At 36.2% G+C, this 144,179-nt stretch overlaps 1 protein-coding gene across 1 annotated transcript; it reads right to left on the bottom strand.

The window, feature by feature from the left end:
* Window positions 1-23,400: 23,400 nt before the first annotated feature.
* LOC131055142 (pentatricopeptide repeat-containing protein At4g02750) lies at window positions 23,401-80,707 on the bottom strand. The gene is made up of 3 exons (XM_057989770.2): window positions 78,091-80,707; window positions 77,815-77,873; window positions 23,401-23,827 (listed from the first exon to the last, which is right to left on the bottom strand). Exon 1 carries the CDS (start codon window positions 80,240-80,242, stop codon window positions 78,248-78,250), a length of 1,995 nt encoding a protein of 664 aa, XP_057845753.2. The 5' UTR covers window positions 80,243-80,707; the 3' UTR covers window positions 23,401-23,827; window positions 77,815-77,873; window positions 78,091-78,247.
* Window positions 80,708-144,179: the final 63,472 nt, after the last annotated feature.

The following is a 144,179-nucleotide window of genomic DNA, read 5'->3' as shown; positions in this document are numbered from 1 at the left end:
AAAGATTATTTATTTATTTATTTATTTATTTATTTTTTTAAAAAAAATGCCCCTTTTTTATTTTATTTTTTTCAAATAAAAATTCAAACTGGAAAATATTTTCAAAATTTTTTTTTCTCTTTTTTTTAATAAAAATCCGAAAATTCCGTATCGTATTGTCCGAATTGGGCAAACAATTCCTCCACACCCAAAATTTGACTTTTGCCAAAATAGGTCGAGTTTATACTTGATTTTTATGGAAACGACCTCCTAAATGCAATGGTGAGGTAAAAAACGCTCTAGGATGTCTCCAAAACATGCAAAACCTTAGATGCGAAAATAGAAGCCTTCCAAGATGTCTCCCAAAACCAATTAATGAAACCCCAATAGCTCTGATACCATGTGAGATTTTTCCATGATCAAGGGCATAATAAAAAGCATAAAGAGAGACAATAGAATGACAAGAACAAACTATATTCTCATCAATATACAAATGATCAACTGGATTAACCAATACAATGAATATGAGCTTGCTTATATATGCAAGGCCATATGGATATGTAAGCACACGATCATGACATGTGGCTCAATGAGAAACAAGGGTAGGTAAGAAATACTAGGGGTAGGTAGGAGAAATAATATAATATTCCTACCCCATTAACCCTACGCGCTAGCCTACACCTACGCGCTATCCCTTTTCCCCAAAGCGCCACCTAAACTACCCTCTGCGCTACTTCTATCCTATGCGCTATCCTACTTGGTCCCTGCGCTGTGAACCTAACCCTATGCGCTAGGTCAGAACTATGCACTATCCTACACTACCCCTGTGAGCCCCTGCTAACCCTATGCACTAGGTCTTTCCTAAGCGCTATCCTTTTTCCCCTACGTGCTACCCTGTGTCGTCGATGTGCTAACCTAGTTCTATGCCCTACCCTAACCCACCCCTACGCTATCCTAATCTACCCGAACACTACCCTACTTCATTAAACTCTACGTGCTATGCAGCCTATCGTATGCCCCGACGAGCTAAAGCGTTAAATTTGCGTGGAAAAATTCAAAAACATGATAAAAAATGACAAAACAAAAATCCAAAAAAGGTCAAAAAGGACGACTTACCGATGGTCCATACGTGGCGGGCCTCTGATACCTCTGAATGCGCTCGAATCGATGAGAAGCAAAAGGCATCGATATTTTGTCTTTTTCTCCAAGTGTCACTTTCTCCAAAGTCAACAAGCACAAATGAGACAAAATAAATCACTTTTTACCTTTTTATAGGGTAAATGAAAATTAGGGTTGCGTGGACGAGCACGTAAATTGCTCATGGTCTCATTTCTAACCCCAACAAACATCATTATTGGGAAATGAATCAACTTATCGCATTCAACATAGACAAAAATTTAAAATGCAATCAAATTTTCAAATTTTTGATTTATCTCCCAAGGGGGCATTATCAACATCGTTTATCAAATATGGGGATCGTTTATCAAATCTGGGGCATGACATGAACATCTCAACATGACATCACACTGATCATAACCAAATCGTGACGACACATCATTTTCTTTGAATCAACATGTGCACACGTCACTTCAAAAAGGGGCAAAATGTAGACGTATAAAAAAGACCATATTCCTAAATGAATATTTAATGTTCATTTTATTCTCATTTCTCTATTTAGTTAAATCCAATTTAATTAAATCACCCACATTCTTCTATTTAATTAAATAAATTATTCAATTTATTTATTTAAATTCACTTAAGTCCTTTATATCATTTAACTGAATAAATTATTTTATTTAATTAAATTCCTTCTTTCTACTTTTTAATTGAATTAACATTTAATTAAATAGTTTACCCCAATTAAACAAATCTAATTTATTTAATTTCCCAACTTGCAACCAAATTAAAATAAATTAATTTTATTTTTAATTAAATTCTATTTTCCCCACCCACTTGCATTTTCCTATATCTCCCACTTGCATCCTAACCCTCTTCCTAATTTCTTTTAGAATCCATCTAATCCTAATCAATTAGCCTAAACCCATACATTATCCCTTTTCCCTAAAATTGAGGAGGTCACTTCTCAAATTTGGAGTAAAGTCTTCAAAAAGCATTAAAACCTTTATGCCTTCAATAAGCTAACTTGTTGAATACCCCCAAATTTGGAAGGACTCTTACAAATTTGTCCCCAAAGTCTTCAAACCATTAATGGTTAACTAACCCTTAGTGACATGGTTAGAGACTTTTTGCCTAACTTAACCCTCATCTAATTCATGGTTCTCATCAAGCATTCATTGCTTTGACCATGGTTATCCCTTTAACCTCTGCACAAGAGTTTACCCCTTGGGTAAAAACTTTATCCATTGGATAACCCTAACCTAACCTTAACCCTTACCTTATAAGGTAACCATGAGGTCTTCTCAAGCATTTAATGCTTCTTACCTCTCCTCTCAAGCACTCTTATGTTGACAATTGTCACCATTTCATTGGTGAAAATTGTAAACATGGATTGATAACTTTCAATCCTGACCCTTGATTAACTCCTTCAATCTTGACCATCCATTGCCCTATTTTCTCTATAAATAGAGCTCTCATTCCTCCATTTTAAAGAATCCAAGCTTTTAGTATCTCATTTATGCTCAATTTAATGAATACATCTAGCCTCTCTTTATAATAGGAATTAATCTAATAAGCATTTTAGAGTATTTTTGTTATCATTAACTTAAATCATTAACTAGTATATCATGTTAGGATAGTATTGCTACTAACCTTGTCATCTTGTAATCTACTTTAACTCATTTATAGAATCATGCATAAATAGGATGCATTTCATGTTAAAATCAATCTAAAGCATCCCTCATTCTTGCATTCGTCATCCCTAAGTCACTTTACTCAGTGATCTGAGAGCAAAGGCATTGGCTTGAGGGACCTTGTGAGATAGAGAACCATGGAACCTACCTTGGGAAGTTGAATCATTCCTCATGACTCTATAACTTGCACCAAGAAGTCCTGTGGGTGTGTGGACAAGCTCTTTGAACATCATTTTTCACATTTTGAGTTTCATCAACCCGCTTTTCCCGCACACAACTACATATATGAATCAAGGCATATAGATCATCATCATATAGAGTAACATGCATAATAAATCATGAATCGTCGACATCATATAGGGTCCATGTCTATATATGATCATAAAACAATAAGCATACCAAGTATACAATGATATCAAAGAAATAATCAATAAAATACAATGTCCCATAATAAAAATCAATGTCTCATATCAATATGTCAACTAGGATGAAGAGGACCACTCGTTTAAGATGTTGTAGGCCTTGCTGATCCTCCTGCTCCCCCTTAGATGAAACAATACATCTAGATCCTTCTACAACATGATATCAACAAAATGTCAATTCTTGACCCAATCAATCTCTTTGATTAATCAATCAACTATCCTATTCGCTCACTTGAGATTTCTATCAATCTCTTTGACTACATGTTAGTGACGCTCATTCATCATGAGGTTACGCATCTAGCCTATCCAATCTTGAGTTTACATCTGTAGCGTCCTAAAATTGCGACACTTGCAATTTCGACTGCATTTCGGTCTTCACGATGGCGACGCAACACGGAACCTGAATGGAGACCCCGAAACTTGTCCACGACACCAAAAATTTCATTTTTCAAGCACCCTGGCCTGAACCTCCTTTGCACCCTGCTATCCCGGGAGGTGGGACCAGAGCGCCCCCAGGACCATGGCGCCCAACGCCCTGGTCCCTGGCCCTATTTTGGGCCCGGTCTCCTATGGGACTTCGGGTCTTTTTGTTTGCAAATTGGAAATTACATTTCCTGGTCGGCCTAAGGTCGGGAAAATCAGTCTTTTAACCCTAATTGGCAAGTATATAAACTACATTTTCCTCTCCCATTTGGGTAGATAAAAAAAGAGGAAGGACATATGTGTACAAGACATGGAAACGATACTCAAACATTCAAGCATTCAAGCATTCCTTCAAGCAATTGATCATTCTATGTCTCCATTCAAGGCTAAGTGTCGCATTCAAGACAAGGATTCAACCATTGAAGAGGAGATCACTTACTACATACTACTACAACATACAACAAACAACAACATCTATACCTTCGCACATAAGGATACAAACATCCTTACAACAAGGTATTAGTACTTGTTTTACATTACAGACATTTACATTTACAGCATTTCTCATTTCTTGGTTAATTCCAAAACCGGGGTTTGACCTAAAGGCAAACCCCTAATCCCTAACCCCCCAATCGTCTTCGCTTTTCTGTGTGTAGGTTGCAGGTACGCGGCTGAAATTGAAGATCTGGAATCCTTGTGCAGAGACGAACAGATCCCCCTTCGTTTCGCGGATTTTTCAGAGGACCGTGTGCACGCCGGGCGCCATCGTCCCGTCAACTTTTGCTCAAATTTGCAGGACAGCGCCATATCGACATTTTACTGCTAATTCCAGGTCCGCAGCTTCATCCTATATCTCTATCTCAGTTTATAAGCGAATCTTTCTCACTTTCTATGCATTCCTAGCTTAATTCTTCTATGCACATTCTTTACAAAAGAGGGTAGCCTTGCTGTCTTAACCCTTGAAACGCATTTAGCATCCAATCTTGCATTGTGTGGGATTGGATCTTGTGGGTTTCAACCCCTCTTTTGAATGTAGAGTCTCCCAAGTGAAAACCATCAACCCTAGCAACCTCCCTTCTCTCTCCTTGGAGTTGGAAGAGGGGAGAGCAACTAGGGTTCGATCGATTTTCCGCTTTACATTTTGGTGAACCCGACGTGAGCATCCTTTCTGATTATTCATGGTTAGATTTGAAAATTGGATTCCTTGATTACATTTCCATGTTTGATCTTTTGCAAATTTTAGAGGTTAATTGTATGAAAACCCTAAAATTTCTTTTTAGTAATTGAACTTGTGAAATGTTTAATTATTAATGCTTGTTTCAGATCTGCCCTTCTATTACAAATTATCAATTCATATTTGTGCTTTAATTTTGAAAATTAAGTGGTTAAGTGTCAAAACCCTAATTTTTGAAACCCTCTTGATTCAACCTTTGTCTGACAATTTCACTGATCAAAACATCTCCAAATCAGCTGTAACTTTGGATTCCGCAATAAAATCACAATATCTTTCATCCCTGAAAATTTGGAAAAAAGTTGCGAGGACCGTGTGCACTCCGAGCGCCATCGTCCCCGACATTTTTTCCGAAATTTCGGGAGCTAGATCTTACTGTATTTTCCTGCTAAAATCCAGAATTTTGGCTGATTTTACCAATTATAACACTTTCAAAATTAAAGTCAAAGTTGATCTTGTGATTGCTTAGTTTAAGGCTTCTAAACATTCAAAAATCATTGAAATTGAAATTTTGTGTCAAAATTGTGTTCTTACTGTCCTAAATCTGAAAAGTGTGTTTGCATTCATTCGAAATTTCAGTGCTTTATTCAAATTCTTGCAATTTGTGACTTTTGAAATTAAGTGCTTAATTACAACAACTTTAATTTCCGCTTTCAAAATTGAATTTTGCGTGAAATTGAGTCAATTTTCAAATTTCAAAACTTGCATTGCTTTTGATATTCCCTCTAAAATCATAAAATTCAAAATTTCAGTTTCCCTCTCTTTTTCAAAATTCAAATTTTGCATTTTTCGACAATATTGGTAGGGTTCAATTTTGAGATTGCAACTTTAATTTGGCCTATCTACAGATCGTAAAATCACTCAATTTTTTCAGGTTAGTTTTAAAATCATCATAACTTTCATCCCTGCAAATTTCGAAAAAAGTTGCCAGGACCGTGTGCACTCCGAGCGCCACGGTCCCTGACATTTTTTCCGAAATTTCGGGAGACTGTCGTGATTATATTTAACAGCTTAAATCTAGAAGATTGGCTGATTTCACTGAAAATTGCTACCTCTAAAATTCAAAATTCTCTCTCTCTCTAGTGCATGAGTTTTACAACAATAAGCCCTACTTACACTATTCCCGTTAGACGAAGCCGCAGAATTAAGTCTTTCCGAAGTTTAATTACCGAGGAGATGGAACCTAATTTGAATAGCCTTTTTAACGAGGACATGGGTAATTCCTCTAATCCTCCTAATGATGAAGAAGCTCTCCATGAGGTTTCTGTAGAACAACTTTCGAAATTGGATAACCAATTTGACGATTTTCGACAATGGATGTCTCAAGAATACCCCGATAGTCAAGCTCTTCCTTTAATTGAGGGTCTAAAACATATGCTTCAAAGTGATAAGAATTGAATTGATATTTTGTGTGGTATTGCACACATTGTGGATTCGAATGTGATGCCTATGAAGGGTTGTGCCGAAACTTTGGTTTATACACAACCTCCTACTCAAGTCAATCATTCTATTCCTTTGACAACTTCTATTGCTAGCATACCTACCTTTACATCAAACATAATGACTACTTCTATACAAGACATTCCTCCTATGATCACCAGTCATGGGGGCAATCCTTCCTCTTCAATTAACCCTCTTCCTTCATTCAATCCGACTTCTTCATTCATTCCTTCAATGAGTGTTCCTATTTCATCTCCGCAAATGAACCTGGCGCAAGGGGGCAATTCATTTAACCATTCCATTCCTCCTTGTAGTGTTCCTCCTGTCCAATCATCTCCTATGACTAATTATCATAGAGTCCCACCACCTTACTCTTTACCTTCTTTCAATAACATAACACCTCCATCTCAATCTAACACATCTAATATGAATTCTTCGACTGAAGCGACCATTAACAATCTTGCACAAACTGTCTCCTCTTTACAGCAACAAATTGCCTCTATGAATCAATCTAAGTTTAGTGTGCCCACATTTGATGTTGTGAGCCCACTTTTTCTTGACATTGTTCGAGCTATCCCTCCTAAACATGTTGAAATCCCGTATTTGGAACTTTATAATGGTAAGGGTGATCCTCTAACACATGTTAAGACTTTTCAAACAATATGTACTGATTTTGCTTATGACCAAAGGTTGCTTGCAAAACTGTTTACTAGAACATTAAGAGACAAAGCCCTACAATGGTATTGCTCGTTGCCTTCTTATTCTATTACTTCTTTCGAACAACTTGCAAATGCTTTCATTCAACAATTTCAAAACAATATAAGTCCTAAAGTTACTTTGATTGATTTAATGCATTGTAAACAAGGTGTTAAAGAAAAAGTGACTGATTTCATTGGTAGATATAAGCATTTGTATGCTCAAATTTCTTTTCCAGTGCCTGACAATGATATTCAAAGAATCTTTATTTCTAATTTACAAAAAGATATTCGAGACAAACTTCTGTTTTCTGAGTTTACTTCTTTCCAACAGTCGTGTGCAACTCTTCACAATTATCAACTGACTGTGAGTCAAATGGAACAATCACATCCTATGGCTCCGAGTGATAAGGGTGATAGTAGTCAACAACCATTTGGGAAGTTTAAACCGAACAAAGATTCCATCAAATTCAATGAAAACATCATCAACAACAATGTGAATGCAGCATTAGGTGTGCCTCCTATTTCTAAATTTTTCAAGAAAGAAAGAAAGTATACTCCTTTGAATGAATCCTTGCATAGTATTATGAATAAGTTATTGGAACAAAATGTGCTTACTCTTCGTCCTATAAGGCAAATTGATCCTGCAAAGATTACTTCACCTTATTTTGATAACAAATCTTTTTGTCAATTTCATCGTCAGCCTGGGCATGATACTGAAAAATGTTTTTCTTTAAAGGGTAAAATTCAAGATTTGATTGATAATAATACTATCTCTGTTTCTGGAGTGAATGATAAAGGCAATACATCTATAGCTCCTCCTAACCAAAATCTTCATATTTTTACTGATCCATTACCTTCCCATACCTCTAATGCGATTGAGACTAATGATTCCTCTCTCTCATCTGATGGTCTTGTGTCTATGACTCCGAATGTGATTAACTTTGTAGAGCAGCAAGAAAACCATAAAGAACCTTCCATCACATTTGATTCTAGTGAAACTATCAGGGCACCTGATGGTCCTTTATACATAGTTGCAAAAGTCAAGAATACACCTTGTTGTGGAGTGCTTATTGATCCTTCGTGCATGATTAATGTTATTACTGAAGAATTTCTTTTTATTTTGCAATTGAATCAAGTGATCTATGACGAAACTGATGTGGTTGTGAAATTATTTGATGCATTTTCTTCTCCTACAATTGGTTCTATTACATTACCTATTGAGGTCCATAACAAATCCCTTGATGTGAACTTTGCTATTATTCCTTCGTCCGAACAATTTCGTGTGAAGCTTGGCTATCCTTGGCTATCTTCCATGAAAGCTATTGCTTCTCCTATTCACAAATGTTTGAAATTTCCCCATAATGGTGAAGTTGTTACTGTCAATCATAGTCTCTTTAAACCAGCTGAAAGAACTTCTAGCGTTCCTATTGATTATTTTTGGCCTAAACAATTCCAATCCCTTCCTTCGCGAAGTGATAATCTTTTCAAATCTTATCAAAAATGGAAAACAGATATGATCCTATCTTTAAGTGAACCTAGAACACCCAAACTTGATATTCCTATCGTTCTTGAGAAGGAAGTTCTTCCTTTGAAAGATAAAACTAATGTCTTTCCTCAAGAAGATTCCCAACCCATCCCTATGGATGTGACTATGTCTATGCCTAATAAACCTTCTAAAAGTAGACCTATACCTCCTCGTCATGATGGACTTGGTCTTCTTCCTAAACCAAAAATTCCTCCTTTATATGGAGTAGTTCCTCCTCCTTCCTTTTATAGAGAGAAGAGACCTTCCTCTTCTCCTATTATCCAGCCTAAGAGACCACAACCTAAACACCCAAGTGATAAGGATGAGAACATTCCTCCTCCTCAATCTTCTCCACTTCCTACTAAGACTAGAGGAAATCGTTCTGCACGTGAACGCCGACGAAAGCGTCATCTTAGAGCTCAAGCAGCTGCTTCTCAAACTTTGCAATCTCCAAAAACACCTTCAACAAGCATTATTCCATTTTCTCCAAAATCTCCTAAACATGAGATGCAGGATGGTCTTGATCCTGTACGGGTTAAAGATCCTATTTTTATAAATCTTGATGATGCTATAGATGAAAATGTTATTCATGATGAACATGTTACTCCTCTTGCTTCTGATAGCGAATATGAACTTGTTGATATTGATAACCATTTATCTAACGAATTTTCTAAAGCACTTATCCTAGCTCCTAGACAAGAACAACGTGGCTTGGAACATGAACATAGCCCTTGTTTGGATCTTGTGATAGCTCCATCTGCTGTGTTGTATGTTCCTCCTCTAGCGTGTTCCCCGCCTTCCCGAAACATTGATCAGCAAGATCGGGGGGTAGATGACGTGCTAGACTAGTTACATTAGCATAGCAGATTCTCTCCTCCTCTTTTTTGTTACTTCTTCTATATGTTATTCTCATTCTTCTATTTGTTGTCCTTAGTGTTGTCTACTTGAGGATGATGCAAAGAATTGAGATCTCTTTTGGTCTCTCTCATGTTGACTCAAAAGACACATGTGTTCCCTTCTTCTAGGTGACCTTCCTTGATTGGGGAATGAAGAACAATTACGCATACATACATAGGATATATATACATGACTTATCATATAGCATACTGACCCCGAGGAAAGCGAAGTCACCTCGTGCTTTGTGTTTTGTGTCTATTATCCTTGGGTTTATCTAACACTTGGGGGCTAAATCCTTGCGATAACGTGCTCCTTTCCTTTCTCATTTCTTATGTGTATCACTACGTTAAAACAATCACCCCCGTTGAGGCGTGTGCGATCGCTTTAACGTAGGGGGGCATACACCCCGTCTATCCCTTCAGGATACTCGAAAATTTCTTGGCGAACGTAGCTTTGCCTTGAAATTTTTTGATATTTCTTTTGCATGACTCATAGTGAGGGAACCTTACTACTGACAGTCATGGTTCTCCCTCGTGATCTTCCCTTTTACTCTGTCAATCGAAGTCGTAAGATCCTTAGTCCACTGGGGGACTTGGTGTGTCTTGCCTCCTTGACGTGGTGAAAGTCTTTCAATGTTGTTTCCTTGTACTTTACCGGAAGTATGAGCATACATACTCCCGCTAAAGTGGGGGCTAAATGTAGCATCCTAAAATTGCGAAACTTGCAATTTCGACTGCATTTCGGTCTTCACGATGGCGACGCAACACGGAACCTGAATGGAGACCCCGAAACTTGTCCACGACACCAAAAACTACATTTTTCAAGCACCCTGGCCTGAACCTCCTTTGCACCCTGCTGTCCCGGGAGGTGGGACCAGAGCGCCCAACGCCCTGGTCCCCCAAGACCATGGCGCCCAGCGCCCTGGTCCCTGGCCCTATTTTGGGCCCGGTCTCCTATGGGACTTCGGGTCTTTTTGTTTGCAAATTGGAAATTACATTTCCTGGTCGGCCTAAGGTCAGGAAAATCAGTCTTTTAACCCTAATTGGCAAGTATATAAACTACATTTTCCTCTCCCATTTGGGTAGATAAAAAAAGAGGAAGGACATATGTGTACAAGACGTGGAAACGATACTCAAACATTCAAGCATTCAAGCATTCCTTCAAGCAATTGATCATTCTATGTCTCCATTCAAGGCTAAGTGTCGCATTCAAGACAAGGATTCAACCATTGAAGAGGAGATCACTTACTACATACTACTACAACATACAACAAACAACAACATCTATACCTTCGCACATAAGGATACAAACATCCTTACAACAAGGTATTAGTACTTGTTTTACATTACATACATTTACATTTACAACATTTCTCATTTCTTGGTTAATTCCAAAACCGGGGTTTGACCTAAAGGCAAACCCCTAATCCCTAACCCCCCAATCGTCTTCGCTTTTCTGTGTGTAGGTTGCAGGTACGCGGCTGAAATTGAAGATCTGGAATCCTTGTGCAGAGACGAACAGATCCCCCTTCGTTTCGCGGATTTTTCGGAGGACCGTGTGCACGCCGGGCGCCATCGTCCCGTCAACTTTTGCTCAAATTTGCAGGACAGCGCCGTATCGACATTTTACTGCTAATTCCAGGTCCGCAGCTTCATCCTATATCCCTATCTCAGTTTATAAGCGAATCTTTCTCACTTTCTATGCATTCCTAGCTTAATTCTTCTATGGACATTCTTTACAAAAGAGGGTAGCCTTGCTGTCTTAACCCTTGAAACGCATTTAGCATCCAATCTTGCATTGTGTGGGATTGGATCTTGTGGGTTTCAACCCCTCTTTTGAATGTAGAGTCTCCCAAGTGAAAACCATCAACCCTAGCAACCTCCCTTCTCTCTCCTTGGAGTTGGAAGAGGGGAGAGCAACTAGGGTTCGATCGATTTTCCGCTTTACAACATCATTGACGCTCATAAATCATGAAGTCAATCAAACTCTATCCTATCAGATCATCAAAGCTTCGAGTTTATATCATTGGCCCTCATCGATCATGAGGTCATTCAAACTCTATGAATCATGAAATCAAGCAGAACATCAAAGTAATCAAAGAGCAGACATTTTCATCAACCAAAGTTGAGGGATCTTTTCAATCAGTTATCCTGAGATCAATCTTTCAATCCAATTTTTTCAATAATTTCACAATCAATCTCCTCAGGGGGCACACAATCATAATTTTTATCTTCATCAGGTGCATTATCGAGACTTGATTTAATCTTTGAAACAATGTTGTCTCAACATCATTTCATAGAGGGGCAAAATGTATACACATAAAATTGGATATGAACAATTAAATAAATATTTTATATTTATTTAATAATTATTCTTCTATTAAATAGTTAATTTGAAAAGATTAATCTATTTAATTCATTTCATGTCCTTCTATTAATTAATTTAATTGAAACATTTTATTAATTAATTTGTTATATCCTTTTCTTCTAATCAATTAATTAAATATCTAATATTTAATTATTCCTCTATCTACTATCCTATAGTCTCATTAATTAAATAATTTCTTAATTATTTAATCCGTTTTCCAACTCACCTTTCATTCTCCACATCACTTCTTCTTTGCCAACTCATCCATCATATGGCTAAATTAATTCAACAAAATTAAATTAAATTAAATCATTTATTAACCACTTATCTTCAACTTCAAAAATAAATGAAATATTGTATACGTACTCATATTTCCTAGCCTTCTTCTATATTCTCTTCAACATCCCTATATCTTAGGAGGACTTGAGTCCACTTGTCCTCTCATTCCTACATCTTCTCCAACTATCATATATCCTCTCAAGTCTTCAACTCAGTCAAGGTGAGATGAGTGACACTTGTCTTCTCCTTCCCCTTTTCTCTCAACTTTCAACTTCTTGCTCATAGCCATCTAATTTGCAAGATTCGATCATGACCGTTGATCTCTGCCACCTAAGCTTATGCACTCAAAAATCTATAAAAAGAGGTCTACTAAGCCATTTTTAAACTAAAAGACTAATAGCTAATCATATAGTCATTCTAGGAGTCCTTTTCTTGCATCCTTAAGTTTAAGTTTGAAGCAATTAGCAATTTCAGAATTATTATCATAACTTAATATCTTGTTAGCTTAAATCATTTGCATATGCATATCATAGTATCAGTTAACTATCAGTCCATTCTTCATATGCCATTTTGGAAGCTACCAATGCTTGTCTGAGAGCAAATCACCTGCAACCAGGAACAATGGAGTTAGGACACAATGATGTGTAAATCATGAAAGGTATAATCTTGTTTATTTCATTTACTTCATGTTACTTCATTGGTTGAAGTTAAGTTTCATGTAGCTCTCCTTTTTATATTTTATGATGGACTAACAAGTTTCAGGACATTTCTTTGGAGTTCAACTTTAACCTCAACAGTTCCATTTCAAGATAATTTTAATTTCAATTATGTTTATAAGAACATATTGTCCCGTAGTATGCTTATTCTCAAATCTATTTATAGATCACAAAGATCAACATCATACTCATTTCCATGTCTATTTACATATACAAATATATATTCTCTTCACTTTTTTTTTATAGAAAAATCACATGAGAAATAAGAAAAAATAGTGAATAGTTTACAACACTTTTTTTTATGTCCTTAGTAGCATGTCTTTCATTTTAGATATAAGAAATTCTCTTTCTTTTGTAAAGAAAAATATTATGTAGAGCAAAGTATATAAGGAAAATGATAAATTGATGAATATTTCATATATATTTTTTCACAATAAAATATTAAGATTGTAATTCGATTCACATTACAAAATGAATAAGAGGAGTTATAAAACTAACAGACACATGTTCACCTTGCCATAGACAGTATCTTGCAACTGGAAGAAGATTTTCTCTCTTTCTTCTTTTTTGTTTTTTTAACACAAATAACTCTTAATCAGACACAATATAATATCTCCTAAACTATCATTTCAAAAAGAAATCTCAGAAATTCCTTTAGAGGTATTACAAAGGGGAAAGTACACCAATAGGGCTTGCTCTTTTATTACATCATAAAACTTTAACCAAACACATTAAAAGATCCGTTAAAAACTACCATCCCAGGACAAGCATTCAAGACAATAGGAAAGGCACAAAAACACAGCTTGCTCTCCTCCTTGACATATAGTGTCATGGAGCCTCGTGGGCTCTAGCCATGCCTCCATGCAAGAAAATTATTTTAGATTAATGTCAAATTAATTGAGTCTTTTAATATACCATAAAAAGACCAAAGATAACATAATACCCAAATTTCTAAATGACCCCTACAAGATTCACATAAATCTAAATATGCCACTCAACATCCCATATTATATTTTGATCCTACCAAATTAGAGATGAAATATGTAGGCCTATCTCAATCATACAACACATGAACAAGAAAGGTAGGAGTCAGGAAGATTTATCTCTCCAATTTTATAAAATTGACCTCCATTTCTTCATGCAAGGGACCCTTCCTTCTCTCAAATCTATCTCCTTTTGTCAAAATCCTACAAGAGTTGTCCAAAATCTATAAGTGGGTAACAACCCCTTCCCTCTTTACAAACTCAATAAAAGGAGGATAAACTTGGAAGACTTGGATGGGGAGGTGACACTTGTCACATTCCCATCCTCTCCTCCATGAGGTCTTTTCCTCATTTAAGAGGGGACAAAAATTAGGACACCCCATTCCTTAAGTCTTCCCTCATAAATGAGGTATGGGGGGTGGGGTTGGTACCCTTAACTTATCCATCCTCCAAATTAGTTACTCATCCTAACGAGGACTTTTGGAGAGTGAAATCAAGTCCTAGGGCCTTTATTGCATGTCCTATAGGCCCCTACCTTGAGGGTATAGACACTGGGGGTCTACTTTTGTAAATTAAGCATGGTAATTTACTCAAAAATACTCATTTAAGACCCTCAATAATGAACCTCATAAAAACATATATATCAAATAATAAAATCTCATTCCCTTCTATGTCAAAAATAGCTAAATTTATAAATTCTCATAAAGGAAACTGATTTGAAAAACACATTTCTCACATAGTCCTTGTTACTTTCCTGCACATAGAAAACACATTCACAAGCATAGTTAGACCACAATAATAATTTGTATTATTTTCTAACAATTTTCATCATGTTTACTAGGGAATACTAAGAATATCATCATACAATCATCTCATTTATGATCCCCTGATCTATCTAACCATCTATTAAAGAAAAGCATGTAACAATTCGGAGTTGTATTAGCTATATGTGACACAAGGTGTTACAAAAAATATTTCGACCGATACAACCAAGAATTTTAGTGAATGATAGTAATGATTTCTAACATCCCATTTTCTTTTTGACTATTTTAATTTAATTTTTTTTTAAAGCAAATAGGATGTTGACTAAAAAACGAGATCTCGTTTCATGAAATTTGAATTTTTAGGCCAATTTTTGCTTTGGATTTTGCTTCAAAAAAAGGTTTGGGGAGCCAATCCTTAGCTTTAGACCTAGTTTGACTTGTAACTTGAAGGCCATGCTAGTGTCCATACAAAATATTCGCTTTGGACATATATCTAAAGACATTTTTTACAGAAAAAATTAATGAAATTAAAACCCATTATAAATGAAAGTGTATAGATTTCAAATATGTAATTTATTTTAACTAGATTAATTTTTCTATTTTTGAAATAATTTATAATGAAACCGGTCCATAAACTTGAAATAACAAATTTTCTTTTTTTTTTAAATCTTTTTTTTACATTTTTAAAAAAATTATATGACAACAAAATAGAGACAATTCTTTTCAATTTGAAAAAAAATAAAATGATAAGATTAGGTCAACTTTATGCTTGTCGTACACAAGGGGTTTAAAAAAAAGCAATTATGCCCAATAAAAAATTAATAATTAAAAAAAAAAAAAAATTACATAAAATATCCTCAACAATCTTCAGTATTAAAAAATCTTTTCCCAGAAGGATTCAAACAAATACTTTCATTTAGGTCAAATTATGGTTGTCGCACACTACCATGGTATGGTCCTGAAAAAGTGACTTTTAAATAGTTGTTTACAGAAATGTCTATTGAAATTCAATTCGTATTATATGAGTATTAAAATAAATTAATTTTTTGGAAACTAGACTTCAAGCACTACATTTTGTATCTCTGTTTTTAGATTCAATCTTAAAGTGCTTCAAATTTTTAGGTCAATGATGGTATGATGAAAGAATAAGTATCTAGTAGATTACTGAGAGAGGGGGAGGGGGGTGAATCAATAAATTAAAAAACTGATACAAACTTCCCAAACTCAAATTCAACCACTCAAAGTAAACTTATCAATGAAATACCATTGTCAATACTCATAAGAATACTCAACATCAACCGGTTAATTGTTACAACAACTTAACAGTAAACAACATTTAACTTGTAAACATCCAAAATGCTTTATCATATGTCAATACTTCATTTCTCAATGTTTCCGGTTATCATGCCTTATCAGATCTATTTAAGTAGTTAATCAAATCAACAATTAGATCATAACCATAAAAATATTCACCACATGACACAAGTATTTATACATGGAAAACCCAAATAGGTAAAAACCACAGTGAGATGGGACTCACAAGAAAATATTTGAACTCTTCTGAAGTTCACCCTGTTAGGAGCCAAGCCTGTTAAAGCTTTTACAAAAGTCTTGTTAAGAATTGATCCTATTAGGAATCACCTGGTTAAGGGATTGACTACAAATGCCTTGTTAGAAGCAAATACCCTGTAAGGAGTAACCTCAGTAGAGGATTTCTGAATCCAAACTAATGGACCACCTTGTTAGAGAATTTAATAAGTAACCAAGCTTGTTAGAGCTAACCCAGTTAGGGGATTTCAATTCTGTTGTAATTGTTAGAAAACAACATGAGTTTCTTGATCTGTCTGAATAACACTACAATTGCTTGATCAGATCCATTTAAGCTTCTATCTGCCTTAAATCAAACTGCAGACTCATTCTCCGGTTAGGCAACCACACACTCAACTGATTTCAGCCAACTCTTGCCAACACCAAAACAAAACAACTTCATTGACCTTAAATACAAAATCAATTAATTTGGTAACATAACAAAAATTTAATCCTCTCATCATCGAGATTACAAACAAGTCGGTACAAGCACGACTGTTGGATTTCATAGCAATCTCTACACATCAATCAAGAAAACCTCAACCGCTCCTTGATTACCGCTTCATTGAGCTCAGTAACTCATCACATGCTTTGCATTAGATGCAATACACTTTTCTAATTCCCTAGACAAATAAACAAACGCGCCAAAAAAATTTGAACTTGTCTTCATACAATGACCTTACGTGTCACCATCATTACCGCTCAATATCAAATCATAAACCAACATAACCAATTCAACAACCTTAATCGGTTAGGGTTTAACAAAAACAACTTATAGGGTTTACTGATTGCATAATTTAGAAAGGGTTTAACCTTTTTACTCCGGTTACCGGTTCAACTCACAAACTTACATACCGGTTACAACATCTTCAAAAAGTTCTTCCTATCGATTACAAGACAATATCAACAATAACAATAATATCAACAATATCATTACCCATTCAATTGACATCAATGACAACATAACATATCATTAATGAAATCTTCATGCAAATGCCAACAATCAATTGGGACAATTTATAAAAAATAGGGAAAACACTTCCACTTTTTCGCCAAAAAGTGGACTCAACTTCCACTTTGGCATTGATTTATAGATATATGCTAATTTTTTCGACTAAATGTTTGTTAAATCTTTGTAAAGCCTCTATAAGGTATCTTTTCAACATAATAAAAGGAATGAATGAGCATGTTCATGGATTACTAAGTAGACCAACTTAATATTATGCAAGCATCTATGATTTTATTGAATGAATAGGTAGAGCCTAGCTTATTTATGCATTCTGGAAGATTTAGTTTCTTTGGTGGTGTATTGGTTAATGAATTATCTTGTTTGTTGCTACTACATACTTCATTAAACTAGAAAAAAATCTCTCAAATGGGTTAAGGTATTGTTCTCTTACTGGTTTTCTCTTCTCAACATCTTCAACACATTCAAATTCATCAACTTTAATATCTTTCACTTACCTTAGTCTATGTGTTTTTATGGCCATATCTATGTGTATGTAATAGTTGGTAGGGATTATCATAAAACACATTCACTACCAAATATGTCATGTTATCTATTTAGTAAGGCGCCAATCCTTACATCTCCAAACTAGCACATAGGTATGTTGTGACACCTATATTGGGATACATTTTACACTAGGTATAGTTTGTTGTAAGGGAGTGGCCAATATTTTAATCACCAAAAAAAACACCTCAAGGAAACCCCCTTAGTCTTGCAGAGCCAGAAGAAAAGGATATCTTACCCACCTCAACTACTGGTCCTTAGCTACCCAACCTAAAGATAGGTTTGTTGTGATTGTAGACACCTAAAATTGTCATGTCTAATTAAATAAATATTTTATTTATTTAATTACTTTTAGCCTAATTCATCTATTAATTGAATAAATCTTTATTTATTTAATTAATTCATTTATCCTCTTCTAGCCTTATTTCTCATTTAAATAAATACTTTTATTTATTTAAATTACCCTTTTCCTGAATTAAATAAATATCTTATTTATTTAATTGATCTCACTTCTTCTATTAATTAAATAAATCTTTATTTATTTAATTAATTCATTAACTTTTTCTACCTATGACACATGTCATTCATCTCTTAATTCCTACACTACCTACCCTTTCATTATTTTATTATTTCTTTTACCTACCCTCTAATCATAGCCGACCTCTTTTACACCTCTCAATCTTATCCCTCCATTTCATATAGTGTCTTCTATATAAGGAAATGCTTCCTTCATTATCAACCCTAACTGGCTAATCAATTTATGCATTTGACTACACTACACTTTTCATATGAGATCCTACTTGCAACCACATTCCGTTCTTTGTTGAGCTCTTGTGCACATAAAATCTGAGAGCAAATATATCAAGCAAGATCAATAGAGATAGGAAGAATAGAGATTCAAACCCTATTGGACATGTGATGGTATAATCTTTGTGATTTCATTTGATTTGCATTGTCTTAGGTAATCTTTATATGTTATGGTAGATCTTTGTTGTTGTTAGGCTAAGGTTTTTGTGGTTGAATTCATTTAGTCTTTCAACATTGTTGTATCCATTTTCACCATATACATTTTGGCACGCCCGGTGGGACTCTTGTCCCTTTTGCATTTAACATCCTTGTTGTAGGTTTTGTGTTTTGAAGTTGCAGATTTGACATTGTCGACAGTATTTTTCTATTTTCGCGTCTGCGTACTTTTGGATCGCGTTTTTGGTTTTCAGCTGCGTCTGCGACATCTAAGATCACGTCCACACTATCGACAGTTTTTTTTTTTTTTTTGCAGATTCCGAAAATCGCATCTGTGTTCCCTAGTCACGTCTGTGGGGTTTTCAGGCGCGTTTGCGTCGAGAAGCCGCGTCTGTGTTTCATAGAAGCGCGTCTGCATCCAGAAGCCGCGTCTGTGTTTATGGTAACCGCGTCTGTGTGCACTGATTTCGTTTTGGGATTTTCATTGATTCAGTTTTTAGTCATTCGATTTTTCAGATCTGGTTTATTTTGAGCTAACATTTTTAGATCTAGCTAATGAAATTGGTCCTAATTGAACAAGGAGTCATTAAGATATTCAAGGAAAACAAAGATGAATTTAAAGGAAAAGACAAGCCAAGATTTTGGAATAAAAACAAGAACACAGTCAATGATGGGGTTGTGGATGCTAATACAGTGCGACCCAAAATAGTTTTTTCAGGATCAAGCTCTACAAACAATCAGGTGAATACTCAAACAACTTCCAGATCACGAAAGAAGTATATCCCATTGGGAGAACCACTTGAGTCAGTTTTCAAGAAGCTAGTGGCAAACAAGGTAATCACAATTCCAGATTTTCTGCCATATGAGCCAAAGGTCAAACCAAATTAGTGGAATGATGATGAATATTGTGAATTCCATAAAGGCAAGGGTCATAAAACAAGAAATTGTCATCGACTGAAGAACATCATACAAGATCTCATTGATAGAGGTGACATTGAGATTGAGGGACACTCATCTAATCAAGAAGATGAAATGTTTAAGGAACCATTCCCAAAACATGACAAGGGAAAAGCTGCAGCCACAGATGATCAAACCAACTATACCAGAGCATCCTACAACTATGATTCAACTATCAATCGCATCTCGATGGACAATTATGTCTCTACCATTATCATCAAGGACAAACCGCCTGAGAATTCTACCCAGAGACCCAAGACCGTTCTGAAAGGAATTGGATCTTCTTCCAAACCTACCTCTGAATGTCATGTTACAACTCATCGAGGTAAATTCACTTTGCAAGGTGCTCCAACTAAAAACATCGCTTCCTCATCAACCAAGCCTGAATACGACCTTGTAGAACAGTTAGGGAAAACACCTGCGCTTATCTCCATCCTTGAGCTCTTACGCATATCCCCCGCACATAAAGCTATTTTGGAGAAAATTTTGAGAGACACTGTCGTTCCTACTGATTTGAACGTGGACCAGTTTCAAGCCATGGTGGGATACCTCTCCATTCTACACTCTCTTACATTCACAGAAGCCGATGACGCCTCCTTAAGTCAACCACATAATGTACCATTACACATTGAAGCCTTCATACACAAACATAGAATAAAACGAGTCTTGATAGATGGAGGAGTAGGTCTAAACATTTGTACATTGAGCACTATTAAACAATTGGGATATTCTAACAAAGCTCTGAATTCTACAAACAAAATTACCATCAAAGCATATGATGATGAAGAGCGTTCATCCAAAGGAACAGTCACCTTACCTCTCAGAGTTGGGCCAGTTACAAAGGATGTGGTTTGTCATGTCCTTGATCTAGAGCTTACATACAACATATTGCTAGGACGTCCATGGATTCATGAGATGAGTGCAGTCCCATCTACATATTATCGATGTATCAAGTTTCCTCACAATGGAGTTGAAGTGACTGTCAAAGATGACCCAAATCCATTCATATATTGCAACAATCTGCGACCTAGATCAAAAATAACAATTCCAGCCAATCGAGAGGCTATTCCTTCATTGGCACATGTGGATCCAGAATCATTGAAAGCTTCTACATCAAAACAAGCAGAGATAAAAGAAAAGTTCAAGTTTAAAGACCTGGGATGTGGTGAGTATATCTTTCATGTTGATCAACTCCCACTATCTCCTAAGGTATTCAATCAATAGGAACAGTCTACAAACAACTTCCAATACCAAGGAATTGGGTGTGAACCACCTAGTGTTGTGGCTACTAAGTCTAAATGCAAATCTCCTCCAGTGGTGCAAGCAACTCTTGATATCAATAATCCTAAGAGTGGTTCCAACAAAGAATCTATTGAGTGTATCGCCAACCCTCTTGAGAACTCATATAGCCTTACCATATCATCCACTCATTCCATTTCCACTTCTCTCCCAGACTTGGATCAACAAGAATCACAAAAGCTCTTACTAATTGGGGATGAAAAATCAAGCTTTGAAAAGAAAAATCTAAAAGTCAAAACTAAAGAGAAGTCCTTTAGTCCAAATCAAAATCAAAAGCTATTGGACTCTGCAAAAATCAAGGTCAAGGATAAAAATCCTATGAAAGAAAAAGAGAAAGATATGATCTCCCCTAATATCAAAATAACTGGGGGCAAAAGTTCTAAAATTTCAAGTCAAAAAGAATACTTGTTGATCCTAAGTCTCCATCATGCTATCCTACTTTCACTTCTTTTCGCAATCATAAGCCTTCATAACTCATCCACTTGTTCCACACATCATTTCCCTTCTGGCGATACATCATGGACCTTTAAAGGAGCTTCCTTGAGGGACTTTGTTATCAGGGATGCCCAAACTTCTTTAGGTGACATGCATACGGACTGTGTAGTCCACACACTAGTAATTCTATCTCAGTTCCTTTATCAAGGAAGACAGTCACTCAAGTTACACATCATTCAGTCAAGGAACGATACAACTAAAATCATAAGGTTAAGCCTCATACATTTGAGGTGGGTGACTTGGTTCTCAGAGAAAATCCTAAAAATCAGCATGACAGAGAGAAGAAAGGCAAGTTCGAACCAAATTGGCTTGGTCCTTACATCATCACAGCAGCATATGGATCTGGTGCATATCATCTCTCAACCACAGAGGGTGAACATTTAGAGGATCCTATCAACAACATGCACCTTCGCAAGTTTTACACATAGCTCTTCGGAGTATCCCAATTCAAAAATACAAAAAAATCAAAAAATTATAAAAAATACAAAAAAAAAGAAAAAAGTAAAGAAAAACATTTCGTCCAATAGTGAAAACCACTTCGGTGGCACTCTGGGCAAGTACCATGGTGAAAAACGGGTCACCGACGCCATGTGTAGAGACATTGCTCCTTCCTCCTTCAGGATTCACTTCCATCCTTTCACTTTGCACACACTCACAACCTCTCCATTCATAATAAACTTACCCATTCCCATCATGGCTTGTTATTGATCTACCCAAGATTGGTTAGCCATTCATAATAAACCTCCCTTTTCACCTTTCTCCATCCATAATAAATCAGCTCCTATTTGTGGCTAAGGCAAATCCTACGTCTAGTGATGGGTGTGGAACTGAGAACATCACACGTTCTGAGGAGTACAGTTTCTTCCAATTTTCTTCAGTCTATCCATGCACAATCCGTAATAAAGAAACACTTGCATCACAATCCGCAATAAAGTTTCATCTTCTCCACAATAAAGTATGAGTTTCATGGATTCAGTCAGTTTCAGATGAGACATAGCAGCAACAATGAGCTTCAACAAATCAAATCTTTCAACACTCAGATAACATATGGTTCAGTGTTATCTATCCATTTTGTGAAAGTAAACATTGTGACCACAATCAAATAAGACTTATACAAGTGACAAGAGACACTAAACTTGAGGACTACAATGGATGTTGGTGTCGAGTCTTGGTTTTCTTTTGATTTCATCTTTTTGGTGACATGTCTTTTAGCTTTTCCGGGATGTCTTTGACTAGAGATTCTATCTCCAGGATGTCTTTGACTAGAAAGGCGAGGATGGGGTATCGTCACCTATTTTTCTTTGTTGTCTGTGGATTGTCTCTTAGTAATGCTATGGCTTGTCCAAGGATATGAGGACACTATGAGTCTAGTATGAACTGGGGCATTCCTTGTTTGTGACTATCTTATCTCTATGCAAACGGGTACAATGACTTTCTGGGTCAAACATATGCCTTGATTGTCATAACTTACTTGCCATAATGAAGCTCAATGATGATAACGCACAAGAAGCTCTCTTCACTTTCGTATCTTCTATCTTCCATCCCGCTTTCTTGATTGATTTCCATCATCCTTCTCGAGTCCGTGTAGCCTGCTATCACATGACTGAGTATAATGACACGCCAAAAATATTTGCATTTCATGTAGTTGCACTTGCATTACCACATATTAAGCATTTCATACATACACATATAGATATCACAATTGCATTGCATCCTGCACACAACACATGTTAGCACATTTTACATTCTCATCATGTATATAGTCATTTGCATTATCATATTCATCCCCATTTCATACATTCACATTTGCATTAGCATAACATATTCAAAACATAAAAGAACAAAAATATTGCATTTCATTATGTACATATTTGCATCCATATCATAAGCATCACATAACACATACATCATAAAGCATCTCATCACATAGGTACACATACATATAGCTGCTGCAAAGAGGTATCATCTCATATATATAATCATAAGTGTCATGATACAATGATGTCAAAATACATATGGCCACAACCAATCCTCATGTCGCCCTATCCGGACAGAGGAACCCACTAATCACTACCGCTAGTACTGTTGGTAATGCTAATCCTGTCCATGTCATCGTGTCCCACGCCACATGTCCCACCCTCATCTCCAATCCTGGATCTTGGAACACTCGTCTTAGTGCATCCCTGTCTCCCTCTCGATCATAGGGTATCGGCTCCCCATCGATCAGTATCCGCAGAATCCTGTAAACATCCTCCAAGGTGACTGTCATCTCACCCATCGGCAAATGGAACGTACATGTCTCTGAGTGCCATCTCTCAACCAGCGCAGTTAGCAACCCCATGTTTGCCCGAAACTCAGGCACATACATAATATATCACAGGCCCATACCCTCAATGGCAGCTCTGTCCTCGAACGTCAACTCTGGTCGCAACCTCTGAGTCGACGGGAATCTCTCTCGCGACTTCAGCATAGGCAAATACTCCTGCAGTCAAGCAAGTCAATCATATCAGTCGTAGTGGCATTCACTGTTCATCACAAAATGCTACTTTTTATCTAAGTGCATATGGTACTCTATCCTAGTAACACTCACTGTTCATCACAAAGTGTTGCTGATTATCCTAGTGGTACTCCCTGCTCATCACAAAGTACTACGTGTTTTGCACTCCCTGTTCATCGCAAAGTGGTGCTCACATTTGCACTCCCCGTTCATCACAAAGTGTTGCTCATATTTTAGTACTCCTTGTTCATCACAAAGTACTATGTCTTGGTACTCACTGTTCATCACAAAGTGCTTTGATCTATCCTATCCTAGGGCCTCTGCTTGAGTGAATCCTCTTGAGTAGTTTACCAATTGGCAACGTATGTCCTATCACAAAATTGTCAATCCTAGCCCTATCTGCTATCCTAGTCTTCCCTAGAGGACTTGCTTGAGTGTATCCTCTCAGTAGCTTGTCCAATCGACATCGTATGTTCATCACAGAACTGTCAATTTGACCTTGAAGACATAAACGCGCCTTCATGACATAAACACGCTTAAAGACCGCATAAACACGCCCGCTCTACACAGACACACTTGAAATACACAGACGTGCCTATGCTCTGCACAGACGCGCTTGTCCTGCACAAACGTGCCCATATTTCACAAACGCGCCTGAACAATGCAGACGTGCTCGCATTTGGCACAGATGCTTTTTCTAGCATAGACATGCCTGGCACAAACATAGATGCGCCTAGCCAGCATAGACGCGCCTGGCACCAACACAGATGCGCCTCGACGTTTTGACATTTTTTGGACATTATTCTAACATGCATTAAATGTGCTACCCAACATGCATTTATAACAACATTTATTGCAACAAAGTACAAGGAGGTTTTGTGGTACTTATCTACTCTCCTGCATCTGTTGGCCTCTGAAATCGGTGAATGCGATCGAATCTGTGAACCAATGCCATCACTGCTGACTGCTGCTGCTCTATTCTCTCTCTGCACTCTGATCTCTTGGATGTGTGGATGACAATGAGGATGTTTTGCCATCGTAGTCTATCTTATAGACTACCATAGCCCTAGCCCTAGCCCTCATCTCTCGAGTCAGCCTTCTTTATCCCGTGACTCTGTCACTCTATCCGATCAATCCTTTCTAGCCTTTCTTTCTTATCGAGAGATTGTCTGCAATCTTTTCACACATTTTCATCCAATCTCTCAAGGGGGCATATCATTCCCATCTTGGGGCAATTTTGTATCAGTTCATATTATCTTCTTTGAAACAACGCGACAAGCCGCATTGTCTCAAAGAGGGGCAAAATGTAGACACCTAAAATTGTCATGTCCAATTAAATAAATATTTTATTTATTTAATTACTTTTAGCCTAATTCATCCATTAATTGAATAAATCTTTATTTATTTAATTAATTCATTTATCCTCTTCTAGCCTTATTTCTCATTTAAATAAATACTTTTATTTATTTAAATTACCCTTTTCCCGAATTAAATAAATATCTTATTTATTTAATTGATCCCACTTCTTCTATTAATTAAATAAATCTTTATTTATTTAATTAATTCATTAACCTTTTCTACCTATGACACATGTCATTCATCTCTTAATTCCTACACTACCTACCCTTTCATTATTTTATTATTTCTTTTACCTAACCCCTAATCATAGCTGACCTCTTTTACACCTCTCAATCTTATCCCTCCATTTCATATAGTGTCTTCTATATAAGGAGATGCTTCCTGCATTATCAACCCTAACTGGCTAATCAATTTATGCATTTGACTACACTACACTTTTCATGTGAGATCCTACTTGCAACCACATTCCGTTCTTTGCTGAGCTCTTGTGCACATAAAATCTGAGAGCAAATATATCAAGCAAGATCAATGGAGATAGGAAGAATGGAGATTCAAACCCTATTGGACATGTGATGGTATAATATTTGTGATTTCATTTGATTTGCATTGTTTTAGGTAATCTTCATATGTTATGGTGGATCTTTGTTGTTGTCAGGCTAGGGTTTTTGTGGTTGAATTCATTTAGTCTTTCAACATTGTTGTATCCATTTTCACCATATACAGTGATATTTCAAATTTTGACAATCATATCACTTGGGAAATTACCAAGACTTAGGGATTTGGGGCCTACAACTCATACCCGTAAGAAAAAAAAAAGGAAGAAGAAAATTGGCAATGGTGATACAAGTCAACAAACTACTAAAAATTTAAAGAGGATAAAATTATCAAATGTTTAGAGAGATCTTCAAGAGTTAGAGGACCTTTGCCTCCCTCCATCTCTTAAATAAAAAATAAAATATATTACCTAAAATGTAAGGGACGCTATCTTTCTTTTTTTGTTGGTACCTCGATAATTTTTAGCCTAGCCCAAGCCAAGTGAGACTATAAATAGGGGACATCATCCCTAACCTAAACACATAGCATTAATGTAAATAGTCTAGACTCGCAAGCACACTAGCCCAACAAGCGCATGGAGCACTAAGTCACTTAGAATGAACACCGTTAGTATCAATCTGAAAGTTCAAACATTCAACCACGATGGATTGAGGAGGGCATTATGTCCACAATTAGAATGGCTTGGTGGGGGTTTGTAACTTGGTGGAAACATCAACAATGCCCTGATTTAACCATCACAGTATGCCATGAATGGAAAGTAACTTAAATGTTTTTATAGAAGTATATTTTAAGGTATTTTTGTAATAATAAGTATAATATGAGTTTCTTGTTTCTAGAGTATACCAAGTTGTTTTTTTTCATCTTAAAAATGTTTTATTAAATTTGTGGAGGAACTCCATATTTAATAGTTCTAAGCACCATAACAGTAAGGGAGGTACACCCATTCATGTTTATCTAAAAGAGAGCCTCTTAATTGTTAACTTTGGATGTTCTCTATGTTATAGAGTGGTTTTGGTTAACTTAGAGAAGGATAATATAACATTTGGTATATGGTTTATTTATGCCCCCAATGACTATGGAGAGAGGACTAAACTTTGGAAATGATTGGCATCATCCCTCCTATTGTTTCTTAGATTATCCCAAATGAGGTAGAAAGGTAATGGACTTTTTTTCGGCTAACATCAAGAGAAATCTCAACTTGGTTGATCATCATGAATAGAACAAAGCCAACGGTAAAATTGTTTTATTTACTTGTTGTAATAGTTGGAATTATGTAAAAAGGATCTATTCTAGATTAGATAGATTTATGTTTAGAAAAACTTCTTCTATTTTGATAGTATCGAGAACTGAAATTATTTCCAATTTTTCTATTTACAATATAAGGTAATCATCTCATTAAAGACACCATTGTTGTGAAAGATAATAGATTTGATGAAAAATATAAAAGGGGTAAACTATTTAAGTTGAATGTTGACTTGATAAAGAAAAATAATAGATGATATTTCTAGTATTAGAAGTATTAATAGTTTTTTTTCTTACTTATCTATTAATTAACAAGGATAAGGTTGTGGGTAGATGGACATCCTTTTTCAACAATATTAGGGAAAAAATGGCTCTTGATAGAAGAACTAAAAGCACTCTATAGGAGAATATTTCATCTTATGTAGGCAAAGTACATAATGACCCTAACAATGAGTTCCCAATCAATAATCTTGCTAAGATCAAACATAAATTAAGGAGTGCACAGAGTCATAAGGCACAAGGTACTAAAACTAAAGCTGAAATAAACTAGTTAAGGAAGAGGAATAAACGAACTAAATATTTACTTAAGTTGTACAATACTAAGAATCTTATTAATAGAAAGTGTTATTTGGTTAGAGTTCATATTTATAATTATTTTGTTGGATTTGTGCATTTTGGTAATATACTCCTTGATGGCTCAATGGCAAAAATGGCTCTTTGGCAAAAATGGAATGGAGAATAGTGGACAGAAAGGGCAACAATCACTTCTTAGATCCAAGAGTTTTTCTCCAACAAAATCTGAATAACATAGGGTTTAGGGGTTCTAGAAACTATCCGTTGGCATTTGAAAGCAGACATTTGCAAAAATCTTCAGAAGGCAAGGGTCCTTGTTCCTTCCCAAATAATATTTCGATCTTCCATTATGGCATTCTGGGAAGTCGATCAACCCTCCTTTGCCAAAGAAGGCATGGATGCATGAGCATTGGAAGCTCTCAAATTCCATGAATGAGATATTGAATCTTCAAAGAGATAAATGGAAAATGCAGGGAATTGTTTTTGTAAAACCCCTAATATGTATTCCTCTAGGTCCGATGATTAGGAATTTCCATTCCTCTTCATTCTCGCCAACATTCCCAAACAAAATTCCTCTGTTTCAGAAGAAGGATTCTCGTGGTTCTTTCAACATAGGAAGTAGAAGACCAGTGGGAAGAAGATAGTTTTGATAGGGAGCATGGGAAGGAAACATAGAGATGAATAATATAAGAAATAAGAGATGAAAAAATAAAAATATAGAGATTTCAAAAAATCAGATAAAAGATGGAAAAAACAAAACCATTTCTTCACTAGATAAAGGGAAAGCTAAAGTGGGTCAGGATGGAGAAGTGTCAATCTCAAACTCTAGAGAGGTGGTGGAAAGAGAACAAAGGGACAAAGAAAAATGATCATGGTTGGAGGACAAAGGAAGCGACTTCCCTTCACCTGAAATTCAAGTAGATAGTGAAGATAGGGACATAGAAAAGGAATTAAGGTTGCAGGACCAAGAAAGAGTTTTTGGGGTGAATCTTACCTTTTCCAGGAGTCAACTCTCTCTTCTTAGATAGAAGAATTTTGCCAAAGAGCGATAATATGTAAGTTCTGGAAACTATCTATAGGGAAAAAAACATTTATTTCAATGGGTTTCAAAAAAATTGGGTGGGTGTATCTAAGGTTTTTCCGATAAATAATAGAAATCGTTTTTTCATTTCTTTGTTTGATTCTAAGGAAAGTAGAGATAGAATCTTTAAGGAGAAATTTTGTTTTAATAAATTTTTTGGCTTGCATATGCAAATGTGGCAACCTAACTTTGATCCCAATTCGGAAATCATAAAATTTGTTCCTTTTCAAATACATCTTCAAAGTCTCCCACTTGAATATAGAGAATTGGCTATTATAGTTGGGTAAGATTGTGGGTATCTTCTTAAGGGTACACTCAAACTTATTTGAAAACCTTAATCTACTTGTAAGAATGTGTTTGCTTATGGATACTACTAAGATGATCCTCTCCTCTATAAATATTACCTCTAAAAATGACAATTGGCACCAAAATGTGTTTTTCGAAGAACCTTCTTAGGTCTGTGAGAACTGCCATTTATTAGATCACTCAACAACCTCTTTCCTTGATTTTGGTTGTAAATAAAACTTGAAAATTCCCTCTTCAAGTTTTGAGGAAAGCATTTTTTCCTCTTTTTTCCCCTCTTCTGAGGATAGGCCATTTCCAACTGACCTACTTCTGGATATCTCATTTTCTGGTCTTCAAAAAGATACTCAAATTTCTATTGATGGAAGTTGAGAAACTATTGGAATCAAGGGTTCTCTTCTTAGGGATGGATTGAGGAACTCCAAGATAAGATATTAGAGGAAATAGCAGATCAAGTATTAAGTGAAGACTAGGAGCTCTGGATGAAAAATAGAGGTGAGGGTCAGATGTTACTTTCTGAATTATCTTTGAGTCCATTTGGGAATATGTGTTTAGAACAAAGGAGTAGCCAATACTCAGTCTCTCCATTAATCATAATAAATATTAGTGAGATTGTGTCTCCTATTCATTTTCCATTAGCAACTACAAACGTTAGGAGGGATAAAGTAGTGAAGATGTTGAAATTTTTCAATGAGTCAAGAATAAAGAAGAATAGGGAAACTATCCTTAAATATTTTCATTTAAGTCCAAGATTGTTGGATATTTCAGATATTCAAATTGCTAATAAGCATATGGAAAACAAAGCCTTTGATCTAGAAGAGATCCCCCATAATATAGGTTTAGATTTGTTAAAAAAAGGAAGTGAATCCTCAAATCAATCAAGCCAAAATGAAATAGGAAGGTTGGTATTCTATTACTGCAAGCATTTTTTAAAACTCAAAGATAATTCTCCAATGTTAAGGATTGAAATCGATCAAGTTATCTGTAATGATCTAGAATCTCCTTCATCCAATTCTCAAGTTGCAGAGATAAACTTTCAAATAGGGGGCTCATAGGTTTTTACACCAATCAAACTAAAAAGAAGCAGACCCCTGGTTAGTTCTAATAATTCAAGAATTAAGTATAAAGATTATCGTAATTCATTATTCTCAGCAGTTCATAGTTTAAAGATCGACAAAAGAAGCTCTATGAGACTTATGGGGAAACAAAATTTGAAAGCTTCTCAATCTATGCCTACAAACAAATCATTTGCTCTGTCTTCATTTACTTTTGAGAATAATGAAGTTTTGACTTGGTCCTTATCAGACTCTCCCTCTTAGTTGAAAGGAGAAATATCAACGAATCAAGATAATCAAACCCCTTCAAAGAGTCTTCTTGTATTTAAAAACTCTAATTTAGTGGAATCAGTATCTCCCTCTCCTCTAATAGGGGAATTGGTAGTAGTATGTGATTTCCTAGGAATATCTAATCCATAAAATGGCATAACTAAGGACTCATGGTTAGAAAAACAAGAATTGATCAAGAAATTTTTTAATTTGGAAGATTCAATAGAGGAAGAAAATGGACATTTTGATTTTAATTCCCAATTAATGGAAATTGCCAAAGAACCAGTCCAATAAACTCAAACCAATCCAATAAAATCAAACCAAACTATGGTTAATTGCCAGAGGAAAGGAGAGGTAGAAATTCTTCTATGGTATTAAGGTCTTTGGATGGAGACTATAGGAACTAGTTAAAAATAGCTTCCCTATGGAGCAAAGGGAAGGGGATTTCCCCTGTCAAGGGTTTATAAAAATAATATCATGGAAAGTTAGGGCTAGAGAACCCTTACAAAGCAACGCTTGGTTAGGCATTGCATAAAAGTTTCAAAGCCAGAGGTGGTATTGCTTCAGGAAACAAAATTGAATAAAGAACATATTTCAGCTTTCACAAAAAAATAGGCTTTTGGGAAGTTGAATCGGTTGATGTTGTGCATTCAATTGGAGGATTGGCCTTGCTGTGGAACCCAAGGAAAATATCATACTCTCACTTGTCCTCTAATAATCATTGGATATCAGGATTTCTCTCTAGTTTTCAGGAAGATATAAAGTTTGATATTCTTAATGTCTATGGACCAGTGCAAAATAGCATGAAGATGGCCTTATGGACGTACCTGGATAGGATTCTGCAAAATATTCCTCAAAATAATGTGGTGTTAGGAGGGGACTTCAATGTGTTTCTTCATCTCACTGAGAAATATGGAGGTATTCAGAAGGAGTCTCAGTCTCAAATCGACTTTAGAGAATGGGTTGTTAAAAACAATCTATTGGATATAGCTATGGAAAATGGTGTTTACACATGGAATAATGGAAGATTGGGTTTTAGCTATATAGCTAAGAGGTTGGATATATTTTTCTTTAAAGGGGATCTCTCTTTAGTTCATTTTACTTTAAAATCCTTAATTATGCCAATCTCGACCACTATACGGTTCAATTAGAACTCTCTGGAGATAATAAACCCTTAAACTGCTCATTTCAATTTGAAAAAATGTGGATGAGGGATCAAGACTTTTTTCAATTCATTGAAAAATGGTGGTAGGAAGGGAGGTTTGAAGGATCTAAGTTTTTCCTATTTTGTATCAAAATTGAGAAAGGTCAAAAAAAATCTGATTATGCACATGAACTTTCTATGTTTTATGCCTGTCTATAAAATCGCTTGAGGAAAAGATCCTAGCCAAATGATGAAGAGGGAAGGTCCAAAGTTCAACAGGGAAAACTTTGGTATATGGAAAGACAGGATGAAGATATTCATCAAAAGTATGGGTGTTCAACACTAGAGTTATGTTGAAAATGTATATGTTGTTCCTACCGGTACTCTCACCGATGACCAAAAAAGAGAGATACAAGAAAATGGGCAAGTCATGGAAGCCCTCATGAGTAGTCTATCTGACATTGAGTTTATTGATGTTCAGGACAAGACAAATCCCAAAGAAGTATGGGATGCTCTTGAAAATATCTATGGTGGTGATGAGCATGTAAAACAGGCTAAGGAAGAGAGCTTGAGAGGAAAGTTTGAAGACATGAGAATGGTTGAAGGAGAGACCATTCAGTAGTATGGAATAAGAATCAAAATAGTTGTTGGAGAAATAAAGAGTGTAGGTGACAAAATAGAAGATTCCATTGTGGTAAGTAAAGTCCTGAGATCCCTGTTGCCGATCTATGCAATAAGGGTTGCTGCTATTCAGGAGCTGAGATCAATAGACAAGTCTAAGGCATCCTTGGACTCCATCATAGCCAAGTTGACAGCCTAGAGCTGAATAGCTTTGATGGTAGTGTTCAAAAGTCAGAATCAACCTTTAAAGCTTCTGCTATACCATCCAGAAAAGGAAAAGAGGCTAGCACTAGTGGGGAACCTAGTCAGAACAGAGAAATGAAGGATGAAGAGTTTCTGATGGAATTTGAAGCTCTTCTAGCCAGGAGATTCCCAAAAGGAACTGGTAAATACAAAGGTAAGCTACCTTTGAAATGTTTCTCCTGCAACCGGATAGGACATATTGCTATGAACTGTCCTAATAGTGACAACAAGGACAAACCGGAAAGGTTCAAGAAATTCAAAGGAGGAAACCGAAGAAATTGTTTTGTGGCAGTTGATGAAGGTGTCACAGATGAGGAATCAGAAGATGAAGAAAATGAAGACATTGTGTTCGTTGCTGTAAAGGAAGATGTGACAGTCAAGAAGGCTCTTGTCTCCTGGTTTGATGATTCCAATGAGTGGATCATTGACAGTGGCTGCTCTCACCATATGACTGGTGACCGAAGCAAGTTTCTATCATTAGAAGATTATGATGGTGGTGTGGTTCGCTTTGGCAATGATGCACCATGCATTGTCAAAGGCAGAGGGTCCATCTCCTTGAATGGAAAGAGTAGTGCTGACAATGTGTATTGGGTTGATGGTCTCAAACACAACCTTTTAAGTGTTGCTCAGTTAAATGATAGTGGACTCACTCTGCAATTCAAGAATGGAGTTTGCAAAATCAAAGGTAAAGATGGTAAATTGGTAGCCACCGGCATGCAGACTAAACGTAACCTATTTCATCTCAATGCTAATATAAGTACATGTCTTATCGCTAAACTTGATGATAGCTGGATATGGCATAGGAGATTCTGCCATGTGAACTTTGACAACATTGTGAAGGCTAGTAAGATCAAGGCAGTTAGAGGGTTGCCGGTGCTGAGTAAACCTGATAATATCTTGTGTAGAGAATGTCAATTGGGGAAAATGTCTTCCTCAACTTTTAAAGGTAAATCTTTCACTGTTGACAACTTACTTGATCTTGTGCATACTGATTTATGTGGTCCTATGAAAACTAGAAGTGTGTAGGGTGATAGGTACTTCATGATTCTCACTAATGACTGCTCAAGAATGATGTGGGTCACATTCTTGAAAGACAAGTCTGAAGCTTTTGGGAAATTCAAAGCTTTCAGAGCATTAGTGGAAAAGGAAAGCGGTAGAAGGATCAAGTGTCTCAGAACTGATCAAGGAGGGGAATTCACTTCCAGTGAATTCAACAAGTACTGTGAAGAATTTGGCATCAAGAGACAGCTGTCTGCCCCCCGGACTCCACAGCAAAATGGCCTAGCAGAGAGGAATAACCGGACTGTGGTTGAAGCAGCTAGAACTATGTTGATTCAAGGAAAGGTTGCTCACACCTTTTGGAGAGAAGCGGTGAGCACTGCAGTTTACACTATGAACTGGGTACTCATCAAAAAGGGCAAGGACAAAACTCCTTATGAGTACTGGACCGGTAAGACCCCTGTGGTAAACTATTTTAAGGTCTTTGGTAGTAAATGTTACATCAAGAGGAGTGAACATCAGGGCAAATTTGAAGCTAAATGTGATGAAGGAATATTTCTAGGATATTCCACCAAGAGTAAAGCTTTCAAGTGCTACAACAATAGGACTCAAAGAATTATGGAAAGCATCAATGTAAGAGTTGATGAATCCTCTGAGAAGACTGAGAAAACCGGCAGTGAGCAAGTTGTAAATGAACCGACTGCAACCTTCTGGGAACCGGTTGTCAGTCAACCGAGCACTAGTAACAGTGTTCCTGAACCGGTGAATGTTGATACTGATGAAGACAAGGATGAAGAAGAAAAGCAAGAAGAACCAATTAAGACCATTCCTCGGTATGTCAAGTTGAATCATGATCCCAAGTAGATCATAGGTGATAAGGATGCAGGAATCCTTACCAGAAGAAAGATCAGAGAAAACTTATGTATGATCTCTGAATTTGAGCCTAAATCATTCAAAGAGGCTCATAATGATGAAGACTGGATCAAGGCACTGGGAGAAGAACTTGACCAGATAGAGAAAAATGGTACATGGTCCTTGGTACCCAGAGCAAAGCATAAAAATGTCATTGGCACCAAATGGGTGTTCATAAATAAGTTGAATGAGGATGGCACAGTGATTAGGAATAAAGCCAGACTGGTATGCAAAGGATATGCTCAAGAAGAAGGTGAAGACTATGGGGAAACCTTTGCTCCTGTAGCCAGATTGGAAGGAGTTCGTATGCTTCTTGCATATGCAGCTTTTAAGAGATTCAAGGTATATCAAATGGATGTAAAATCTGCATTCCTAAATGGTGTACTTGAAGAGGAGGTATATATTGAGCAACCAGACGGGTTTACCCTATCTGAAGACAGTGACATGGTATGTAGGCTACACAAAGCATTATATGGTCTAAAGCAAGCACCTAGGGCATGGTATGAGTGCCTACATTCCCATCTTGTGAAGATTGGATTTGAGAGAACAAGTGAAGATAGCAATATCTACTTGAAGTCTGAAGAAGATCAGATCCTGATCTGTGAAGTTTTTGTTGATGACATCATCTTTGGTGGAAATGACAAGATGAGTCATGAGTTTGCTGATGAAATGAAGAAAGAGTTTGAAATGTCACTCATAGGGGAGATTGAGTTCTTCATTGAACTGCAGATCCAGCAGATGAAAGATGGAATCTTCATCACTCAGTCCAAATATGTCAAAGAGGTGTTGAAGACTTTTGGCATGGAAGATAGCAAACCGGTTGGTACACCGATGGTGACCGGTTGCAAATTGACAAAGGAAGATGATTCTGCACTAGTTGATGAGAAGGAATACCGATCAATGATTGGTAAGTTGCATTATGTAGTGCATAGCAAACCGGATATTGCACATGTAGTTGGAATCACTGCAAGGTTCCAGAAGAGTCCAAGAGAATCTCACTTGAGTGCAGTCAAGCGGATTCTTAGGTATCTAAAGGGAACAATTAGCTATGGATTGTGGTACCCATACAACAATAATTTCAACCTGAAAGTATTCACAGATGCTGATTGGGCCGGTAATGTGGATGACCGGAAGAGCACAATAGATGGTGCATTTTTTCTCGGTGGTAGACTGGTCTCATGGATGAGTAAAAAGCAGAGTTGCATCTCTCAATCTACAATGGAAGCGGAGTATGTTGCAGCTTTCATGAACTGCACTCAGACAATCTGGATGAAGCATGTACTGGAAGGCTTCAAGATCCCTGTATCTGAACCGGTAAGTATATTCTATGATAACACAAGTGCTATCAATATATCAAAGAATCCAGTTTTACATTCTAGAACCAAGCATTTTGAGCTTAAGTATCATTTCTTGAGGGAAAAGGTTCAGAATAAAGAGATTGCACTGGAGCATGTGTCCAGTAAGGAGCAGTTAGCAGACATATTCACCAAGCCTCTTCCAAAGACAACATTTGTGCATTTGAGAGGTGAATTAGGGGTATTGCCCCTTAAGGAGGTGAACTAAAAGTGGTTGTTCCACATCAGTCAGGTACTGGATAGACAAATCTTTGGTTGATTGGTGTGTTTAAGGATGCTACTCCTCAGGGGGAGCAGCATGAGGAAATAGTGATGATTGTACCTCCACTTTGGCATTGTTGTCAAAGGGGGAGAAGAAGTGAAGCGAAAAGATATCTACAACAAATGGGGAGAAGATGTGAAGCAGAGAAGATATCTTTTGTATATTGCCATCAATGCCAAAGGGGGAGATTGTTGGCATTATGTGAACTGGCATGAGCATTATGTGAACTGGCATCAGCCTTATGTAAACTAGCATGAAGACATAATGATATTGTATGTTGTCATTGATGTCAATATGAGACATAGTGTGAACCGGCACATGAGATAAGTGAAGAAAGAGGTACCGACATATGTGTGAACTGGTATATGCCAAAGTGAAGCGGCACATTTGTTCAAAGTGAACCGGCATGCAGTTATGGGAACTGGCACATGGAAGCACTGTATGACTACCAGTTGGTATGGCAGCTTCCACTTCGGGGTTTCCGATTGGAGTATCTCAAGTCTGTGTGACTCAATCAGTGATCTTTGTGTGATGAGTTAGCAGTATGATGGAGGACAGATAGTGTTGCCATGTAAGCTCTGTGCGCGTGAAGGATCTTGCATGAAGAAGACTATTCCTATCTACCTTGGGAATGTGCGAAGTCTGTCAAATGGTGATAACGTGTGATGGGTTATCAGCCGCCATGAAAACGGTGGATAATGGATGATGGAGAATGTCTTGAGATCGACTCAAGACTAGTGCATTTAATGCAATATGTTTCAACGGTCAGGATCAAACAGTTTGAATTGCTCAACCTAATAGGTTTAGGGTTTAAGGTTTTTGCTACCAACTTGTATGTTCCCTATAAGATTGATGTTAGGTTTCTGTTTGAAGTTGCTGGCAAAAGTTGTGAGTGTTATCCAACGAAAGTGATACAAGATTCTTGCCAGACCATAGGAGAGAAGAGATACCTGCAAAGTGTATGTGCAGAAGGAAAAGAGGAGCCTAAACGGATCTGTATTAGTATTAAGCGTTGTTAACAGATCATTGTAATACCTGTTGATCTCTAACCACTTTAACAGTTGTAAAATCCCCTAACAGGGTAGCCTTAACTGGCTTGGTTCAAAATCCCTTAAATCGGGTGGTCTTAACCGGCTTGCTGTAAATCCCTTAACCGGGTAACTCGAAGCTAATGAGTTCTGAGAAGCTAGAAAAGCTTAGGAGATCCTTTCAGCTATTGAGTTCTTAAAATCCTCTAACAAGGTGACCCTACCGGGTATCCCTTAACTGGGTGATCCTTAATAGGATCGGTTCCTACCAGAACCTATTGTAATGTTCTTAACCGGACAAGGCTCCTAACAGAGCGGACTTCTAAAGAGTTCAAAAAGCAGCTTGTGGGTATTCATCCCCATCGTGGTTTTTTCCCAGTTGGGTTTCCACGTGAAAAATATGTGTGTCATGTGAAATGCTTTTGTCTTGTGATGCTTTGTTTTATCTGATTATGCACATGAAGTTTCTATGTTTTATGCCTGTCTATAAAACATATTGAACTCACTATTGTGAAGATTTGATAGTTAAAGTCTACTAGTTCATGCATGTGAATATTATGATAATGTAGTATTAAGCTAAGAGAAAAGCTTAGTGAATGATCGGTTCATGACTAATTGAGCTATATTGGATACTACCGGTTGCACTCTGTTTGATTGGTATCTCTGTTTATCAGCCATTGTGAGTGTTTGCTGTCAAACCGGTTTTGGACTGTATTTGTGTCTGTACTGATTCACCCCCCCCCCCCCCCCTCTTAGTACCGGTTTGGTACTAGTGGTTCATCATTGAGTTATCAGATACATATTGGATGGAGTGATCATTGCCCAAGAATCTATACACTCTATTCAAAGCAACAAGCATCCAAGAATGCTCATTAAATTGGATATCAATAAGGCCTATGATAAATTTGATTGGAGGTTCTTATGTAAATGTTTGGAGGCTTTAGGTTTTTTGAAAAACTGGATCAATTTTATTTTCTGTTGCATTTCTACTACACATTTTTTAGTTCTAATAAATGGATCTCCCCAAGGTTTCTTTAACTCCTCTAGAGGTCTTCAACAGGGAGACCCTATTTTTCCCAATCTTTTCATCATCTTGGAAGAATATTTGGGTATAACTTTCTACAAATATCAACTGGATGGTCTAATTAGAGGAATAAAGATTACTAATGTAGTTGAGGTGGTCACTCATCAATAATTTGCAGATAATACTACGTTATTTGGCAAAGCTTATAGAAGAGAAGAAATCAAATTTTAATAAATTCTTAGAATATATGCTTTAGCTTCAGGTCAATGGGTTAATGAAGAGAAATCAAAAATTTTCTTTTTAATGTGAAAACGAGGATAGAACATCATATTCTTGCTCAGTTGTGCTTAAAAGAAAGAAAATTGTCTTGCATTTATTTATATCTTCCCTTTGAGAAGGGTTTAAGATCAACCAAAGTTTGGGATCCGATGGGAGAAAGGATGGATAAAAAAATGGAGTCCTGGAAAAAAAAATGGCTTTCTTGGGCAGGAAGAATTATAATGTTAAAGACATTTCTCTGAGCTATCCCAATTTATCTTATGTCTTGCCTTTCCCTTTCAATAGGAGCCAATTATAAGTTAGTAAAGAAGATGAGATCCTTCTTTTGGCAAGGAATGCCTATAAAAAGAAAAATGGCCTTGATAGCTTGGGAAAAGATTTGCAAATCCAAATCCAGGGGAGGGGGTTGGATTGAGGAACCAATTATGGCAAAACAAAGCTTTAAGAGAAAAACTAGTATGGAAAGTCTATAAGGACTCCAATTGGAAATGGGCAAGAATTCTAAAAGGGAAATATTTGGATGACATGACCTTGAAGGCATTTTCAAAGTCCATAACCCACCAAAAGGCTCTAGGGTTTGGAATTTTATTTTGAATTGTAGAAAACTCATCATAGATCAGATTGCATGGAACATGAAAGATGGAGTAAAAGCTCTTTTTTTTTCAAATTCATGGGGTGTTTACTCGGCTATAGATAAAGAGATGGGATAGAATAATCCTAAGGCTATTACAAAAAACAAGTGGGGTATTTCTGTGAAAGACTATATCGCAATGGCAGAGGAGAATCTTCAGATGGAAAGGAAATGGAAAAGCCTTGAAGAATTACCAGCAGACGGGGCAAAAATTAAGTCCTTAATGGAAATTCTGAAGAAGAGATCTTTAGTATTAGAAGAAGGTTCTGATTCAATTATTTGGATGGGGGCAAATTTAGGAAACTACAATTAAAGGGATGGCTATAAAGAAATAGTTCAAAAACAAAATTTTGAGATCTAAAATCCTTATATCTTTGTGTTGGGACAAAAGATTGTTGGCCATTCAGAGGAATTGATTATGTGTTGTGTTGATGTTTTGTCATTGATGTCAACACTAGCTTCTTTGGCTGCTTTATCGGTATCCTTTTGGTCCCGGTAGGTTGTTTGGTTTCTGGCTGGTAAGATCATGATGATCTGGTATACTCTGGTATTCTTTGGCTTATGGAATTGGCTTAGATCTTCTATTTATGCTACTCAAATTCATGTTCAGTCAGTTGGTTTTAATTTGGTGACCAGATGCTATCTTATATGTTGGTAAGCCTAGTTTGTTGATTCGGTGAGGGTTTCATCGACAGATCTTTGTTGAAGATCTTTTGATATTATGCATAAGTGGTGTTGGTGTGGCTTCTAGTAGAGATTCAGGATGCTAATGGTGATCGTGTTCAAGACTTGTCTGATTGGGATCATTGCTTTAGTGTGTGTGGACCTAAATTGGGTCCGGTACTATCTAGGTTATGGACCGACTTAATGTAACGTGGTGTTTGGTCTTGTTGATGTGTTTTCAAGATGTCTTATGGGTCAGATATTATTTGTTTGGTCTCAGGCTGACATGTTTTGTAATTATGTAATTGGTTTTATTGTCTGGTGGCTGACCTTATTGTTTATGGTCGAGGGTTTGTATATATATGATGTAAGATCTCATTGTAGATCATGTAGGAATGGTATAGGAATGAATAATGTAATAATCATTCATGAAGAGGATTTGGTTGATCATTGGTGATCGAGTTTGGTTTATGTAAGAGGATTAAGTCCTCCGGTATTGAGCTTAACCGGAATTGTACTCAAGCATAAGAGATGCTATCATTGTAGTTCATTCTTCCTTTTGGATTGTAGTCTGGATTTTTATGTAGTCAGTGAGACTCCTTTTATAATGAGCAATGTGCTCTAGGATGTTGGCCTTCCTGCAAGTGCGAGCCCCTCAATTTATAATCACATACTTACTACAGAAGTATTATATGACTGTGGGTAGGCTTCCCACCGTGGTTTTTTCCTTTACCAGGTTTTCCACATACAAATCTTGGTGTCATGTGGATGGTATCTATTCTCTAATTGTTGCTTGTGGTTAATTGGTATATCTGTTATTTCGGTAATTGGTTTGTGTATTCTGGTATTGGTCTTATGTGTTATGGTATTAAAGTTTTAATTGCTTAAGGTTCTGATAATCTGGTGACAACTGATTCACCCCCCCTTCCCTCTCAGTTGTCTTCCAATTATTTGAACTGTCTAACAAATATGTCTTCCTAAAGCAGGGTATTTTGCATGGGCAACATTGTAGGGCAAAATTCCTACAACATAATGGTTTAACAAGATTGGTTACTTAGGCCCCTCAATTTGTGTTCTATGTGAAAAGGAAGAAGAATCTAATAATCATATCCTCTTGACATGTCCTTTTTCTTCCAAATGTTGGCAATGGTTATGCGCCAAACTAGGATGGTTTTCTTCTTTGCTAAATGACATTTTGAATTTATTTAAAAGTCGGCCTAATCTGTATTCATGAAGTCTATTTAATTCATTATGGATTTCTTCTCCTTCAGTTTTAATTTGGGAAATCTAGAAGGAAAGAAATAGAAGAATCTTTCAAGGGGACAAATTGCCTTGGGAGAGTTTTATGAATAAACTTGAAGTGGCTAATATGGAAGTAGTGAATAGTATATTATTATTTCAATTGTCAAAAAAGACTCAATTCTCTTGATGGGATAGCAAAATAAAAGGAAATTGGTTTGGATTAAAAATTCCTCCCTTTGTTGGGATTGGGTTTGAGGAGGTAGTTAAACAAAGAGCTTTGTTGGTGTGGATTTATCCTAAGGAAGGATGGTATAAATTGAATTTTGATGGGCCTTCTCGAGGTAATCTAGGTGCCTCTAGAGTGGAATGTATAATTCGTCCATCAAATTAAGTGATTGAAGCTAACCAATCCAAAGTTGTAGTAGAGGACACTAACAATGTGGCAGAAATCCAAGCCGCTATAGAAGGTCTTGCTATTTGTAAGGAACTGGGCCCCAAAAAATTAAAAGTAGAAAGAGACTCAACAATAATAATTAATTCTGAGGACCGCTAACACACCTAATTGGAGACTTAATTCTTTTTTAAGCAAAGCCACTCCATTACTTAAAAAATTTGATGCCTATTAATCACAATTTTAGAGAAGCAAATGGAATGGCAGACCACTTAGCATACAGGGGAGCAGATGGCTTCAATGAGAAATACATCAGACCTCCAAGTCTTTTGGAGATTAATGAAAAAAAGAGAGAGTGATCCATTCTTTCTTTCTTCAGAATTTTGAATTATTGCCTTACAGATAGATTCAGTATCAACTATTTTGAAAAGATTTATAAAAGATTCATAAATAAGAAAGGCAGAATAATCATGGAGTATCATGCTAAATGTGAATTTATGTTTAGTAGATACTAACGACAGGAATTCGAAGATGATGATAAATGCTATGAAGTCTCCAATGATCGACATCCTAGGGTGATATGACAACTGCTTCAAGAATTTGAAGTTTCCCTTTTAAAACTCGATTGCCGCCTTTTTTGAAGGAGTTTTTTGTCAGAAAATCTTTTCAGATATTGACTTAGATCAAGGGAATTCGAAATAATATGGTGGATTAAAATTAGTTGTTCCTATCATGGGATGGAGAATTAAAGTTTTTTGTTAGAGTATGGATACAAATCTTCCAATATAGTAGGAAAAAAACCCATTTGATTTGGTGGGGATGATTGAGACTTAATGTCTTCTTCATTAAAGGCTTCTAAAAGTTCTAAAAAGAAGATGGCGGAAGATATATTGCCTATTTAGTCGGCAACCTCCACTAAATATGGTTAATAGTCACTTTGTAAAGAGCATTAACTATAACGAATGTGTATGACATATAAGCGTTGGGGGTTATCATATCCTTGGGTATTTGTTAAGTTCGATGAGTGCTTTGGCGTCCACAACAAGTTTTCGTTGCATTCATTCTTATTCTTTGTCATCTAAAATATAAAGTTAGTTTTTATTGCTTGGAGCATTATCTCGGAGACTTGTCTTTGGTGTCTTATGTGTTTACAGCTATTGGAAAGCAGCAGAGAGAATGGACTCCCCAATCAGGCTCCTATCGTCAAGAAGGTAGATGGATTTTATTGGGGAAATTAAAGAAAAAAGAAAGAAGGAGGTGCTCAACAAATCCCATTTCATCATTTCTAGAGTAGTCAGGAAATTTTGGGCGAACAATTCATCAAAACCAATCACAAGTATAGGATTAATATGGAGATTCCTATGGTGTCATTGCCACCCTACTCCATTTTGGCCTACCAAAGAATAAAACAGAGATATTATGCAGGAAAGTCTTCAAGGCAGATTTGCTTGAAGATTTGAGTAACTCCCTAAATAACATTGATGAGAAATTGACAATTTTGTTGCCCATAGACTATAATGTCATGATCAGGAATGGAAAACCACCACCTAGTTTGCCAATTTTATACTATGAGGATGAGAAAATCTTCAAAGCAAGAAGTCTTATTATAAAAGGGAATGCTAATTTCCTTTGGGCACTGTTTTGGTTGAAATAAATTACTGAAGAAAATTGGATCAAGAAATATCTCGAATTCCATGGTTTTTCATGATTTGCTCCTACAAAAAGGCTAGTAGAATCAGAAGCAAAACTTAAAGATATTATGGCTCACGAGGATCCATATTCATTGGAAGTAATAGATTGCTTCCCAAAACCAAAAGAATTGGTATGGGGCAAGCAGTCCAGTGATTGATTGCTCTGAGACATTCTTCACATGCTAGGTGACCCTCCAAGACAATAGTGGTACTTCATGGCCAAGTTAGGTCATTTTGTTTCTTATTATTTTCAATAGAAGCTAGAAATAGATTTTTGGTTTCGTGAAGGACTCTGTTTTTGTAGAATTTTTGGTTTATGCCCTAAATAATCTATAGGATAAATCGATTATGTTTTTAATTTAGGGCATGTCTCTTTAGACTGGTAAAGACCTTTATAATATATTTCCTCTGTGTGTGTGTGTGTGTGTGTGTGTGTGTGTGTGTGTGTGTGTGTTATATCAACCTTGACCCTTTGACGATAACAAAAAAAAAAAAAAAGACTAAGAATCTGAAGGAAACAATTTGTCCTATTTGGATCAAAGGAGGATTATATAGTGACATTAAGGATATGTATATATGTTTATGATGTTCTATTTATTGCAAAGGATATTAATAGTAATTAAAGAAGAGGAGCTAGGGATATTTGTAAGAGGACTATCCCTAAGAAGATTAACTTGAAAGAGATTTAGGAGCTTAAAAGAGACTATCGTAAGGAGGGAATCCTAAAAACCAATAGCTCTTTAAACAATGGTAAGTCTCCTAGTGTTGATGGTTTCCCTATTGATTTCTACAAAGATAATACTCTTTTGATTGTCGATGGTTAATAATGAAACTATCGAGAATGAAACTCTTAGTGATAATATTAGTTAAGGCATTATCACATTATTGTCTAAAGAAGGTGACAAACTCAAATAAAGAATTGGAGAATCATTACCTTCCTAAATGTATCTTATAAAATCTTATCTAAGATGTTGGCTCTTATATTAACTGATATCTTACCTATGATTATTAATGATGCTTAAATAGGATTCATCGAGGGGAAATACATTATTAAAAATCTAATGATTAGCTTGGAAGCTTTAGATTGATATAAAATATCTAATCAAAAAGTTTGCACATTGATTTTGTACTGAAAATGCATATGATAGGGCGGAACAGTTTTCCATTATTCATATTTGTGTCCTTCAGTTTTACAAATATTTTTTATAAAATCATTTATTTATTCTTCAAATGTATCACACTCAAATTGAAAGTAAACGGATCCCTCTCTGACTCATTTTTTTGCAAAATTCTATAAAGGATAGTTGCTTCAACTTTTTTGTCGTTGCATCAAATAGCTTACATTATATTTCAATCTTTAATTTATTAGATGGACAAGTTAAGAGGATATATTAATCAAATAATGATACTTTATTAAACATTCAATATGTTGATGATATAGCTTTATTTTCTAAACTTGATGAGAATAATCTTAGTAACCTAGTAAATAGACTCTATTTTTATTTTTGTAACTAGAGTTGTTCATAAGAAGTTGATTGTGTTAAGCTAGAGGAATTTGTTGCCATTGTATTGTCATTGATGTCAACCGGTAAACAGGCTTGTCAAATAAGTTGTTGATTGGCATAACTACTAAGTTGTTGTCAACCGGTAAACAAGAATAGAGAGGTGATCAAGCCATTGGTATGGACAATTGGAGAAGATTCAGATGTTGCGGTTCATAATATATGCTCATAACATTGGCATGAGTCTGTGATTGAAACCACATCAAGTTTGGTGAACCAGAGAGTACATTTATAATTGACTGATATGTACTCTATGAAGAAGAATGAATACCGGTCCAGTATGTAGGTAGGTGTCGTATCAACCGTTAAACCCATCCATCGGTAAGCAAGCAAGGGACAAGAAAAAGTTAGGTGTTGCATCAATTGGTAACCATGCAATAGGTAAGAAATCAAGACTCCCACTGGATGAAGATTCTTTCACCGAATGAAGAGAAGGCATGATGGGTTATCGGGATAGAAAAGGAAAGGTAAGAAGTGATGTGTTTTCCTTTATGGAAAACCAGTTGAGATGAGGTTTAGGCTAATATGATCCAAATGATAGAGAAGAGAAGAGTATGGCATGAAGATGAACCAGTTATTATATAATCGGTAGGGTGCGGTGAACCGATAGGTTAACAACAGTTGTGTGTTGGGTTGGTGTGTGAGACTGAATCGACACAATGAACTGAGGTGGATGTCGACGAAGATGACATGTAGGATCCAAGTGACGAACGTGCAATGGTAGAAGAATGGTGCGTCAGTGAGATAGTTGCCGACTAAGTCTGCATTAAATGTCGACTGCGGAAATCACAGAGGAGTTGTAGAGGATTGTGGCTCAAATCTATTCAAAGGATAGAGATTTGATTATTTGATGTCATGATCAAAGCAGGATGGTTGATCGACTAGTTGATCTGGAGAAAGGAACTACGAGATCATTTATGGTGATTGACAAAAGCAGGGTCGGTGTTTGGTAAATATAGTAAACGTGTATTGGAAGAAATAAATATAGCAATGTTGTTTGATTTGTTGCATTTTTTCTATCTCGGAGATGAAATCCGATTTGATTTGATACAGATTGGGTTGGTGAAGAAAACCCTAGGATGCAAGGTTTGATTTTCAGTTTTGGCGGGAAAGCCCAAGTATAAATATGCAGATTGAAGATATGAGTTGATGATGCTAGTTGTTGGAGAAGTGTGTGTTTGAGCGAATAGAGAGTTGAACAGACTAAGTGAGATAGAAAAGGTTGAAGTGATTGAGTATTTGAACGAGAACCGACACGAAAAGTTTAACCGGTAAGGAACAGAGTAACCGTTGAATTGTCACAGAGTTGACAATCAAGTGAACCGGTAGTGGTAGAACTGGTAAGAAGGCACCAAAGAGTGAATGAGTGCAGAGTGAGGATTATAGGAAGTCAGGAAAGGCAAAAGCTGACCAGTAAGGGGTCAAAGAGAGTGAACAGACAACCAATAGGTAAAGAAGTTGTGAGACAGAGATGACAAGAACTATGTTAAATGAAGAAAACATATTGGATATGTATTGGAAGGAAGCAGTTCATACTACTGTATATACTTTGAATTGGGTCCAACTAAGAACAAACAACAGAATGACACCTTATGAACCGTGGTATGACTGGAACCCATCAGTCAAATATTTCAAGGTGTTTGGAAGTAAATGCTTCATCAACAGAGATGAGGATGGCTTAGGTGGTTTTGATTCTAGGAGTGATGAAGGTATCTTCTTGGGTTACTCAACTCACAACAAAGCATACAAATTCTACAACAAAAGACTAAGAAGAGTCATTGAGAGTATACATGTCAGATTTGATGAAGATAGATAAGCAAAAGTAAACTGACATGATGTTTCATGTGATGAAGATGAAATGTAGTCAAAAAGTAAACTAGAAGAAGCATCTAACAAGTCCCCTAACCGGTATGTGCAGATAAATCACCCGGAAGAGTAGATTATAGGTGATAAAAGTGGTGGTGTACAGACACAAAGAAGACTTGCCCGAAACAATGAACAAGTAAATTTTTGCCTCATGACATAAATGGAACCCAAAACATTCAATGAAGCCAACAAAAGTCAGAAATGGATGGATGCAATGGAAGAAGAGCTACAACAAATTGAAAAGAACAAAACTTGGGAGTTAGTTCCTAGACCGGCAGATAAGAATGTCATTGGTACAAAATGGGTCTACTAGAACAAGATGAATGAAGAAGCTAAGATTGTTAGGCATAAAGCAAGGTTAGTGTGCAAAGGGTATTCTCAAGTAGAAGGAATAGATTTTGAAGAAACATATGCACCGGTTGCAAGACTTGAAGCTATTAGAATGTTTTTAGCATTTTCTGCCTACAAAGGATACAAGATATATCAAATGGATATTAAATCTGATTTCTTAAATGGTAACTTAGAAGAAGAAGTTTATATAGAACAACCAAAAGGGTTTCTATTGCATGATGATGAAAATTTTGTGTGTCGGTTGAAGAAAGCATTGTATGGTTTGAAGCAGGCTCCAAGAGCATGGTATTGAAGGTTAGATATGTATCTAAAGGAGCAGGGTTTCAGAAAGGGAAGTGCAGACATCAATCTGTATGTTAAAGCATATGGAAACCACATGATCATTGTGGTTGTATATGTGGATGACATAATTTTTTAAGGCAACAAGGACATTCTATGCAAAAACTTTGTTGATCAGATGCAGTCAAAATTTGAGATGTCAATGCTTGGAGAGTTGTCATAATTTCTTGGTTTGCAGATCTCACACCAAAATAAAGGGATATTTTATCTCTCAAATCAAGTATGTCAAAGATATGTTGAATAAGGTTCAGATGGAAGACAACAAACCAATAAGTACCCCCATGGTGACCCGTTGCAAGTTGAGCAAGGTTGATGAGTCACCGGTAGTGGATCAAACATTGTATAGATCCATGATTAGCAGTCTTTTATATCTTACTGCTTCAAGACCGGATATAGTGCAGGCAGTATGTATGGTGGAAAGATTTCAAGTTGCACCCAAACAGTCACATGAAAATGCAATTAGAAGAATCTTTAGGTACCTACAAGGAATGCTTAATTATGGACTATGGTATCCTAAGAAATGAGAATTCACCTTACAAGCCTACACTAATGTTGATTGGGCAAGCTGCATTGATGACCGGAAGAGCACAAGTAGTGGTGCATTCTTCTTAGGTAACCAATTGGTTTCATGACATGACAAGAAGTAGGATTCAGTTTCCCTATCTACTACTGAGGCAGAATATATTGTTGTTGCTACATGTTGTGCTCAGGTGTTATGGATGAAGCAGACCGTCAAGGATATTCAGGTAGATATATTTGACCTTGTTTCCATGTGGTGTGATAACTCAAGTGCAATCAACATATCAAAGAATCCAGTTGTGCACTCAAGGACCAAGCACATTGCCATCAAATATCATTTTCTCAAGGAGAAGGTGGCAAAGCAGGAAGTTAAGGTAGAGTATGTCCCTATAGGTGAACAAGTGGCTAATATCCTCACAAAACCTCTGTCTGTCAACTCATTTGAGTATCTACACCAAAACTTAGGTGTGGTTTCACTAGCTTTATGCACTTAAATATGTATGGAGATCTATGGTTTAGGGGGAGTTCACTGCCATATCTTTTGATTCTTTGACCATTTGATGGACAAAGGGGGAGATTTGACCAAGGGGGAGATTGTACTGATTGAGTATATGCAGAGTCTTGTGGATTGCTCTACTAGAAAAAGAGAAGAAAGTTTTATGTTTGTGCCCTTTGTCATTGTTGTCAAAGGGTGAGAAGGATCCAGTTTGATAATGGATACTATGTGTGTTGACATCAATGCCAAAGGGGGAGATTGTTGGCATTGTATTATCATTGATGTCAACCGGTAAACAGCCTTGTCAAATAAGTCGTTGATTGGCATAACTGTTAAGTTGCTATCAATCGGTAAATAGGAACAAAGAGGTGATAAAGCCACTAGTACGGATGATTGGAGAAGATTCAGATGTTGCGGTTCAGAATATATGCTCATAACATTGGCATGAGTGTGATTGAAACCATATCAAGTTTGGTGAACCGGAGAGCACATTTATAATTGATTGATATGTTCTCTGTGAAGAAGAATGAATACCAATCCAGTATGTAGGAAGGTGTTGTATCAACCAGTAAACCTGTCCACCGGTAAGAAAGCAAGGGACAAGCAGAAAGTAGGTGTTGCATCAATCGATAACCACACAATAGGTAAGCAAGCAAGACTCCCACCGAATGAAGATGCTTTCACCAAATGAAGAGAAGGCATGATGGGCCACCAAGACAAAAAAGGAAAGGTAAGAAGTGATGCATTTGACTTTATGGCATACCGATTGAGATGATATCCGAGCTAATATGATCCAGTTGATAGAACAAAGAAGAGTATGGCATGAAGATGAACCAGTTATTGTATAACTAGTAGGGAAAGGTGAACCGGTATGTTAACATCGATTGTGTGTTGGGTCGGTGCTTGAGCCTGAACCGACACAATGAACTAAGATGGATGTCAACAAAGATGAAACGTAGGATCCAGATGGTGAACATGCAGTGGTAGAAGAATGGTGTGTCGGTGAGGTAGTTGTCGACTAAGTCTGCATTAATATCGATTGCAGAAATCACAGAGGAGTTGCAGAGGATTGCGGCTCAAAGTTGTTCAAAGGACAGAGATTTGATTCTTTGACATCATGATCAAAGCAAGATGGTTGATTGACCAATTGATATGGAGAAAAGGAACTGCGAGATCATTTATGGCGATTGACAAAATCAGAGTCGATGTTTGCTAAATATAGTAAACGTGTATTGGAAGAAACAAATATGGTAGTGTTGTTTGATTTGTTGCAGGTTGTCCATCTCGAAGATGAAATCCGATTTGATTTCATACGGATTGGGTTGGTGAAGAAAAACCTAGAATGCAAGGTTTGATTTTTAGTTTTGGTGGGAAAGCCCAAGTATAAATATGCAGATTGAAGATATGAGTTGATGATGCTAGTTGGCAGAGAAGTGTGAGTTTGAGCGAACAAAGAGTTGAACAGACTGAGTGAGATAAAAAAAGGTTGAAGTGACTGAGTATTTGAACGAGAGTCGTAGGAAAGGTTTAGCCGGTAAGGAACAGAGTGACCAGTGAATTGTCACAGAGTTGACAGTCAAGTGAACCGGTAGTGGTAGAACTGGTAAGAAGGCATCAAAGAGTGAATAAGTGCAGAGTGAGGATCAGAGGAAGTCAAGAAAGGCAAAAGTTGACAGGTAAGGGGTCAAAGAGAGTGAACAGACAACCAATAGGTAAAGAAGTTGTGAGACAGAGAAGAGTTAAAACCGGTAGAGAGTATTGATTGGAGGTGTTACAAAATCCATTTGTAACAAGGTGCAAATTATTGTATAACCTTTCTTATTGTATTTCACTAAGTAGGTTCTCGGTGCATGAGTTGGTGCTCCTTGAGTTGGTGCTCAAAATAGTGTAGGGGTTGGTGCTCCTTTAGATTGGTGCCCATAAATTGCTAGGGGTTGGTCCTCCTTGGGTTGGTGCCATAAACTATTATAAATTGTTATTCCATTATGAGGCTGGATTGGAGCAGTAGTCTCCAGCAGCATTTCTCATCGAGGTTTTTTGGGTTTTCCTCGTATATCTGGTGTTGTGTGATGCATTCTTTGTGCGTGTTTGATTATTAGTGTTTTCATTACTTTACTGGTTACACACACATAGTTGAAAATTATTTATAATCATTGATTCACCCCCCTCTCAGTGACATCTTGTGTTCTACATAATTTACCTCCTACTTGGTTCAATAATTCAACTAGCAACAAGGTGGCCCATCAATGATTATTTGATATTTGGGAATTCATTTGTCTATTAGCCATTCTTTGAAGGAGATGTGGGATTCCAATTTTTTTCCAAAATTGAAAGAAAAAATTAGAAGTCGTAGTCTCAATTTCTTTCTCAGGCCAAGAGAATCCAAGTTTATTAGAAAGTTCTTTCTCCTTATAGTATGAAATATGTGTGTTTAATTGTTTAGCAATTATCAGGTGGAAAATATTCAATGGATATGTACGAATATGTGTGGCCTCATGGTAAGAGGACAAAGAAAAAATAGGCAGTTAAGTTGGATTCGTGTTGCATTGATAAGTTCAAGGATGGTTTGGGGCTTACAAACTTGAAAACCCATAATATTGCTCTTACAGGAAAATAGATTATAAATATTCTTAATGGTAATGAACCTTAGAATATTCTAGTTAGAAATAACATCCAATTGGCTATAAAAAAAATGCATTGGATTGGTTTACACCCATATAACATTATATTTAACAATTTTTGTTGTGAAGTCCTCTAGATCTAATATTTCTAGCATTTGGAGGGTATGGGACGATATTATGGATTTTTTAAAAGGCATGACATTAACAAATTTGAGGGTATCTTTTATAGCTTAAAGTCCATCTAGCGGAATCTTCATCAAGGAAAAATAAGCCTTCGAGTCTTTTACAAAGGTCTTCTACTAAAGTTTCAGCTAGGAAAGGATTAAATGATTTCAATAATATTAAAAAATTGAGACTATATAAAAGGATTTCTTTTTTTTTAATTCTAAAAAGAGATTTTTTTAAAAAATGAACAAAGCTATGTTTAATGTTGAATTCTTAATTATTGTTAAATTTAATATTGAGATCTTTGGTAAATTTTGTTGGGTTGATGTTGGTGTATTAATCATACTTAGGTCATCTTTATGTAGCGGTTTTCTTATGAGGAAAGTTAGTTACATGGTATGTAGGATACTTCTCCTATGTTTGTACCTTAATTCCTAATGCATAATCATCCACTCCTTCACCAATATTCATTTGTTCTCTTTCTTCTTCTTTTTTCCCTTTTACCTAGTTTTCCTAGTAATTTCTATATGGTATCAAAGCCAAACATGTTGAAAATTAAATGCATTGTCATTATTTGTGTTGTAATTTCACATGGAGAGTTTGAAGGAAAATTCTACAAATTTGATTTGGTTTGTGCAAAGTCGGCATAAGATCTACCATTTCTTAGTGAAAATATTACATTTCTAGCAAATATTTTAAAGTTCTTCTTAGCAGGGCAAATGATCAACAACAAAGCAGACTCGAGCTACCAGACATGGTTTGCAGTATAGAAATAGACCGCTAGCCAACTTTAAGACTTAGATCCCATCTTGGGAATTGTATATATTAGTATCGTAATAGGTATCTGGAAGATATAAATGATATTATAGGATGATATAGATGAGAAATATATTGTGAATTGTAAAAAAGACACTAAGACTTGCATTTTCAAGATTGAAGATATAATGTAATGATGTTGTTACTAGTCTACATATAAAGCATTCACCCACAATAACACAATCACCATAACACAAGATATTTTGACGTGGAAACCCAAATGGGAAAAACCACGGTGAGTAAAACTCACAAGTCTACTATTTGCAGAATAGCAACCAGACCGGTTAAGGCCTTACAATGTTCTTCACCAGAACAAATCCTGTTAGGAATCCTGATCTCTGTTAGGAGATAAGTCTTGTTAAAGACTACCCTGTTAAAGGATTTCAGATCCACAACTGTGAACCACCTTGTTAGAGGATTTAGAACAGGCTTAATTGTGCCTACCCAGTTAAGGGTTTTTGACTTGTCGAAGAGATTAGTAATCAACAAGTAAGTGATCTATAAAGTAGCACAAAAATGCTTAGTTAGATCCTTAATTGCTCTATGTTAATGCATTGCAGCATTACTTCAGTCTTCTGTCCTTCGCACGTCCAATCTCTGTCGCAAGGTACTTTTTGCAAAGACCTAATCTTCTTACACACCACGCTTCACACATAAAAACCCTAGACATGATGTCCTCATATAGGAATCAGATTTCATGTCGGTCCAATGAGATTAGACTACAAATTCCTAGGTACAATGCATCTAGACACAATTTGTAACACGACACAGAATCACTGCATCGGTGTCGTGGATGATAACTCATCACACTTTACAAGTTTGTCGGTTAACAAAACAAAGTATATCGATTACCAATTTACAAACAAAGACTGGTAAACTGGAACATAGTGTTCCGATCTTAAAAAGATTGGATGTCGCTTGGGATCCTCGTACCACTTGAGTATCTTTTTATGACTACCGAGCAGCAAAGATGACACACCGAGTTGATATACACCGAGTGAAACATGTTACCAGATACATTGAACCTAGACATGCATATGAAAACGTGTTACAAGATCGAGGCACATCTAACCGTTATTACATTGGAAATTGCACCAGAAGATTGTGTATGATTACAAGGACAATCTAACCAATGAAATATTTTGTTTAGTTATTCATTTGAGGAATCTTGTTTGTAAGATCGAAACCATGAATTGGATCACCGTTTTAAGAGATCTATTTATACAACATGAGTTAAAGGTGTATGTATGAACATATATGTGTGTAAGAATACTGTTACAGAGACACAGAGGTCACCGAGAAGGTTTTCAGAGAATAGTCGAAGAACAGAGTAAACAGAAGGGTTTACCGAGTTTCTATATGGGTTACCGAGGTATGCTATAAGCAAGGTAATATATTCTGAGCACATAGAATCTGCTATAACATTTCAGATGTAAAGTTGTAGATATTTGTAATGATTTTATTGTAATATTGTAAAGTTGAAAGAGAAACCTTTAACAAGGTAAAAGACTCTAATCAAGTCTATAAATTGTAAAGCCTCTAACCAAGTGCAACATTTAGAATAAATGTTGTAAAATCCTTTAGCAAGGTAGATCTAAGAGATCTTGTTACTCCTAACAGGGTAAGCTATCAGAAATAGCTAAATGTAGCTCTAACCGAGCATTCTTTATTATTGCAATAGTGAAGTTGTGGGTGCCATCCCCACCGCAGTTTTTCTCTCTAACCAAGAGTTTCTGCGTAACCAGAATATATGTGTTATGGAGTGAATCATGTGTGATTGTTATCTATTTGTTTTAACTTTATTTTATGTTATTGCACTATTCTGTTTATGCATAACAGTAAGGTTATTATTCAAGAAAATTTTTGGAGTACTGATTCACCCCTCCCCTCTCAGTACATTATCTTTCCATATTGGGCCTAACAATTGGTATCAAAACTTGAATCTTGGAAAAGGGTTTAACTACCTAAAGAGAAAGATCTTATCAATGGAAGGCTATAAACAATCTCGAAGGATTGTATAACTGCAAGAAGAGTTGGATCATGCTAATCAAGTGATTGCAGACATGCAAAGGCTAATGCAAAAATCTCTGAAAGTAAGAAGAAGATTATCTGATGATTTGCAGGATTCTCAAGAGTTAGTGGAACAAATTGAGACATCATCTGAGAACAGTATATCTGAAGAAACTGAAGAAATGATTGGAGTATTGAAAGAAAAGAACAAAGCATTGGTTGATCAACTAAAAGCAATGAAAAGAGAACATGAACATTTCAGTACACAGATGACTAAAAATCTAGATGCATTGAGGACAACTGAGGATAAAGCAAGAGATCTACAAAGAGAGAAGCAACAACTTGAAGTCTTAGTATCTGATAAGAATGATGAAATCACAAGGTTAACTGGGATTCAACAAAATATGACAAATCAACTAGGTTATGCACATCATGAAGCAATTTTGAAGGATGATGAAAATCAAGCTTTGAGACTTGAAGTATCAAGGTTGACCAATGAACTTGAAACATAGAAGAAATCCAAAGAAACATTGAAGAAAAGTTATGAAGCATCAAAGATGTTGGATGAGCAACTGAATACAAGAAGACCCAACAAAGATGCAGGACTCGATTACAAAGGAAAAGAATCTATCGAGAAAGGAATTCATACTACCGAGAGAGGAGAATCATCAAAGCAAGCTGGAAATAGGAATAACATCAAAAGAAAGAAGCCTATTCGCTACTACTATGGAAATCAAGGTCATACTGCCAACATATGCCAAATCAGAAAAGGTAAGCAACCGAATATCACTAAATCAAATGGTTATTGTTACAATTGCAATAAATATGGTCACACATCTAATCAATGTAGGACAAAGTCTGTTAACAACAATCAGAAGGCAAAATTCAAAGGGTTTTGTAGAAACTGCAATAGATATGGACATAGTACCGAGAAGTGCTGGCTTAAGCAAAAGAACTACATGTGGTATGCACACCGACCAAATGCTAGAGGTTACCGAAGTCACACAGATCCTTATCGACAATATGTAGGAGTACCATGGGATTACAATACAAGGATATGGTGTGAATATTGTGGAAGATATGGACATATAAGTGCCAACTGTTTTATAAGGTTTGGAATGAACAACCGAAGATCATGGAGAAATCCTGGTATGGCATGTTTTCATTGTCACAAAGTTGGACACTTGGCTGGAGAATGCAGAGATCAACTTAGTGGAGACACTGAAGAGATAAAAGAAAAATTAAAGATGATTTGGAAAAAGAAGGAAATTGTGTCAAATGAATAAATCACCTTACCTACTGAGTTAGGTGCACCTATTCCAAATTAATCAGCAAAGGTATGAAGGGACTACATTCTCTGAAGATTAAAATCATAAGAGTTCCTATTCTATTATGTACTAAATTCAAAATCTGCATAGTTAAGATGCATTAGTAAGTTTGAAATTCTATCAAAAATACTTTATAGGAAACCTGTCAAGTCGGTGAATACAAGAAGCCTGTCAAGTCGGTAAATGAAGGAAATTTGGTTACTCGGTTAAAACGAAAAAGGAGTAAATCGGTTAAAGGTGAACCGAGTGCATTTAATGTTTTGACCTAACCCGCACGGAGCTTGATAAGGTATTTTGTGTACTTAAAGGTATTTTCGCGGTCATTTTCATTCACCATGTTTTCAAGAGAGCAGGATAGAGCAAATCAAGGCGATCAAACCTCATTCAAAGCGAATCCAAGGTATTTACATCAATCTCATCACACTGTTAAGCTAGTTTACCAATCTTATCAAATTGCTATTATCTATTGAGTGTGAAGCGTCTGTCGTTTGTAAACTGTCAAACCCTAAGGATAGTTTGCTAGTTTTATCTGAAATTTACAAATGGCACCCAAGATCCAAGATCCCATAGTTGTCAAGAATGTAGAGAAACCCTCTCTGAAATACTCTTTGACTCCTAAAGTCGCCTCTAAACCGGATGACAAAACTACCTTTTCACTCATCCCGGATCGAGTCTTGTTAGTCGAAGATGTGAGATTCTTCACCAAATGTCGTGTTGAAGAACTCGGTCATGTTGAGATAAGTGACACATATGATGAACTATGTACCGATGGCAAAATGGATAGCAAGTACGAACATATCAAAATCAAGGGATTAACTGAAGCCCTAACCTATCCCCATGTGTTCAAGCCCCAATGGGTTAAGTTTGTTTTGAGCAGAGTTCATGATGATTTCATGTGGCTAGAGGAGCAACCATTCAAAATCGCCAAGGAAATCATTCATGTGATCACCGGTTATCCTATCTATGATCATGCATGAGCACAGAAGATGATATCACAGAAGGAGTTAATCAGTTTAACTGGAGTAGAATCTGATTACCGAGGACTGAAACTAAACAATGTCACTGATGCAGAACTTAAGTTTGCAATTAGAGTAATTGGTTACTATTTCTTCCAATCAGCAAGGGAAAACAGTGTACCCTGTGTAGTAGTTGACTTAGCCTATAAAATTGTGAAAAAGGGAATGAAAGTTGATTTATGTGAAGTGTTATTGAAAAACTTGTTTGAGAGCCTGAACACAATAAGGAAGCCGAAGAAGAACAACTCAGCAAATACACTGAAGTTTGGTTCACTTCTTGTATGCATGTTTTTCTACTTTGAGAAATTATTTCCATCAGTCAGTAAAGTAGTTTGGGAGCTACACCGACCAATCACCCATCAAATTAATGACTTTATTAAGAAATTGGGAGATAATTTCAATGATATCATGGATGACTACTTCAACAAATTTCAAGAGAAGATGCACAACAGGTACCGGATTCCACCCCAGCTAGTAGAGAAAAATAAAGATGATATATGCTTTGAGGTAGACACCGATTACTGTTATGTGAATGTTGTGGAACCAAGGACTCAATCTTTGCCACCAATGGGTTACGAGATTGACTTTGACATCACACAACAAGCAAATTGATGCATTTCTTACATTGCCAAGGCATGCTACCGAGCTGAGATATGGAACTTATGAAGAAGTTAAGGAAAAGGTAAAAATGAACATTGTAGTACCCAAAGCTACAAGAAAGGCTACAAAGATGATTAAGGCATTATCTGAGAAATTCCGAGAAGAATCTTCCTCCACACCTGTCAAAGGTACTCTTGCCATCACTGAAGAGGAATCAGAAGCTCAAGAGGCAGCAATAACATTGAGCACCGAACTGCCTAAGGGTAAAGTGTTGAAAAGAAAGAAACTGGACACTCCAAAGGCCCTACCAACTCCTCCAACAAAGAAGCCAAATACAAGAGCATCAGTTGCATCACCGAGTAAGAAACAAAAGAGTGTTACTGCTCCCAAGGTAACCAAGACCTACAAGAAATCTACTCAGAGACTCATTCTGGCAAAAGAGTCTAGTGATATAGAATCTGAGGATGCCAACAAATTCCAGATTGTCAAAAACAAGAAGGTAAATATACATAGTGTTGAAAACTTTTGTGCCAATCTAAAAGAATATGGTGGATTTGGTTCTTTTAGATATGTCAAGTATGAAACAAGAAATAATGATGAGAAGCGACAAATTGAAGAAGCTGTCATCTGTACACTTCTAAAGTTTCGGCTAGCTCCATTGGAACTAGTAAAGTCACTTTCGAGTGAACTGTACTTACATATTGATAACAGGTGGAAATATGCAATGGACTCAGAGAAACAAATCAGAGAAAGAAGTCTAGTCTATCTATTTCCTGATATGTCTGTAGCAGAAATAAAGGAGCATCTGACAACCTACAATTCTAAATTTCTTGTCAAACAGAGAACCTTAAAATTGATGAATGGGCTATACATTGATGTAGAAAATGAGACAAAAGCAAAATGGTAGGAAATCTTCAAAATAAAAGATGTTGGTGAACAATCTAAAGTTGAAATTGTTGATGTCATCGAGCACGGTCCTAACGCTATCGAGCAAGACCCGACTGATACTATTCAAATTGATGAAGATGTCATGGATACAAAAGAATAGGAGTAGAAGATGATAGAAGGCACTACATATGCAAAACTTGTATCTAGTGAATCTGTGTTAGTACAAGTTCAGCCTTATCCACCGATCACTCAACCTGTCTCTACCGAAGATCCTAAAGATACAACACAAGGCACCGAAGGTCACCAGTCTGAAGCAACAGAAGGTACAACTCAAGAAAAGACCTCTCAAGCACCGTCAAGCACTGAAAATGTAGCAACTGAGACACCCAGTACCAAGACACCCAAAGACACCATGACAGCTACAGGAACCGACCAAAGTGTTGCCTCTACCGAGCAACCTACTGAGGGTCAGCAAGCCTCACAAGCTATTGTCTTAGTTCAACCGACCAAAGGTAAAGAGAAGAAGGTGAAAAAGCATAGTTTCAAAGTTGATTTGACTAAACCAATAGTGTTGCCCAATGTGGATATCTCAAAATTAAAGGGGCAAGCACTTATTGATTTCGGTGAACTATGCAAAGCAAAGGCCGAACAAGAAAAACAGATGGCCATACAAAAGAAGAATAAAGTACTTCAGAAGGTAAAGACATTGCTAACAGAAATGCTACCTTCAGCTACAGTGTCAACCGATGCAGCCATCCACATTCAACTGGATGAACTCCTTAATCAAATAGAAACATCTGGAGTAGATGCATCTGAGTACTTGAGCAAGCTCAAAGACAAGGAGCTTACTACAAAAATGATTGAAGAGGTACAAAAAGCTCTAGCTATTGGGAAAGTCAAGCTTGTCAAATTCATTGCTGAGTTGTCCCCTCAACTCAAGCATATTCTTTATTTATTTCAGAAACTTTGCACATTTTTCATATTCATTAAAGATATCAAGAATAAAACTGATGCAATTGAGAAAGAGATCACCGATCTCTCAAATAAGTTGACGACAAAGCCCAATTCAGTTCAAAAATTTTATACCAAGCTTCAACAGCTCATGGCTCAACAACTGGAACTCAGAAATGAAGAACATAAGATCTGGATGGATATAATGACACTCCAAACATTATTCATTCCTCATCTTTCATCAGTTCAAGAACAGATTAACCGAGCTACACGCCTATCTACTACACAAGAGGGAAGCACTTTTGATGGCTTAATATCCCTATTGGCTGATATTCAAGCAAAAAATTCTTTAATGGAAAGTGTCAAAGATGCACTCTCTGTCACACTCTCCGACGCCCGGTAGAAGTATAAATCTATTTTTGATCAGTTACCACCCCCGGATGGAAATTAAGTTTTTGATGTTTGTCAAAAAGGGGGAGTGATACTATATAGGGGGAGTGATACAATATATTTGGGGAGTAATACAGTTTTGTAATACAGTTTTGATACAATATTCGGAGTATTGTATACAGGGGAGTATACCGAGCAGAGTATGCAGAGTATTCAAGGACAGTAAGCATAGCACACAAGCACAAAACCGAGCATGCAAAAATCAAAGTTATGTACAGTATAATGATAAGGGGAGTATATCTGAATATACTATTTCATTGACTATTGTATTTACTGTTAAGTATAGTCATTTTGCAAAGTATATAGATTTTTGAGTTATGACTTTGAAAGTAGTTTTTGTCAAACATCTCAACTAATGTCAAAAGGGGAGATTGTTACTACTTATCAAATTGCCATCAGTTTTTATATTCAAAGTCATACTATATATTCTAGTCGGTTAGCACTACCGAATCATGTAGTCGGTACACATAGAGAAGTCGGTATGCACAGTCTAGTCGGTTACAGAGGAAAGCAGTCACAAAACGCAGTATACACCGAGCTGTCTAACGAGTATCTTTTTATGACTACCGAGCAGCAAAGATGACACATCGAGTTGATATACACCGAATGAAACATGTTACCAGATACATTGAACCTAGACATGCATATGAAAACGTGTTACAAGATCGAGGCACATCTAACCGTTATTACATTGGAAATTGCACCAGAAGATTGTGTATGATTAAAAGGACAATCTAACCAATGAAATATTTTGTTTAGTTATTCATTCGAGGAATCTTGTTTGTAAGATCGAAGCAATGAATTGGATCACCGTCTTAAGAGATCTATTTATACAGCATGAGTTAAAGGTGTATGTATGAACATATATGTGTGTAAGAAGACTGTTACAGAGACACAAAGGTCACCGAGAAGGTTTTCAGAGAACAGTCGAAGAACAGAGTAAACAGAAAGGTTTACCGAGTTTCTATATGGGTTACCGAGGTATGCTATAAGCAAGGTAATCTATTCTGAGCACATAGAATCTGCTATAACATTTCAGATGTAAAGTTGCAGATATTTGTAATGATTTTATTGTAATATTGTGAAGTTGAAAGAGAAATCTTTAACAGGGTAAAAGACTCTAATCAAGTCTATAAATTGTAAAGCCTCTAACCAGGTGCAGCATTTAGAATAAATGTTGTAAAATCCTTTATCAAGGTAGATCTAACAGATCTTGTTACTCCTAACAGGGTAAGCTATCAGAAATAGCTAAATGTAGCTCTAACGGAGTATTCTTTATTATTGCAGTAGTGAAGTTGTGGGTGTCATCCCCACCGTAATTTTTCTCTCTAACCAAGAGTTTATGTGTAACCAAAATATATGTGTTATGGAGTGAATCATGTGTGATTGTTATCTATTTGTTTTAACTTTATTTTATGTTACTGCACTATTCTGTTTATGCATAACAATAAGGTTATTATTCAAGAAAAGTTTTGGAGTACTGATTCACCCCTCCCCTCTTAGTACATTAGCTTTCCATATTGGGCCTAACAGGTCATGCTTTGATTGGTAAGCTCCTTCTGCAAACACCGATAGTCTTCTATAAACAAAGATTATGCATACATTGGCATATAATACAGGTTTGAACAATACATCACATACTACCGGTTGAGAATAACTCATACAACAAATAAGTGTGTGTCCATCAATGGCAATCACAACTAAGTACAAACATCATCAAAATGCCAACAATCTCCCCCTTTGGCATTGATGGCAACACTCAGGAAAATTTGACATCTAAGTGCTTACAGAACAAAAATGATGCCATAATCAAAATTACTCCCCCTAATCATATATACACTACTCCCTTTGCCAAAATTACAAGCATGTAGTACTTCTATTTGCATAAAATTTTCACTCAATACCACTCCCCCTTTGCCAACAATGACAAAGTAATGCAAACATGCCACAAAGATTTATCAAAGTTATATTGCATAACATGAAAACAGAGTATGTGTTTATGACAATAATGAGTAAAACTTTTCAAAAATGAATTTAAAGTTTTTCAGAAATTCCTTCATGTTTGTCGACCAAGTATCTAGGAGTGAGGCAGCAATTTCACTATGAGTCTTCATCTGGAATGCTAACTCCTCCATAGCATCAATAGTGCTCAATTCCTGAGTGACAATAATGGCTTCCATGTTCACAAAGCACTTCTGAAGAATCTGCAACTTAGGTAATAAAAGCAACTGAAGCTTTTGCAGATCTTGAGTCCGCTTGCAGATCTCTGAATCAATCCTGGCAATCTGTTGCATGTGAGTCTATACAAGCTGCCCATACACTATGAAGGAATCATATGGCACTTTGAAGGTCTCTATATACTGCTTTAATTCTAATTGGAGTTGACCTTTCTTCTTCATAGCATCATCACAAAATAGATCACGCTGACATATTTTGCTCAAAAGTTTATGTCCTTCAGCCATTGCCAAACTGATATCATCTCTTTGATGGATCAGCTTGTCTATGTCTTCGTTAAATTGCTTCACCAATGCAACTTTTACTGCCTTTTCATGCTTTTTCTCTGCAGTAGCCTGGGCAACATCTTCCAATGATTGCACTTGATCACCCACTATTGTGCATAGAAGCTTCAACTGGGATAGTGAGGAATCGGTACCGGAAATATCAGTATCGGGGACTAAGGTTGAAAGAGTATCAACAGCAAATTGAATAACATATTTTTATTTCTTCTTTCTTAGTTCCTCCAATCTTTCTTGAGCAAGTTGAATACTTTTAAGTAGCTCATTTCCGTCTATAGATTTGGTAAGACAGGCAAGAGTCAATTCACTATGACCGGTGGGATCAACCTGTTTAGATTGAACTTGATCTTCGGTTGCCTTGGGAGTCTCGAAAGTCTATCCACCTTCCTTTGCTTTGATCTCCTCTTGTCTCTTCTTCTCTTGCTCTTCTTTCTCCTTAGCCTCCTTGTCGGCCTTCTCTTTCTCCTCTTTTTCGCTTTCTCCTTCTCTGTTTTTTGTTTCTTCGCTTGCTCCTTCTTTGCTTTCTCTTTCTCTATTTTTTCCTTCTCCGCTTTCTCTTTCTCCGCTTTCTCTTTCTCTGCTTTTTCCTTCTCTGCTTTCTCTTTCTCCGCTTTCTCTTTCTCTGCTTTCTCCTTCTCATCTTCCTTCCGTTTAGTACCTTCAACATCTAATGCATCCACATCGATAGGATCATTTTGCGAAGCTACTCTTTCTCCCTGATCATTGAAGGTTTCATCTGGTTTTGATTTTGATAGGTCAGACACTTGTTCAACCTGAAGATTTGCTTCAGATACCTTTTGCATCTTGACAGCTTTTTGAGCTTGCAGATGAGTGTCCTTTTCTACTTCAGAGATTTTCCCTTCAAGTAACTGAAGTCTTCTCTTTCTCATGAAAAAGATGCCTTTGTACCGATCAAGAATCTCAAATAATTCAGAATTGGAAGCATCTAGGAAATATTGAGCAAAAATTTGCTCCCTAATTTCTTGCTCCTTTTCAATGACAATGCGTCATTTATTGTCCAAAGAATCATACAAAGAATTAGAAACTATAGGTTTAATATCGGTTGGAGACCAATCATTATCACATAAATACTTAATGAGTTCTTGCTCTACCTCCTGCTTTTCAGTATCGTTAAGATCATCAAAATAATATTTTAGATCATCAAGAATTTTCCTTCTAGTATTCCTTATAATCCTTTGATAATGTGTCATAGGCTTGTAAGAAGCAATGTGTATATTTACCGGTGCAAAGGTTACAGGTACATTACCGGTTAGCCTGGTCTTCTTACCCGATTGCCTCATCTTCTTCATTTCAACTTCTGGTTCAGTGTCTTCTGAATCCTATGCTTCGTTCTTGGTTTTCCTCTTCCTCTCAAATACCTTTGGCGAAATAGCCTTTGGTTTCTTCTTGGCTGGTGACCTCTTGGTCACTTTTGGACTGGCAGCAGATGTAACCGGTGTCGATGCCGATGGCACAAATTTCTTCTTCTTCTGCTTCGGTACTTCAGTAGGATTAACCCTCTCAGAGTAGGTACCGGTCCTCTTCTTCTTTGGATCAAGCGGTGAAGCAAGTAGGGTAGAGGCATACCCAGTGAGTATATCGTTCACCACTTCATAGCCCATAGGCTCAACTTCCTCTTTTCTTGGCTCAACCGCTTCCATTATGCAATGATCCACTTTGATCGTGAAACAAATATCATCTTCATACTTCTTAACCAGGTCACCTGATAGCCTTGTTCTCTAGTTCATCTTCAATCTGAACTCATCAAAATACCTATTCAGAGTCTCCAGATAAGTGGATCCCACTGCTTGCAGACTCTCCTTGATTTGTCTTGTAACTGGTAGGTCGCTTGACCATTGAACATCACCAACTCTCGGAAAATACCCTTGAAAGTTGAAAAACAACCCGACAAGTAGTTGACCGAACTTGAACCTTAGTGCCTTGTCCTCTTTGATGGATTTCAAATTCTCCATGAGTTGTTTTTGCATGCAGGTACACAAGTTGTACTCTGCATCTTCCTTGATCATTCGATAAGCGGCATGCACCACAGCTGTAGGAACATAATTCATCCTGCTAGCATAGAATACTCTATACCCGATCACCATGCATGCATACTTCACCAAGTCATCTCTTATGGTGTTGACAGTCATTGCCCACTTGTCAATCACAAAACCAGTGAGTTCTTCCACTTTGGCTTTTGTGATCTTACGAAGAACAAGGACTTCTCCAATATTGCAGAAACCGGTCACGACATGAATTGCCTTCAGTGTGATATCATGGGTTCGCTCAAGATACATCTTGTCACCATGAACCCTACTAAGAATAATTCTTATATGATCTTCTGTGAATTCCTCGATAAAATATACTGCATTGTGGAATTTCTTCTTCTCGATCACGTTGTACTCTGGTTTAATCTTCTTATCTTTTCCACAGAAAAAACTCAACTGGGAGTGAATCACTAGAGACCCTAGGTCTTCCAGTCTGCAATCAATGTAACCAGAAACATCCCCTTCGACAATGTCTCCGATGGGAATTAGAGATAGGGCATTGTAATTCAACTTCTTCCTAAGAGATTTGGATGACTCCTCAGGTGCGGAAGAACTAGAAGAGACTTTGGATGTAGAAGCCATGTCTAAATAATTCTGAATGATAAGAGTGATTCGACAAAAAATACCTTTTCACTCCGAACTAGGGTTCGCCAATGTCGAGCACAACACACTTCTCCAAAAGCATGCTTTACCACTCTGACCTCCACTCTGGATAACTTGAAATGACTGCTGGGTCTTGCACAAAATTTCTTTCTGGATTTCTTCGAATGCAAGATTGATCACTTTTGTTGCGCTGCTCAAGTTAGAAAAATTCTTCTTCGAAAATAGGTAAGTAAAAATGACTACAAGAGTCGCCTTTGTACATGCTCCTACCTACCATAATAAATGCATCATCGATAGGGTACAAACCCTAATTTTACCTTTTACCACTTTATTTCTTTTGTCGGTCGACAGGTAACCAATACCGATAAAAGCACTTTACCAATATACTTCGGGGGTCCAAAATATTGTTACCGATATGTTACCCCTTAAGATTTTTGAAGCTCAATTTGTCGATTCAAGGGTATCCACACTGGGTGCGGAAACTGGTACATCTTGTGGCTTCTCTTCAGATTTCTTTTTCCAAGTTTTATTCATATATGCCTAAATGGTTTCAACATCGACCTTTCCTTTACCTTCTAGGTCGATTGGTTTGTCTTCTGATGGATTTTGTCTCAGTCTGCATGCTCTGGCAAGATGTCCTGCTTTGTGACAACGATAGCATACCATACCAGGTGCTCTCCATGGTCCGGTGTTCACCTTTCCATTCTTTCTCCTACATGTTGCAACAGTGTGACCGCCACCACAACAAATCACACAGGTTGCACTCCAACCGTTTGTCGCTCCATAACCATTTGATCATTGGTTATAAGTTCTATACCAGTTTGGGTTTCGGTTCATAAGAGGTTCTTGGACAACTCCTTTTGATCTTGGTGCATAACCTCCAGAGTTGTTCATAACCAATCTGTACTCAAAAGATCTATGCCCAAACTTGTTGCATGCATAACAATGACCATTAAATTTACCAATCCTAGCCTTGTGGTTATACACATTGTTTTGCATGTAAGGAAAATTATTATAAGTCTTGCTCGTACATACATTGGCAGTATGCCCTTCCTTATGACAGTTAAAGCATACAGGTTTGAACTTTGACTTACCTTTGCTTTTGCTGCTATTCTCAGGTACAAGTTGCTATTTTGGTGCATCAATCTTGGTTCCAGATGATTCACTTTCCTCATATGTAGAGAAACCAAGTCCAGTGGTATACCTTGATGGCTTCATGGATTCGAGTTGTTGGTCCAATTTTGCAGAGCTCGGGTTGAACTTTGCAAGTATCTCCTTCATCTCAGCAAGTTCTTTGGAAAAAGCTTCATTGGTATTCATTAGGGTTTCATTCTGAGAAATGGTTGCATTGAGTTCTGCTTGCATTTCTTCTTTCTCTTCCTTACCCTCTTGCAGATAAGCAGTAATGGTACAAATTTCTTGATTCAACTTAAAGATCTCGTGCTCCTTGTCCTTCACTAGATCCTCAGCTTTTCTTCAGTTTTCCAGTTCCTGACTCATCCTAATGGTCAGTCCTTCCAACTCCCTCCTTGGGTTAGATTTGGACTCATTCGATTTCTCCACTTCTTCGACTAGGGCATCCATGTCTGCTTCATCAGAAGAGTTGTTTTCAGTAATTTCCAACATTTGCTCAGCAAGTTCTCTTCTTTTGGCTAAAGAGGCTTTATACTTGACCTTAAGTTTCTCATAGGCTCTCTCAGATTCAGCCGGACGATGAGTGAGTTCCCTCATGTTGTATTACCCTATATCTCCTTTCAAGCGGTTAGAATTAAAAAAAGGTAGGCCCTGATGCCAATTGATGAATACTAAGAGGGGGGGTGAATTACTATACCCAAAAACCTTACCAAACACTTAAGCAATTTTACTGCAGACCAGTATAGCTCTTTAAATAGCAAACCGGTTAATATGCAAACAAGCCAAATAGAAAATAAAGCATTCACCCACAATAACACAATCACCATAACACAAGATATTTTGACGTGGAAACCCAAATGGGAAAAACCACGGTGAGTAAAACTCACAAGTCTACTATCTACAGAATAGCAACCAGACCGGTTAAGGTCAGACAGGTTAAGGCCTTACAATGTTCTTCACCAGAACAGATCCTGTTAGGAATCCTGATCTTTGTTAGGAGATAAGTCATGTTAAAGACTACCCTGTTAAAGGATTTCAGATCCACAACTGTGAACCACCTTGTTAGAGGATTTAGAATAGGCTTAACTATGCCTACCCGGTTAAGGGTTTCTGACTTGTCGAGGAGATTAGTAATCAACAACTAAGTGATCTATAAAGTAGCACAAAAATGCTTAGTTAGATCCTTGATTGCTCTTTGTTAATGCATTGCAGCATTACTTCAGTCTTTTGTCCTTCGCACGTTCAATCTATGTCGCAAGATACTTTTTGCAAAGACCTAATCTTCTTACACACCACACTTCACACACAAAACCCTACACATGATGTCCTCATATAGGAATCCAATTTCATGTCGGTCCAATGAGATTAGACTACAATTTCCTAGGTACAATGCATCTAGACACAATTTGTAACACGACACAGAATCACTGCATCGGTGTTGGTGGATGATAAATCATCACGCTTTACAAGTTTGTCAGTTAACAAAACAAAGTATACCAATTACCGGTTTACAAACAAAGACTGATAAATTGGAACATAGTGTTTCGATCTTAAAAAGATTGGTTGTTGCTTGGGGTCCTCATACCGCTTGAGGTCCTCGATCATGCTTTGACCAGTAAGCTCCTTCTACAAACACCGATAGTCTTCTATAAACAAAGATTATGCATGCATTGGCATATAATACCGGTTTGAACAATACATCACATACTACCGATTGAGAATAACTCATACAGCAAATAAGTGTGTGTCCATCAATGACAATCACAACTAAGTACAAACATCATCAAAATGCCAACAGTATCTATACCCAACAATTTAAGTGGATCTATTAAGTCTTTACAAGTAAGTACAATTGATAACAATTGAGCTTTCTCTAGTGTAGTATCAAGATTTATTGAAATGAGACATTATTTCTTTTTCTCTTTTATTCATTGACCTCCTTTTAGTATGTCTAGGTTCTTCACTGAGACATTTCAACTCATTCACATCCATTTCAAGTAAATGATCTAAATATTTATAAGAAATATTTCTCTTCACCTGTTTAGCTAGATCCACAATATGCTCATCCATACGGGTGGAAGGAGGTAAGGAGCATGACCCCTCTCCTTCGACCTCCATTGGTTCAACTTGGGCAAGCTCCTCCCTATGTTCTTCAACTATAATGTGTTCTTCAACATATTCGTTTGCCTCAACTCCCACTTGAGAAATTCCTTCTCCTCGAGCCCGTTTTGCACATAATTTAAGATGACAAAGAATATTTTTAGTGCAATGAAATTCCAAGTATAATTTGAAACCAAATTTCCAAGTCATAATAAGACCTAAATATTATGTCATAATAGGTGGACTATTATGTCATATTCAATATCTATTATTGCATAATAGGTCCTAATATCACATGTAATAGGTCCTAATATCTGCATAATATAGGTCTTAAGGGGACTCTTGAGTATAATGTGAAATGTTTTTGCATACGTGGTCATATTAAGTCATATAATAGAACCTATTATGACATAATAGGTTCCATTATGTCATATTTAAGACCTATAATCACATAATAAGTCCTAATATCACATAATAGGTCTTATTATTACTTAATATGACCATGTATGCAAAAATATTTCACATTATTCTTGACTCCCCTTAAGACCTATATTATGTGATATTAGGACCTATCATGCGAATAAATAGGTCTTAAATATGACATAAGTTATAACCTATTATGATATAAAAGGTCTTATTAATTATGACTTAATATGACCATCTATGCAAAAACATTTCACATTATACTTGACTCCCCTTAAGACCTATATTATGCAAATATTAGGACCTATTACATGTGATATTAGGACCTAAATTATGTGATAATAGGTCATTAATATCACATACATAATAGGCCCTAATATCTCATAATATAGGTCTTAAGCGGACTCAAGTATATAATGTGAAATGCTTTTGCATACGTGATCATATTAAGTCATAATAAGACCTATTATGCCATATTTAAGATAGGTATTATCACATATAATAGATCCTAGTATCACATAATATAAATTTTAAGGGGACTCAAGTATAATGTGAAATATTTTTGCATACACTTAAAAAAAAAGTAGACACAATATTTGTTTGTTTGAAAGTGTTTGATTGTTTTGATCATGCAAGCACAAATCCTAGGGTTGGCCGGGACAATAGTTGTTGAATCTCACTTGGGGGGTTACCCCGAACTACACAATTCAGAGAAGATACTTAGGTGCTTGACCCCACAAGCTCCCCTCCACGACACTCACTTCTCTAGGGCCGCCAAGCACCACTCCCCACGAAAACTCCATGTGGCAAACTTTGTATCTCTTAAGAACTGTATGTGTGTGAGCCGCTCCAAAGGTCCGACCTCCTACCCCAACAAGGTTTTGGGCTTCTAACACAAAAAAGGCACTAGTAAGGGCATTCATTCAGGTGGGCATAGATCCGGTGAGTTAACGTCGCTATGCCATTCCAGCACCCGTTGCTTGCAACTTTCGTTACAATCACTTTTATTTATAGTGGTTTGGAAGAGCTTGGCTTTAGCTTGTTACCACTTTAGGTCGTTCCCTCTCACCAAGCCTTAAGGACTACTCAGGAGGCAAGCCCCTTTATAAGGATAAAACAAAAAGAGCCTATTGCTCAAAACACAGAAGACAAGTTTGTTAATTTTAGAGCACCAATTGAAGTGTTCGTTAAACTATAAAGACACTTGGTTTCAAAATCTAAATTAAATTATATATTTATGGACTATCTAAATTAAATTATAAATTATAAATTATAAATTATAAATGGGAAAGAGAGGGTTTCTAAGGATCTAAATTTTAAATTAAAACCATGATCTATTATAAATGGACTTAAGGGGGGAGAGAAAATGTCAATTACACAACAAGCAAGTTAATGGAAATTGAAATGCAAATACAAATATTATTTCATATTAAAACAAAATTATTTTTAATTAAAACAAGATTATTTTTAATTAAAACAAGATTATTTTTAATCCTACCATTTCCAATTGATTTAATAAAAATAACATCATTCATAATTAATCAAGATATAATTATTATATAAATTAAATAATTTAATTTAATTAATATTATTTAAAATAATTTTCATAAAAAATATAAGATAAAAAATATTTAACCAATACTAACAAATAAACACAATTTTCGGTACGTAATACATATAAAATTAAATAGAAATTAAATAAAAATACATACTTGCATCTTAATATCTTTGCCTTCTTTGTTCTCGATATCTTTGTTTTCTTTCGAGTGAAGAATTCTTTGAAGTCTTATTTTGCCTTCTCTTCTTGTTCCCCATGCTTTTAAAATAACCTTCAAATATCTTCCAATTATTGCCCTCAAAATAACTTTCAAATATCTTCTTTCATTCAAAAATACGAATTGTTTTTATCATTTGTGTGTAAAAAAATGAAAAAAAATATGTATATTTATATGACATAGTAAATTGTTAAAAAAAATAGAAATTTGGGTCAGTTGGGGTTCGAATGAACGTCAACCGTTACGAAAAGTCAGGTTCGTTCGAACTAGGTTGTTATGTGAAGTTCGTGCCATTGTTTTGCCTCGGGGGGTCGAACAAAGGGGCGTTCGATCAAACCCCCCTTCGTTCGAACCCCTGTTCGTACAAACAACCTTTTTGAGATCTCTCCTCAAATTCTTCAGAATTCTGATAAATTTTGGCCTTCAAACTTCTGATTCAAGGTTCAAATGAAAGAATCTTGATAACCCAAAAATATAAGATGGTAGTGCTCGAAGCAAGCTTTCCAACGAGTATAATTTTATTACATTGTGAATTTATTATGTTCTTGTTTTTTTTAATTTTATGAAATATTGGTTTTTCACCTAACATGAACTTCTCTGTTCAACGCATTGGGAAAAATAGGAAACTAATTCAAAAAAATTCTGAAAAAATATATATGCCCTAGGTATTGATGTTTTCTCTCTAACAAAAAATAAAAATGAATTTCGATATATAAAGAACAAGTTATGTGTCCAAACCCAAACCTATATCTGAATTATAACTAGTTGGACTTCAAAACTTAATAAAATGAAAAATATTCAACATATCAGTATCAAACCAACAACAAGCCCTGGATATTGATGTTACAAACCAAAATTCGAAAGTATTGAGTTTTTATCATTTATAGAAAAAAAGTTATGTGTTTCGGGAGGCACATCACTCTTAAAAAATGTAGTTTGCTGTAAAATACTACTTTTCGAGAGAGATGGGAAAAAAAATTAAAAAATCTTAAAAGAAAAATGAAAAAAACATATTTAGAATCTACAGACAAAATGCTACAAATCACTAATTTACATCATCTTCAAATTCTTAATAGTTTAAAAGTTATAGTTGTTGGAAGTTGAAGATTATTTTAAAAATGTTCATTTCAATGTGAAAAGTGGCAAAAAAGTGGGAACTATTATTGTGAGTTCACCCACTGTATTACTAATTCCTTAGTGGGGTCCTATTCACATGTTAACTTAGGTCCTAAGGAATCTTTCTAGAAGTCTTAGTTGTCATAAGACCTTATCTTATCTTTTTGTATTTAATTCTTAAGTCCTAGGTTGTTGTGTTAATTTGACTCATGTTATAGGATTAAGACACATGTCAACATCTTGTTTAATCCCACCCCTCACCTTTCTTATATAAGAAAGGCCATGTACATTGTATCATAGATCATAGATCATAAATTGATCATATCCCATAGATCTTAATATCAAGCAAGCTCATTTCTTGCATACTCTCTTGTGGAAGGTTGTCTTTGTTTTTGTCGGTGATCCTAGGATGTTGAGCTAAGCTTCAACTCCAACATGGTATCAAAGCAAGATGAAATGAAAAATTCATAATCAATAATGAGAAATATAAAAATTTACAAAACTCATAACAACATATAGAAACTACCAAACATGGTCAATAATGCATATGAAGCCTTCATAAAAAGATAGAACCTCTTTGAGAGTAAAGATGTAAAGTAATCAATTACTATGTCAAATGTGCAAAAAGTTAAATAAAATATATCTAAGGATGAATTTGGAAAAAGTGCATGTGCAAAATGATAGAGCTCTTTAATAACTTTCCAACATCATAAAAATCACAAAAATTGAAGATCATGGCAAAATGCTATGAGAGGAGGTTCAAAACGGGAGCCATAAAATGCACTTGCAACAAAATCTAGCGAAATGACCTACACCACTACAAAGTACATAGAACTAACTTTTCATCAATATATCATTTGTAAAATTTTGACACACTGGGAAAAAGTTGTGGCTAAAAGAAAAAAACTTCCCTATTAGGGCTCTTGGAGGTCAATATAAGCTCCTAAGGGATAGTGCTTGATCTTCCCACATGACTATAGGGGTGCTAGGGGCCAAAAAATTCTCAGGCCACTATGCGAGTAGCAAGTGGGTTGGACAACAATGAGAGTTTGGGTGGTGTAAGCCTAGACCAACTTTGTTTCTATCAAGAGTCAAGCTTGAGTCCAAGTGTGAACTACTCGACTAGCTGTGCCACTTAGTATTGTCATCTTGTTGGGGGCCTCATTTACCTAACTCACATATGCCCTAAACTTTCTTTTATAGTTGGCATGGTTTCATGCTTTATGTGGGAACCACATGATCTTCATTGGAAAGCTACCAAACACATCTTACGTTATAGATAAGGTAATCATCACTATTGGATCCACTATCCAAAAGGTACATGAGTAGACTTGGTTTGATATACAGATTTTGATTGGCCTGACGATCTTGGTGATCATGAGTCCACATCCAACTACAACTTTCATCTTGGTTTGGGCCCCATTTGTTAACAGAGTAAGAAGCCGCACATTATTGCTCTTTCTCTTCAACTAAGGTTGAGTATTGAGGAGTTATTAATGTTGTTGCTAAGCTATTTGGGTTAAGAATATTCTGGCTAAATTTGGCTTCACCATTCCATGGCCAAATAGTCCTTCTTTGTGACAGCTAAAGTGTCATCCAAATATCATTAAACCTAGTTCAACGTCAATGAACCAAACACATCAAGATACATATGCACTATATCAGGGAGTTGATAAAAGAGCAAGCCATTAATTTGCAGTATTGTCCTACAAGAGAGTAGGTTGCATATATCTTCACCAAACCCAAGTCATTGAGAGTACCATCGTTTGCATCAATATCTCTTGGTGTTGTGCGATGTTTATTCAAGAGGGCTCACTTGACCTTCTTCATTCTCTCTTAAGCCTAAGGGACTTTTTCTTCACATGAGATTTTGTCCTTCTTAGAGCTTCATTTATTTTTCTCTCATTTGGGGAGGAGTTTTGTCCCATTTAGTTTTCTCTTTTTCTATGTTTGTGAATGATTGCATTGTGTTTGTACATGGGTACCTAATATGGTCTAGTAGTCAAGACCCATATTTGCATATTTTACTATTCCCACTAAATTGTACTTAAGGGTGGGTATTGGTGTGAATAGTGGTATTACCTAACTAATTCTACTATTAGGTCCCTTTCACATCTTATCACTTGAGCTTACTTAGAGTACAAATAGGAATCTTTCTAGAAATCTCTAGAGTCTAGGTATCATGTGATCTTATCTTATTTTATCACTTAATGTCAAATATCATAAGATAAAGACATTTGTCATTATCTTATGTCTCACCTTGGCCTATATAACTAAGAGTTACTCATTCATTATGCATCTATTCTATTTTGTGATATGAACAATTTATTCTTAGCAAATTGATGCTCTAAGTATCTTGTTCTTTCCATTAGGCCTCTAGATCTTGGGTGGCTATCTCCATAGCAAAATCTTATATGTCCTTATGATTTCAATCTAACTTCGAAGAACTATTTGTCTTAGAAATAAGGAGCATTGAATCATCATCGTGGGCATGGCCTATTATCATATATCCTTAGACTCGTTCCTAATCTAGATGATGAATATCAAAAGAATAAATGGTTTTAAAAGGATGAGGTTATGGACTATTAGATATTATAGTTCATTCAAGGGATTTCTTTATGGGGTTTCCTCCTCTTCTTTATAAGGTGCATTGTACTTAAGTACCTTTTAGATATTATAGTTCATTCAAGGGATTTCTTTATGGGGTTTTCTCCTCTTCTTTATAAGGTGCATTGTACTTAAGTACCTTATTAGACTTTGATGCTAGGACCCACTCTTTTTCCTCACCTAAGCTATGCTTAAGGGGGGTGTTTGTGTATACTCATGCTTAGGTGGTGCTCATTTGGTAGCTTGCAAATGTGGCAAGTTAGTTACATGGTAGGCAGGATAGTTCTCCTCTATATAATTCCTAATGCATAATCATTTACTCATTCACCAATATTCATTTGTTATTGCAATTCTCTTTCTTTTGTTGTTTCCATTTTGCCTAGTTTTCCTAACAATTTCTACAACTGGTAGTTATTAATTCTTTAATATTAATTACAAGAGGTTGTATAACATGTTAACTAACTCCCAAGATGCCATTACCAGGGTCAACAATAATTTTAATTAAAATGTAGATGTTAAGCAATGGTCCCTTATCCATGAATCATATTGGTGCAACTATCTTGAGCCCAACAGAACCTATTTTGGTTGTTAATTAAGAAGCTTGTTATGGGCGATTTTTTCTCTTAATTTGGTGTATCCCTCTTCTTGCAATTCATGTAATCTTTTGGAAGCTCATGAGCCTCTTTTTTTTAAAGCGCCTTTGCAAAGGATATTTGATCTTTATTGCAATGAGATTTTGTTTGGTATTGTCAATGGCTTTAATTAAACTCTTAACATTTTTTAACTTTGACCACTAAGATATTATGGTTCTTTTTGTGGAAAAGGAGAAATGAGGAGGTATTCTAGGCCAAAAGTGGGTACCTTATAAACTCTTTTAAAAGACTCATATACCTTGATATTGTTTTGTAGGTTGTGATAATGCTTGAAATCCCAAGAGAGATTTATGAAAATATTGGATGAAGGATCTACTATTGTCTTCAAGAAAGAAATAAAAAATGATCATTTTTTGTCACATGATGTAAGCAAACCTAATGAAAAATTCATGAAAGAGTATATGGTGTTCTCAAAAGAGTACAATGGAATACATAAGTATGATCATGAAGTTAGTAATCAGAACACTGACAAAATGGATGTTAATAGTGAGAATCCTTCTCCCATGAATATTTTTGTTGTGATATGTATTTGGAAAGCAATAATGTTAAGTGCTACATGAACTAAACAATGTTTCTTAGATATTTTGTGTATTTTGGCTTATATAAGACTCATGTAACCAAGCTTAATTATTTTCGTTTTGTATTGTTTCGACTTTATACTTTAGCCTAATATTCATACTCTTTTTTGTTGGTTTTAATGAGATCCTTATGAGTTGTTGTGACTTCTTGTTATGGTTGTTGATGTAGTCTATCTAACATATAATATATCAGAAGCTATTTATTTTAGTATTCTATCATCATTATTGTTAAATACTAATAAAGCAAACAAATAAACATTGGCTATACTTGTAGCATCTACCTATATTCCTACAACAAATTCCTAAATATGTCTTAACTTGATTTTAGTCATATTGGAGATATTAAAGTTGAATAGGAAAAAAATTTAAATTCATGGAACTTTAAATCTCCTTTCAAATGTTTGAAGGGGCATAGAATTAATATTTTAATCATTGAGATTAAAATAAAACTAATGTAGGGCCCACCAACTAGCACAACCTTTTTAGACCAATGTTACACTTCCCGCTCTAACCATCTTCATTTTCGCCTTGGATCCTTACTAGCCATTAATACCTCTTGCTCTAACCATCTTCATTTTCTCCTTGCAGCCCCACTCCTCTTGCTCTAACCATCTTCATTTTCTCCTCAAAACCTTGTTAGCCATTGATGTGGTTGGATTTAATGATGCAAAATAAATAAATCATCTAACTTTGATTGAATACTGCAAACTCCAAATAAAATTATGCATGGCCTTGAAAGGTAATGTGAATCATTTCGAGTGGGCCCCAACATTGCATTTGAATGTGAATACACGGTATGTACACACACATGTGTGCATGCATACATACATATGTATGTGTGTATGTGTGTGTCTACACACACACACACACACACACACACACACACACACACACACACATATACATACATATATATGTACACACACACATATGTTAGGTCCCGGGAAGGACAACTGAGAGGGGGGGTGAATCAGTTGTGAACCAATTGTTAATAAATTGTAATCCAAATGCAAGTTATTCCAATTTAACCTTAATGCCGATAAACCAAACTTAAGTGTCGGTAAAACAGATTAACAGATATAGCAGTACTGGTTTAACTTAATGCATGAAACATAAAGAGAAACAACATCCACAACACATAACACAGAGATTTTGACGTGGAAACCCGGTAAGGGGAAAACCACGGTGGAAAACATTACCCACAATCAGATGATACTACTACAGATAGTATGTGTATACAAATGGGGTTTGCACATGCAGAAAGACCAACTGCCTAGAGCTCACTGCTCAATCACAAATTAGGAGTCACACTGACTACACAATTGGATGGTTAAATCCAATGATAATGTACTGCTCAAAATAGCATCTCTAATGTTGGATTTAGTGTTGGTTAAGCTCTGAACATGAGTGTCAAAACACCTTCATAACCTTCTTTCAACCTTCAAATAATGTCTGTGTGATTCGCACAAGGATCTGCTTATTTTCACTCTTCAATATCCACACTCACTCATTATTACCACGATCTTCAATAAGATCTTACAATCATATATACAAAACCTAAGACCAAATGAATAGGTCGGCTCACTAAAGATATTACATTTAAATCAATTACAAATAAGTCTTGATGCGATACAACATGTCGACTTAATACATTTACCACAATAACCAATCAATAAACAATCTCCATGATGTGTCGTGTTGATCCAGAGTACCGGTCCATAACCTAGACTTATCTGTTGGTAAAGGCAAATCTGTCAACCCGATTAGACCAATAAGCAAAACACCAAAACCAAACTTTCAATCCATGTCTTCGAAATAACCAAATGATCTCCAAGTTATCTTCGTTGTCAGTGAACATATACCCGTGACTGTGCATAAGCCACTAACCATACTGGTGAACCATAATGTAAACCTCCAAGAAGACAAGTGTTGACATCAATGACAAAACCAATGCAAAACATGACAAAGTCATCCATAATACCAACAATCTCCCCCTTTGGCATTGATGGCAACACTAGATGAAAAAACATCTAAGTGCCAAAAAAATAGAATGCCAAAACCAGTTAACCAATCAATCTCCCAAAGATAGATCAATACAAAGTTTTGTAATAGAAACTGAAACCAAAACCAAAAAGTATATTTCTCCCAATGAATAATCTCTCCCCAAAGGAATAATGTTTTTTCATAGATATCTCTCCCCCTTTGACATCAAATGCCAAAGCAGTTAAAAATTCAAACTTAACATTCCACCAACTACTCCCCCTGAGAAGTAGCTCTCCTCCATCAAAGTTGGAAAAAAAATAAAAATTTGTGAGTTCCTATCGGTTTCATTCTCTACCATTGCCTTGAATATCTTGAATCTTCCAAAAGCTTATGATTTCTCTTTGAGAAAAGTAACCCAACACATTATAGAATAATCATCAATTATTATCATAAAGTATCTATCTCTTTGTAGACTTCTTGTTCTTGCAGGACCACACAAATCAGTATGAATTAAATCAAAAATATTATTTGATTTCTCAGTAATGCTCTTAAATGTTGTTCTAACTTGCTTTCCCATTTGACATTCATTACATACTGGATTATGAGTTTTCACAATCTTAAGTAAATCCCTTACTGCCTTAGTTGAACTGATCTTTACAATGCAATCAAAATTCACATGACAGAGTCTTCCATAATACCAACAACATACACTAACAAAAATACTAACAAGCAAAAAACATACATTGACTATACCTGTAGCACCTATCTATATATCTATAGTAGATTCTTAAATATATCTTCCTTTGATTTTAACCATAAGGATATCAAAATTTGTTTGAAATTAATTTAGATTTGTGAACCTTCAAATCTTTATGCAAATCATTGAAATAATATTTTGATCATTTAAATTATAATAAAACTATTGTAGACTTTGTCAACTAACATATCATCTTGTATGGCTAATTGCAGTGCATCCCACTCTAACCATTTTCATTTTCTCCTTGGAGCCTTGCAAGTTAATGCAATTTGATCTAACAATGCATGATAAATAAAACATGCGTCTTTGTTTTAATACTAATAAAATCATGCACACCCTTGAAAGGTATTGTGAATCATTTCCAATGGGCCCTAATAGTGCCAACTCAACATTCAACAATTAAGCATTCAACAATAAAACAAAACAAAAATCCACAAGAATCTCTTAGATTCTTGTAACACTACTAGATGAATTCATTTGAAAGAACATATATCAAGGACTTCACTCAATTAATAGCCCACAACCTTTGATAAATCTAACTAAAAAGAAATGATTCACAATACATAAGTCTATGCCATGAATCACTTTTATATTAATATCAACAATGAGAAATATGTAATAAAAAATATGCAAGTCTCTACAATAAAAACATTTTAAAATAATATTAATAATTGAGAAATATACTAGTCTAAATAAGAACTATGGTTATAGAAATGAATTATACAACTGTATAATACAAAAATGTAATATATTTGAGAATTATATCTTTGTAACTCACCGGAAATGAGAAACCAATGTGCATGCCTCTGTTCATCAACTTTTGAGAATCCAATCTCACTATTAACAACACATAAAAGATTGATCAAATGTCAGTCTAGAAGACCAAAAATCACCAATTCACAATGTAAGAAATGAGCAAATTGAATGTCTACTGAATAAATGAAAAAAAAAAAATTAATAAAATAAAAAACCATAATCACTTTTCATCTTACATTTATTTAACAAAATACAATGACTTTTGCTTAAGCAATTAAACGCATTAACAATAAATTACCTATAATTGTCATTATAATTTAGACAATTATTATCGCCATGACTTATGATTGAAATCATGAAATATCTTCTGCAAGAAACTCGTCAAGAAAATCTACAACAGTCCCTGTCTGCATAGACAATCTTTGAAACTCTTCAGAAACGACTTATGAGTGAAATCATGAAATGTCTTCTGCAAGAAAGGTATGCATTTTTTTATTGATCTCAATCCAGCTACATCCAGGCATCTTTTTTATTATCCTATTTTTCATAATTTTTCGCACATTTTTAGTGTCATCCCACCTGCCAACTGAAGCATAAATGTTTGATAGCAGCACATAAGGTGCAGCATTTTGAGGGTCCAACTCAGCAAGGCGTTGTGCTGCATATTCTCCTAGCTCTATATTGTTATGCATTCTACAGGCACCAAGAAAGCATCTCCATAAAGTAGCATCAGGTTTTATGGGCATTTTGTTTATAAAATCATGTGCCTCATCAATGCGCCCAGCACGGCCAAGAAGGTCGACCATGCAAACATAGTGTTCTATTACAGGTGTGATGTGATAAAATTTTGTCATGCAGTCAAAATATTTGAGGCCCTCATCCACTAGGCCGCCATGGCAACAAGCAGATAGAATACAAACTAAGGTGACATCATCTGGCTTCACACCAGAGCGATGCATTTTTTCAAAAAGATCAAGTCCCTCCTTGCAACGGCCATGCATGCCATATCCTGCAATCATTGCTGTCCAGGAGATTACATTCTTCTGGATCATATTATCAAATATTTGCTGTGCCCTTTCTATACTCCCACATTTCGAATACATATCTAATAGGGCATTAGCCACAACAACATTAGAGTGGAATCCCCTTCTCACTATCTCTTCATGTATTTCTATACCTTGTTCCAGAGCTGCTAAGCTGGCACATGCTGGGAGGATATTTGTATAAGTCTGTAACCCAAGCTTCACACCAGCATACTGCATTTGTTGAAAAAGACTCAGGGCTTCCACACTTTTCCCATTAAGCACATATCCTGCAATCATTGCAGTCCAGGTGGTTGTATCTCGCTCGGGCATTTCCTTAAAGAGCTTCAGTGCCTCGTCTACTTGACTATTTTGCATGTATCCCCCAATCAAAGTTGTCCATGAGACAACATCTGGTTGAGGCATTTCACCAAAGAGCTCCAGAGCCTCATCCATACTTTCACTCTGCACATACCCTGCAATCAATGTGTTCCAGGAAACAGAACTTCTCTGAGCCATTTTATCAAACAGCGCACGTGCCTTCTCTATTCTCCCGCATTTTGCATACATATCTATAAGGGCACTCTCAACAAATTCATCAAGTTTTAACCTACTTTGAATTACTTGTCCATGAATCGCCATCCCCTCTTCCAGGGCTCTAGACGCGGCGCATGCTTGAAAAAGACTGGCAAAAGTTTTCAAGTTGGGTTCTTCACCCGCCAATTGCATTCGATGAAATAGCTTCAAGGCGTCTTCACCTCGTCCACTCTGTACATAACCTGCAATCATTGTATTCCAGGATACTACATTTGGCTTGGGCATTTTCTCAAAAAGATCAACGGCCTCGTCAAGAAATCCATTCTGTGCAAAACCAGCGATCATTGTATTCCACGAGATTAAATCTGGTTCAGGCATTTTAAGAAAAAGCTTAAGAGCATCAAAGACAAAACCATTAGAAGCGTATCCGGCAATCATAGTGTTCCAGGAGACCACGTCAAGCTGCGGCATTTTGTCAAACACATTGCGTGCTTTCTGAACACTCCCACATTTTGCATACATGTCTATAATGCAGTTTCCCAAACAGACATCTGAATTTAACGCCCTTCTATTTATTTCTTCATGGATTTCAATGCCTTCTTCCAATGCTGCCAATTTCGCACATACCGAAAGAACACTAGCAAATGTGAAATGATTGGGTGAAACACTTGTTTCTCTCATTCGGCGAAACAGAGCCAATGCTTCGTAGGCAATTCCATGTCTGGAATAACCAGCAATCATAGCAGTCCATGAGTAGACGTCTCGTTCAGGCATTTCGTCGAACACTTTACGTGCATCAGCTAAACTGCCAAATTTGACATACATGTAGAGTAGGGTTTTCCTTACAAATGTATTTGGCACAACTTTGAACTTCCTCATTGAAATGGGCATGAATAACTTTACCCTCAGAGAAGGCTTTCTTCTCAACCCATGGTTGCAAGAGAGAAGAACATGTAAAAGAGACTAGACACCGTCTCATGCTATACGGAATGCCCAGAATCTATCTCATGAAACCTTTATTACAGAGCCATAGAACAGCTACATCCTGTGAAAGGAGATCCTTTCTGGTATTGGCTCCGATACCACGTCCGCTAAGCCTAAAAAAAAGTAGCATATTGTTTGTGCCTTGGTATATAACACTTGTAAGGCACCTGTATACCGATGGACACAATGAGAAGTGCCTCATTGCAGATATTCTCAGCTATTGACTAGATATAGGCAACCCAATGCGCCATGACAATTACAACCGGTTTCCGTTCAACAAGCCTATCTAAATTTTTAGCAGACTCAAATAATTTAGAAGTTTTTCTGTTTTTTAATAGTTATAATGAGAATTAGGCTGATTGAAGAGCATTCATTTCACTGTATTTCTTTTGGTGTCATTTTGCATTCAATTAGATGGAAAATTCTTTTAGAGTCATTCAAATTTATCAATCAATTAAAGTTCTATTGACTAAAATTGTTTATATATTATAAAAAAAAATAAAAAATTAAGAGTTCAAAACTTTTAACAAGAGAATGGTCGAACAACAAGAGAAATGAGTTTTACAAGGAGGAGATAACAAATAAAGTCAAAGAAGTAACAAGGACAAAAACAAAGCAAAATGGTACTTATACAAGGGCACCATCAATTGCCAATTTAATAATAATCTCTAGTACTATTTGTAGAGAGTTTGCAATCATATTATCAGGTCATAGTAGTGTCTATTATTTTGAGTGTAATTGTTGGATGATGTTGTGCATAGGGTTTATGGAAGTTGTACGCCATTCTTGGCTATACGTTACTATTATAATATGAATCTTTGATTTACCAGGACTACAATTCCATCTATTAATAAATATAGACATATATTTTATACTAAAATATATAACTTAAGCTTGTCATACTCTATATATTTGATTCATAGTAATATTCAATCATTTTAAAATCCTTTATTTGTTTTTATTTGATCAGTTAAATATAGATTTATATTAATATAAAAAGGATTTGCAATGTATAATTCTGAAGCATCTAAGGACACTTAAAAACTAACTCCTGAAATTTCCTAGCCAACCTACATTGAAACGACCACCGACTGACCCCCCTATAGCATATTAGTAAATGGCCAACGCCATGAGAAAATACAGTGATGTTTACATACAAAATTCACAACTAGATACAAAAATGAAGGGTCCAATTAACTGCAACCGCTCAATAGTCAAGGCACAAACATGCTTGTATTCCTTAATGGTAACAAAATCAATAACCAAACAAAAAAAAAACTCCCACCTTCCATACCACGGTCATTCACTGCTTTAGCTCTTTCTCCTTCAGGCTCCCTCCAGCTACCCAATAATCTTCCTTGTGAAAGACAGGTTTCATCTTACCTTTCCTATGGTCTTCTCCACCCACGACTTGCTCCATCTGATCACGATCACGCAGATATTCTTTGATAAGTGCCCACCCCTCTTGAGCTTCATCTCTCCTCTACTCTTTGTCGCTATTTGCACCCTAAACAATAAACGGTCTCAAGGGAGGGATGAATTTTGTATCCCATATCCATTTGACTTCTTTCACGACAAAGCCCTCTCCAAGGCGCGCCATTTCCAGCAAAGACTCTAACCCATATTTCCACTCCTCTATGATGCAAGTTCCCTCATGACCCATTTCATGTCCACTCTAGAGCCCAACTCCAAGCTCCAAGCTAGAAACATGGAAGCCACGTCCACTTTTGTCCTAAATCTGAACATAGAGCTCATGTAATTTGCACCCAAAAATTTATCCACCATTCTCAAAAATCGAGGATCTTCCATTATGAAGATATTTCTCATTCACTCCTGGGACACTTTGCCCATGAAGGCGAGTTGTTGCTTGTCTATAGCCAGTGAAAAATTGGCTTTCAAGCTTCCTTTCGTCAACTCATAGTCTCACCTTCTTGCTTTTGACACCCCCCACTAAACCCCTCTCAACTCAAACCAGTTGTTTTGAATGAAACAAGGAGCGAGTAAATGAGAAATTAATAAACACTCACCCACACTCCAAATAAATCGTTGATGCAGGAGCATCCCTAGTTCTTGGCAATCTTGCATCAACCAAAAACATTTCTTTTATGTTTGTTTTCTATTTTGCAGTTTCAGCATTTCATTCTACATTTTCTTGCATTAGCTCACCGGATCTTGCGGAGCTGGATTTTTCTGAAGGATATGATCATCTTCCTTATTCCTAAACCACAGAGCATTTTGGATCGTTTTCCAGCAAGTTATCGATTCCAAATTCTGAGAGTTTTCTGGCACCAGAACCGCTTGGACCTATTTGCATTAGTGAATCTACCGGATCTTTTTTGTAGCTTGCGGAGCCCAGTTCGTTCATTTCGATGTTCATTGGCATGTAGTCGACCTTCCCTTTAATCCGCACTTCATCCTTTGGATTTTCCAGATTAATCTCTTTGGCGGAGGCCGACCTGTTGGTTTTACATGTTTGATCTTGTTCTTTGGCATTAGTTCCCTTTTGGGCCGACCAGATCCCTTTGGATCGTATAAACCATTGTAATTGAGCTTTAAAATTTGATTCCAGAGGAGGAAGGGTAAGTGCAAGAAGCTGTGTCCACTTTTTGGCCAAAAAGTGGAAGTTTTTTCCCATTTTTTTCGATTTCGTCCCGTTTGACCTAAATATTTGAAGCACTTAAAGAATGAATCTTGAAAAAATTCAGTAATAGAAAATGTAGTGCTCAAAATCTACTTTCCAAATATGTAATTTATTTTAATACCCAAATCTTAAAAATTAAGTTTGAATAGGCATTACTAAAACCTATAGTTTAAAAGTCACTTTTCAAGACCATACCATGCCCGTGTATGACAAGCATAATTTGACCTAAATGAAATTTTTTTTATAAATCCTTTTGGGAAAATTTCTATAACTCACTCACCTTTGATGAGAATATTTTTTTGTAATTTTTTTCTGCATATTTGTTTTTTTGTTAATTTTTTATTAGGCATAATCATTGTTTTTAAAAAATTCTTGTGTACGGCAAGCATAATTTGACCTAAACTTAACTTCTTCTTTTTTCTTTTTTTTTTTTAAGTTGTATAGAATTGTCTCTAGTTTGATGCCATATAATTTTTTTTTCAAAAAACTTAGAAACCAAAAAGTTATTAAAAAACAAAAAAACCATGTTATTTCGAGTTTACAGACCTCTTTCATTAGTAATTATTTTTAAAATAAGAATATTGATCAATTTTTTTAAAAAATTACATATCTAGAATCTAGACAGTCTCTACTATAATGGGTTTTTATTGTTTAAAAAAATTCTGAAAATTTGGTGTTCAGATATATTTTTGAAGTCATTATTTTATATGAAGATTGATTTGGCCTTCAAGTTGCAGGTCAAACCAGGTCCAAGCCTAAGGGTCAGTTCTCCAAGCCATTTCCCAAGCTAAAACCGAAGCTACAACTAAACCAAAGTTGAAATTTTTAGAAACAGGATCTCGTTTCGTTTTTTAAAATAATTAAAAAAAAATTTAGCAAAGTCCCGTTTTAAAACAGGATCCCGTTTCCCTTTTTAAATTTCTTTTTTTTTAAATTTAAAAAAACAAAAAAAACAAACAAACTATATATACATGAAATATTAAATTTAAGTTTAAGTCATATTTCTTTTTGTCTTTTTCCTTTCTTATACTTTAAGTTATATTTTATGTCTATATTAGCAGGATGTTTGAGAATGGTTTCAGATCTCTAGGAGTTATAATATACAAATTCTAGATTTTAGAAGATCTTATAAATTGTGATGTAGTAGGACCTATAATGTCATAATACAACCTATTATGTCGTAATAAGTCCCATTGGTACATAATAGGTCCTAATGTGTCATAATAGGTCATATTGTGTCATAATAGGTCTTATTGTGACATAATACAACCTATTACATAATAATAGGTCCTATTATGTCATAAGACCCCTCAAAAGGACCTAGTATGACATTATACCTCTTAATATGAACTATTATGACTTAAGACCCCTTAGTTATAATGTCATAAGACCCCTTAAGAGGACATGTCATGTCATAATAGGTCCTCTTATGTCATAATACGAGCTATTATGTTATAATAGGTCCTTTTGTTACATAATAGGTCATTTTGTGTCATAATACCCCTTAAGATGACCTATTATGACATTATACCTCTTACTAGGACCTATTATGACATAAGACCCCTTAGTAGGACCTATTATGACATAATAGGATCGATTATCATATAATAGGACCTATTATCTCATATAGGTCCTATAATGTCATAAGACCCCTTAAGAGAACTTGTTATATCATAATTGGTCCTATTATGTTATACGACCCCTTAAGAGGACCTATTATAACATTATGCCCCTCAGTAGGACCTGTTAAAGGGTATTATGTCATAAAAGGACCAATTATGACATAATATGATCTATGATGATGTAATATGTCCTATTATGTCATCGTAGGTCCTATTATGACATCATAGGTCATATTATGTCATAAAACCCCTTAAGAGGACCTATTATGACTGTATACCCCTTACTAGGACATGTTAAGGGGTATTATGTCATAATAGGACTTATTGCGATATAATGTCATAAGACCCCTTAAGAAGACCTGTCATGTCATAATAGGTCCTATTATGTCATAAGACCCCTTAAGGGGACCTATTATGACATTATACCCCTTACTCTAGGACCCGTTAAAGGGTATTATGTTATAATAGGATTAATAATGACATAATAGGATCTATGATGATATAATAGGTCCTATTATGGCATCATAGGTCATATTATGTCATAAAACCCCTTAAGAGGACCTATTATGACTTTATACCCCTTACTAGGACTTGTTAATGGGTATTATGTCATAATAGGTCCCATTGTGACATAATAGGTCCCATTATGACATAATACGACCTATTATGTCACAAGACCCCCTTAAGAGGACCTATTATGACATTATACTTCTTACTAAGACCTATTATGACATAAGACCCCTTAGTAGGACCTATTATGACATATGTAGAGAAAGATAAGTTGGTTGAGAGAGAGATATGGTACTTTTAGAGAAAGTTATTATGTCATAACAGGACCTATTGTGACATAATATGACCTATAATGTCATAATACGACATGTTATGTCATAATAGGTCACATTGTGATATAATAGGACCTATTATGACATAATAGGTCCTATTGTGACATAATAATGTCCTATTATGTCATAAGACCCCTTAACAGGACCTATTACAACATAAGACCCCTTAGTGGGATCTATTATGACATAATAAAATCGATTATCACATATTAGGACCTATTATGTCCTATAATGTCATAAGACCCCTTAAGAGGACCTAACATTATACCCCTTTGTAGGACCCGTTAAAGGGTATTATATCATAATAGGACTAATAATGACATAATAAGACCTATGATGATGTAATAGGTCCTACTATGTCATCATAGGTCTTATTATGACATCATAGGTAATATTATATCATAAAACCCCTTAAGAAGACCTATTATGACTTTATACCCCTTCCTAGGACTTGTTAAGGGGTATTATGTCATAATAGAACCTATGTTATGTAGGTAGGGGATAAGGGGAGGTGTATAGAGATAGCGAAGATAAAGAGTAAAGAGTTAAGGACGTGAGAGAGAGGTAAAGATATAGTTTTAGATTTAGAGAGAGGGGACAAAGTGAAATAGAAAGGAAAAAAAAGACAAAGAGAAATGTTACTTATATATAAATTTTATATTTCATGTATATATAGCTTGTTTGTTTTTTGTTTGTTTGTTTGTTTGTTTGTTTGTTTTTTTAACGGGACGGGAACGGGATCTTGTTTTGTTTTTGAAACGGGATCCCATTTTTAGATCTAGGCTTCGGATCCTGACGGGAAACGGGATCCCGTTTCGTTTCTCATGTGTTCCGTGAGATTTGCCTTTTTTTTCTAAGTGTAAAACTTCCACACTAAGTGGACACAACTTTGTGCACTTACCCGGGAGATAGAACATAGAGGATAGGCCTTAGATTTAGAGGTCCGGAGTAACTTGTTCGGTACTTGAGCATGTATGTAGCAGGTCAATAAGCCAAACCTTGTAATCCGGATGTTACCGATTATCTGTAATCAGTTTTCATGATCTAATTCATTATGATATGCATTGTCTCCATCATCTCCTCTTGCTTCCGTTGTGTTTACTTTTGCTGCCCAGTCTGGATTTGATCTATTTGAGGTCCCTCTTGACCGGTGACTACACCAAGTGGTATCAAAGTGAGATTTTATTCTAGAGATTGTGTTGTCTAGAGAATTTTGTTGTAGGGTGGAAAACTATGGATCCAACCTGTAGCTGCAAAGGACTGGCATAAAGATGGCGCGAAGAGGAAATAGGAATGGTGGAGTGTGTGGAAATGCAGACCCTATTGTGATGGAAATGTTGAGAGGAATTGTAGCTCGGTTGGAAGTCGTTGAGACAGCCCAGAGAAGAGTCTAACATGTTGAAGATGTGAGCGAAGATGAAGAAGAAGCACCGAAAGAACAAGTAGCAAACCACCAATGATCGATCCAAAAGAAGAAAGGTTTTTGAGGGTTTTAAGTAGGGCGAACACTAAACCACATTTTACCCCACCAGAATATGATGTGAAGTTGGATTTGGATGAATTAATGGATTGGATCTCAGAGATGGAGAAGTATATTGATTTTGAGAACACCGCAGAAGAAAGGAAGGTAAAGTATGCGTGTACCCGGTTAAAAGGTCATGCATCTCTTTGGTGGGAACATTTGCAAGTTGATAGACAGAGAAGAGGAAAAGAGAAGATCAAATCATGGGAGCGAATGGTTGCTAAGTTAAAATCAAAGTTTATGCCAACTAATTATCAAGTGAACCTATTTCGGAAGTTACAGAATTTGAAGCAGAAAGAATGTAGTGTGAAAGAGTATACCTAAGCATTCTACAAGTTGAATATTAGATCCAGACATGTCGATGATGAGGTTGAACAAGTTGCAAGATATTTGAATGGATTGCGGATGTCTATACAAGATGAACTCAGTTTGATCAAGTTATAGAGTGTTGAAGAAGCTTATCAATATGCCCTGGAAGTAGAAGAGAAGCTGAACAAAAGACATGAGCAAAGACAAAGAGGTAGAGGCAGAAGATTTTTCGGAGGGAGATGTCATGGAGTAAGAGGATATTCCAGAGGAAGAGGAACTTGTATAGATCATAACAAGGACAAGGAAGTAAGTAAAGAAGGTAATTCATACTGGAAGGATGACAGAAATTTCTACCGGAGGAGAGAACCTAATAGTTACCAGAATTAGGGTTTTGGAAAAGATGGAAGAAGACAAGAAAAGAGAGTGTCTAAAGGAACTTGTTTTAAGTGAGGAGGAGAAGGACATCGTGCTTTCAAATGTAAGAAGACAAAGAACACTGGGAGAACAACTTTGGCAAAAGAAAGTCCCACCAAATCAGCTAACAAACCAAAAGATGGAGAACTGTTGGTAATGAGGAGAGCTTTGTGTCACACCGGAGAAGATGAAGAGCCCTTGAAGAGGAGAAATTTGTTCAGGACCAGGTGTAAGGTATCCGGTAAGTGTTGCAAAGTTGTTATTGATAGTGGAAGTTCAGATAATCTTGTTTCAGAAGAAATGGTGAATAAATTGCAATTGAAAAGATTGAAACGCCCTAAACCTTATTAGATAGCATGGATTCAGGATGATCATAAGTTGTTAGTAAGTGAGCAAATTTGGTAAAACTGAAAAAAATTGGAAATCATCGTGATGAAGTTTTGTGTGATATTATGCCTATGAATATTTGTCACCTTTTGTTGGGTAGACCTTGACAGTTTGATAAACAAGCAATACTTGATGGGAGAAAGAAAATATACACTATTGTAGCAAATGGGATGAAACAAACCTTGTTACCCTTGGAGGAGCCTTTGAAGAGTGAAGTTTATATAAATGCTAGAATCTATTTGGTGGATGGAAGGAAATTCCTAGATGGAATGAGACATGAGAATGTGTGTTTTGCCTTAGTTCCTAAGAAGACTAAGAACATGGAGCACGAAGAACAACCGAAAGAGATAAAGGATTTATTCATATAATATGAAGATATCATTTCAGATAATGTGCCTGATGGATTAGTATCAGTCATTGCATGAACCTGATTCCTGGAGCTAGTTTACCTAACAAAGCTACACATTGGATGACACCGACAGAGAATGGAGAGTTATATAGACAAGTACAAGAATTGTCGAAGAAAGGTTTGATCAGATAAGGTTTGAGTCCTTGTGCAGTGCCTGCAATATTAGCACCTAAGAAGAATGGGGAATGGAGGATGTGTACCGATTCCAAAGTAATAAACAAGATCACAATGAAATACCGGTTTCCTTTACCTAGGATGAATGACATAATGGACTGTTTGAGTGGAGCCAAATACTACACAAAGATAGACTTGAAGAGTTGATATCATCATATCAGAATTGGAGAGGGAGATGAGTGGAAGACAACATTCAAGACAAATGAAAGATTGTAGGAATTGTTGGTAATGCCTTTTAGGTAGACTAATGCACCAAGTACTTTCATGAGGTTGATGAATGAGGCATTGAAGAAATTTTTGGGTAAGTTTGTTATTTTATACTTGGATGACATTCTGATTTTTAGTAAGACAAAAGAGGAGCATTTGTTGCATTTAAGACAAGTTTTACAGAGGTTGAGGGAAGAGAAGTTCTTGATAAACCTATAGAAGTGTACTTTCATGAAGGAAGAATTAGTCTATTTGGGATTTTTGATATCTGCGGATGGTTTGAAGATGGACCCTGAGAAGGTAAAAGCAATTGTTGAATGGCCTACAACGAGAAGTGTTGGAGAAGAGAGATCATTTCATGGATTGGCTAGCTTCTACCGGAATTTTATCAGAAATTTCAATTCTATTTGTAACCCTATGACTGAGACAATGAGAGGGGATAGAAAAGAATTCAAGTAGACAATTGGAGGGTGCCTGCAAAAAGTTGTCCACTTTTTGGCCAAAAAGTGGAAGTTTTTTCCCTTTTTTTCGATTTTGTCCCATTTGACCTAAATATTTGAAGCACTTAAAGAATGAATCTTGAAAAAATTTAGTAATATAAAATGTAGTGCTCGAAGTCTACTTTCCAAATATGTAATTTATTTTAATACCCAAATCTTAAAAATGAAGTTTGAATAGGCATTACTAAAACCTATAGTTTAAAAGTCACTATTTAAGACCATACCATGCCCGTGTACGACAAGCATAAATTGATCTAAATGAAAGTATTTTTCTTTATCCTTTTGGAAAAAGATCTGTAACTCACTCACCTTTGATGAGGATATTTTTTAATAATTTTTTTCGTATATATTTTTTTTGTTATTTTTTAATTGGGCATAATCACTGTTTTGAAAATTCCATGAGTACGACAAGCATAATTTGACCTAAACTTAACATTTTTTTATTTTTATTTTTTAAACTGTATAGATTAGTCTCTAGTTTGATTCCATATTAAAAAAAAATTCAAAAAACTTAAAGACAAAAAAGTTATTAAAAATTTTAAAAACCTTGTTATTCCAAGTTTACGGACCTCTTTCATTAGAAATTATTTTAAAATTAAAAATATTGATCCATTCTTTTAAAAAAGTATATATTTGGAATCTAGACAGTGTGTATTATAATGGGTTTTTGTTGTTTAAAAAAATTCTAAAAATTAGGTGTTCAGATATATATTTTTGTATGAATCTTGATTTGGCCTTCAAGTTGCAGGTCAAACTAGGTCCAAGCCTCAGGTTCGGCTTTCTGAACCATTTTCCAAGCCAAATTCTGAACCTACAAGTGGGCCCCCCAAAAAATAAAATTCAAACGAGATCCCGTATCTAAAATGGGATCTCGTTCTATTTTGCCAGTTAATTAAAAATGCAAAAACAAAACAGGATCCCGTTTTGAATTAAAACGAGATCCCGTTTTGTTTTGCATTAATTTTTTTTTTCAAATTTGTATAAATAAGAGATATTAAAAATGATAAACCATGTCTTCTTATGTGCGAGTTTTTACATAATATTTTATGTTTTAGTTGTCCTTTGGATGCTCTTTTGTTGCAATTTTAGATCCATTTTTTGAAGGTGGCACTTATTGCATAATTTTTTAGTCATGGGGTCTAAACAACGTCGGAAGAAGAAACAAAGGAGGCAATTGATCGTCGAGGAAATTCAAGCAGAAAGAGAGAAGGAGGCCAAACGTCAAAGAGATAGAAGAATGAGGATTCAACAAATGAATAATCCTGATGCTTTTGGATCCACAACAATGGAAGAGACAAACATTCAAGATGATACCTTGGGGGATTAGATGGACGTAGATGATACAATTATGGATGATGTTGATGTGAATAAAATAATTATGAAGAATATTCCAAGTACTACATCCTCAAATCCAGGTACATCTTCAAATTTTCCAGGTACATCTTCAAATCCTTCTCTGGAAGGCACGGATAATGTGATTATAGGTGATATTCATATTGATGATTTAGTAGAAGCTGGATATACCAATGTTGAGATTGATAGAATTGTCCATGAAAATGAAAACCTTCATGTTGGTAAAGATGAAATTCCTTTGAATGTTGAAAGTGAAAATCCTTTTGAACATGGTGAAAATGAAAATCATCCAATTGTTGAAGATCAGGGAAACGTTTTATAAAAATTTAAAAAAATGTTTTGGATAATCTTCCTGGTAAGATTTCTTGGAGGCGGATAAGAACATATGCCAATAGAATATACAAAGAATTTTTTTATTGAAAAAAACTTGCAATTTAATGTCAACTTATGATGCATTTGATGAGAATGTGGAAAATGAGAAAAGTGATGAAAAAAACAGGCATCTATGTGAAACCATCAAAAAAAGATGAATTTGTTAAGCATGCTATGTCTATTGTTGCAAGTGCCATTGAATCTATTGGTACAACGAGTCGATCTAAAGATAAGAATGTGGCACGACGAGCTATAACAACTTCCATAGTGAATAAAGCAACCTTGAATAAAAGGATGGTAAGCAACATTAGTGGAATTTTAAAGATGCATCCTAAAAAATTGGTTAGAGCAGCTAAAAGAAGAGAAAGTATTAAAAATAATCCAATCAACCAAAGTTGGAGTTTCAGTGGAATACTTCGAAGGTCAAATATGAAATTGAATATTGAAGTGAAATCTTTGGTTGAAAATTTTTGGCATGATAATACAAGGGTATCATCTAATGCTAGAGATGTTCTAAAGTTGAGAGTGGGGTCTAAAATTCGTGACCCTCATCCAAAACACCTATTAGACACAACTCAAACTGAATTTTATAGAAATTTTTTGGATGAAGTTGTGTTACCTAGAAGTATTACTATAAGTCAAAGATCATTTGAAAAATGCAAGCCCTGGTATGTGAAAATTAATAAGCAAAGAGTCTCTTGTTGTTGTAAAACGGACGTGCAATTTCATTACTATTATGATATTTTTCAATACATACGTGGTGTTTTGCATAGTAACATGCTTATCCAGGAATGTGGTATTGATATGCCACCTAAATCAATCAAGGAATTTGTAGAAAGTTTATTTTGTGAAATAACTGATGGGTAATTATTTTATTTACGTTCATGTATCTCTGGACAATGTTCTAGTTGTGGCAACTTTTCATCACTAGTAGAATGTATGCATGAGAGTAGTGAAACTGATTTTGGATAACAACTAGTGGATGTTAGAAGATTTAAGAATGTTGAGCATCCCTTAAAGGATGGGAAAACGGGAAAGTGTGTCGAGTTAATCACAAAGAAGGTTAGTGTACATGAATTCATGTCAAAATTTAAAAGTAAGATTGTACCAAAATATGTGACACACTCTCAACATGCTAGATGGCTTGATTCTCAATTTCGGTAGAAATATATTTCTAGTTGAAAGTATACTATCAGTGGTGGACTTTGCAGAAAACTATACTCTTAAGCCACAAGAGGAAATTCAATCTGAATATTACAATTCTGCTCAAGTTGCTATTTTTGTTCATATTGTTTATAGACATGCAGATGATAGCACAGAGGATGATAGAAAAATCCTAAGGGGGTATCATTTCTATGTGAGTGATAATAGGAAGGACTTGTCAGAGTTTGTTCAATATTGTTTCAGCATATTTTATAGAAATATAAGAGAAAGAGGAATCCAGATGCAGAACATCTTATATGGTCAGATAATTGTACTGGACAATTCAACAATGCTCGAATGTTGTATTGGTTAAGCAGGGCTCACAAGGAACACAATATCCAACATCTATGGAGTTCTTTTGAAGCTGGACATGGTAAAGGAGAACATGATGGAGCTGGTGCATGTGTTAAAAGAATTCTTGCTAGAGAGCAATTAAAATTTGAAGATAATATAAAATTTAAAGATGCACATGCAATTGTAGATTCGTGCAATACAACCTTATCTACTGGATCAGGTGTGAACTCTACAATTCAGCGATTCTTTTGGTTAGTTGAAGAGGAAAACATTGTGTCGAAACTTGATTGTGAGACAATTAGCGGATCGGCAAAATGGCATTCATTTAAGATTTCAAATGCAATCACATGGACTATATGGATAAGAGAACTTGCATGTTTTTGTATTTCAGGTGATTCTAATGTATGTGAGAATACTGAATGTGTTGAAGATTGGAATCAAAGATCGTTGACTCTACTCAAGCACACGATTAGATTAACACAATTGAAGATAATGATCAACTGTTTGCATTAGATGATTATGATCGTGTTTCAGGCCTTGTACAAAAAGGTAATCATTTAATTATTTTGTTGACCACTTAATAAAATTAGTTTCTTTTTTATATTTAATGTAAATTGAAAATGGTAATTTTTTTATTCTAAATTTTGATAATTTATTAGTTTTTTGTTTGTAGGACATGTGTATGTTGTTGTTGCACCTAAGGACAATGAAGATGAAATAGAATATTGGTTGGCTCGATGTGTTGAGACTAAACACAAATTAGTTAATCCTTGAGAAGATGATGATGATTTTCATTATCCGATTGGTTCGGTGGTAGTTGTTGGAACTTGGCTAAGGAAATATTTGACAAGGAAGAATGGTTTTCTTACTTTTGAAGATTATGAAAAACACAAGAAGATAATACACTACTCACATTAGATTGTTGCAACAAATATACAACTAGTGAGATATCGTGGCAGACCTAGTAATAAAAAGTTGTGGACAATTTCTATGGAAGATCACGAGACATTTATAGATGCTTTGGAAAAAAGAGAGGATGTAGATGGTACAATGGAATAAGTATTTAAATAAAGAGGTATATATGTATGTACATGTATATAACATATATATATATATATATATATATATATAATTTCTTTTTATTGTACCATTTGATGTAGATGGTTTAAACATTATTGTTTGATATATAGGTCCATCCCCTTATTGAGAGCTCTTACACAATTGTGGTACATGTAATGGAATAAGTATTTAATATATAGAGCTACGTATACTTGTTTTTAAAAGTACATGTCTTTCAATGATAAATTGATAAATTGGTTTTAAATATAGGTTTTCATAATTCATTTAAAATGTGAACAACTATTTTGCACTTACATCTAGATTCTAATTTTTTTTGTCCCCTTAAGCCATGTCCTTATTATTTTGATCCCCTTAAGACACATGTCCCAATTGTACACTCATCCCCTTAAGCCTCATGTCCTAATCAGTTAATTTCCCGTTAATCCATGTCCTATTTAGTTCAAATGATTCTCTTTTAAGCCACATATCCTATTTCTAGTTTGATCCCCTTAAGCCACATGTCCCAATTATGCCCATCACCTTCAGCTTGCCTCATGTGTCCTAATTAGTTAATTTCCCCTTAAGCCATGTCCTAGTTAACTAAAATTCACCCCCCTATAAACCCTATATATAATATATATCTAACTATTTTTTGTTGTTATAGGCTTATCTTTCGTAGTTCTTTTTTGTTGGTGGCATGTGAAATGAGTTCATGAATCTTTAGAATTAAATGAAGATTTCCAATGAATTGGTAAGCATCATTTTTTTTGTTAAATGTTTAGTTTTAATCTTTATATTTGATGTTTTTCAATGATAAATTGTTAAATTGCTTTTAATAAATTTTGAAACCATTTTGTAAGTTTCCATCTAGATTCTAATTTTATGTCCCCTTAAGCCATGTCTACAATTTAGTTCCATCCCCTTCCTTGCCACATGTCCCAATTATGTAGATAGATTCCCTTATGGTTTGCCTTGTCCTAATTAGTTCAAATGATCCCCTTTTAAAAGCCACATGTCCTATTTAGTTTGATCCCCTTAAGCCTCACATGTCCTAATTAGTTAATTTCCCCTTTTAAGCCATGTCCTATTTAGTTCAATCCCCTTCCTTGCCACGTGTCCCCTTAAGTCATGTGTCCTATTTACTTTGATCCCCTTTCTTGCCACATGTCCCAACAAGGCCTGCATCCCCTTAAGCCATGTCCTAATTGGTACATGCATCATTTTTGGGGTTAAATTTGACTTAGTTAATTTTTGTATTTTTAATTTCTATATCTAACTATTTTGAATTGTTGTTCTAGGTTTATATCTTAGGTAACTAAATGTCAAGTTGGTCCAACATCTAATTATATAAAGATTTATAATGAATTGGTAGGCATCATTTATTTGTTAAATTTATGAACTTGACCTCAAGAAATTGAATTACTTTTAATATACATGCATTTAATAATTTAATTCTAATTAAGTTCTAATTATTTTTTTTTCTGTGCATGTAGGTACATCTTGTAACTGCCTTTAACTATGGAGATCTAATTTATCTAGATCGCTTTTGAAACTGCGGAGATCTAATATAGCTAGATCGCTTTTGAAACTACTTTTAATGTCTTAGATTAGATCAAACTTATATAATATTTTAGATTTTAGAATATTGAGTTCTTTAATATATAGATTTAAGACATGTGTGGATCTTGAAACTTTTAAATTTGAGATGTGGATCAAACTTTTATTATATTCAAGAGATGCATGGATTAAAAAAATTTATATAAGCTTTTAGTACATATGTGTACATGTGTTATTTTAAAAATTATCAATTGCTTTGAATTATTTTTAATGTATACAATGTGTGTACATGTGTTATTTTAAAAAATATCAAAATTGCTTGTTTTATTTTTAATGTATACATGTGTACAAGTGTGCTATTTTTATAAATATCAATTGCCCATGTGTATATGTGTACAATTGCAAGCTTCATTTATTTTTAATGTATTTATTTATTTTTAGTACACGTACACATACATGTATAGATTTAAATTAAATTGTGTAAAAATTTAATATACATATGTATGTCAGTCATTTTTAACATTGCACACGTATGTCATGAAATAAATAGCTCCAGATGATTAAATATAAATAAATATAATGTCCATGAAACATGTGTGTATGTGTACTAGAAGTTAAAACGTAAAACATATATATATATATATATATATATATATATATATCACATGTACACGTGCATATGTATATCAAGCCTATATGTGATGAAACAAGTCCACATGTGGTCAACATGAAATATAATCAAAGTGTACGCACAAAATAAACAAGTCCCATGGGATGGAATGATCAAATGTCAGTAAACTGCATGAAAGATATATATATATATATATATATATATATATATATATATATATATATATATATATATATATATATATATATATATATATATATATATATATATATATATATATATATATATATATATATATATATATATATATATATATAGCTCCTAAAATGAAGACGACAAGCCCTAAATCATTCTAGATTCCTCTTCAAGCCACGCGGACGAGAATGAGGAGAAGATCCACTCTGCAAGACAAAAATGAAAGTTTGTGAGAACTACGTAGTTCATGTGTGTGTGTGTGTGTGTGTGTGTATATATATACACACATATATACATATATATACATATATAGCTCCTAAAATGAAGACGACAAGTCCTAAATCATTCTAGATTCCTCTTCAAGCCACGCGGACGAGAATGAGGAGAAGATCCACTCTGCAAGACAAAAATGAAAGTTTGTGAGAACTACGTAGTTCATGTGTGTGTGTGTGTGTGTGTGTATATATTTAAAAACAATTTAAAATTTTCAATTATAAGTTCAGTAGCACATATGTGTACATGAGTAGGCTTGTCTCCTCTAGACTCCACTGAGGGCTTTGCATCTCTAAGTGTTATAGGGGCAGTTGATGCCACTGCTATCTCATGCTATATAGTACATACACATATATATATAGATTGATCAATGATTTAAAATAGAAATTTAGATTAAATTTATATTTAAAATGTCCAATTTGAACTAGAGATAAAATGTTCATACACATACCTGACTCAGATCATCTCCTCTACGCAATGTATCCTAGGCGACATCAACAAAAGCTCCACTATCAACAAGATCCTACAAGGTATTTAAAAAAGAGTTGTGTGTCAATTATATGCACGCACATACATTTTAATATATATATATATACAAATTAATTTAATTTTTAGATAAAAACTCTGAAACTTGTATTAAATTTATTTTTAAATTTAAATCAACATTAAATACCTTAAATGCAGACGATGTCTGCAAAGAACTTACAAGAGGGTCAATATGATCATATGGCCCATCTGAATGTAAACTCATCCTGATGGTCGTGTCCACCTGTACAACAAAATTAATTAAATCTAGATATTAAATTAATTACATGTTTAAATTTATTTAAAATATCATGTAAGTTTGATGAACGAAATTAATTAAATCTCTAGATATATATAAATTAAGATAGAGTGTAAACGTACAGAATCTCTCTGCTCATCCGCAACAACCGATGTTGGGTGGAGCTGCACTCACCACAGTGGCAGGTGGATAATTTGACGTGGAAGTCGGTGTCGTAGTGGCCCCAAACATGGGCTGGAGACATACATGTGTAAATAGTGAAGACATTTAAATAGAGAGATCTATATAAATATAAATTTAAATATATATAACAAATTGTATGTATGTACAATCTCCCCATACCTGTTTACCATGTGAATCATGATCTATGGGATGATCATCGGCACAAATAAAATCGACATATGAACCAATATTATCATGATCAATGGATGCTCCTTGTGCAGTTGAAGAGGATGGACCATGATGTGAACTCGAAGCAAAGTCTGGACCATCACAAGGCCCATAGCATAGTCAATGGCAACTCATACAAAAATGAGGTGTTGATGTACATGGAATGGTTGTACTCATGTCAACATCATCCTCACCTCTTAGTAGATCTCCACCAGTGTCAATGTGGCCACGGTCCATCAAATCAGATATCTACTAACTAAGGCTACCAGTGAGTGTGGTCAATGAGTCCAATGTGGAGATAACAGAATGTTGATGAACAGTTATAGGTATAATAGGCATAGGAGCCACAACGGTCTGGCGATGGGCAGGTCTGTTAGGGTCAATATGTTCCCCCAACCTATCTTGTGGAATGCCACCACCAACACCTTGGAATGCTCTAATATCAAAATAATTGGGCTTTAAACCTAAAACAAACTTTGCATATAATTTTCTCAAGAAGTATAAAGGGCACTCTAAGTTGGCATGTGGCAGGGTGTCAAATACCATCTACCATCGATCCCAAAATTTATCAGCCATGCTCTGATGTGTACACCACCCCATGGATATGTGGGATTTGTCTAGTGGAATGGGTTCACTTGTGATGGGGTTTGGAAAATATGGAACAAAGCGATATTTGTCTATTCTTAAGTTCAAAATATCCCTATAGGAGAGGCCATCAGAATAAAACCAACGTCTCTCCTCTCTCCATGCTCAATGTGAATCAATCTCTGCATCTATAGACCTAACTGCATTAATAATATTTTGCATCTTCGATGCAAAACGGTGCATGTGTGGGGATATATGTGGTGCTCTAAGGATCTCATTAACTTTCCCTTGTATGAAAATAACATTCTCATCAATAATGGCTCGAAATCGAGCCTCAATAGAACCAGGAGGTGGAGGTTGATGCTCAGGTGGAGATGGAGGAGGGGGTGGGGGTGGAGGTGGTGCACCATGGGCAGGGTCATTTGGGTGGGGTTGAGCCCCTGCTACATTAAGAAAATCTTCTATATCAAACTCATCCATGTGATAATGTGTATGTAATCTGAGCTCAATTGAAGAAAGGTACTTTGAAGACACCTTATGAAATCTGGTATGGCAAGAAACCTAACGTAAGTTATTTTAAGATCTTTGGAAGCAAATGCTATGTTCATAAAGATGATAGAAATGGCAAGTTTGATCAGAAAAGTGAAGAAGGAACATTTCTAGGATATTCTTCTAGAAGCAAAGCATTTAAATGTCTGATCAAATCATCTAACAAAATAGTAGAAAGTGCAAATGTGAAAATTGATGAATTTGCAGAAAGAACTGATGACAGGAATTCCAAAGAACCAGAAGACTATGATGAATTTGTCTATGTGCAACCGAAAAGTCCTATCGAGATAACTGTTGAAGGAAATGAGGAAGATATCCAGTTACCGAGTGATGAAGAGGATCATACAGATCCTACCAAGCCTATATTAGCCAAATATGTCAAAAGACATCATGCACCAAGTCAGATTATAGGAGATAAGGATGATCCAGTGATGACAAGGAACAAACTGAGAAAGAACACATGTTTGATATTTGAATTTGAACCAAGAATAGTAAAAGAGGCATTCAACAGTGAAGATTGGATAAATGCTATGACTGAAGAGATTGATCAAATCAAGAAGAATGATACATGGACACTAGTCCCCAGACCTAAGAACAAAAATGTAATCGGTACAAAGTGGATCTTCAGAAACAAGCTAAATGAGAAAGGAGAGGTCATTCGGAACAAAGCAAGATTGGTTTGCAAAGGTTATGCCCAAGAAGAAGGAATTGATTATGGTGAGACTTTTGCACCTGTTGCCAGACTTGAAGGAGTTAGAACATTGCTGGCATATGCTGCTTTCAAAAAATTCAAGGTATATCAAATGGATGTCAAATCTACATTTCTGAATGGAATATTAGAAGAAGAAGTTTTCATTGAACAGCCTGAAGGATTTGTTGAAGACAATAATAAAGACTAGGTATGTAAATTGAACAAAGCTTTATATGGTCTGAAACAAGCACCTAGAGCATGGTATGAAAGACTGCACTCTTATTTGATTAAGATTAGTTTTATAAGGACAAGTGAGAACAACAACATGTACATGAAGAATGATGAAAATGGAATACTAATCTCAGCCATATTTTTTGATGATATTATATTTTGTGGAAATGACTCTTTATGCAAGAACTTTGGTAATGAAATGAGCAAAGAATTTGAGATGTCATTAATTAGTGAGATAAAGTATTTTATAGGCTTACAAATAATGCAAATGAAAAATGAAATTTTCATTACTCAATCCAAATACATAAAGGAAATCTTGAAGAAATTTGGAATGGAGGATTCAAAGCCAGTAAGTACTCCTATGACTTCAAACTGCAAACTATCAAAGAATGATGAATCTGCATCTGTTGATAAGACACTCTACCAATCCATGATTGGAAAACTACAATATGTTGTTCACAGCAGGCCTAATATAGCACATGCAGTAGGTATTGTTGCAAGATTCTCTGCAAATCCTAAGGAAATACACATGACAGCAATCAAAAGAATTTTTAGATACTTGAAAGGCACTGAAGATTATGGCTTAGCATATCAGAAAGGAAATGATTTTGATTTGAAAGTCTATACTGATGTTGATTGGGTAGGCAAAATTGATGACAGGAAAAGCACAAGTGGAGGAGCTTTCTTCTTAGGAGAAAGACTAGTGAGTTGTCTTAGCAAGAAACAAGGATGTGTTTCTCAGTCAACAGTCGAAGCCGAATATGTTGCTGCAGCACTAAATTGTACCAACATTGCATGGATCAAACAATTGTTGGAAGGTAGAAATGAGAAAGTTACCGAGCCAGTAACTATATTTTGTGACAACACTAGTGCCATTAATATTTCAAAGAACCCTGTTATGCACTCTAAGACAAAGCACATATCTATCAAATATCATTATCTTAGAGAAGAAGCCCATGAAAAGAAAGTGGTGTTGGAATATGTTAACACAAAGGAACAAATAGTTGATATCTTCACCAAGCCACTACCAAAGGACACTTTTGAATATCTCAGAAGTAAGTTAGGGGTCCTACCCCTATCTCTTACTCACTAATTGAGTTCAGTGAAAGCATCACTTCGATGAATCTATTGAATATCTTTTAGGGAGCTGATGCTGGAGTGATACACTTTAAGAATGCTTTTCTGAAAGTGTACTAGAACAATATTGGGATAATACAGACAATGATACAGGGAACAGGAATTGTAAACAAATGCTCTGATCGAGACTTAGTTGATACACATCAATAGGAAATAACTTCTTACAGAAACAACTTATGTTTTAGTTCTTTTCTTTTTGGCATTGTTGTCAAAGGGGGAGAAGACTACCAAGGGGAGAAGACCTACCCAAGGAAGAGAAGACTACCAAGGAGGAGAAGACCTGAGAAGATTGAGAGAAAACCAGAAGAGAAGTCTGATGTATGGGGGAGAGCATTTCAGCATTTCAGAATCACAACAAGCTAAATTCTTAACAGTCAAATCAATTGGTTTTGCCATCAATGCCAAAGGGGGGGATTGTTGGCAATATAACAAGGATATTGAGAAGGTTGTTGATGATTATGGACATAACTGATTAAAGATGTTTTACTGTCTTGATATTATTATTTTGTCATTGATGTCAAGAAGTTGATTTTCTAATTCAGTATGATGTTGCCATATCTTAAGAAATATGATATGAAGATTATAAAGAAGTCGGTAAAGACACAGGAATGAATATGATGAATAAAGGGATAAGTTATTCAATGGGTAACTCTACCGAGTCAGACAATGATGAGATCTTGATGTTTTAGATTGTTTTAACATCATACATATGTTGTAAAATGTAAAGGTTAATACTACACTATGTTATCAGGCAAAGAACCTAGTCGGTAAACCCTAAGGAACCTATTCGGTAAACCCTAAGGTTATCGCAGTCGGTTAATGAAGACAGAATGTCTACCGAGTAAAGTTTAGTATTCACCGAGTTGTAACTGAGCTATAGCAGAATGCATTAAATGTTTACATGTGAAATTTAATGAAAGAAGCTGATGAGCTGGAGCGGATCAATGATTGGCAAGTCGTGGAAGAAGTTTGTTAACAAATCTAAGGCAATGGAAAGTCGGCAAGAAGATCTACAACTCAGATTGAACTGCATTACCCTAACACAAGTTCCAAGATGATTGTGCAAGTTCCGAGGCAGGGTAAAACATTTTTCAGATCGTAAGATACAATGAACCTGGACAAGATTGAAGATCTGATGGCTATGATTGAACATGGGAAATGTGATCAAGGAGATTAAGCGGTTAGATGATTTTTTATAAATAAGGAACTATTGATAAACAGTAGATGCGGGCAAGTGTGTGCACAGGGATGCTACATAGTGATCACCAAGCACAAAAGCTTGAAGACCTGTTGGAATAACAGAGTATTGATGCCCAACGGATAGAGAAGAATAGTTCTATGTCTAGATTGTGTTGAACAAATATGAATCTGCTTTAGCATTTTAGATGTAAAGTTGCAGATAGATTGTATTACTGTTAGCTTGTGAAAGTAACAAGAAATCTCTTAACTGAGTGGACTTAATAGTCTTATAAGTAAATCCTCTAACAAGGTGACATTCTAAATGAGTGTTTGAAATCCTTTGACAAGGTCACTTCTAACAAAGTGAAGATCCTAATAGATCTTAGGGAAATCCCTTAACCGGGTCACATCTAGCAATGTGTTTTGTAATCTTTAACAGGATTGGCTTTTAACCGAGCATACTCTAGAAGAGTATATTTCTTAGTGGGTCCAAAATCCCATAGTGGTTTTTCCCTATTTGGGTTTCCACGTTAAATCTGGTGTTATGAGGTTTATATTGTTCATATGCATTTGAGTTTACATGTTTGACAGTTTTTATTCTATGATTGATATATGTTACCGAGGTTGAATCTGATGTTTTAATTGATGATTAAGTTTGTATGATTCACCCCCCCCTCTCATCTTGTTGGCTATCGGATTTGTACTTATATTAAGTATCAGAACTATCAGGGTCTACCTCAATTACTCCTTGATCTAACAAGTCTTGAATCATATGTTTCAATTGAAAACACGATGCAGTTTTATGTCCTTTTGACAGATTGTATTCACAATATGCATTATCATTCCACCAATGCAGCTTTACCAATGGTTCTTCCTTGATATCTGGTAACTTGATAAACTTTTCTTGTATTAATTGTTTCATTACTGACTCAATAGGCTCTCCCAATGGCGTAAACTGTCGAGGAGGCCCATCCCTTGATCGGAACGGTTTTCGTTGCTAGTTTTGTTGTTGACCTTGTTGTTGATTATATTGTTGAGTATATTGTTGGTATTGCGGCTGTTGAGTAACATTGCTTGCTAGTGTTTGATTTTGTTCCATAGCTGACATATTAGGAGCACTCAATTTCTTTATTGTGAACGTGGGTTGATTTGCATTCACCGCTCTTGCGTCGACAACTCCATCATTAGTGACATTCTTGTTTTTGTACCAAAATCTATTTCTATCCCCTGAATTGTTTGTGTTGTCACTGTCTTTGTTGAGCTTAATGAGTCCCTTAGCTACAAGAGCATTTTCAATGTTCATCCCTTTCTTAATGAGCTTCTCAATGGTACTAGGACTTTTTAGTTTAAGCTCGTACATCATTTCTGGGACCAAATTTTGAATAAATAAGTTCACTTGTTATTCTTCAGGTATATCTAAGGAAGAACGACTATACAGGCTTCACCATCTTTGTAAGAAAGTCACTAATGGTTCACCTTGCTTTTTCTTTGTGTTGCATAAATCTGACATGGTCAGTTCGGTGTCAATGTTGAATGAGAAGTGGGATATAAACTTTTGAGCCAATTCCAGCCATGTCTTTATGTTCCCTGGCAAATGTGAATACCAATCCATGGCTTGTCCTATGAGACTTCGCGCGATAAGCGCATCAAATATGTTTCCTCATAGCTCACTTCAGTACATGCTGCAAAAAATGCTCGTATATGGTCTTTTGGGTTGCCTGTCCCTTTATATTTCTCAAAATGAGGTGCGTTGAAATGCTTAGGAAAGGGAGGCATGTACAAGCTCTTGTCAAATGGATTAGGACATAAATCTTGATCGGTGTATAATTTCTTTGCCTCTTTGGTTTGCAATGCTTTGATTTGTCGTTGCAACTTCTCAAGCTATTGCACCACTGTGTCAGATATCGAAGATTTTGGAAGTTAATCATTCATTTTTGGGTATACTCTTTGTCGATACATCATGCTCTCCATTGGCTGTTGATGCTCTAAAATTGTTGTCTTTGGTGTTTCTAGCATATAAAGGTCTTGATACAACTCTTGTTGCTATGGTTGTGTCGTGCCTTGACGTTGACCCTGTTGTTGTGCTTCTTGTGGTGGGATCATCATTGGTAGCCTTGGTTGATATTGCAATTGAGGGTGTTGTTGATATTGCACGGACATCAATTGTGGTTGTGAAGTATGATAACTTGTTTGTCTTGGCACATATTGAGGCACATGTTGTTGGTGATGCTGACGAATCAAAATTTGTTGACTTTGTGCCAATTGTTGTTGTCCTGATGTAAATCCCATCATTTGCAAAAAACTTTGTTTGTGAGGTTTCTTTTGTTTCTCTTTTAGATGGGGTATGGCACTTGCATTGACTTGTTGTGTTGTTTGTCCAATCCACTATGGTGGTTGCAAGTTTGAATTAACTTGTAATGGGGCAGAAGACACTGCAACATGTTGTTGAATGCGATATTGTTGTTGTTGTGCATTGCTTGTTTGCACATTCGATTGTGCCTTTTGTGTATTACTCAATTGTTGCAACATTTGTTGTTGGTGCAAACCACTATTTGTGGCTCTTTGTGTTGCCATTATCGAAGGATCTGTCACAATATTTTGCATAACAGGTACTTGAGTATTTGGCAAATATATTGAACTTAATGGGACATAGGAACTTTGTTGCATTGTGGAATTGTTTTGGACATTGGTAAGATCAAGCATTCCAGTTGTAAAGGTTTCTTGCATCGTAAAAGTGGATCCACTTTTAGGTATTCAAGGAATCATTTCTTGTTGAGGGACAACTGTCAATATTTGTGTGGCCATCATTTGATCTTGTGTTAAAGGTGTTGTATTAAATAACGGATTGTTTATTGTTTCGAATGGTGACTTTTGAGGAATAGTCACTATCAACATTTTTGAAGCATGTTTACTCATCAAGGTGTGTTGGGTTTCTTGTTGCACATTTTCTTCATTTGGATGTGGAGAGAAACTTAACAGCTCACCGCCTTGTTGTTTTTGCACCTTAAGTTGCTCACTTGAGGAGGTCACATTACTCATCATGTCAAGATATTTTTGTGGGAACATCTTAAAGACCTTGTTCAAGAATTTATCCATCTTTTTTGTTAACTTTGGATCTTTAAGGAACATATCAACATCATCGAAAGCATCAGAATCTGATGAAGAATCTGGTAAAACATTTGGATTTATTTCTTGTTGAATACCTTGATCTGAACCAAATCCTTGTGAAAGAGTTTGTTCCTCATGTAATGTTTGAGTTTGAATGTCATGCTATAGGTTCGGTTGATTCCAATCAAAAGGTGCATTTCCTCTTGGTGTTGGTGGAACACTCCCATATCCCGGTTTCATGGGTACAAACACTGGTTCATATAATGGAGGTGGTCCAAGTTGAACCATTCCATATGGTGGTAATGATGTGTTTGACGAACCTTCAATTTGTACTGTTTGATTAGTTTGAAACTGTGAGTTTGATATGTTGTCAATGGGTTGATATGTTGGTTCGCCCATCTTCTTAGATTTTCACCTTGTTTCAACAGGCATGTCACTATGCAAATGCAATATTTTTGGAATTTTTCAAGGATGATGTATGATATGCAACTAAATGCAAACTAAATAGACAAAAATGCAATCTATGGCAAGAATGCAACCTATGTGGACAAACTTTTGGAATGCAAATCTATAGACTCAACCTTGGGAAGTTGAAATGAAGCCAAGACCTTAAAGGACAAAAGACCAAATGACAATAGGACAAATTGACAATGTCTCACCTATATGCTTGGATACTAAGCTAGGTTTGACAAAAATGATATTAATGAAAAGTTAAAATTTAGACAAGGTCAAGACTTCCTAACAACAACTTAGGGTATCATCCAAAGTGTTTGATTTTTTAAGTTTGACAAACCAAATTTTTGAGACTAAATGCAAGAAGGCAATGATTATGACAATGACTTAGGATATGACAATGAAATGCAAACTTAAGGAAATGATTTTAAACCTAAGTGCAAAATGAGGACGCTTGCAATGAAACAGGACTAAAATGAAGGGAGATGAAAATATGTCCTAGGACCTAAGTGGGACTATGCAAAGACCTAGCCTAAAGTGACATGAATTTTGAAACCAAGGTATTCAATGTTTTGACAAACCATGTTCAAATGTTGGATGAATACTTAGACGGATTTGGACTTTTTGCTTTTGATTTTATTTTGAACTGAAGGTTGTTGTTTTATGAGCACTTTTGAAAGTTTGATTTTAACTTTTGACAATCACGGAAGACATAATGTTTGTTTGACTTTGACTCAAGACAATCAAGCACATTTACAACAAACCCTATGGTTGGCAAGGGCAATATCTGTTGAATCCTCTATCCATGAAATACAACACTCAGCTGGATAGCTAGATGCTTGGTAGCACTGGCTCCCCCTTATAGTGCACTCACTTCTCAGGCATACCGAGCTTCGAGTTCAAGGGGCATCACTTCCCAAGAACTTGCTATCTCTAACTAAGGAGTACATGAGAGTTGTCTTCGGCATGCACGTATCACAACGCCTGAGCCAACAGATAGAAGGATTTTGGCCTTTAAAAACAAGAGATTCTAGTAAGGGCATCCGTTCAGGTGGGTATTGATGCGGTGAATAAATCATCGCAATACCATTCCAACACCCATTGTCTACAACTTTCATTGCATTCACAGTTATTTAGAGTGGTTCAGAAGAGCTTGGCTTTAGCCCGTCACCACTTTGGGTCATTCCCTCTCACCAATGCCTGTGCGAAGTGCCGGGCAAATCAGGAGGCAGGCCCAACTCTAAGGCTTAAAACATATAATCAAACTGAAAACAAACAAAGCATGCATGGTGTTCATTATCCTTTCAGAAATGAAATGTGCAACTACTTTAAAACTTTGCAAGCAAGATGTTTTAATGTGAGTCTTTGACCGCGTCTTGCATAAGATTCATTAGTAGTTGCATTTTTGTCTTCATCATACGTAACACCAAGATGCTGCATAGAGAATTAGTACCAAGGAAAAACCCTAATGCAAGAGACAAATTGCAAACAAACAAACTTGCAAGAAAAACAACTAATTTTTACCCCTATTTCTGGCCTTACACAGGCGCAGATCTCATCAACATAGGTGCAGATCTCCTTAACACAGGTGCAGATCCCTCCTACACAGGTGCAGATCTCATCTACACAGGCGCAGATCCCTTCTACACAGGCGCAGAATGCCTCAACACAGGCGCATAAGTGTCTAGAAATCTCTGAGTTGCCTTGTTTCTTGAGTTTTTCACCTGCAAACAGCTCAAAAAGCACTCAAAACATGGTTAAATGGTTAGTTCATGTCAGGTTCACCAAAAAGTAGAGTAGGAAATTGAGGATGCATCAAAGCAAATAACAATTAGGACAATCACAAAACCTAAAACTGCAATGAAAATAATCCTAATCTAATTAATGAAAACATGAAGACGAGATATTCAAAATGAAATCAAAGCAAACCAAATGCAGATATCTCCTTCATGTGGCTCCATTGTTCTTCTTTCACCTTCCAATTTTATGTTGTTCTCACCTACAAAGTGCATTTGCAAGTGGAAAGCAAGTTGTTGATGAAATTTGTAGCATAAGGTTACTCAAAAATGTGATTGATTGATTGACAAAGGAACTCATCCAATTTATAGAAAAATTGGAGAGAGGACAAGATTAGCATGAAGAGATTTGAAAGGAAATTCAAATCAAGAATGGCAAAATTATGACAAGTGTATGACAATTGCTATGCAAGGTGTTATGACAAATTATGACAAATTTCTATGCAAGATGTATGACAAAAATTTGAAATAGAAATATAAATTAGGAGAAATTAGAAAATTAGGTGAATTAATTAATAATTTTTCATTCATTAATTAATTCACAAAAAGAGGGGGAATTAATTAGCCAATTAAATAAATATTTAATTGTGACAAGAAGACTTAGGATAAATAAATAAATTATTTAACCTAGAGGGAAAATGACAAACAAGATTAAATGAATAAATCATAAAACCCTAGAAGATGAATTAGAAATGCAAGGACGACAATTAGGTCTTGACAAAAGATAATTGATGTAGGTTCGATCATGATTCTGATTGACAAAGGACCAATGTTGATAAATGATTGAGATTGGGTGACAAAAATCAATGACAAATTGACCAAGATTGACAAGGAGATCAAATTGATAGGCGCCAATTGATGAGGAACAATGACTAATCGATCCAAATTGACATGATTAAAAAGGACAAGAATCGATGACAAATCGATCGCAAAATGACAAGATTGACAAGGACAAGGATCGATGATAAATCGATCGCAAAATGACAAGATTGACAAGGACAAGGATCGATGACAAATCGATCCCAAAATGATGAGATTGACAAGGACAAGGATCGATGACAAATCGATCGCAAAATGACAAGATTGACCAGGACAAGGATCGATGACAAATCGATCGCAAAATGACGAGATTGACCAGGACAAGGATCGATGACAAATCGATCGCAAAATGACGAGATTGACTAGGACAAGGATCAATGACAAATCGATCACAAAATGACGAGATTGACGAGAGGACAAAAACCCTAATTCTATCATCGATTAGGATTGACGATGTCCAAAATGATGATAAATGAGCACGCACATTGATGCGACAGGATAAGATCGACCAAAATCATGACTGAAGATTGTTATCGACAAGACCAAATTCGAAAGCGAGAAAAATGAGGAATGCAGAAGGAGGACTTGATGCTCGCAAATGATAAAGACCAAGTGCGCAACATAGAAGAAATGTTAATGCGATGTAAGAACCCTAAAATAAGGCAATGCGCAAATGTTAAAGTATGACTCCACAAGCATTGACCATTTTTAGACGTCTACATATACATATATATATGTATGTATATACATACATACATACATACATACATCTAAATTTTCAAACTAAAACATGAATAAATTATAAATAATTTTAAAACATGTCCAATCTACATATACATTACATATGTATACAAGCTCTACAAACAGATAAATGATAAAAAATTTACATATATATACATACATGTGTACATGAAATGAAGAACATGTTTTTACATATGATCGTGTATAAGAATTTAAAATTTAACATCTATGAATTTTTTTGTAATTAATCATTGTAACACACATGACTTAAGGGGATTGGCCTAACTAGGACATGTGGCTTAAGGGGATCAAACTAGAAATAGGACAATTTTGGCTTAAGGGGATAGGCCTAAATAGGTCGTAATTAAATTTAACATCTACAAATTTTGTAATTAATCATTTAGGACACATGACTTAAAGGGATTGGCCTAACTAGGACATGTGGCTTAAGGGGATAGGCCTAATTAGGATGTATGTGACTTAATGGGAAGAAACTTTAAATAGGAGACACATGTGGCTTAAGGGGTATGGTCATAATAATACATGTTAAAAGGGGTACATGGTCATAATTAGTTAATTTCATGTACTTAGAATAGGAATTTCAAATTTAGCATCTACAAATTTTGTAATTAATCATTTAAGACATGTCTTAAAGGGATTGGCCTAATTAGGATGTATGCAGATTAAGATGATAGGCCTAATTAGGATGTATGTGGCTTAAGGGGATAGGCCTAAATTATAGGATGTATGTGGCTTAAGTGGAAGAAGTTACTTTAAATAGGACACACATGTGTCTGAAGGGGATCATTTTAAATAAATAATAACGACCATCCCCTTAAGACACGTGCATTTCCTAATTACATGTGTCTTAAGGGGACATGGTCGTAATTAAATTAAATTTGATTGTAATTATTTAATTTTATATATAGTTAATAGGACCTATTATGCTATTTAATATATGGCATTTAATATATATAGTTAATAGGTCCTAGTATGTTAAAAGGGGTATTGTCATAATAGTATGTTAAGAGCGGTATGGTCGTAATTAGTTAATTTCATGTACTTAGAATAGGAATTTCAAATTTAGCATCTACAAATTTTGTAATTAAATCATTTAAGACACATGACTTAAAGGGATTAGCCTAATTAGGATGTATGTGGCTTAAGATGATAGGCCTAATTAGGATGTATGTGGCTTAAGGGGATAGACCTAAATTATAGGATGTATGTTTCAAAGTTTGGTGTCCATCGCCTAGAAATGATTAAAATCTCTCATTTTATGATTCTTCGTGAGGAGTAAATAATTTTTTTGGCTCATTTTCCTACCATCAATGCGTGTTTCAAATTTTAGGATCTAACTCCCTATCGTTTGGAAGATATGGTCATTTTTCTCAAGCCTGTGCATTAAATTTAAAATATTTAAATTATTTTTCAAATAAATAATTTAATATTTTAGATTATTTTAATATTATGGTCATTTGAGGGAAGAAGTGTTCTAAAACTTCATCATCATTTTCATTTATTCTCCTTCGTAGTTGATGGTTTATGGAGGTCAAGGTCATCATCTTTAAAAGAAATGGTTAAAGATGCTCCATTTTCAAGCATTTTTAACCCATATTCATAACCTTTGCAAAAAAATAGTTAGAAATGCATTATTAACCCATATTTCTAACCTCTCACAAAAAAAAAGGCTAGGAATGCTCCAAAATGGAGCATCTCTAACCTCATTTGTAAACCTTGTGGGCCCACTTTTTGTCAAGAAAGTTAGAAATGCTCCATTCTGGAGCATTCTTAACCTCTTCCATAAAATTTTTAAAAAAGGAAGAAAGAGCTTCAAACACCAGGTTATGAATGTTTGTTGGATGAAATGAAAAGAAAGTGATTTTCATCTGGTGGTTGCAATGATGGCAGAATACACACATAATGTATTTCACTAGATTTTGGGAATTTTCAGGTGTTTGCAATTGGTAAGGTTAATAAAATCCTTTGTCACTTTTGACTCCATCATTCAAACCTGTGCAAAATGGGAACTTTGGAACACGACATTGACACTCATCACAACATAAAGGATAGTAAGATTTTATCATATCTCATACTGGAAATTATTGTTGTAGATGTATGCGAGATATGAAGGCATTGACAAGGCATTTGAACCATCTAATGAAATGTCTCAAAGTGATGGAAATTCATGGAATAGAATGACAGGTTCGTTGAAGAGTTTTTGAAAACATTAAAGCAGATGCAATTGGCAAATATTAAGCCAAATTTTCCCACACCTTCACTAATTTTGTACCTATGCAAAATGGGAGCTTCGAACCAGGTTGAAGATACATCAATTTTTGTCAAACATTGGAGTTTGATACGCATGTAAACCGTAGAAGCAAAAAGAAATATACCATGACATGTTTGGGTAGACTTGTGTGCAGAACAAGGAGCATACTTATGGCATGCAAAGTGTTTGATAAAATGCCTTAAAGAGTTGTTATCTCATCACGGTGAGCAAAGACTACAGAATGAACACCAAATGGACTTAGCAAGGAATCTCTTCACTGTTCTTCACGAACCTATGTCGTCCAACACTATGCTGCTGATTTGCAACTTCATTAGCCTTCGAAATGTAGAGATCAAGATAGTAAGGAAAGCGATGACTAATGAATTCTACATGGAACTTGCATGGCCAATGAAATGTTTGGCTGAATGCCTTAAAGAAATGTGGTCTGATTTAGTGCAATAATCTGCAAAGAATAGAGGAAGGAAGTTGCAACTGCTCTGGTATATATATGACTGCAAAATCATGGAGCATAATCACTAAAGAAAAATGTCTGATAAAATTGCATATAATAATCCTAAAATTGAAATCTTTTTGCCCGCAAGCCAACATGGAAGCCGTCAAACTAGTCAAGGTATTCAGTAAAGCACAGAGGATAAAGGAATTTTTCCTGTCGTTGTAGTTGTAACTGCTTTGGTAGACCTGTCTACAAATTGTGAGAACATACCCTACCATGAAGGCCAGATTCCGCCTAATTGCTGATGATGGAAGCATCGACATGGCACGTGAGTTGTTTTGATAAGTATTTGACAAAGTGTAACTGAAGTTGAGGATAGAGGGATTGCGTCGGATGTTGTAGTCACAACTGCTCTGGTAAACATGCATGCATCATGGAGCATAAACAAGGCAGGCAAAATATTTGATAAAATACATCAAAGCGATGTCGCCTCACGGTACACCGTGATTGCAAGATTCACAGACAATGGATTTGTTGAAAAAGCTTTAGAAATCCTCAAACAAATGCAGTTTGCAAGTGTAAAGCCACATTTCGCAATCATAACATGCACTCTTTCTCCCCGCCTGCACAAAATGGAATCTTCAAAATATCGTATGGGCATTCTTTAAAGTATGGTGGTCGAGAGATTTTATCAGATGTTGTAGTTGCAACTGCTCTGGTAGATATAATTGCAAAATCGTGGCATCATAGCCAATACCATGAGATGTTTAACATAATAGAATGAAGAAAATCATGGGAAGCATAGGAAATGCACGTGAATAGTTTAACATAATGCTTCACAGAGATGTTATCTCAAAGATTGTGAAATTTCCAAACAAATGCAGTTTGCGGGCATAAAGCCAAATTCCGCCACCCTTTGCTAGCATTTTTCTTGCCCGTGCCAAAACGTGAGTTTTTGAGCAGTGAAGAGACATCCATCAAAGCATGATTAAAGATAGATCTCTGTCAGAAATTATAGTTAGAAATGCTCAAGTTGATATGCATGGAAATTGAATCGTTTGACAGGATGCCAAAGGCAAAATATGGAAACATAGACCAAGCATACGAATTGTTCGTAGAGTGCCTCGAAGAGATGTTATCTCTAGGAAATGCAAGGCTCTATAACTCCAAGGAAGTGTGAGTAACATGGAGGATGTGATATGATGGAAAAAATTCTCAAAGAGAATTCACAAATATGCAAGGTGACCATGGAGGATATCTAGCGAATGCAGTTGAAATGCATGTCTTTGGAGGACGGATGACTACTTTATTTTTATGAGCAATGTACTAATGTATGGACATGTTGTGATCTCAAATGGTTAGATGGAGAGATGATGACAACTTAAGATGAAGTGGATAAAGATAGAGAAGTTCCTCAACATAGCTTATGACTTGGTTCATCATTCATGTCACAAGTTTGAAATTGTATTTTTGCAAAGGTGACTTATGTTACTCATTGTAACTAAAGGTTACAAAGTAGACCTTCTTCACACAAAAGTGAAGTAGTTTCTAACTAAGCTCTTTTTACATAAGAATGAGTTAGTTATTAACCTATCCAAAGTTAGTTACTAAGGTAGTTATCCTACAAAGCCTATAAATACAAGACTTTTGCATTGTAAAGGGGGGGACTTTTACGACAGGGGGAAAACTCTGTAGAATTTTTTTAGAGGAACTAAATGAGAACTTTTGATGTTCATACCTTTGTAATAAGGGGTTTTTGAACTTGTATATTTTCAAAAAGAATAATGAAGAATGCATTGAGTTCGTGTGTCTTGAATATATTCATGAGTTATTGTTACTAATTTCTCGTATGTTGAATTAGTAATCCCTTTATGTATTGGTTAAATCCATTGATGAAACGCATCATTTCATGGTATATTGACTTGCATGTGCTAGTACAATCCATCTCTTCATGTGTCGAGGTTTATTGTACTTCTTTCATCATTGTTGCATGACTAGCCTTTTTGGTGGTAACCCCTTTGGTGATTGTTATCATTTATGGAATCCTACTTGGTATTCGTATGTCTTCTAGTAGGGTTTCTGTTATTAATCTTATTTAAGTTCTATGTTTTCTCCTTTATGTACTTTCAGGTCAAAAGTACACAAAAATCCTAAATACCCCTATCATATGAGGGAGTTGCCCCTCTCAAACGCAAAGGAAGATTGTGGTTTTACCCAATCTCTCCAACTGTTGGGACGTTTGTCATTGCTCATCGGGAAAACAGGGCCAGTTTCAGATAAACGACCGTAGTGACAAATCTGTTTACCAACAAACATCTACAAATTTTATAATTAATCATTTAAGACACATGAATTAAGGGGATGGTTGTACAATTAGGACAAAATATGAGATCTTATGTGGTCAAGCTGGGTCATAAGGGGTACATGTTGTATATCGTATTGTTAAAAAGGTGGCATTGTATCCTAAGCAAATGTTAAAAAGGTGGCATTGTGTCCTAAGGGGTTGGACGCATGTGTTTAAACTAGATATACATGTTTTAAGGGGATGTAGGCCTAATTGGGACATGTGGCACTTGAAAGGGGATCAAACTATTTATTAGGACATGTGGCTTAAAAGGGGAATGGGACATGGCTTAAGGGGACACACATACATGTTCTAATGTAAATGCATGACCCCTTAGCACCACATAATATGACCCCTTAGGACACCATGTGATCTTATGGGGTCATACATGTACATGGTCCTAGAAGGGGTTGAACGCATGAGTTAGAGCGCGTGCATGTGCGTGACAGGCCTTTAGGACCACATTGTGCTCTAAGGGGTCATATGTGAACCTAAGGGGTCACGCATGTGTTCTAACACATTTGTGACCCCTTAGGACCACATATGAGACCTTTTAACATCCTATACTTAGTGTATACAATATACCCCAACTAATAGGATGTTAAAAGGGCTCGTATGTGGTCCTAAGTGGTCACCCATGTGTTCTAACACGTGTGACCCCTTAGGACCACATATGACCCCTTAGAAAACAATGTGGTCCTAATAAAGGCCCGTCACACACATGCACGTGTTCTAACTCATGGTATAATATGGACATGGATCAAACTAAATTATAGAACACATGTGGCTTACAAGGGGAATGCATTTGAAAACAAGAGATGGCTTAAGGGGACACACACATGTGTTCTAGAATGTACATGCATGACCCCTTAGGACCACATATGACCTAGGCTTAGAACACAATGTGGTCTTAAAGACCTGTCACACACATGCACGCGTTCTAACTCGTGGTAGAATATGGACATGGCTTAAAAGGGGATGCAGGCCTAATTGGGACATGTGGCAAGAAAGGGGATCAAACTAAATTGTAGGACATGTGGCTTAAAAGGGGAATGAATTTGAAAGTAGGAGATGGCTTAAGGGGATACGTGCATGTGTTCTACAATGTACATGTGTGATCCCTTAGGACCACATATGACCCCTTAGGGTCAACTGTGTGATCCTATGGGGCCATACACATATATATGATCCTAGAAGGGGTTGAACACATGAGTTAGTTCATGTGTGCATGTGTGACGAGACTTTAGGACCACATTGTATTCTAAGGGGTCATCCTATGTGATCATAGGAGGTATGTTGTATACAATAGATGTTAAAAGGGGTCATATGTGGTCCTAAGGGGTCACGTGCATACATGTTAAAAAACACATGCATGACCCCTTAGGACCAAATGAGACCCCTTAGGACATGATGTGATCCTATGGGATCATATATGGTCCTAAGCGGTCACGCATGTGTTAGAACACATGCGTGACCCCTTAGGACTACATATGACCCCTTACGGTCCACTGTGCTCCTATATGGTCATATATTAGGTCACATGGGTCAAATGGTCATGTATGTGATCCTATAAGTTTGGTTTTTCAACATTTTCATTTTATTTTAAAAAATGGTTTTGGTTTTGGTTTTTTTACGTTTTAGTTAAATTTCTATGTTTTGATTTTCGTTTTGGTAAATTTTAACAATGTTTTAGTTTCATTTTTGTTGTATTTTTTTTGTTTTGGTTCTCATTTTGATTTTTGTTTTGATCTTGTATTAAATGTTTTGGTTTTGATTTTTTTGGGGGTTTTCATTTTGTTTAAAGGTTTTCAACATTTTTATTAAATTTATTCATTTAAAAAAAATCCTAATCTAATCAATTCATAAAAAAAAAAATTCATTATCAATAATTAAAAAAACTAAAGTTCAAACTAAATTTAACTAATTTTTAAACTAAAAAAAAAAAATTAAACTAAAAACATACTTTTCTAATGAAAAAAATAATTATTAAACTAAAAATCAATTTTTTTTAACAAAAATAATAATTTTTAAACTAAAAATCTATTTTTTTAAACTAAAAAATTAGTTTAAATATGATTTATTGAAGAAAAATGGGTGTTGGGCATACCTGAAAGACTTGCAAGCGACTTGTTGGCACTTTCCGGGGAGGGCTCCACTCCTTCAATCAGGATCGCGTATGGCAAAAATGAACCCCGCTCCATTTTAAAAAAAAAAATTATATATTCGAAACGGGATCTCGTGTTGAAATGAAACGGGATCCTATTTCATTTTAACATAGGATCCCGTTTCATTTTAATACGGGATCCCGGGTTCCATGGGATCTCGTTTGTTTTTCGGCTCGAGCTCCTGAGCATAGACAGGATTCCGATTCATCTCCTATTGAGTCCGCCCGATTTCCACTTTTTTGCTAAGTCTAAAACTTCCACATTAAGTGGACACAACTTCTTTCACTTACCCCAGAGAAAATAAAAGTTTTGAATTGTTGAAGGAGAAGGTCACTGAGCAGCCTGTGTTAGCTTTACTGGATTTCAACAAAGTGTTTCAAGTAGATTGTGATGCAAGTGGAACTACAATTGGAGTCGTATTGAGTTAGGAAGGGAGAGAAGTAGCTTATTTCAATGAGAAGTTGAATGATGCCAGGAGGATATATTCAATGTATCATCAGGAATTTTATGCCATAGTTCAAGCCTTGAAGAAGTGGAGACATTACCTATTGCCTAAGGAGTTTGTGTTGTATATTGATCATCAAGCCTTGCAGTATTTGAACAGTCAGAGTAAGTTGAATCAGAGACATATGAGATGGGTAGAATTTTTTCAAAGTTACACCTTTGTGTTGAAGCATAGGAGTGGGAAATCAAACAGAGTTGTCGATGCATTGAGTAGAAGGAGGTATTTGTTGATAGAGATGAAAGTGACAGTATTAGGATTTGAGGAGTTGAAGACTTTGTATGATGATGACCCAGATTTTGCAGAGCCTTGGAAAGCATGTAGAGAACCAATTATGGTAGATAGAAGCAAGTGGTTGGATTATTTCATTCAGGATGGGATGTTATTTAGAGGAGTTTAGTTATGTATGCCTAAGAGTTTTATGAGGGAGAATCTGATAAAGGAAAAACATAGTGGAGGATTAGTCGGACACTTTGGTGTTGATAAAACGGTAGCATTGGTAAGTGAATATTACTTTTGGCCTCAGATTCATAAGGATGTGAAGTAGACACCGGTTAGGAGGGACCTAAAAGAGATCAATCTGGACTGGTCAGCAAGAGTAAACACAATGGAAGCATAAAGATATGATGGAGGCAATGCATAAAAGATTGATTTATTTCATGAAAACTGATTACAACCAACCGGTAACAACTGGGTTATAGAAAAAATAGCGGACTTTGCGAGAGGAGGGGAGCGGCGAGTAGGAAATTCAAATTTCAAACATGGGGATGGCGGAAATCATGGGGATGGAAATCTTTCTACGACTGGAGCTGGAGATCATGCAGTTTCCCAAGCATCTCAAGGTACTGAGGGGGACAAGGCCACAATCAAATCGGTGGAAGATAAATATTCCAAAACTGGGGACCCACATGATAAAGGTAAAGAAAAGAAATGGACGACTCTTTTTGGAGTCAGGCCTTTGGTGCAATCTAGACTTCCGGAAGTTAAAAATCTTTCTGATCCGGTGATAGGGGTTTTTGCTATATTTGTGCCAGACAAGCTAGTTGATTTCACCATCTCTGGACTAGCTATGACCTTGGTTGGACGGTTTGTTGGTTTTAGACCTAACATCGATATCGTAAGGAACTTTATAAGGAGAAAATGGGATCTCAAAGGTCAAGTGGATGTGGCGGCTTTTCCTAGGAGTTTTTTCTCCTTTGCTTTTAATAATGAAGAAGATATGAATAAAGCACTATGTGAAGGACCATGGATGTTTGGCAAGTCAACTTTGGCTTTACAGAAATGGGCTCCTAACCTTCCTCTGGATGATTCCTTTTTTGTGTTGGCGCATGTGTGGACGCGTCTCCCTAGCCTTCCTTTGGAGTTTTTTAATGAGGAGGTCTTTAAAGGGATTGCGGGATCATTCGATGAACTTCTATCGATCGACCCGATGACTGCAACCAAATCTAGGTTGGTTTTTGCTCGTATTTGTGTAAATGTTAATCAAATGATGAATATGCCTCAATCTATTGAGATTTTGTCTAAATTGGGGAAATGGACCCTAGTTATTGAATATGAATCTCTCTCGTTTGTGTGTTTTCATTGTAAAAAGTTAGGTCATTGGGCGAAATCTTGTATGTCTAAGAAGGGTAAGAATAGTAAAACGGATAGCAACTTGAAGCAGAAATGGCAAACGAAAGTGAAGAATGATGATTCACCTTCAGAGGTTGTCCCTGAGAAGGAAGTGACCGAGATGGAAAACGAGGAAAAGAAGGGTTTGAAAAATAACAAGGAAAAATCTGATTGTGCCTGTCCTAATAGTCAAAAAGAAAGTAACAAGGAGGAAGAGAATGGGACCGAAGAACTGGGTCAAAAAAATGAATCAGATGATTTGAAGGTTGATCCTATCATCTAGGGTAAATTTGATGATTTTCCTATGATGATGCTTCAGCTTCATCTAATAATAAAGAAAATGAGGAAGACTTTAATGAAGCGCAGGACTATAATATTTCAGAAACTATGTCGTTGTTGTTATTAACCAATGGAAGTCCTAAGCAAACTGGAAATATAATCCTGAACTCCCAATTCAAAACTTCTCCTAAAAGCATGGAGATGGTGGGTCTTGAGGGAAATCCTAGGATTTTCGGTATTAAAGAAGGCAAGTCAAATAATGGAGGACCCAATGGAGGTATTTCAACCAGGAGCAAGAATAAGAAGGTTGCAGATATTGGAAGTCACGGCCAAAAATAGGGGAGACCCTCTCTAAAGAATCAGAGGGAACAAGAAAGTTGGAAGAACCCTGATGATGGAACACAGAGCTCCATTGAGTCAGCCTTATCCCTCGTTAAATTATGAAGATAATCTCATGGAATATTAGAGGGTTGAATGTCCCCCACAACCAGGATGTGTTGTGTAATATTGTAAGAGATCATAAACTGGATGTAGTTCTTATTCAGGAAACTAAGATGTGTAAGGATAAAGTGGAAAGAATTAGAATTTTCAAAAGTAATGGGGTAATTGGAACAAGTTCGGAGGGTGTTGTTGGCATTACATTAAGTTTGTTGGTATGATGATATTGAGAAGGTTGTTGGAGATTGATGATACAATTGATAAAGGATGATTACTCTCTTAATAATATTATTTTCTCATTGATGTTAGGCAATTGATTTTCTAATTCAGTATGATGTTGCCATATCTTAAAGAGTATGTTTTGATGAGTATAAAGATGTCGGTAAGTGACACAGAAAGAATGTGAAAATGAAGGGGAGTAATAAGTTATTCAATGGGCAACTATTAATGAGTTAGACAATGATGGGATTATGATATTTTGATTGTTTTGATATCCTATATATGTGTATTCGAAGACTGAATAAGAAGGAGAAATGATTTCATGCAATAGAATGAGTAAAGGTATGATACTATTCTATTTTACCGAGCAAGGAGCCTGTCGGTAATTCCAAGGTTATCGATGTCGGTTAAAGAAGAAAGAAGTCAGTGAGTGTCGTCAACAAGCAAAGCTACCGAGAGAATAACCGAGAAGAATACAGAATGTCTACCGAGTAAAGTTCATAATTAACCAAGTATCAACTGAGCAGTAACAGAATGCATTGGATGAATAAATATATTATTAAATGAAGGATGCCAATGAGCTAGAAAATTATAGAAGATTCGAATGTCATGCAAGAAGTTTTTTAAGGATCAACAACAATGAAAATTCAAGAGTTAGATCTACATCACAGACTAAACGGTCATAACCGAGCACAAGTACCAAGGAAGGAATACAAGTTTCAACGCAAGATAAAAACATTTTTCAGTTTGAAGGATTCAATGAACCTAGTCAAGTTTGAAGATCTGATGGCTAAGATTAATCATGGGAAATGTGATTAAGGAGATTAAGCGGTTAAGAATTGCTTATAAATAAGGAAAGTTGATGAACAAAGTATGTGGGCAAATAGAAGAACAATAATGTTGCAGAAGTGATTACAGAGAATAGAATATTGAAGATTTGATTGAAGAAAAGAGTGAGAAGCCCAACAAGGAGGAAGATAAGTCTTATGACAATATTATTTTGAGCACATAGAGTCTGCTATAACATTTCAGATGTGAAGTTGTAGATATATTTTATTACTGTTATTTATTTTTTGTACGTGATAGGAAATCTCTTAACCAAGTGGACCTAACAGTCCTATTTGTAAATCCTCTAGCAAGGTAACATTCTAATTGAGTGTTTGAAATCCTTTGACAAGGTCACTTCTAACAAAGTGCAAGATTCTGATAGATCTGAGGGAAATCCCTTGACTGGGTCACATCTAGCAATGTGATTATGTAATCTTTAACAGGATTGGCTTTTAACCAAGCATACTCTAGAAGAGCATATTTTCTTAGTGGGTCCGAAATCCCACAGTGGTTTTTCCCTATTTGGGTTTCCACGTTAAATCTGGTGTTAAATGTGTTTTGATTTTTCAAGTTTATCAATTTATGAGTTTGAATGATTTACAGTCATAGTTGCATATCAAGTAAGTTCTACCGAGGTTGAATCTGATTAGAACATTGAATTGTGAGTTTATTTGATTCACCCCCCCCCACTCTCATTTAACTAACAATTGGTATCAGAGCTAGAACTCTGAAAGAAAATTTTAAAGGAACTTGAGGCAAGATCTGAAGATGTATAAAAGGGATGCACCAAAGTTGAACAAGTCAAGTTTCTCCACATGGCAGAAAAAGGATGAAGCTGCACTTATCAGGAATTGGAGAATATGCAACATATTATATGGAGAATGATTACACTACACCTAGCACCTACCCTATAACAATGGATGAAATAAAGGCAAAGCAAGAACATATTCAAGTAATGATTGAAATAACATCAGCATTGACCGACTCAGAGTTTAATGATCTAGAAGGTTGTAATGATGCCAAAGCTATGTGGAATAAGCTTACATCTGTGTATGGTGGTGATGAACATGTTCAAAGAGAAAAAGTAGACAGTCTAAGAGGAAAACTTGAATCCATGAGAATGAATGAAAGTGAGAACATAATCCAATATAGTACAAGGTAAAGGAAACTATCAATCAAATCAAAGGAGCAGGAGGAACCATTGAAGAAAAGGATGTAACAAGTAAGTTGTTGCGAACACTTCTACCTACTTATGCCATTTGAGTCTCTGCAATTAATGAATTAAGATCTGTACCAAACATGCCTGTCTCTTTGGATGCTACTAGCGGTAAGCTACATGCTTTTGAGTTAAGTAATTTTGATAACAGTGGGTCTTCGGTAAACAAAGTTGAATCTGCATTTAGTTCTTTTCATCTTGGTGAATCTAATTATTACAATGATAGAATGTATAAGTATGCTAAAGGAAATCACAGTGGAGCAAGTGAGAGATTTCGCAAAAACATGGAAGAAGTACACAAACTATATGAGGAAATCAGAAAACAAGAAGAGTTTGAAGCATTATTGGCTAGAAGGTTACCGAGAGGCAAAGGTAAGTACAAAGGAAAGTTACCTTTAAAATGTTCTAACTGTGATAAAATTGGATATATGGCTTCTAACTATCCTGACAAAGAATCTAGTGAAAAGAGAGAATACCGAGATGGCAGACAGAAAGACAACCAATATAGAGGGCACTGAGACTTTAGAAGGAGAGATAGAAAGACATGCCTAGTAGCTGATGAGGAATCCAATGATGATAAATCTGATGGGACTGAGACATAGGAAGTTGTATATGTGGCTATCAAAGATGGATCAGATGAAGAAAGGTATGAAGAAAAATCCTTAATATCACACATAAATAATAATAATTCTTGGATCATAGATAGTGGATGCTCACATCACATGACAAGTGATAAACACAAGTTTGTTAAATTAGAAGATTATGATGGGGTTATGTAATATTTGGTAATGATGAACCATGTCCTGTGAAAGATAAAGGTTCTATCACACTTCTTGACAATGCTAAATGTGATGATGTATATTGGGTTGAAGGTCTGAAATACAATTTGTTGAGTGTAGCACAGCTAAACAATACAGGATACTGAATAGAATTTTAGAAAGGAATTGTCAATGTTCATGACAAACATGGAAAGTTGGTTGCTACTAGGACTCAAACAAGAGGTAATACATTTCATCTTGACTCAACTTGGAACAATTGCCTATATGCAAAAATAGAAGATACCTGGTTATGGCATAAAAGGTTTTGTCATGTAAATTTTGATAACTTGATCAAAATAAGTAAGAAGAACTGTGTAAGAGGTCTATCGAGCTTGGAAAAACTTGTGAATGCAATATGTCGAGGATGCCAGATGGGTAGGATGACAAAATCAAGCCTTACAAGTAAGTCTTACACTTCTAAAAGAATTTTAGATCTTGTACACACTGATCTTTGTGGTCCTATGAAAGTTCAAAGTTATTATGGTGATAAATACTTCATATTATTTATGGATGATTACTCAAGGATGATGTCAGTTATGTTTTTAAAAGAGAAATCAGAAGCCTTTCAAATGTTCAAATGGTATAAGGCAAGAGTTGAAAAAGAAACAAGAAGACTGTTGAAATGTCTAAGATCTGATAGAGGAGGAGAGTTCATTTCAGATGAATTTAACTTATTTTGTAATGATCATGGTATAAAGAGACAAGTGTCTACACCGAGAACACCACAGCAAAATGGGATAGCTAAAAGAAGAAAAAGATCAATTGTAGATTGTACCAGAACTTTGATGATAGAAAAGAGAGTACCTCAAATATTTTTGAGAGAAGCAATAAGCATTGTAGTTTACACCCTGAACTGAGTACAATTGAAGAAAGGAACTATGAAGACACCATATGAAATCTGGAATGACAAGAAACCAAATGTAAGTTATTTTAAAATATTTGGAAGTAGATGTTATGTTCACAAAGATGACAGAAATGGAAAATTTGATTAGAAAAGCGAGGAAGGAACATTTCTTGGTTATTCCTCTAGGAGTAAAGCATTTAAATGTCTGATCAAATCATCTAACAAAATAGTGGAAAGTGCAAATGTGAAAATTGATGAATTTGCAGAAAGGAATGATGAAGAAAATTCCAAAGAACTAGAAGATTATGAAGAGTTTGTATATGTACAACCAAGAAGTATTACCGAGAAAGCCAATGAAGAAAATACTCAGTTACCGAGTGATGAAGAAGATCATACAGAGCCTACCGAGCCTATATTAGCAAAATATGTCAGAAGAAATCATGCATCAAGTTAGATTATAGGAGATAAGGATGCTCCAGTGATGACAAGGAACAAACTGAGACAGAACACGTGTCTGATATCCGAGTTTGAACCAAGGATAGTAAAAAAGGCATTAAGAAATGAAGATTGGGTGAATGCTATGACAGAAGAGATTGAACAAATCAAGAAAAATGAAACATGGACATTGGTCCCAAGACCAAAAGAGAAAAATGTAATCGGTACAAAATGGATTTTCAGAAAAAAGCTAAATGAAAAAGGTAAGGTCATTCGGAATAAAGCAAGGCTAGTTTGCAAAGGTTATGCTCAAGAAGAAGGAATAGACTATGGTGAGACTTTTGCACCTGTGGGAAGACTTGAGGGAGTGAGAACATTTTTGGCATATGCTGCTTACAAAAATTTCAAGGTATATCAAATGGATGTTAAATCTGCATTTTTGAATGGTATACTAGAAGAAGAAGTCTATATTGAACAACCTGGAGGATTTATTGAAGAGAAGAATAAAGATCAGGTATGTAAGTTGAAAAAAGCTTTATATGGCCTAAAGCAAGCACCTAGAGAATGGTATGAAAGGTTGCACTCTTAATAAAGATTGGATTTATGAGGACTAGTGAAAACAACAACATGTATATGAAGAATGATGAGGATAATGGAATACTAATTTCAGCCATATTTGTTGATGATATTATTTTTTGTGGAAATGATTCTTTATATAAGAACTTTGGAAATGAAATGTGCAAATAATTTGAGATGTCATTAATCGGTGAAATAAAGTATTTTATAGGTTTACAAATATTGCAAATGAAAAATGGGATTTTCATTACTCAATCCAAGTATATAAAGGAAATCTTGAAGAAATTTGGAATGGAGGATTCTAAACCTATAAGTACTCCTATGACTACTAATTGTAAACTATCAAAGAATGATGAATCTGCATCTGTTGATGAGACACTTTACCGATCTATGATTGGAAAGTTGCAATATGTAGTTCACAGCAAGCTTGATATAGCACATGCAATAGGTATAGCTGCAAGATTTTCTGTAGATCCCAAAGAAACCCATATGACAGCAATCAAGAGAATTTTTAGATACTTGAGAGGCACTGAAGATTATGGTTTACTATATAAAAAGAGGAATGATTTTGACTTAAAAGTCTATACTGATGCTGATTGGGCAGGAAATATTGATGACAGGAAAAGCACAAGCGGTGGAGCTTTCTTTTTGAGAGAAAGACTAGTGAGTTGGCTTAGCAAGAAACAAGGATGCATTTCACAGTCAACAGTTGAAGCTGAATATGTCGCTGCAGCATTGAATTGTACCAATATAGCATGGATCAAACAATTGTTGGAAGGTATGAATGAGACAGTTACCGAACCAGTAATGATATTTTATGATAATACAAGTACTATTAACATTTCAAAGAATCCGGTAATGCACTCTAAGATAAAACATATTTCTATAAAGTATCATTATCTAAGAGAAGAAGTTCAAGAAAAGAAAGTTGTGCTGAAATATGTTAGCACAAAGGAACAAATAGCAAACATCTTCACAAAGCCACTGCCAAGGGACACTTTTGAGTATCTCAGAAGTAAGTTAGGGGTCCTACCCCTATCTAGTACTCACTGACAGATTTCAATGAAAGAATCAATTCTATGACTCTACAAAATACTATTTGTGAGTTGATGTTGATTTACACACTTTAGAAGGTTGTCTAAAGTTGTGCAGGAAACAGTGAATGAAGACAAGATGCTCTGACCGAGACTAAGATGATACATTTGTATATGTTTTAACAGTAAGGAAATTACTTCATAGGGGAAGTAATCATAGATCAGTTTTACTTTTGGCATTGTTATCAAAGGGGGAGAAGACTAATGACAGGGGGAGAAGATTTCAAGAGAAGTTTACAGCTTAAGGATAATAGGAGAAGAATAATAGCAGCTCAAATCAATTGGAATAAATCAACAAGTTGGTATTGCCATCAATGCCAAAGGGGGAGATTGTTGGTGTATACGGTGAAAATGGATAACAACAATGTTGAAAGACTAAATGAATTCAACCACAAAACCCTAGCCTAAAAAACAACAAAGATCCACCATAACATACGAAGATTACCTAAGACAATGCAAATCAAATGAAATCACAAAGATTATACCATCACATGTCCAATAGGGTTTGAATCTCCATTCTTCTTATCTCCATTGATCTTGCTTGATATATTTGCTCTCAGATTTATGTGCACAAGAGTTCAACAAAGAACGAAAATGTGGTTGCAAGTAGGATCGCATATGAAAGTGCAAAATGCGTAGTGTCATCAATTGAACAAGTAGTTAGTTAGGGTTTGATAATGAAGGAAGCATCTCCTTATATAGAAGATACTATAAGAAATGGAGGGATAAGATTGAGAGGTGTAAAAAGAGGTCGGCTACGATTAGAGGATAGGTAGAGAAAATAAGAAAATAATGAAAGGGTAGGTAGTGTATGAATTAAGAGATGAATGACATGTGTCATGGGTAGAAAAGGCTAATGAATTAATTAAATAAATAAAAATTTATTTAATTAATAGAAGTGGGATCAATTAAATAAATAAGATATTTATTTAATTTAGGAAAAGGGTAATTTAAATAAATAAATGAATTTACTTAAATGAGAAATAAGGCTAGAAGAGGATAAATGAATTAATTAAATAAATAAAGATTTATTTAATTAATAGAAGAATTAGGCTAAAATAATTAAATAAATAGAATATTTATTTAATTAGACATGACAATTTTAGGTGTCTACATTTTACCCCTCTTTGAGACAATGCAGCTTGTTGCGTTGTTTCAAAGAAGATAAGATGAACTGATACAAAGTTGCCCTAAGATGGGAATGATATGACCCCTTGAGAGATTGGATGAAAATGTCTGAAAATATAGCAGACAATCTCTCGATAAGAAAGAAAGGCTAGAATGGACTGACCGGATAGGATGGAGTGATAGAGTCACGAGATAAAGAGGACTGACTTGGGAAATGAGGGCTAGGGCTAGGGTAGTCTATAAAATAGACCACGAGGGGAAAACATCCTTATTTTCATCCACACATTCAAGAGATCAGAATGCAGAGCGAGAATAGAGCAGTAGCAGTCAGTAGTGATGGCATTGGTTCACAGATTCAATCGTGTTTGCCGATATCAAAGGCCAACAAATGCAGGAGAGCCGGTAAGTACCACAAAACCTCATTGTACTTTGTCACATTTATTGTTGTCATTAATGCATGCTAGGTAGTGCAATAAATGTGCTTTAGGATAATGTCAAAAATGTGTAGGTGCGTCTGTGTTGGTGCCAGGCGTGTCTAGGTTGGATAGGCGCGTCTGTGTTTGTGTCAGGTGCGTCTATGAATTCAGTAGTGTCTATGTTAAATGCCAACACGTCTGTGTTGTGCAAACATGTTTGTACAATGTAGGTACGTCTATGTAGGACAGGTGCGTCTATACAGAGCATAGGCACGTCTATGTATTTCAGGCGCGTCTGTGTAGAGCAGGCGCGTTTGTGCAGTATGTAAGCGCGTTTATGTCATGAAGGTGCGTTTGTGTCTTCAAGGTCAAATCAACAGTTCTATGATGAACATACGATGTCGATTGGATAAGTTGCTGAGAGGATACACTCAAGCAGGTCCTCTAGGGAAGACTAGGATAGCAGATAGGGCTAGGTTTGACAATTCTATGATAGAACATACGTTGCCAATTAGGAAACTACTCAAGAGGATTAAATCAAGCAGAGGCCCTAGGCTAGGATAGATCAAGGCACTTTGTGATGAACAGTGAGTACCAAGACATAGTACTTTGTGATGAACAGGGAGTACCAATAGGAGCAGCACTTTGTGATGAATAGGGAGTGCAAATATGAGCAGCACTTTGTGATGAATAGGGAGTGCAAAACTCGTAGTACTTTGTGATGAATAGGGAGTACCACTAGGATAGATAGCAACACTTTGTGATGAACAGTGAATGTCACTAGGATAGAAGCAACACTTTGTGATGAACAGTGAGTGTCACTTTGACTGACATGATTGCTTTGCTTGACTGTAGGAGTATTTGCCTATGCTAGAGTCACGAGAGAGATTCTCGTCGATGCAGAGATTACGACCAGAGCTGACATTCGAGGACCGAGCTGCTATTGAGGCTATGGGTCTGAGATACATCTTGTATGTGCTTGAGTTTCGAGCGAACATGGGATTGCTGACTATGCTTGCTGAGAGATGGCACTCAGAGACATGTACATTTCATTTGTCGATGGGTGAGATGACAATCACCTTAGAGGATGTATATAGGATTCTACGGATACCGATCGATGAGGAGTTGATACCCTATAATCGAGATGGAGACAGGGAGGCACTGAGGTGAGTGTTCTGGGATCCAGGACTAGAGATGAGGGCAGGACACGTGGCATGGGATACCATGACAGCGACAGGACTGGCACTACCAACAGTGCTAGAAGGAGTGATCAATGGGTCCCTGTGTCCAGACAGGGCAACACGAGGGCTGGATGTGGGCTGGGGGAGCACCTTGGAGACACTGGTTACACAACACACCAAATATGCCTGGGGACAGTGTGTGCTAGCACACTTGTACTATGAGCCACATCAGTTTGTGTATCATGGATCCATAGGATTGGGCTACGAAGTTACATTGCTGCAGGTATGGGCATATGAGCATCTGTCGGTTACCCTACCAATACATTTCAGGGGCAGGGGTCATGGATGTAGCTTTGTTCATTTGTATGATATGATTACCTCATAGCCACGGATTGATAGGTTGGAGCATTGGCGTTGAGTCCTAGATGAGATCGGCACTGTGATATGGAGGTTGTATTGTGAGTACAAGCAGTGGGAGGAGGACATAGTGGATCTACTGTATACTTTTCGGAGCAGATATCTGATTGGGCGGACGCCCTATGTATTGGAGAGACAGCCAATTGATAGGGTGTGCAGGCAGTTTGGCAGGATTCAGCGGATGCCATGGGGTTCCGGGATGTATGCTCGGACAGTCAAGGATCAGGCACACTTCGGGCCATTGCTATCATATGATCAGGCAGTGATGCAGTTGGTAGAGATGGTGTCGATGCCATTGGATATGTGGTCGGAGATTGAGGATGCAGGCATGGATGTAGAGTACAAGGCGTATTGGGCTGAGCATCCCTTTCCACGACTGACAGACCCAAGGAAGCCTCTAGATGGAGATGGTGGTGGGGATGTGGATGATGATGGAGATGGTGGGGGGAGAGGCTGACGGAGGAGATGGGGTGTTGTTGGAGAGAGGAGGGTGGTTCCACGGAGAGAGGGTGGAGAGGAGAGATAGGCTCGAGTGGTGAGGGGTCACGGTGGATTGCCACTACAGGTGCCAGCAACACAGGGTCCTAGATAGGTGCAGGGACAGGGGTAGAGGCAGGTATAGGTAGAGGTACAAGTACCAGTACAGGGGGGAGCCACAGGGGGCTGAGGAGGAGGAGGACGAGCTTCTTGAGCTGAGGGAGATCTGCCAGGGATAGGCAGATGAGATTCAGGACCTGGAGAGGGAGACAGCTAGGCTCAGGAGGCGACTGAGGGAGACAAAGCATGAGAGGGATTAGGCTATCCAGCGCTATACTTAGGTTGAGACAACGCTGAGGGCTGGGAGGCAAGCGGCAGAGGATACAGGGGCTAGATATGCCTATGTTCTGCAGGCAGGGGAGGAGATAGGTTACTGGCGAGACCTATATTACGGGGCAGTGCCACTAGAGCAGCGAGCGAGGAGCTTCCGTAGACCATCACGGACAGTGACAACCACAGGAGGGAGCTAGAGGAGACAGGCGTCCAGCGGTGGGGTTATGGGTCCTCCACCACCACCAGATAGAGGGGATAGGAAAGATGATCTTGGAGCAGGTCTGTCTAGGGTTTAGACTCCGTCGAGGCCAGGCGGCTCTGAGGGAGGAAGTTCATCATAGCCATAGAGGGCTCCCTATGTATCAGTTTTGTACCATTTTGTATGATGATGTAGACACCTTCGGGTGATTTTGTGGCCATATGTATTTTGACCTCATTGTATCATGACACTTATGATTATATATATATGAGATGATTCATCTTTGCGGCAGCTATATGCATGTGTACCTATGTGATGAGATGTTTCATGATGATGATTTTATGATATGGATGCAAATATGTATATAATGAAATACAATATTTTTGTTCTTTTATGTTTTATATGTTATGCCAATGCAAATGTGAATGTATGAAATTTAGATGAATATGATAATGTAAATGACTATTTACATAATGAAAATGTAAAATGTGCTAACATGTGTTGTGTGCAGGATGTGGTGCAATTGTGATAATGATATGTATGTATGAAATGCTAACATGTGGTAATGCAGGTGCAACTACATGAAATGCAAATATTTTTGGCGTGTCATTATACTTAGTCATGTAATAGCAAGCTACACGGACTCAAAAGGATGATGGAAGTCAATCAAGAAAGGGGGATGGAAGACAGAAGATATGGAAGTGAAAGAGCTTATTGTGCGTTATCATCATTGAGCTTTATTATGGCAAGTAGGTTATGACAATCGAGGCATATGTTCAACCCAGAAAGTCATTGTACCCATTTGCATGGAGATAAGATAGTCACAAACAAGGAATGCCCCAGTTCACACTAAACTCACAGTGTCCTCATATCCTTGGACAGGTCATAGCATTACTAAGAGACAATCCACAGACAGCAAAAGAAAAATAGGTGATGATACCCCATCCTCACCTTTCTAGTCAAAGACATCCTGGAGATAGAATCTTTAGTCAGAGACATCCCGGAAAAGCTAAAAGACATGTCACCAGAAGATAAATATCAAAATAAAACCAAGACTCGACACCAACATCCATTGTAGTCCTCAAGTTTACTGTCTCTTGTCACTTGTATAAGTCTATTTGATTGTAGTCACAATGTTTATTTTCACAAAAAGGATAGATAGCACTGAACCATAATGTTGTCTGAGTCTGTTGAAAGATTTGATTTGTTGAAAGTCCCTTGTTGCTGATGAGAATCTAAAACTGACTGAATCCATGAAACTGATACTTTATTGCGGAGAAGACAAAACTTTATTACGGATTAGTGATGCAAGTGTTGCTTTAGTGTGGATTGTGCGTGGATAGACTGAAGAAAACTGGAAGAAACTGTACTCCTCGAAACATGTGATGCTCTCAGTTCCACACCCATCACTAGATGTAGGATTTTCCTTAGCCACAAATAGGATCTGATTTATTATGAATGGAAAGGGGTGAAAATGAATGTTTATTATGAATGGCTAACCAATCTTAGGTAGACCAACAACAAGCCATGATGGAAATGGGTAAGTTTATTATGGATGAATAGGTTGTGAGTGTGTGCAAGGTGAAAGGATGAAAGTGAATCCTGAAGGAGGGAGGAGCACTGTCTCTACACATGGCGCTAGTGACCCAGTTTTCACCATGGTACTTGCCCAGGGTGCCACCAAAGTGGTTTTCACCGTTGGACGAAATTATTTCTCTTTACTTTTTTCGATTTTTTGATTTTTTTGTTGTCACAAGGCACCTGTTTGCCAGGTTTTCACCAAGTAACGATTTTTTTTTTTTATGGTTTTTTTGTATTTCTGATATTTTTTTTATTTTTTTGTATTTCTGCATTAGGATACTTGGAAGAGCTATATGTAAAACCGGTGAAGGTGTATGCTATTGATAGGATCCTCCAAATGTTCACCCTCTGTGGTTGAGATTTGATATGCACCAGATCCATATGTTGTTGTAATGATGTAAGGACCAAGCCAATTTGGTTCGAACTTGCCCTTCTTCTCTCTGTCTTGCTGATTTTTAGGCTTTTCTTTTAGAACTAAGTCACCCACCTCGAATGTGTGAGGCTTTATCTTATGATTGTAGTTGAATTGTTCCTTGACTGAATGATATGTTGCTCGAGTGACTGTCTTCCTTGATAAAGGAATTGAGATAGAATTACTAGCGTGTGGACTACTGAGGCCCATATGCGTGTCACCTAAAGAAGTTTGGGCATCCCTGATAACAAATTCCTTTGAGGAAGCTCCATTAAAGGTCCATGATGTATCGCCAGAAGGGAAAGAATGTGTAGAACAAGTGGATGAGTGATGAAGGCTTATGATTGTGAAAATAAGTGAAAGTAGGATAGCATGATGGAGACTTAGGATCAACAAGTATTCTTTTTGACTTGAAATTGTAGAACTTTTGCCCCCAGTTATTTTGATATTAGGTGAGATCATCTCTTGTTCTTTTTCTTTCATAGGATTTTTATCCTTGATCTCAGAGTCTAATAGCTTTTGATTTTGATTTGGACTAAAGGACTTTTCTTTATTTTTGACTTTTAGATCTTTCTTTTCAAAGCTTGATTTTTGATCCCCAATGAGTAAGGGCTTTTCTGATTCTTGTTGATCCAAGTCTAGAAGTGGAGTGGAAATGGAATGAGTGGATGATATGGTAAAGCTATGTGAGTTATCAAGAGTGTTGGCAATACGATCAATAGATTCTTCGCTAGAACCTCTCTTAGGACTATTGATATCAAGAGTTGCTTGCATCACTGGAGGAGATTTGCATTCAAACTTAGTAGCCACAACACTAGGTGGTTCACACCCAATTCCTTTCAAATTGTGTATAGATTGTTCATGTCGACTGAATACCTTAGGAGATAGTGGGAGTTGATCAACATGAAAGATATACTCACCACATCCCAGGTCTTTAAACTTGAATTTTTCTTTGATCCTTGCTTGTGTTGATGTAGAAGGTTTCAAGGATTCTGGATCAACATATGTTGATGAAGGAATAGCTTGTTGATTGACTGGAATTGTTATTTCTGATCTAGGTCACAAATTGTTGCAATATATGAATGGATTTGGATCAGCTTTGACGGTCACTTCAACTCCATTGTGTGGAAACTTGATACATCGATGATATGTAGATGGGATTGCGCTCATCTCATGAATCCATGGGCGTCCCAAGAGTATGTTGTATGTGAGATCTAGATCAAGGACTTGGCATACCACATCCTTCATAACTGGCCCAACTTTGAGAGGTAAGGTGATTGTGCCCTTGGATGAGCACTCTTCATCATCATATGCCTTGATGGTGGTTTTGTTTGTAGAATTCACAGTTTTATTAGAATATCCCAATTGTTTAATAGTGCTCAATGTACAAATGTTTAGACTTGCTCCTCCATCTATCAGGACTCGCTTTATTCGATGTTTGTGTAGGAAGGCTTCGATGTGTAAAGGTGCATTATGTGGTTGGCTCACAGAGGCATCGTCAGCTTCTGTGAATGTAAGGGAGTGTGGAATGGAAAGGTATCCCACCATAGCTTGAAACTGGTCCATGTTCAGATCAGTAGGGATGGAAGTGTCTCTCAAAGTTTTGTCAAGAATGGCTTTATGTGTGGGAGATATGCGTAAAAGCTCGAGGATTGAGATAAGTGTGGGTGTCCTCCCTAACTATTCTACAAGGTCATACTCAGGCTTGCTTGATGAGGAAGCAGTGTTTTTAGTTGGAGCACCTTGCAAAGTGAATTTACCTCGACGAGTTGTAACATGACATTCAGAGGTAGGTTCGGAAGAAGATCCAATGCCTTTTAGGACAATTTTGGGTCTTTGGGTAGAATTTTCAGGTGTTTTGTCCTTGATGATAATGGTAGAGACATAATTGTCCATCGAGATATGATTGATAGTTGAATCATAGTTATAAGATGCTCCGGTATAGTTGGTTTGGTCATCTGTGGCTGCAGCTTTTCCCTTGTCATGCTTTGGGAATGGTTCTTTAAACATCTCATGTTCTTGATTGGATGAATGCCCTTCAATCTCAATGTCACCTCTATCAATAAGATCTTGTATGATGTTCTTCAGTCGATGGCAATTTCCTGTCTTATGACCCTTTCTCTTATGAAATTCACAATATTCATCATCATTCCACCAATTTGGTTTAACCTTTGGCTCATATGGAGGAAAATCTGGAATTGTGATTACTTTGTCTGCCACTAGCTTCTTGAAAACTGACTCAAGTGGTTCTCCCAATGGGGTGTACTTCCTTCGCAATCTAGAAGTTGTTTGAGTATTCACTTGATTGTTTGTAGAGCTTGATCCTAAAAAAATAATTTTGGGTCGTATTGTATTGGCATCAACAACACCATCATTAGCTGTGTTCTTGTTTTTGTTCCAAAATCTTGGCTAATCTTTTCCTTTAAAGTCATCTTTGTTTTCCTTGAATATCTTAATGACTCCTTGCTCAATTAGGACCTTTTCTATCGCTAAGCCTTTTTCAATGACATCCTTGAAGGTGGACAAACAAGCTTTCCTTAGGTCATAACCAATGTCTTTGTTAACATTCTGGTTGAACATTTCTACCATTTGTTTTTGTGGAATTTTACAAGAGCATTTGCTGGCTAGATTTCTCCATCTTTGTAAAAATGATGAAAAAGATTCTCCATCCTTTTGCTTGGTGTTGCAAAAAGTAGTGACTAATATATCTGTCTCTATGTTGTATGAGAAATGTTGAATAAATGCTTCTACTAAGTCACCCCAGGACTTAATACCAGGTGGAAGTTGGGAGAACCATTCCATAGCTTGATCACCTAAGCTTTGTGGGAATAATCTCATCAAATATGTCTCTTCTATTGCTACCTCAATGAAAGCTATGAAAAATTGTCTTATGTGTGCCTTAGGATCCCCTTTTTCTCTGTACTTATCAAACTTAGGTGTCGCAAAGTGTGTAGGAAATGGAGGCATTGGAATGCTTTTGTCAAATGGATAAGGACATATGTCTCTCACTATGTAAGTTGGCTTCGGTGTATTTATATCCTCCATTTTCTTTTGTAAGTCCTTAATTTGTTGTTCCAAATTGTTCTTAGGTGGAGACCGACTACTTGGACCATACCCCATGCTTGAGGCACCAATTAGAGGAGGAGCATGTTGCATATATGGATGATACTGATCATACACATGTTCATATAGAGGAGGTCTATAATGATGCTACGTATATGGACCACTTGGTATAGAGTCATGATGAGGAATGGAATATCTGCTTTGTCCATGTATACCATACTCTACAGGCATGTCGTGAATTTGTTCTAGTGTGTTGCCCCCAAATTTAACACGGGGTTTCCTTGTGTCCAAATTTTGAGCATGGCTTTGAATATCTAATTGCTTTGGTGGTTGATCCTTAGCATTGGTATGTGATTGAGCATATTTTTCTGCATAAGACCTCCATAATGGTCTGCAAAGTTGAGTATCATATGCTTGACCATGTGTGTATGGGACCTCTGGTTTTTAAAACAAAGATGATGGTGATTCAGGCACAAGATGTGGTCCTCTATTGCCTCCACTATTAGGTCTCCTTTGATCCATGTTGGAGTGAGATTGTTGCAAAGGTCTATGTCCATTATTTGAGACATGTCAAAATCATGAGGGATCTTGGCTCCACTCTGTGCCATCACTTGTAGAAAGTATTGTCTATCTCTCCTCATTATTTCCTCAACCAATCTATTGAAATGGGGATTCATAATGGTGTCTTCCACTTCTGTTGAATGTACGGAAAAGTTGTCCATATTGTCATTGTGTGTATCATTGTTGTTTGTAGTGTCCATGTTCTCAACATTTGGAATGTTTCTATAGGCCTCCATGCCAGGTAATGTAGTATGATCAGAATTGAAAAAGATATCATTTTCATACTCATAGGAACTCATGTTTGCGGACTCTTGAGCCTCTTTAGCTTCTCTCTTAGATTTTTGGAAACGAGTTTCAACCATGAACTAGGTATTGACCAAGATGTGTGAGACTAGATGAAAATGGAAAAGAGTATGGAAGACCAAGAGTTGGATGGAATGTAAATAAATCTGAGGTGTACTTGCAATGTCCAAATTGTAAGACCAAGTATGTATGTATTAGAGTAGGTGTGACTTCCAAAGAGATGATAGTTTCTCTTGATGAGGTAAGTTGACCTTGACTCTAAGTAAGACCAAATGAGACCCAAAGGTGATAGACCTTGATGAGGGACCACTTAGCAAAGTGTTGTTGTATGTCGTGTGTTCACAAAGTATGATGAGGACAAGCAAGTGACCTTTTGACTCAAGTTTAGACAAATGTGAATGTAATGTAAGGTGTAAAGCAATGATGGACTTTGTGAGACCCAAAGACAGGTTGAATGCTAGATGAAAACCTGAAGAGATAACCTAGGAAGGTCAATATGTTTGAAACTGACTATTCTTGTTTGCTGAATTATGAAAGTTTTCAACCCTGAACACAGACGTGCCTGTATACTTCACAGACGCACTTAAGGGACATAGACGCTATTCTGATAGACACATATGCGTTTAGATGACACAAACGTGGTTCTGTCAGACATAGATGCGTTTCTAAGATGTTACAATGTTTCTCAAAAGACAGACGCATTTCTGCCCTTCACAGATGCGGTTAGATGACACAGACATGGTTCTGTCAAACATAGACGCGCTTCTACAAACTTTGTGCAATTTTTCCAATCTGTGACGTTATTGTTGTGACCAAATCTGAGTGTTTGACTATTTTTCATGACAAGAGGACACAATGTTGATGAGGACTCAATGTTTGCAAGTGTTTAGACTCAAAATGACTCCAAGAAAAGTGTGTTGTTTGATGTAAAATTATTTTGCATACACTTGAAGACACAAAAGACATAATGTTTTAATGTTTGGTCTTGAATGTTTGATTGTTCAAAATAAGTCAAGCACAATTCTTATGGCTGGCCAAGACAATAGTTGTTGATCCCACATGGAGTTTCCCCCAAGGCTACGCTATTTAGAGTGGATACTTAGATGTTTGACCCCACTGGCTCCACCCTCGGCACTCACTTCTCAAGGTAGCCAAGCATCAGTCCCCATGAAAACTCCTCGTGGCGAACTTTGTATCTCTACTAAGAACCGCATGTGTGTGGGCCGCTACCAGAGGTCCGACCTCTTGCCTCAACAACTAGAAGGATTTTGGCTTCTAAAACAAAAAGGTGCTAGTAAGGGCATCCGCTCGTGTGGCCATACATGCAACACTTTCAGCTCTGTAAATACAGAAGGCTCCCAACCAGTAGGGGTTACGCCCTACACCTGATCAAATAAATTTGATCAAACAGGTTTATGGGGAGACATAGTGTCGGTATGAACTAATCAGCACACGTTATTCATAGTTTTCACCATGAATACAGTTATTTATAGTGGTTTGGAAGAAGATGGCTTTTCTTTTGCTACCACTTGGGTCGTTCTCTCCTCACTAGTAGTCCTAATGACCACACGGGGAGACAGGCCCTCTAAAGATGAAACAAAAAGAGCATATTGCTCAAGACACAAAAGACAATGGTTCAATTTTAGTGCGCCAATTGAAGTGTTTGCTAGTCTATGAAAACAAAGCACACAATATAAATCAAAAATCCTTGCCAAGGACCTGCAACAAGATCTATTAGTAGTTTGGATTGTTTCAAATGATCACCCCTTCCTGCAAGCACTCAAGTTAGGTAAATTTTAAACCTAAAAGACTTTGTGAAAATAGGGGCCTTCAACAAAATGATTTTGCTTTCAAAACAAGCTGCACCAATTCTGTTAGCTAGATCTGAAAATGTTAACTCAAAATAAACCAGATCTGAAAACTTGAATGACTCAAAACTGAATCAGTGAAATCCAAAATGAAACAAGTGCACACAAACGCGGTTATCAAAAACACAAACGTGGCTTCTGGATGCAGACGCGCTTGGATGAGACATAGACGCGGCTCCTGAATGCAGACGCGGCTTCTGGACACAGACGCGCCTGAAAACCCCATAGACGCGCCTAGGGAACACAGACAAGACTTCCGGAATCTATAAAAAAAAATATATATTGCTGAGGATGCAGACACGATCCCAGATGTCTCAGATGCGGCAGAAAACCAAAAATGCAATCCGAAAGTACGCAGACGCGAAAATATCAAAATGTTGTCGAAAATGTCAGATCTGCAACAAGGATGTTAAATGCAAAAGGGACAAGGGTCCCACCAGGCATGCCAAAATGTATATGATGAAAATGGATAACAACAATGTTGAAAGACTAAATGAATTCAACCACAAAACCCTAGCCTAACAAACAACAAAGATCCACCATAACATATGAATATTACCTAAGACAATGCAAATCAAATGAAATCACAAAGATTATACCATCACATGTCCAATAGGGTTTGAATCTCCATTCTTCCTATCTCCCTTGATCTTGCTTGATATATTTGCTCTTAGATTTATGTGCAGAAGAGCTCAACAAAGAATGGAAATGTGGTTGCAAGTAGGATCGCATATGAAAGTGCAAAAGGTGTAGTGTCGTCAATTGAACAAGTAGTTAGTTAGGGTTTGATATTGAAGGAAGCATCTCTTTATATAGAAGATACTATAAGAAATGGAGGGATAAGATTGAGAGGTGTAAAAAGAGGTCGGCTACGATTAGAGGATAGGTAGAGAAAATAAGAAAATAATGAAAGGGTAGGTAGTGTATGAATTAAGAGATGAATGACATGTGTCATGAGTAGAAATGGCTAATGAATTAATTAAATAAATAAAGATTTATTTAATTAATAGAAGAAGTGGAATCAATTAAATAAATAAGATATTTATTTAATTTAGGAAAAGGGTAATTTAAATAAATGAATGAATTTATTTAAATGAGAAATAAGGCCAGAAGAGGATAAATGAATTAATTAAATAAATAAAGATTTATTTAATTAATAGAAGAATTAGGCTAAAATAATTAAATAAATAGAATATTTATTTAATTAGACATGACAATTTTAGGTGTCTACAGTTGGCATTACATTAAGTTTGTTGGTATGATGATATTGAGAAGGTTGTTGGAGATTGATGATACAATTGATAAAGGATGATTATTGTCTTAATAATATTATTTTGTCATTGATGTCAAGCAATTGATTTTCTGATTCAGTATGATGTTGCCATATCTTAAAGAGTATGTTTTGATGAGTATAAAGATGTCCGTAAGTGACACAAAAAGAATGTGAAAATGAAGGGGAGTAATAAGTTATTCAATAGGCAACTATTACCAAGTTAGACAGTGATGAGATTATGATATTTTGATTGTTTTGATATCCTATATATGTGTATTCGAAGACTGAATAAGAAGGAGAAAAGATTTCATGCAATAGAATGAGTAAAGGTTTGATACTATTCTATTTTACCGAGCAAGGAGCCAGTCGGTAAATTCCAAGGTTATCGATGTCAGTTAAATAAGAAAGAAGTCACCGAGTGTCGTCAACAAGCAAAGCTACTGAGACAATAACCAAGACGAATACAGAATGTCTACCGAGTAAAGTTCAGAATTAACCGAGTATCAACCGAGCAGTAACAAAACGCATTGGATGAATAAATACATTATTAAATGAAGGATGCCAATGAACGGGAGATTTATAGAAGATTGGAATGTCGTGCAAGAAGTTTTTTAAGGATCAACGGCAATGAAAATTCAAGAGTTAGATCTACAGCATAGATTGAATGGTCATAACTGAGCACAAGTACCAAGGAAGGAATACAAGTTTCAAGGCAAGATAAAATGTTTTTCAATTTGAAGGATTCAATGAACCCAGTCAAGTTTGAAGATCTGATGGCTAAGATTAATCATGGGAAATGTGATTAAGGAGATTAAGCAGTTAGGAATTGCTTATAAATAAGGAAAGTTGATGAACAAAGTATGCAGGCAAATAGAAGAATGGTGATGTTGTAGAAGTGATTACAAAGAACAGAAGATTGAAGATCTGATTGAAGAAAAGAGTGAGAAGCCCAGCAAGGAGGAAGATAAGTCTTATGACAAGATTATTTTGAGCACATAGAGTCTGCTATAACATTTTAGATGTGAAGTTACAAATATATTTTATTACTGTTATTTATTTTTTGTAAATGACAGGAAATCTCTTAACCAAGTGGACCTAACAGTCTTATTTGTAAATCCTCTAGCAAGGTAACGTTCTAATTGAGTGTTTGAAATCCTTTGAAAAGGTCACTTCTAACAAAGTGCAAGATTCTGATAGATCTGAGGGAAATCCCTTGACCGGGTCACATCTAGCAATGTGTTTATGTAATCTTTAACAGGATTGGCTTTTAACCGAGCATACTCTAGAAGAGTATAATTTCTTAGTGGATCCAAAATCCCATAGTGGTTTTCCCCTATTTGGGTTTCCACGTATAAACTAGTGTTAAATGTGTTTTGATGTTTCAATTTTATCAGTTTATGAGTTTGAATGATTTACAGTCATAGTTGCATATCAAGTAAGTTCTACTAAGGTTGAATCTAATTAGAACATTGAATTGTGAGTTTATCTGATTCACACCCCCCCCCTCTCATTTAACTAACAGGTGCCTCTGGAGGTACAACAATCTTTTGGAATCAGAATTTTATTAAAGGTAAGGAAATTGTTTCAAGGGTTGAGAGGACCTCAGTCTTGCTAGAGCATATTAAGGATAAATTTGTCTGGGTTATCACTAATATCTATGCGCCTAATTCTAAAGCTGGAAGAGCTAAATTTTGGAGGAGCCTGGTTGGAGAGAGACAAAGTTTGTTCTAATAAAAGTTGGATGATCATGGGAGATTTCAATACCCCTTTAAAAGAGGATGAAAAGATGGGAGGCCTTCCTTTGCAGCTGGAGGGAAGACAAGATCTTATAAAATTTATTAATGATCAAGCTTTGATGGATGTGGATCTCCAAGGGATTAATTACACTTGGACCAATAGAAGAACTGGCCCTGATCTCATTCATGTTAGGTTGGATAGATCCCTGATATCTCCCGATTGGCTCTCTAAGTATAATTGTTCTTTGGCGTCTATCATTAAGATTGGTTCTAATCATTATCATATCTCTTTCACTACCAATTCTACTTCCTCAAAGCGTAATTTCCCTTTTAGATTTGAAAAAGCTTGGTTGTCCCACCCTTCATTGGAAAACTTTGTTTCTGAATGGTGGAATTCAGAGGTTGAGGGTACTGCCTTATTTAGAGTGGCCAAAAAGCTTAATATTATCAAAGCCATAGTCAAAATTTGGAACAAAGAGACTTTTGGAGATATCTTTAAAATGAAAGCTCATATTAAGACAGAAATTAAAGAAGTTCAAGATAAAATTCAAGTGGAAGGTCTTTTTGAGGATTTAAGGAATGCTGAAAATGGGTTGCTCTTAAAATACCATGAAATTATCTCTAATGAAGAAACTTTTTGGAGACAAAGATCAAGAGCGTTGTATTTGAAGGAAGGTGATAAAAACACCCAGTTTTCCACATGACTGCTCTCAAGCATAGGGCGGCCAACAGGATTTCCAGTTTATCCAGCAATAGGAGGATTTTATTGGATGAAAATGAAATAAGAAAGGAAGTCATGGATTTCTTTAGTAATCTTTTGGGAGGTGTGGATGCTCTGGATATCAAAAATCAAGACCTTCTATTTCAAGCTATCCCTCCCATTTTAAATGAGGATGACAACAAAAATCTCTCTCGGATCCCTTCGAATCAGGAGATCAAAAAGGTTGTGTTTTCCTTTCTTGGAGACAAGTCTCCTAGTCTGGATGGATTCCCTATGTTCTTCTTCCAAAAATTTTGGCATATTGTGGAGACTGATATTTGTAATGAAGTTAAAGAATTCTTTGGATCTAGGCGGCTTCTAAAAGAACTCCATGCTACCTTAATCATCCTTATTCCTAAGATCCCTGGAGCTGATTCTCTCAATAAGTTTAGACCTATCAGTCTTTGTAACCCTGTTTACAAGATTATATCTAAGGTACTCACTTCTAGAATGTTGGATATCCTCCCCTGCATTATTTTGGCTCAACAAAATGGTTTTATCCCTGGTAGATAGATTCTAGATTCCATCAATTATGTGCATGAGAATATTCATTCTTTAATTGTAGCAAAAAAATAGGACTTTTTTCTTAAGCTGGACATGTCCAAGGCCTATGACAAAGTGAATTGGCAATTCCTTTTCAGAATTATGAAAGCTTTTGGGTTTGGGGAAAAGGTGATACATCTTTGTTCTCAGTTGACTAGTACTACCTCTTCTGTAGTTATTATTAATGGATCTCCATCTAGTTTCTTAAAAAGCTCTAGAGGTCTAAGACAGGGGGATCCTATCTCTCCTATTTTGTTTACTATTCTGGCTGAAAGTTTGGGTAGATTTATTATGAGAAGTGTGGAGGAAGGGAAACTCAAAGGCCTTAAGCCTTCCTTGTCCAACTTAACCTGTACTCATGAACAGTTTTTTGATGATTCTATTACCATGGGAGAAGCCACCATAAGAGAAGCGAGAAATATGAAGAGTGTTATGGATTCCTATGAAGCTGCTTCTATTCAAAAAATAAATTGGGATAAGAGTTATTTGTTCTTTATCAATACCCCTGTGGATAGACAAAGAAGGATTTAAAGGATCCTTCGATGTAAAATTGTTGAGTTCCCTTCTACTTATTTGGGTCTCCCTCTGTTCTTAAAGCCTTCGGAGAATTTATGGATGAAGCTGGTTGATAGATTCAATTCCAAACTAGTTGGATGGAAAGGAGCCCTCCTCAGCCAAGCGGGTAAGGTGACGATGCTTAAGTCTACCCTTCAAAATTTGTCTATCTATGCCCTTAGTCTGTTAAAAATCCCCACGAAGTTTGTTGAGGCCATTGAAATAATTCAAAAAAAATTCTTATGGTCAGGAGTGGAAGATAAAAATAGAATCCCCCTTATTGCCTGGAATAATATTTGCACTCCTAAGGATTTTGGGGGTCTGGGAATAAGGAACATTATGACTATGAATAATGCCTTGTTAGATAAAAAAAATTGGAGAATGAAAGGGGAGGAAAGGGAATGGAATTCCATTTGGAAAAAGAAATACCTTCACATGCAACCGTCTGAGAAAGAATTTATGGATAAATCTTTTATTGTGGAAGGTTATGCAATTTGTAACGTTGTTCAAACGGGTAAAGTTTGGGCTACTGCTGGAAGAAAGTGGAAATTGGGGAATGGGAGAATTATTAGATTCTAGAAGGATAGATGGCTAATGGATAAATCGTTGGAGGAAATCCCCATTCTTAATGAATGGAAAGACTAGTTTAAAAGAAAGTATGGAGACTTTGTTAGGGACTACTGGAGAAATGGGAAGTGGATTGAGTTTAGCCAGCTTTGTCCGAGATTAAATTTTTTGGAGACCTTGCTTTCTTCCAAAATCTTTATGGAGCATTCTGAGGATTGTTTGATTTGGAAGGAAACTTCTGATGGGAAATATTTTGTGTCTTCAGCGGTTTCTATCCATTACAAAGTTCTGGAAGATATCCCTCTGTGGGCGAAAGTGTGGATAAAGAAGTTGACTCCCAAAATTAATATCTTCTTTTGGATTTTTATCCAAAATAAGGTGCTAACTCTTGATAATCTCCATAAGCATGGATTTTTTTTTCCTAATAGGTGCTCTCTTTGCTACAGGGAGGAGGAGTCTGCCTACCATATCCTCTACCAGTGCAATTTCAGTCAGGAAATTTGGAATATTATTCTTAGTAAGTGGAAGTTGAGCTGGGTTTTCCCGAACTCTCTGGAAGAGTTCTGGCAACAATGGTATTGCCCTAGTTCTAATTCTAAGAATTTTGAGCTTTGAAAACTTACTCTCCCAATTGTCACCTGGAATATTTGGAAGGAGCATAACAACAGGATTTTTAGGGAAAAAAGTGTGAACTCTGAAGTGGTGGTGGATAAAATCTATAGAGGGATCCATGAATGCATATATTGAATTGATACTGGTTTATCTACTAAAGAAGACTTTAATGAAATATGGAACCTTTCCAATAGTAGAAACAACAAGGATAAAGGTAGAGATGGTCTTTTTTGGTGCTTTCCTTCCCAGGGATGGATCAAGGCCAATTTTGATGGGGCCTCTAAGGGAAATCCTAGGTATGCTCGTTATGGGGGCATTGTCAGGAATTTTGCTGGAAGTTGCCTTGTGGCTGTTGTTGGCCCTTTGGGTAACCAAACTAGTCATTATGTTGAAGCCTCGGCTGCCCTAAATACTTTTATTATAGCTAAAAATCTCAATCATGATAATATATAGCTGGAGGGAGACTCTCTTAATATTATTAAATGCCTTAAGGGTGAAGTTGAGCCTTCGTGGTCTATAGAAAATATTATTTTTAAAGTCAAAGAAATTATTTCTAGCTTTAAATCAATTATTATTGAGCATGCTTTTAGGGAAAAAAATGCCATAGCAGACGATCTTTCTAACCTTGGCGTTATTTCCAAAGATCAAAGCATATGGAATGGGGAAGATAATATCTATTTCAATATTAAAGGCCTCATTAGAAAGGACAAAATTATGGGGAAAGAAGGATCACGCGTTAATCATGGTAGTATTAATGATTAATCATCAAATATTTAGAAAGGTAATGATAGCTCATTATATGGTCAGAGTGCTAAATAAGAATATAAAAATTTTGCATGCTTTGTGGGTGTGTATTTTCAAAAAGCCGAGTGTCATTTGGAAGATAGCTCTAAAGTTGCAGAAGCAGAGAAATTGTAGAATGAATTCTAAAATGGGAGGTGATCTTAGAAGAGAGGAGCCTAATAATATTTCCAGATGGTGGAAGATGCCTAAGGTATGGACAAAGATGGAGAAGGGTTTCATGATGCATTTCATGGAAAAACTGGTGGATTACGACAAAAGCAGAGTTAACCTGGCGATTACCAAAGTGACTGAAAACTGGAAAAATGGCTCCTTCAAAATTCATGGTGTTAAATTCAAGCTGGATGCAGACCTCATCTCTATGGTCACAAGTATGCCCCATTCTGGTCTCGATTTCTTTAGGGACCTGAAAGTGTCCAATAATGTTGTGAAGCTCTTTCCGTGCAAAGATAAGGAGAGAAATTAGGCAAAGCATCTGGGGGGTATTATGATGCGTCTAATAATATAAAAAAATTGGGTTGTGTACTTAATGCTAT

The sequence above is a fragment of the Cryptomeria japonica genome, chromosome 2, assembly GCF_030272615.1.
Source record: "Cryptomeria japonica chromosome 2, Sugi_1.0, whole genome shotgun sequence".
Taxonomy (NCBI): domain Eukaryota; kingdom Viridiplantae; phylum Streptophyta; class Pinopsida; order Cupressales; family Cupressaceae; genus Cryptomeria; species Cryptomeria japonica.
This window is presented reverse-complemented; position numbering and strand designations above follow the sequence as displayed.

Coding starts and splice junctions, on each gene's coding strand:
- LOC131055142 (XM_057989770.2), bottom strand. CDS start 80,242: ATGCCCATTTCAATGAGGAAGTTCAAAGTTGTGCCAAATACATTTGTA.